This window comes from Lonchura striata, chromosome 8, assembly GCF_050655825.1.
Source record: "Lonchura striata isolate lonStrDom1 chromosome 8, ASM5065582v1, whole genome shotgun sequence".
In the NCBI taxonomy this organism is placed as follows: Eukaryota; Metazoa; Chordata; class Aves; order Passeriformes; family Estrildidae; genus Lonchura; species Lonchura striata.
The window spans coordinates 21,788,141-21,932,319 of record NC_140710.1 but is presented as its reverse complement, the minus strand read 5'-3'; the positions used below and the strand labels follow the sequence as shown (position 1 = coordinate 21,932,319).

Sequence of the window (144,179 nt, the reverse complement as noted above, 5' to 3'; positions counted from 1 at the left end):
TGTGAAAGTGCTGAGACCATTTGAAGGAGCTGCTCGAGAGCTGACTGCTGCAACAGCACAGCTCAGCCAAGTCAAGCCACCAGCTCGAACTCTGGGGCTGTTGATGCATGACTCCTCTCCTCCCCACCACCCATAAAGTCATCCAATGAGGAATGTTCTTTGTTGCCAAAACACTTAGGGAAGGAAAAAAAGATGATGCATAGTATTTAACCCCCCATTTTTTTCTGGTTTAGAGAAAAGTCTCTGTTTTTATGGAAGTTTGCTTTCAAATCCCTTTCTTTGAAAAACTGGTGGAAGTTTAATGTCAAGGGAGTAACAAGATTAAGTGACCACAGATATCTGAAAGGTTGGGGAGTACTCATATTCCTTTGGCTGCCACTTTTTCTATACATTCCCTTTGAAACATTGCTCAAGGGTGTAGGCAGACAAAATTTTAGTTGTTAAAACAAGCAAAAGAGAGTTGCATACTCTTGCTGTCCTTTGCCTCTGCTAACTCGTTGAGCCCAACTTAAAGTAAAATTCAGATACTTGTCTGCTGGGATTTCAAATAAACCATCTGGCTAAGTAATGTGATAATTAAGTGTCTTGAATTCCATCCCACTAAACTGTCGTTTAAAACAACAATGACAACACTTCAGTAGTTGAAGCTTTTTTAATTTTTTTTTTTTAAATTCAATGCAGGTCATATTTAATTCTCAAAGCCTGGGTAGCTGGATTGTCAGACAGACTCTTCATTTTGAACTGCCAACACACATTATTTAAAATCTCACAGATACTATAAAAGACTGGTTAATTACTCGTTAAACAAAACCAAAACAAAACAGAAAATCCCCCAATACTAAACATAAAAACTTCAACAGGCCTTCTTGAAAAAAACAAGTATTCTTGTTTTTGCATATGTATTTATTATTCCTTAATGTCACCAAATGGGTAGGATAAAGAGTTTTCTTGTATTGTTTGCAAACTGCTCATAAAGTCTGTGCAGTTAAATTTGTTTTGTTGTTGTTCTCTGTTGATACTTAGATCTATATGAAAATACAGAGCTAAAATTCTGAACTTTCCCAGTACAAATGGTGGCATTTGGAAGAATTTGATATATTTTAATGCTATATAAATACTGTGGAGTAATAAAGTTGTAGAGCACTGACCAAACATTGGGCCAGCTCTGAGCTAGAAGATAAGAACACAGGGCTGAAGTCAATTTCACCAATGTTTCCTCTTTACACAGACCCCTCTGAACACAGTACAAGCTGTTCCTCACAGTACCCCCAATGGAGCAGTTGGAGAGTTGTTGAGTGACTGAAAAATGCTGGCTTACACTAATAATTCTAATAAACCTGGTGACGGAAATGGTGATAAATTGTTACTGGAAAAATAATATCTTTATAGTTTCTATTGATTTTTGTGATTGCACAAAAAGTTTGATTTTTGTGGAAGTCACATGACCTAGATCTTAGTAAAGTGTTAGCTGATGGGTGTGCTTTCATATGTCTAGGACCTATGGACACTTCCCTTTTAGCTGACATGTTTTAGGAAATAAAGTGAATCCTGTACTTGTTATAAAAATTGGAATTACACAGGTGGTGGTTTGAAATTATTTACTGTTAGTCAGGAGAATATTCCTTCTTAAGCAGGGAGTTTGGACTAGAGGAGCCCCAGGAGTACCTTTCAACCTGCCCCGTTCTGTAACTGTGATTTTTAAATGGTAAGGAGGTGAACACAATTATCAAACACAGGATGGGAAAAGTCTGTAAAAATGTCATTAAGGTCTATATTTAAAGCCAGCATAGCAAAATGCAGTTTCAAGCAGGAAGTTGAACCAGATGATCTTCAGAACTACTTTCCAAATTAAACCATTATGTATGAGATGGTTTTTAACCAAACATTACCCTGACCACTTGTCTTAATTACTTCAACACTGAACTTCTTTGCCAAAGCTCTTTCCTTTGGTGAATTATGCTGGAATTAAGGAGAGGGGGAATAGAGGAGCCCAGAAGACCCAGGTAGTTGGGTTAATTACTTGACATGTGATAACACAAGTGAAGGTTTGAACTTCGATCCAGAAAATGAGTGACCTGTTTCTCTTAATCTTCCTTTTTTTTTTTTTTTTTTTTTTTGTTTTTTGATTGTGAAAGGTCCATTTGTTTTTGATGTTTGATAGCAACAAATAATTATGGAACATCAAAAAAATGCTGTAAACCTGGCAATTCCTGGTTTCTTGCTAGCCATACTCAACTGGACCTTAGACTTTGTGTAGTACTATTATTTCCTTTTCTCTCCCTAACTATACTAGAGAATTGTTTCATGATATTTCTTTGAAATTATGTCATTCTAATTAGGAATGTCTATTAATTACTTCAACATATGTTCTCAAGAGGTACGTACATAAGTATGTACAATTTCACAAATATTTAATGAAAATTATTACTTCTATTCCACTCAAAACTGGGCTGAGGAGGTGGTGTTACAAAGCATTTATAAAATATATATGGTGATCTAGCCAGTTTAAAGTCTGTACCAAAAATATAAAAAACTGTCATGAGAATTTCAATGAAAAGCATAAATATTGTTATATTCTGTGGGTAGATAGACATAGGATAAGAATAGGTATGAAAACCTCATATATTTCATTCTTCAGCTGTAGTAAAGTAGACAAGGAGCAGTTACTGCAAAGTAAATTTATAACAAACCTTTTTCTAGGGAAGAGTCAAATGTTTAAATCTTCCACATCATAATTGAATGCCCAAACCAAAGGTGTCTCCAGAAACAACTTCTTCTGTAGCCCAATAAATTTTTGAGGTCAAGAGACTAAGAAGCTCACTGCTTGGCTCTCAATAAATGGGAGCCATGATCTCACTTGGCATTGGATAAAATGAGGGCTGCCAGAAAAATAGCTGCAATTCTTACTGGTGCTGTGACTCTAGCTCTGAACAAACATTGGTGAGATGGTGTTTCAGGCGTGAGATACAATCAAATGAGGACACATTATTAGGAAAAACAAGTTACAATTTACAGCCTAGTGCTGAACTGGATAGTTATCATATGGTGCTAATACCCATTTCACTGTTCTGTGGAGCAGGTCTGGGATTTAACATCTTGAGATTGGCTTAATCTAAAACATATGTGTTTTCTTTTATTTCACATATGTGTTCTGCATTTCCCTTTTTCCAAGAGCTAGAATCAGCATGATAATATGCTGTGATGAGAGAAATACAGAGAGAATTGTTGTGATATAGCTACAGAAACAATATGGGACCTACAAGAAAATGCATATGTTCTCTTTTACAGGTTTATTTCACGGCATAGATTGTGTTTCCATTAAGATTAGAAAGAAAAGTTTCCCCTGTTGGTCATGCTAAGTGTGTCTATGTATGTCCCATTCCCCAAAAAAGCGTCAGTAACTTAACTGAATGTTTACTAAATTTTGCAGCAAAGTTTGAAGCATCCCGAAATGATAAACCCTAAACACGTGTCTGTCTTCTACCATGGGAATGCTGTAAAGGAGGATTCTGTCACAAAGCTTGGGATCACTTAGATTTTTTGTGGGTCTTTGTGTCTGGATCTATTTAAATCTAGCATTATAAGACAAAGGACTGAAAGATTTTTTTAAAAGAAAAGAATGATTTATACCATTAGTTTATCAAAGTGGAATAAAATAATATATATAACTTGAAAAGCATTTCATGTAAAGATGTAATCTCCTTTCAATACTAAAATATAAGTCTATTCCCTAATATATTCTTTTGTTATGTAGGGCTGCACTAGAGTATACTACAAAATAAATTAATTCCCTGTCAAAACAATGTGGTAGATGCAATTCTAGCAGAATTGTTTGTCCAACACAATTTTCCTTCTAGTCAGAAACCCCCTAACTGTCACGCTGAAACTGTCTTTTCTGGCAAAAGAAGCTCCCTTGATCAGTGCTACATACCCACAAGGGATTTTCTTTTGTCTTCTTTGGTCATAAGGTTGCCTTACTGTGTGAAACTAGTTCAGTATGGTAAATGAAGTCCCAGCTGAAAACTCATTATGTAGCACGGTGCCTCTCCCCAGTGTATTGTTTCCTTTTGCTAGAACCTCTGTTTTTAAATAACTGAATATGGAAAGTACATTTGTACTATAAATAGTCTGTAAAGGAAAATCCAGAAAAGAGAGTTGCTATCTTTTCTAAAAGGAATCAAACATCTTTCATGTGTTTAAACCACTGCATTTGCATGAAAACTCCTCTTTACCCTCATGAGAATTCTAGGGAAATTATTGGATGTATTTGAGCATGCTCACTGGTGTTAGGAAGTAATGACAGAGGTTGTCTAAATGAAACCTCGTATTTTATCTAACCTACAGCATTCCTTACCCTTCAAAAGACTGCAAGCATAAAATTCTCTTTTAGTATAACAAGCATGTAAGAAGTCTGGGAAGACCATTAAATTCTGCTGTATAATTAATATTGAACATGAAGTGCCTGTTCTGATACTCTAAATGGAAAGAGTTGGAAAAGAAAATGAATAATCCTGGTATCATTCTGCACAAATTAAGTGGAGGAAAAGTTTCAATACCTGGTTATAGGCAGACACTGGTGGTCACCTGCTGTGCTGCCTGAGGGGATGAGCCTTGTGGCTGAGCATTGACCAAACACATGGTGAGGCAGAGGGACCACAAAATAAACCATGCAGCCACACCTTCACCAGAACGTGACATGTATAATGGGAGAAATGTGCAGCAGTGCCAGCTCTTCTCTTTCCTTATTCTCTGGGTTTTACAGGGTGTCATTTCAGGGGGTTGAATCTTACTTGTGTAGATCAAGCTAGAAAATTCTAGCCTAGATTGGCTTCAAGAACATTTTTTTCTGAAGCTTTTCTGCATCCAAAATGGAAACCCTTATGCAGCCTGCACTGCAGTGCAGCGTAGCCTCTGCTGAAAGAGTAGTACGTAAGGTGTACATTGTTTACCAGTAGTATACAGTGATTAATTTGTTTGGTCTGAAATGATAATCCTAAGTGGTATTTGCCAAATAAAAGTGATTTGCATTTTGGTTGTAGACTGTTACTGCTTAACCAGAGGAATGGGTTCTTTGCACCATAGTTTCTAAATCTACATTCAGAGACCTTTTAGAAACATTCTTCAGATACAGAAATTCACAATTAATCTTTTGTAGTAGTGCTACCCAAATTGAATTTCTTTCTCCACTGTGTTGCATAAAGTATGAACATATAGTTTTATTATTCACTAGACAAATTTTGAATTTTATTTAGCAAGAAGGTTTTTCAGTGCAGAAATGCATGTTCTAAAGATGGACCAAAATTTATGGATTTATGTACAAAGGGAGTAAGTAGCAAGGAAAGATCAGTATAATGACTTCTGGCTGACTATTACAAGCTTATTTTTGCCATTGTATTGTCATGTGACTTGAAAACATTTTATCATGGATGGCTAAGCTTGTGTTATTACATATACAAATATTTCACTCTCTTTGTTCGCTGAAATGGAGCAAACAGGAAACTGCATGTCATGTCCTTTGATGATGTGTCTTCTTATCTAAAGTAGGAAAGTCTGCATTCAAGTCAGTATTTTTTCCATCACCTGTATTCAGGTTCTATGTCCAAACCACCTCTACATTTTAGAAGTCAGCATAAATCTATCCAATACAAATATTTCATTTATATTGTTATGAAAAAGCAACACAAGTTAGTCTTAGTTTTTCAGAGTTAAGACGGTATTTTAGCAAAAGAACACAGTTCCAGACAAAAATATAAACGTGTTTTAATATCCATATGGTTTATCTTGCTGAGAAGCTAGGGAAAGCTTGATTCCTTACATCCATTTACAAGTATTTAAAACCCTTCTGACTTCTAAACTTTTCAAACTTTAAAACCTTTTTAACTTTTCAACTATTCAAAACTTACATTGTAGGGAACTGCCTTGGCAACAAATGAATAATTTATGTGATGGGATTCCATGTTCAAATCCTGTGCTTCTGTGAATTATATGTGTGATGCTAGGAAATAAAGCTCTTCCTTTTAACAAGGTTGTTTCACATTGGATAGTAAGGCATTTTAACAAGGCATTATTAATAAGGCATTATTGGTTTTAAGGCATCTGTTTAAACAGAATGAGTTGTTTAAGGGTTGGGGTTTTAAGCCTGATTTTACTTCTACCTTATTTCTGAAGAGAGCAGCTGTGTAGGAGAAAAAACTGGATCTATAGAAGGTACTGCCAAGAGAAAACAAAAATCAAGAACAAGGAAGTAATCATAAAAACATTGAGAATGTATATTTATCTTGTAAGGAGGGTAGGTTCCCAATTTACAAGTTCAAAACTCGAGCAAGAGAAGGACCAACTGGGCTTGTCAGACTGACAATTGTGTAACAAGCAGTTAATCCAGGCTGGCCCGGGGGACATCATCTGCTCCTCCTCTCAGAGACTGCACAGCACTTGTAATACCCTGTAACAAGCTTAAACCCGTGATAAAAGATGTGTGGTCACAATTACAGTGTGCCACAGGAAGAAGGCAGGAGACTCAGCAGCTTTATTGCTGTCACAGGACATGGCAGTAGCAGGGACTCGCTGAGTGAAATTTCGGAGAGCCTCAGATGCAAGGCTGGGTCTGTGTGAGCAGGGGAGTCCCACAGACCCACTTCTGCCAGGCAGTGCTCCTGTGGGGAAATGCCTTCCTGGCTGCAATCTGCCAGTCTCTAAGTGCCTGAGCCAAGCATCACACAAACTTCAGGGATTTTTATATCAGCCAAAGGGTTCTGTTCCTATTTCTAGCTACGGCTACATTTCTTCAGAAAAATACCCCAGGAGTTAGCTAGTGTGTCACCTTGGGGAAAGTGCTGGGGGAGAATAGGTGACAAAGAAAAGCTGCTAGGTCCTGCAGCAATCAGTGAGAGTGCTGAAGCAAGGGGGAATACAAGCTTAATACAAAGGTCCTATTGAACCGTTTTGTCACCACCCTCACAGGATATACTAACAAACTGTGTGGTTTTAGAAAAATGCGTTCTGTCTGCAGAGAGGTGCCTCTTGCTCAGTACCCCTCCCCACCAAGCAGTTAGGTCAGACATATGAGGCTCTCTGGATTTTGGTTGCTGTGGCCATAAAGTATGGGACAAGAAAGAGAAGTGGGAAGGGGATTTTCTATGTTTTGCTGAACATCAAAGCCAATCCACATCTAACATCAGCAGCTGGCTTCTGTTATGGTTAAATGAAACAAAAAACAGAATTCAAGAACACTTGTACTATTAGGACAGGCTCCCCATTAAACACTTCCCAAAATACTCTTGTAATAAAAAAGCTAAAAATAAATGTTAACTGCAAATTTAAGATATATAAGTATTAAGTATTTTGCTTCATGAATATTTTTGAGAGTCCTGTTTTAGAATAAATAATGGCTGCTCTGAACTATAAGAAAACAGATGAGAAGGTCATATACTGAGCCTTTATGAACAACACTTTTGTAGCATTAACACTGAAGTTGAGTGCCTTTTTATACCTGACATTTTGCATTCCTATTTCTTAACATGTGGTAACAAGACTGTGATAGAGCAACACGGCCAGGCTCTCTGCACAGGCCTGAGAAGACAACATCCTACTAGGTTCTATGCCTTTCTCACCAAAACACTGGTAATTTGAATTTACCCTTAAAAAGTTTGATGCCTCTTTGATTGTTAAATTAAGACCTGTTTATTAAGCAGTGTGATTTTGATACGTGTCTGTCTCTAGATGCCTGGTTCTCATTACTTCAGATATTTAACTTGAATAATTGGTCAATTCCCATGAATTATTTAAAGAATTTGATATAAGGTGAAATAAGTTAAATGCTTAATTTTAAGCATAGATAATTGAGTGACCCACTTCCTTTCTGCTTAAGATGTTCAAAGAGGCTTAGTTTCAGTTTCTGATGGATGTGTTGCTGTTTTATCCAACTCTCTTAATCCCAACCTTATATAAACCCCACACTGGTGTATTTCTGAGCAGAAACAGAGATGGGAGTTTCTGTGTGTATGCTCAGAGCGTGAATGTCGTTTGGCAGCCTGAAAACTTTAAATCAGACTTAGTAGTATGGGCCTGATGGGTACAGCATCCTGCAGAGGGGTGCAGAGGAAATATTCCTGGTGCACTGTGTGCCAAAGGGTGATGGAGCTGCTGGATAAATCAACTGCTCTGTTACTCCAGTCCATTCAGGCCTGGCAGTTCCCAGGTCTTAATCCTCTCACTTCCCATATGAATTGCTGTAGAACTTAGTGGGTTTACATTCAGACAGGAATGTTTTTATCACTATGTTCAAGAATTACCCTTTCAGTGGTGCTGAAAAATAGTAGTACTGTGATCCTTGTCTTCAGTAATGTTATGTCCTCTCCACATTACCTCACAAATTACGTAAACCCCAGAAGGTCAGCTCTGAATCCAGACTTGTCCCAGTGTGAGAAGCTCTCTCCTTGGATTTCAGCTCTACCCACTCTAGAAATAAAGGCCAAATGCTAATGTTTGAGAGGGATTGGGCTTCTACAACTGGAGTTGGATGATGTATAATAGTCTGTGACTGCTTTCCACTTCTAAAGATAGTGATTCTTGAGCTTTGATGGAAATAACTCTGGAGCACAGCTATAACTAGCATCAATCCAGTGTGACTCAGTGCATTTTAAAGGATTGCCTTATTGGAAGCTGTGCCATCCAGTATGTGGCTTACCCAAACAAGCTTTCCTACAAACACCAGAGTGCAACTTTATGAACCCTGTTGGTCCAATGGATTTACATTCCACATCATTAAACTCCTTCTGCCCTTATCTTTTGTTTTCTTTCACTTTCCCTGCTTCTTTGCTATGGTCCCTGGTCCCTTTGCTATGCTGCCAGGTATCCCAAAATCTCTTCACCTTTCTGGGCTGAAAATAATTCTGTAGAATTATTGGTGTATTTGGTAACTGTGAGTGTAATGTAAATGACAGTATAGGTTTTCATCTCTAAAAATCTAATGCAAATACCAAAAAAACTGAAATATGCTACAGTTTTTGTCAGGTTTTAAATTGCCTTTTCCCCACAATCTTTGTGGTTGTTGCAGTGCATCCAGATCTTAAATTATAGCAGCTCTGAGCAAATGAATCAGAGTTGTGAAAGCTGAGAATACTGGAAAACTAAACAGCAAATAGTTTGCTGCAGCACCTAACAGCAATGGCTGATTTAGAGAAAATGTCTGCTGGGGGTGATATTAAAGCACCTAAGTTCTCCTCCTTTATTGGAAAGAATGAGGAAACTTTGATATAAAAGTCCTGGTACTTTTTCAGCCTCAGCAGAGCTTTACAAAGGCTCACTTTTGTGAGTTTTAATCTAGCCATAAAGCAATGGAAGTTTATACCATATCCTAAGTTTGTATACTGTATCTCAGGTTCAAGTGATATTCTGGAAGCCCTCAAGCTTTTTTAGAAAATTGACTTGGGTTTCTCATGCATGAGCACTTTTCCAATCTGCTTTACAGTAAACTTTTTGATTGCTGAGATTTTTTTGTCCACCATGACAAAAATAATGTGAGGTTTTTTTTTTTTTCTTTCTTGTCTAAGCCAATTCATTTTGTGTTTGAACCAAGATGCCATTTTTTTCCTAGGGCTGTAGATGCTCGCAATGTCAGATAGGGCTGTAGGAGCAGCAAAAATTAGATCAGTTAAATTATACCAGAAATAAATTTGGTCATAGACTTTTACAACAGCAACAACAAAAAGACATTATCTGTATATGGAAAGGTTCTTCACTCCCACTATATTAATAGATCACTTTATTCTTGCTAACACCTAAATTTAGTTCTGAATCAAGTACAGTAGCTCAATAGAACACCACACATTAAGATCCACATTGAATTTCACATGACAGGCTTTACATTTGCTGAAGACTTGGGGGCTGTGGTTTTAACAGTCAACTCACATTTTGTTTGAACACAGTTTGATGCACGTCTATGAAATTTGTGTTTTGCTCACACAGGGGATGATTCAAGTCTACAGCTGTCGCAAACAGTATGTAGGACCTAATTCATGAATAAGCTGTCAGTTACTATAACCCCAAAATAAAAACAAATTACAATCACAAGAGGAAATTGGTATGAAATGTAAGAGTGGAACAAACAAATTAATTCTACTACTATTAAATATGGACACAGATTCACCTTAAAAAATTAGTGTACCTACCTCTGCCTCAAGTTGTACTATTGCAATTGGATCTTTGTAAAGCACACCTCTCTTACGAATCTAGAATTCTGAACACTTGTATAGTATTATTTACCCTTAAAAATATATTAATTCATTTACAGCATTGTTAAAATAGCTATAATGGTAAAAGCAATGCAGTCACCTAATTGTGCTGTTGCCCTTGTATTTGTCAGCAATCTGCATGTAAGACAAATACTAAAAAATACCATGTGAAGAAGTTACCCTTTCATAGCTAAGATCAGGGTTCCTCAAGAACTTAAGAAACCCAGCAATCTTTTCTGGAAGTGTCTGACGTTATCTCCTAAGGCTGGGATAGAAACATCCAACACAGAATGTACTTAATAGCAGATTTAATTATGTCACTCTTCCGTGGGCAGGACTCTTCCTATTTGGCTATAATACAGAGTTATTCATTTATTTACAGAAGTTTACTGATGTAACATTTCAGAGAGTCGAGTGACATTTCTAGTCTTTTTCCAAGTGTGAAAATAAGTATGAAGTGCCAATTTTATGGAAATGCTAATGTATTTTGAAAACTAGTATTTGTTCCAATTGCATGTGTCAATACCCAAATAGTAGAAAGATATATATTTTACTCAGATAAATATGAACCAGAGTTAAATAGATATGTGTGATATATAATTAATTTAAGCTAGTACTTGGTGAAGAGTAAAAACTTATAATGATTTGACACTAAAAAAATGTTGTAAAGGAGTAGACAGCCATTATTTTTACTGAAGTAAGTAAACTTCAGAAAATATCACAAGAAGCCTATTAATTGAGTAGTAGTAGCTATTATTTTGGATTTTTTAAATCTCTCTTATTGCAAAACTTGTCCCCTAAAAGGCCATTTCCATTCATCTCAATGTTGTTCAATTATATATGTTCAATTTCACTTCAGCTTCCCTGGCATAGTACTTTGGCTGTGTGAATGTCATTATGCTTTATTTCTAGATCTTAATTTCTAATCTCGATTCAGAGCATCAGCATGGATGCAGTTCTTCTTTCAGTTTTTCTTTTTTCTGTGTCACCTGAATAACCATCTCCACCCTTAGCTCATTCTTTGAGAAGAAACTTTTCCTTAAAGCCTCTTTAGCCAGAGCTTCAGAGTTCCAAAGGTGGCTCCTCATCATATGAACTGACCTTCCCCTCATGCTCCGAGCTTGTTTGACAGCGCAGTGGGGCTGAGAGTGTGTTGGTGACACATGTGCCTAGGTTGCTGCAGGTTCAGATCTCAAGGGATGTGTGTGCCCCAGTTTATACCAACTGTTGGGTAAGAACAGTTAATTACTAATCTGATAATTATTAGTGCAATGTAAGACTTATAGTGCAAGATAGTCTGGCTGGTAGAAGCAGATGCAGTTCATAATCATCAATTTTTTGTATGGGAAAGCTCTATCTGTAGCCATTCCTGGATGTCACATGTTGTACAGGATTAATGTGTCACACAGTTATTTAAAATCATAAATTACTGCACTTAAAATGAAACTAAATCTGAACAAGCTTGGAAATTAATATTTCCATGTGAAGTACCTGTCACTACATGCCAGCAGTATAGTTTTTGTTGAAGACGAAAAGCACGCAACCTGTGTTCTTTGACACATACATGAAACAAGAACTTTGGAAAATGGAATATCATTGCTACAAACAAGATGAAGGAATTGTTTGAAGTAATTAAAGCTGCACCGCACAATAGTTAATTCGTGTATGTAACTTCACTTCCAGTTTAACTGTCTCTGTGTACAGATCCCTCAAGTGCTCGTCTAGTTTTCTCCAAGCTTGTTCTGACAAGTTTGAATAGTGGTGGTTTGTTCAGAAGCAGTCAGTCCTTCTAACAATGCAAAGAATTAATCTTTTGTCAGTGCATACCATGTGCAACAAAGGCGCCATTCTGTACAGCCTGATTCGGTGGCTGTTTTTCAGCAAAGCTGATGACTGCATTTCCAAATTGTGAAAATTTAACACTGATGGCATGGCTGGAGATTTATTTTTTTCTCATGTGCTCAGTGACAAATAAGTTCACAGTTTAAATTGTTGCTATTTTAGAGAAGCTCATTTTTTCACTATAGATGTTGGATTTTAAGACTATGGGCCTTACTTTATGGATATACATAGTCATACTTGGTTTTATTTGGCATTTAGGGGAAATGTCGTATGTACCATTTTCTGAAATGTCTTGAAATATTTAAAAAACACTTCTGGCCATGGTTTGTTCTTAATTCTCAAAACCTTTAATTTATATTTTTATATCCAAAGAGTGAATCTCAGGGAAGTCACAGCTGATTATAATAATAATTATCAAGATTTATTTTGGTTTGTTTTATTTTAATCAGCTTTAGCATAATACCTATTTACTTTTTTAAAGTTACACAGACTGGTATTTTATATCTAAATGGAAATTGTAGCTTTTGATTCTTTAGATTCCTATTTTCATAATGATAGATGTTCCTACATCAGAAATTGACCCTACCTTACTTTTATTATGAAGCCTTGGGTGATTTTACTTACAGATGTATGAAATATTCTCTGTCCCTGGAAGTCTCCAACCCTTGTGAAAGATCTTGCTGTAGCTCATAAAATACTATAACCTATAAAAAACGTATTATGGGCTGTAAAGAAGTATAACTTGAAGAGAGATATGAAATTGACTGTGGAACTTTAATTACATATAATCTGTCAGACAGGCTGATAAAGACCAAGGTTTATTAATAATTTGCAGTTGAAAACTGCCAAGGAACCTGAATAGAAAGATGGACGCCTAAACTTTTGACTGTAGGTATAGAAGGGATTCCAGGCAGAGAATGATAACCTTGTAATAAGGATAACACTTTTAGTTTAGTATATTTGGGGTTGTTTTTTGTTTTGGGGTTGTTTGTTTTAATGAAATTTGGTTTGGATTCTGAGGATCTGTGTTCATATTCCCTTGAATTATGTCTCTGGTGTCAGCGATTCAGCAGTGTCTGCAATGAGCTGATGTTGAAAGATGCACCAGGAGTGTTTGGTTTCCCTTCCCACTTAGTCCTAGAAGAGACCATTGTGGCTCTTAAAGCCTACACCCTGTGCATGTCTCTGAAGAGAGAATGTGCTGTAGTTACCTTTCCACCAGCAAACATTTAATCATCTCAGCCATCATCATCTTTGCTCTGTTACTGTAGATGTTGTCCCCAGAGTGATCTATTTGATATCAGTCCTCAAGTGCTGAGCATTGTATTTCTTCTATTTTATTCCAGAATTGGCTATAAAAATGAAAATTATGTTGAAATGTCTCCAAACATTTTCAGTGCATCAGAAAAGGATGACAATAAAAATCCATGCAGATCTTGTGAGCAGCATAATCTCCAAGTTTCTTTAATTTTAGTATCACTACTTCAGCTGATCAATTGGATTTGAAGCTAATTCTTCCCTCTGGTAAACAGACAAAGTTAATGACTCAGAGCTATCATTTTCTCAATCTGTCTCTTAAAACACTGTCTTTGAATTTTTGAATGTAACCTTCACAACTAAGGGAATTAGATGCTTCAGGTCTTTAGCTGAAGTTTCAGGTCTGGTTTATCAAAAGCTTTTCTATGAACTAGCTTAATTTAAACTTCTTCCTAAGAGAAATTTCTGCCAAAACTTTAATTTTTCTCTCCTATGGAGCTGCATGCAGATTCAAGAAGGTCCTTGTAAGACTAGTGACCTCTTGGTGAGTCCAGATACAGTACAAAGGTTATCAGTTGTCTTATCAAAGGTATCCATTTCACAGCTGCATTTCATTGCTGTCATGTAAAGACTCTGCCATAGCCCAGTGCTGAAGTGGCTGGGCAGATGCTTGGGGGCAAAACCCATGGAGATTGGTGTGAGGGCTTCTAGAGGCTTTGAACAGAGTTGAAAGAAGGGGAGCATGGCCAGCCTCTGAATTTTCTAGACCTTGATTTCTTATATGTACAAGTTTAATCTCAATGACAGGGGTTGAGGAGAATGTGTTAAAGCAGTGCTGTAGTACCTTTTTCCCAGGCATATGGTGAGTAACTTCCAAATGGATGTAAATGATCCATCTTTTCCTTTGATGTGACTTCACTGAACACAAAGCACAGATAAAAGGTTCTCTACAGTTTATTATAAAATTACTAGGCCAAATTGGAAACCCTCAGGACATACTCATATCCTTTAAAATTTGCCAAGTGCATTTAACTGTCCCTGATTCCTATTACAATAGTGGTTGTTACAACCAAATCTAGGGCCTCCCTTCTCTTACATGACACAAGTGGTGCTCTCCAAGCATCAGAAAACTGCAGGTCAACAGGATTTTATTCTCTGGTTTGTTGCTTTTAGGTAAACCCAAAGCACACTTCTTTCTGCTAATTCTGCTTTTCTTCTTTGTGTCCTCTCTCCAACTCTTACATCTTTACTGACCTATTTCAGGTCGATACAGGGTTTCCTGGCTTGTCAGGTACCAATGAAATGTAAAACTTTTTTTCAGAGATTATTTCTTGTGGGAATAGTTCATTCACAGTTACAGAAGCTGATATTTAGTGGAACTGGACAGTGAAATTCTTAGTATGTCTAGACAAACAAAAAAATTTCTAAAGAGAATAAGAAAATAGACCTCTGGGGTTTTTTTGTAGTAAATTTAGTAGCAAACACCAAATCTTTCCCTTGTCAAGTTAAAATGTGATCATTCCATTTATTGTATTTGCATTTTTTCAAAAGTGTCTTCACAGGGTGAATCTAATAGAGCTTTCTGAAAGATCCTTTGCATTAACCAACAGCATTTAATAAACAGGCTGTATTGTCTGGACTATCAAAGGTAGATAGACGTTGTCCCACTTGGAAGTGAATGCAGAGATCCCACCACTGTGAGAAGGAGTTACATGCCCAAGGTGTGTGAGGAGGAGTAGAGAAGATGCCTATTTAGTCCTTTTCCTGAGCATGCAGTTCAAGTCATACTTCTGCATCAACCTGCTGGAAATCAGCTCTGTGGAGAAGGATGTGGAGGTCCTGGTGTACAACAAGCTGTCCATGAGCCAGCTTTGTCTTTGGGCCAAAGAGAACAATGGGATCCTGGGGTGCATTGGGAAGAGCAGACATCACACGGGGGGGTGATCCTACCCCTCTACTCAGCCCTGGGGTGCTGTGCCCAGTTCTGGGCTCCTCAGCATGAGACACAGAGCTCTTGAAGGGAGTCCAGCAGAGTGGGACAAGGGGACTAGAGCATCTCTGTTAGGAGTAAAGGTTGAGGGAGCTGGGGCTGTTTACCTTGAGAAAAGTGAGAGGGGACCTGATCAGGGTCTGTCAGTGTCTGTAGGGAAGGCTCAGAGCACAAGCCAGGCTCTGCTGAGTGCTCAATGGTTCCAGGCAGTGGGACAGGAGGCAAAGGGCAGGAACTGATGCATGGGGAGTTCCAGCTAACACGAGAAGAACTCAATTACTGTGCAGGTGACCATGTAAAGGAACAGATTGCTCAGAGAGGATGTGGAGTATCCCTCACTGGAGAGATTCCAGAACCCTCTGGCTGCAATCCCGTGCTGTGTGCTCTGGGATGACCCTGCTTGAGCAGGTGGTGGGACTGGACAATCTGCTGTGCTCCCTTCCAGCCTGCCCCATTCTGTGATTTTGTGATACTGGATATGTGTTGGCAGAGTGTTTCTCTTGAGGTAGCTGTGTACCTAGAAAAGGGTCCATATTTATGATATATAAATTATGAAAACCTACTCTAATTAGTGGCAAGTGTTGTGAAATAAATAAAAAAAAAACCTTTTTTTTTTTTCTTCAGACACGATAATTACTAGAATTAATCCTGGGATTTAATTATATTTTCTAACTCTAATTAACACTCTATTTAGACTAAGCTGAACTGTCTTACCTACCTTGCCCCCCTAATTTATCAGGTTGCACAAGCACTAATGGGAAAGTTAAATTTGAGAGATTTGAGAGATGATGGAATTACTCAGCTACTTACAAGGTTGTTTGCAGTGGTTGCAAGGTTTTACATCTTTTAATTTGAATTACAGTTTATATGCAATCTGATAAAGCATAAAAAGTGAGAACATGGGCATTTATCTAAATATATTTAATAATACCCTTGTGCAATGTAAACACTTGATATGGCCATCCTTTTAGCTTAAGTGACCATTGCAAATTCCGCAATCCTATATTCTGTTCCTCACTTAAAAAGGCATCTGTCATTTTCATCTCACTACAAAATTCATCTTTCTCAATCTTTTTTCTATCCTGTAAGCATAGTTCCTATGTGTTGACTTGTTAAGGAATGACATGTGGCAGGATGCATGATGTTTCATTTAAATAATGTGACCATATTAATTATCTACAAGAACAGTCTAAACTTTAGAGTGTGTAGCTGCTAGCATTTCATCTTGGTTTCCTATTTGTTTCTTTTATTTTTTTTAGCATTTAATTGATTCTTTCATTTTCTTTTAGTAAGAAACTTAGTGAAATTTTTTTGCAGCAAGTCAATTGTTTCTAATATAGGAACTATTTTCTTAATGGAACAGAAATTTTACTATGAAAATGCAGACTCTTTCTTTGTGGTTGTAGGCTAAGACATTTAATATCAATAAGGCAAACTTCACAGTTATTTTTCTAATGCAGGGTTATTCCTGGTCATATTTTTAATTGCAGGGTTTCTAGAAGACAATTTATGTAGGCTGCTATGTTTTGTTCCTCCATTTAGAATGGTAAATGTAGGAACAGATACTTGAAGGAAGTCTCTAGCCAAGGACAGAATAAAGCTATTGTAATTTAGGTTTTTTATTCTGCAATAAAGTTTTAATCCGTTCCAGAAAGACTTAGTTGTCTCTTAAAGAAGCAGTTATTTATGTGAATGGGTCTGTTACTGATATCTGGGGCCTCTGTGAGATACAAGCAAATAGGAAAAATTTCTTGTCATGCCCATATGAAGACCAAGAGCTGTGGCAGAGGGCTGTCCTGTTCTTTGGCAATCTCAGTGGCCACTTCATAGACTCAGTCACCAAAGGAGGAAGGCAGGGAGCTGTCAGTTTGAGCAGGAGAACTGTTAGATGAGAATCAAGTTAATAACTTAAACTAGTTTTACTGGACCAAGAAAGTGAGGAAACATACTCTAAGAGACAGAGATAATGACTATGTGGATGCAGTGTTAGACAGCAAGACAGCCAAAACACTGATTCAAAAAGATAGGGTCTCCTTCTGAGGCTTTACCTGGCCATCTACTGAGAGATGCATCACCAGTACTGTCTGTGTTTGGATGTGCTGCAGTGCAGGGAGGAGCTCTCATGTGCAGCCAGGGCATATCTTGGTTCCTGTGCAATTGCACAGCAAACCCAACTGCTCACTGACCATAGATAACTCTGGAAAATGTTCAGTTTACACTGTATTTAGTATGGGAGTTGCCTGAGAAATAACACCAAAGAACCACTGTGTGTGTGCAGGCACAGGATTTAGCTTCAAGGTCTTAATAGGGCTCTACATCCAAAAATTCTCCTGAAAGCACACAGGAATTTTCCTTCCTCCAATGGCTGCAGAAATAACCTACTGTCACCAGCCCATCTACCAGCAGGGAAGCTTCTGTATGTTCACACTTCAGATCCTCCTCCAGCTCTGCCTAGTTTGATTTCTATAAGGCAGTGGTTTCAAGGTGATAACTGATGTTTCCAGTCAAGCAACCACCCTGAGGATATCAGCCCTCCCTAAAACACCCCCTCTGGCAGCTGTCCCCAGCCATTCTGGCACGGCAACAAGGGCTTGATCCAACCTGAGCCCACATGCCTTCTGTCTCCCTGCCCCTGGAGATAAACCCTCAGGAACCTCTCTGCACACCACCTCATATTTTGTCTGATTTCATTCCTACACTTGCTGATATTTTTATCAGATTAATGGAGTCTTTATATAAGCTTTGTGGCAGTTCCAGTGTGTATACAATATTGCAGTAGAAACCAGAGATAAAGGAGATATTGCTGTTGGGGCTACCTTTCTAATCTATTTGTGACTTTAAAATATTTGAAAAGGCTTTAGTTTTGACTTAAAGAGGGATCAAACTTACCTTCTCCTTCAAAATGAGCAGTGGGAAAGCCTTTTCATTGCTCTGTTTTTGGGGAGTCTTGGTACTTTATTTCAGTCCGCAACTGACTACACAAGGACACAGCACAGAAGGAGGGATGGCTTTCACCAATTAATCAGTTTGGGTGCACATTTGCTTATACTGTAATAAAACATATCTTGCTTTAAGACAGGTCATGTTAAAGGCTGGAAGCAATACAGATTTTTGACAGAAAATTCCATTTTTTTTAAGTTTTATACAGAAAACTGTATTGGAAACTTTACATGGGTGGATTCTCTGGCTATTATTTATCTGTGTTTGGTTCAAAGATTGTCATGGGTGAGAATGTTGGTGTTTAGCGAGATGATGTTGACAGTACCACAGGTGTTGTGGTATCTGGTGACTTTATTCTTGGGGAATGCAAATTCCATGGATAGATTTCTGCTCCGTTGTATCCATTTTTATTACATGCTCTCATCACAAAATACTGTGCTGCTTCATCTTGTTCAGACATCAGAGTCACAGGAACTTTGCAGCTTCACCTCTGGTTTCAGTGTGTTGTTCATCAAATTTGTAGCTTTGAGACCCTGTTATTAATATATCAGCCCAATTTTGCAAGAAGCTTTTAAATGCCTTTTATGTGATTTTGTTAACCCTTTAGTGAATATGACAAATTATATCCAAGGGGACCAACAATGAATACAACTATTTAAATGTAAAGGCCCTGAAGAGCTCCTAGCTAGTGCTGATGGTACAAAGCCCACACCACTGTACACATAAGAAGTGTCCTGGGGTCTAATAAGGAACTGCAGGCCATGTTTGGGGGTGGCAGATAGTCAATAATTTGAAATGAAAGGTGTTTACTTACAGAGAAGGAGAAAAAAAGTCAGACTTCTGCTACACTCCTAATTTATATGGATTTTATACATACTTATCTCTATAAGTATCAGCTAGGTTGGGAAAGACCTTTGAGATCATGGAGACCAGCCTGTGACCCCACACCACCTTGGCTACCAGACCATGGCACTGAGTGCCACATCCTAAGTCTTTCCTTAGACACCTCCAGGGACAAGTGACTCCACCAGCGCCCTGGTAGCTTTTTCCAATGCCCAATCACCCTTTCCATGGAAAAACTTCTTCCTAATGTCCAACCTAAATTCTATATTGGATCTATCAGGATGGTATCAAAGATGGCAGAAAATAAGGAGTAAAAGAAAAAAAAATAGTCTACTACTGCAGCATTTATAAAGAGCTTGAAATAATGTTAGTGCTGAAAAGGTGGCAATTCCAGAAGATGCAAAGATTTAGTGCTTTTCTTTATAAAGCCTCTTATTGAGTGTCAGCTGGAATCTGGTTTCTCAATGGAAATATTTTAGTATAAACCATAATTATTTTCTTTGTCAGACAAATTTATTTGTATTTTACTGAAATGCATTTGTTTGGAATGCCACTGTTCAGTTATATGTGGACAATAGGAAATATTTAGACAACACCTTAGAATGAAATACTTGTTAATTTGAATGTGGATATTAATTGATACCTCATGTGTTACATACTAAAATGGTAGAATTTATTTTTCAGACAAATAATACAAGACTGAAAAAAATAATTCCCTTTCATGCTAAATCTACTTAATGATAGTTTTTTTATTATTATTCCTACAGCCCCTCAAGCAAATCAGGCTTGGATTCTGTCTGATGTGCATTTGTTTGTATTTAAGACATTAACTTGTCTAAGAAGTGAATATGATAAAGGATCATATTTCAAAACTATGAATGTATTCCAGCTTTGTGAATCAAAGACCTTCTGACAGAGCTTTTACTTGTCAAAATAAAATATGTATTTTAACATTTCTATCTGCATACTCTGATGTATATCCTCTTCCAACCCATATTTAAAATGTCAATTGCCTAACCCAAATTGAGAACATCCATATATGAAAAGACTTTGTCTATATGTTTGGAATTTTGTCATTTTTACTTAAAAAATGCATAACTTAGAAAGAAGACTTTACAGTTTCACTTTAATGTTGATATTAAAAACCACAAGTATTTTTTAAATGCATCACTAATTGTTTTATTTTAATTGGAACAAACTTTATTGTTCTGTCACAAGTTCATGTGTTTTCTATCAGCATTGCACTCGCCTGTTTAGGGTTCTGTACGAGCACATTGCACATATAAATTTAACAGGGTGGTCACAGGGAGCTGCACATCTATGTCATGATGGTTTTCAAAGACTTTATGAAACACTATTATGACTGCAGATTTTCTCAGTTCCAGAAGATTGTTTTAACCAAAGGACTATTATTATCTTGAATTAGTGTATTTCAGGAGCCTCTTCAACTACAGACCTTGGAGGAGATTTATCCCTTCTATTCTGGTGTCTCTTTCTTCAGAAGCCACAGACACAAACACAGCAAACCAAGCAGGGAATCACAGGAGAAAACTCAGAGCATTTTCAGTTAAATACCAATGGCATGTTAGTATTCACTTCAGCCACCTTGCAAATCTCACTGATTTTCCAGAAAGAAGAGTATGAAGCAAAATTTGCAACAAAAGCACCATGCAGGACTCTTTTAGATAGAGAAAAAACCACTTGACTAGAGATCACAGCATTTCTTCTCTGCATAAAACTAATCTTTTCTTACCAACCTGAGAGTGTATTTCTTGTTTGTCAAAATGACAGCAGCTGGGTGAGCTCTGTGTAACATGACAAAGCACAAAGGGTGAGACAGGCTTCACTCAGAAGGCTGGCAGCAGCCAGCAGCTCGAGTCTTGCCCTGCACAGGGGCACTGGAGCTCAGAGATGCAGCTGGCGCAGAGCGCCTCGGAGGGCGGTGCTGGGGGAGGCACTGCCACTGCTCCCAAGAGTATTATTTGTCAGGATAACGTGTTTTGTTTGTTTGCCAAAGAATATATTTGATCAAAGATCTCAGGGCTTATCTGTCTCAATATTTTTGTCATTGATTATACAATGTCTGTATTTTCTAGGTCACTTACGTATTACGCTTATAGAGGAGCATGTCAAAGAAATGTATTCGCTAATGTATGTTTAATGTGAATGCATCTGAACTCTTATTCAAACAATGAATATTTCCTACTCTTTAATATTTTCCACTCAACTCCTTTTGGAAATTAACATTTGTTATATATATTATCCATAATCCCAAATATTAGCAGCAGATATAACAGGTTTAAAAAAACCGTAACATTTACAGTTGAGCCTTCTAGTCTGATGCATGTTTTTCACTAATTAACCCATTTTAGTTGTTTTGTATCCCAAGACGCTCTGTATTCATCATTTATATGCTCTATTTAACTCTTTTCAGGCAGAAGATAATATGAATATATACAAGCAAACTCCTGCATATGTTACCCTAGTGAATTGCTCATTCTTTGATGAATGTGCTAACTGTAAAGCGATTATTGTAGATGAATAGAAAATTCTTGTTCTCTTGTTTAAAAAAAAATGTGTTTTTTTCCAGGACATGGTGTTCCTAAAAGACAAAGACTGACTCTATATGAAATAAAAAATACTTACAGCAAAATTCCTATTTTTTTTTTATTAAAAGAGGTTTTCAAATTTTCCATAAGGCTAATATATAATAACACTGGAATACTGTAACTGTATTCTGTAGCATTCCTAAACAACAGACCCTGCACAAACACTAATGTTGCCTTGCTATTTTCTCCACAGAATCTCTGAATGTGTATTTACATATTTGGAAACCTGTTTTACCAAAAATATTTGAATCCTAAATGCGTGATTCCTATCCCAACAAACTGGTAAGTAGATGCTATTTCTTTTGCATAATTCTGTAACTTTAAACTGAATTTTTAAATTAGCATTATCTGGATGCTTTAAACAGAGTATTCCTATAGGATTTTTTCTTTTCACACCTGGAAAGCAAAATGCCACTGACCTTAAGAACTGTAATGCAGTGGTAACTATCTCTGGAAACCAATGTTTGTCCCAATTGTTCCTTGAGTGAATAATATTTCTAATGATCAAGAGCTTTGAATGCCTTCTTGTGGTGTACATGTCCTTAAAACAGATTAGGCAATCTCAGTTTGCCTATGTAATAACACAGTTTCACCTTGGATGAAGTACATTATCGAGTATAATGTAATGTCCAAAGCTTTAGCTTTTCTTTTTATTGAGATGGTTATCTGTGGTTGTTTCTTTGGACATGGGTCTCTTGTGACTAGAGAGACAAACTGAGATCTCTCAGTACTTAAAGTCAGGTAAGTCAGAAACAGGGTAAAGGAAGAATTCATGGTGTTTAGGAAACCACATATTATATGCTAAAAAAATCTGAAAAATATATTTTAAAAATCTAAAGTCATGCAAGAGTAAACTCCCTTCTGTAATGCATCACAAATATCTGTACCATCCCCTCAGAGTACAGAACACATGCTTGCTGAGTTTTGTTTTGTTCAGTAACATGAGATATTGCAGTTCCACAGTGGTTGTTAGCCTGATGGACGTTTCCTGAAGTCACTAGTATTAAATTTAGAGCAAATACATGTGCAGAATGATTGTTTTGAGTATTGAGAACTTTTAAATGGAGAGAATTAAATAAAATAAATATTCAAATTTGGTTTGTGATTTTCTTTCTTTTTTTTTAAATATAGACTGTTTTAGACCAAATAGGAAACTGTGCTCACTGTCACTCTTTTCTTAGGCTGTATGAGGTAAAAATATCATTGTTATATAGTTTATTGTATTGAAAATATGAGTTATAATTAGATTGTTTCCATCAAAACCTATCCTAAATCTCCTGTTAGAAACAACTAGACAGATTTACATCACTAAAAGGGAAGCACAAGAAATCAAGTAAAATATAATTTAGTGCCTATAAACAGGTGAGTAAAACCTCCTCACCAAACCACCCTCACTCAAAGAGCAGAAATTAAAATAATCCAAAATCAAGCACAGACAGGATACTTGAAAGGACAAATTTGAGACTACTTAGAAAAGGGTGTGAGAAAAATTTCTGTTTGAAGCAAGTGATTATCTTTTAGGATTTTACCCCACATTGTATGAATGCACTGGTACCCAATTTAGCTTGGAGTACAACTCTTTCATTCAGAAATAAACTCTTTCCATTTCTGTACATGAATTGCATATTCTGAGGTAGCATCATGCAGTTATAATCCTTTTAATATATTGTTTTACGATTTGGAATTAATTTTTGAAATTTAGTAATCATCAATATCTTAATACTTATGTCTGCTTATTTATAGGAAATTTTCCTCTCTAATATATACAGTAATATCAGAATAACCTGCAGTTTGAACTTTGATGTACAAAATCTGTAATGATGGGAGTTTTTTGGGAGAATTCAGCTTCAAATTAGAAATAGGTCATTTATTCAAGAAGTCATAGAAGTAAGAGTAATTCTTTCCTCCTTTGGCATTTCTCCTTTTTTCATAAGACCAAAGTCCATTTTTTTCCAGCACTCAGTTTTTGCCAGTATGTTAGAATGGTTTTGTCTTGCTGAGATTTGTTACATACTCACATTTTATTGCAATTGGCAGTTTGGGGTAGCACTGTCCCTTGAGTTTTGTATTTTATTTTCTATTGAAATGTTTGCTACTATGTTCTGATAATCTCTGCCAGTGAAAACAGGAAAATAAAAAAGGAGGGTTGATGTCCTCATGTTAGAAACACTGCAAGGGGACCAAAGATCAGAGAGACAGACACTGGAGGAAGAGTTATTCAGAAGTGATTTGTGAGCAAATATAAGAGCTGCCTTCCTTCCTGGTTAATATTAGCCCTTAAATGTATGAAAGCAAGTCTTCCATTTGCTTTTCCATTTGGGAGAGCTCAAAGGGATTCATGAAAGGGACCGTAATTCCTAAAGGAGATCCATCATACAGATCAATAGCTTGGGTGAATTTTGACTGTTTAAAGTTCAGCACAGCATTTCAGGCTGGATAATCCCAAATTGGGATTTACCAGTTTAGCATTTATCGGCATTCAAGTTTAAAACTTTGGGCTTTGTGCAAAGTTAATTATGAATTGCACTATGTTATACAATTTGAATATTTTTTGTTGCATTTTAACTGATCCAAAAGGGGAAATATATTGGACATGGACAGATCAAATTATTTTGCCTGGGGAAGCATCCTCACAGTTTGATTTTTGAGAGTTACAATTAGCTAGGTACAGTGAATACAACAGTGGTGGGAGACAGATGAAAAGGACTGGCTGTTCCCCAGTGTTCCATAAGATTTCCTTCCTTGGCCTCACTGTGTACAGGAGATTTGAGCCTTATGTAAAACTGGCTCTTATGCAAGGTCTTTGACACTCCTGTGTGCACTGAAAGTCACTGGAGAAGGCTGCAGGTATCTTTCTGCTTTTTAATTTTTTTAGTCAAAATATTTAGAGCTTTACAACTGAATTCCAAAGAGGCAGCACTGATGAGAGCATCTTTATTTCACACAGGGCATTCAGCATCTTTAAGAACTGATGCCTTCCTAGATGGATTTGGCATTGTCAGCTTGCTTTCACTGTTATTTTCTGAGTGTTTCATCTACATTTTTCCTCTAGTTGTCATTGGTGTCAAAAGAGAAATAAGACAACTGATTCAAAGGTCAGAGACATCATTTCAGATTTGATGAGTCAGTGACAATAGAGCTCAGAGAAGTAGCCCTTGGCAAGTTTAAAAGTAGTGACAGTTTTGACGGTGAAATGGTTCCGGGCAGCTGGGAAAGCGGCTTCTTTCCACCTAGGAAGATAAATAATAAACTAATACTTATATTGGTGAGATATGCAAAATATTTATTTAGGGACAGGTTTGGTCCTTAGCTTTCACAATCTGAAAAGTGATGAAGGTTTGAATATTCCAGCTGTTCCTGTGGTGATCACCAGCTGCTGGTAGGAAACTGATCTGCTGGGATGGAATCTCATCCTTTCCATGATACAAAAGGATAGAGCCTTGCCTAACCATATCCTTTCTTTTGCCCAAATATATTTTTAGTTCAAGAGGTCCTGTGCAATTGGGAGACAAGCTGCCTCTTACATGGCACCAAAAATGGAATATTTTCCCCCTGAAGTGAGGAAGAAACTAGGGTAATAGTGAAATGTAAACCTATGCTAATAAGTGCAGGACATTTATGCTGAGACCACTTTTATTTGCCCTTCTTCTCCAACTGAAGATACATTTTAAAATTAAAGTAATGAGCTGGGTTAAGTCACACAATTTTTCTTTTGTGGGTCCTCAGCTGGCCAAAGTATATGCACTGCTCCACATCCTGGAAAAAAACAGAGGAAGAATCAACATAAAAACACATTTCTTACAGGGGAAACCACTGACTCTGTAACCTCTGTGTTTTGGTGTGCAATAGACTTTCACCAAGAATGTCCACATCAAGTTTCCTTCCTGTTGACTCAAATGTAGAGTCTAAACTAGAGGGGGAATCTTTGATAATATTAATAAAACTTTCCTGCTTTACGCTTTGATTCTTGCCTAGAGTAGGAAGCTGGTCACAGAAAAAGTAGGTCACTGAAATAATTACTGTACTGAAAATAATATAGCCTGACAGTTCTGGGGTTGAGCTACTGTGTGTCCATCGGGCTGCAGCAGGTTTGGAGTATGTGTATTACCATGAAGATTTAAGTCTCTAGTATTTAACTTTAACGGGATACTTGTGTCTTATCTTCTATAAGAGGTGCTTTCTTGTCAGCTAGATGACATCTGTTTTCCTTTTCAAAGCTACCTGCCAACTATGTTAAAAAAAAAGTGAGATCATCTATAATTGATCTTGAAAGTACTGCATTTTTATTTTACCAGAGTGTGCAAATGCATTTCCTTTCTGGTATTTGCTGCTGTTGTCCAGCTTCGTCCAGTCATTTGGCACTTATGTCCTCTAATTTTTTGCACAAACTTTAAAACTGGATTATTTCTTGTAGTAACATTGCAATTCACTTATATACCAGATGTTTACATTGAATGGATAAAAAAGCAAAAGGTGATGGATGTCTGAAAATGTATCCAAAGTACATCTGAAGGTCAGGCTGGACACTCTTTATGTTGCATTCGTTTTCAACCATTGCCTTATCTTACATACAGGGTGCATCATAGAAATATTTGACTGTGGGGGATATGTTTTTCTGCTTTTGTGATCATTATGTGACACACATTTTGTGTGTCAAATATGTGCCATAATAAAAAAAAAAATGTAGCTCAAAGGAATTTTACTAGTAAACATACTCCTTTCAAAAGCCTTCCAGTAAAGATACATAAATCAACAGGAGAAAAAGGGTCTACAAAAGATAGGAATGAGCTCCAAACCATAGGGTTTACTGAGGAAAATATTAATAAAATAAAAGATTATTGTAGTTTTAGAGACAATAATACTGCTTTTTATGTTTCACAACTCTATTTTTAGACAGCCAAAAGCTCTGGTGTGTTAAAAAGCTATTCCTCATGAATTATACATTTGTTCTTTTTCATTTGGCTACAGTGACTTTGTCATATGAGTCCTGAAGATACTGAAGATGTATGTATGGTATGCTGAAATGTTCTGTTGGCAGTATGCACAGTTGTCTGTTCAAGCTTTTTTACTTGCTTTGTATATTTACATGTTAACTAGATTATACACGTCTTTGTGACAGTGTTTTGGTTTTTTTGAAATCTGTATTTTCAGATAGATTTAGTGCATTCCTTCTGCTTGGACTTTTTGGGTTTTTTTTAATTAAGGGTCCAGGAAGGTAGGAATCACATTTTTTAAATTTTCCCTTTAATTTTTAAGGACTGGTAGGACAAAAGTGTTCTTCACTTAGCTTCCTCGCTGCCCTTGAGCCTTACAGAGATATAAGAGAGATCATTCAGTTTGTTGTCAGCGTTGGGCTAAACCTGTTGATCAGATTGTGTTGTAAAGTATTTTAGGCAACTGTCTTAACTCCCAATTTCATGAAAAAGAATACAGCCTGCTTATGCTTGCTGGAAAGAATTCATTTCCCACTTGGTGTTTGATTCCTGAGATTGTGTTACCAAAGCTGTACATCCTTGTCCTGGTATGAAGATGTGCACTGTAACCTCAGCTGTTCACCAGAGTGAGTACCTTATCCTGCCAGTCACAACCTCCTCCCCAAACTGTCCTGCATGCTAAGGAGATGTTTAGTGTACTAACAAAACAAAGACAGAGGCAAGTAACGTCCAAAGCTGCTGATCTATTTCTCATTATGGTGTATTTAACTGGTGGCATAATTGACTTTGAAAGGATGGCTTTGCAGCAGTCAGTAACATAATCTAGGTTGTGGGCTTCAGTTTGTGTTTTACCAGGGATGATTGTGTTACATCTTGTCAGTAATTTCATTTCTCTGTCTTCTCTATCTGCCCTGTTTCACTAAAATATTCTGGAGTTAAATAGATCATCCTCTCGCATTCAGAGCCCTCCTCATGGAATTCAGATAAGGATCTATCAGAGACCAAGGAATTATATAAAATTATGTTTTCTGCCATTGAGAGGACAAAGGAACAGGTTTCTAATTTTCCAGAAGAATATTTACTTTAGTGTTGAAGGAAAGGCACTATCTCATTCAAAGTTCTTCCCAACCTCAGCTTCCTTTTTTCCTTAGCTATTTCCATCTTTTCAGATGCCAAAGATTCCTTTTCACAGCCATTTATCATCTGTAACTCTGAGTATTTTGCCTCTGCCTTTCTCAGCCCTGGCAAAGCTACAGATTAGAAATAAAGTCAATTCTCTTGCTTTCCAAGTTCAGTTCATTCTCACTATTTCTACTTAACTAGGTCAAAAAAGGTGAAGCTCCTCTCAGATGGGGATTGCCTAATTTGGTGGTTTGGGTTTTGGTTTTTGATTGTGGGTTTTGTTGGTTTGTTTTGTTGGTTTGTTTGGTGGTATGACATAAATTTAAATTGTGAGCTTGTGTAGAATGAGTAATATTCAACAAAATGAGTGAATACAAGTTAACAGTCTCATGGATGGGGAAATAACATGGGTAAAATTTCCCATGTTACAGTAGTTCTAGTTTCTTCTGTCAAAATATCTGTCTCTGATTTATTGCAATTTTAAACACACTGGAGCTGTAAATATTACTTTGACACAGTCTCTTTCGTCTTTAATTCAGAAGCCATTTTAAGTAACTAGTTGTTTTTTTTTTTCTGAGCCATACCTTTGTTTGGACTCATATTTGCCATATTCCTAAAATCTGGAGTAGAATTTCTTTGGGTCTTGCATGAGCTTTAGCAGGAGAAGGATCTGAAGTGGAGGGCAGCTGTTTCCCTGCTGCTGGGTGTGCACAGCAGGGCTGGCTGGGGGGCTGCAGGTTCCCCCACTCCAGGACAGAACTCGAGCGTGGGGCTCAGGAACAGGAGAGGTTCCATTCCTCCTCTTGGCCCCAGACACCAGGGGCTGAGCCTGAGGTGCAAAATCAAGTTAATATTGCCAATACAGCTTTCACCTGCATGTGAACCCCTACAGGGTGTACCCCAGAGTCTGTGGGAAGGGGAAAAGGACTCTACACCTTCCACTGCCCTCAGGGATCCCTAAGGACCACTAAAAGTACTGCTGCTCTTAGTAGAGAGAAACTTTATGCATTTTTTATACAGCAGGAGAAGAATGTAAAAGGACAAATTACTCAAGGAGATGGGTAGAAATTCTTGCAGATTCTTACTTTACTGAACAATTTAAAATAATATATATCATTAGGAAACCATGACCTTCATCTATCTTTATTTTCTTTGTAATAAACTGAGGACAATTTTAATATAGGAACTAACATGAGAGGTTTCCATGTTCTGTGTCAATGACATTATTGCACTGCCAATTTCATAAAATAAATCACAATTGTACCTTTTTCAAATCCTCAGCAGAAATGGCTTGTGTTTATACCACATAGTGCAGATTTTGACTTGTTGTTTTGTTTTTTAAAATACCGTTACCTTTTTTTTTCATTTTTTCAGACATGCTTACATAGTAGAATTTCTCCTAAAGTGAAATTTTGAGTGATGAGTGTTTTGAATATGTACCAGAACTTAATTTTTACCTGATACACTATGGAGATCTCCTATTTTTGTGTGGCCAAAAACAAAAGGAAAAGGGAAAAAATGTAGAAAAATAAGCTGAATGTGTCTTTATCTTGCATTTGGAATCTGACCTGCAAAGCCTTCTAACCTGTGATGGGGTTATGATGAGTATAACTAAGGTATTTTCTTTATGTACTTCATTTTGAAATACTTAAAAATACTCAAAAAGCTGACTGAAAAACATTCAGTCTCTGTATTGTATCTTATCAGTAATTTGATTGGGTAAGAAATGAAATCTAGGTGGTATGTGGACAGTGCTAAGATAATTAAATAAATTAACTAGAAAGTATTTCCATAAAGTGAGGAAAACACAATTTTGGAGACCAAAAACTTATGAATACTGCTACAAACTTCTGACTTTTTTTTTTATCTCAGTGTCTGTGATTTTGTTTTCTTCCAAGTCCTGACACAGGACACCATGAATAACTTTGTACATTTTTATAGGATATTTTTAGCCAAACCAGAAGATACTATATCTCTCTTCCACCACAGATTTGCATAAGTAGAGGGTCACATGGCTGTCACAGTACTGCTCGAGCAGCAGTACCAGAAAACTCTCACCAAAACCCAAAGTACACTCCAGGCCCATCCTTGAATTTGTCAAGTGCTGTTTGCACCATTAGGGCTGCAAACAGGGCTCAGCGGGACAGCAGGGAGGAACCTGTCCTGGGAAAGGACAGGGAGGGGAGGGCAGGTGGGCCGAGAGGAGGGAGGAACCTGTCCTGGGAAAGGACAGGGAGGGGAGGGCAGGTGGGCCGAGAGGAGGGAGGAACCTGTCCTGGGAAAGGACAGGGAGGGGAGGGCAGGTGGGCCGAGAGGAGGATGGGCAGAGGCACAGGCGGCTCCGAGATGCTGCAGTGCGGGGCGGTGACACTAATCTTTCCTGATGGGCTGGCCGGGCTGCCCTCCCCCTCCTCGGGTTATGTGTGAAGCTGTCTGAAAACAGCCCTGGAGAAGAAGGGAAGCCCTGAGGGTTCTGTTCCCCTCGCAGTCAGGTTCCAAGCGCCAATATCCCGGCAGTTCCATGAAGCGCTGTGAGGCCGGCCGTGCTGCTGCCGGGTTTCCTCCAGCGGTGTGAGCCCAGCCCGCGGGCAGGGGCAGCATTCTCCTGCGGCTCTGTACGGGTGCGGTGGGCAGGACGCAGTAGCGGGAGATCCGTACAGGAAGGCTGCAGGAGCCCCCGCTGGCCAGGCCAGGGCAGGGGAGAGGTGCCGTGGGGGGCTGCAGCAGCCGGAAGGAGCGAGGGGTCGGCGCGTTGCTGCGCTGAGCAATCCCGGTGCGGAGCGGCTGCCCAGGCCATCCCCAGCGGGTCGCCGTGCGCAGCGCGGGCTGTGGCACTCGGCAGCGGCGCAGCTGCGCGGGTTGGGTGCTGCTGCGGGCGCAGCGCCACGTTCATTAACTCTAGAAGGCCTTTCTTGTCCTCGACAAGAAAACAGAGCAATAAGAGAGCAAAATTCTCTCCCTCCCCCCCCCCCCCCTTTTTTTTTTTTTTAACTTGGGGAAAGATATCACAGAAATTTTCAGACCACTGGAGGCAGTTTTTGACTGTCAGCTTTACAATACCAGCAGATTGCATTGTATACTTCTTCTAAATAAAAATGAGGACAAAACGCTAGCTATGTACTAGGCACACGATTTTGAAATTAACTTCTAAAAAAAAAAACTAAGTTAGGCTGAACTTAGATCTTGTTTTCATTTACCTTTGCTATGGAGAGACCTGAAAATAGTTTTTTTTATTATTAATGTAAAGAATGCAGTAAATACTGTGAAAAAGCCAATGCTGTATAGATTCCCTAAGAATTTGAGAATGCAGGCTTGACCAAAGTGTTACTGTAGTTTTCTTGCACGTGCTGTACCAGTCTGTTTTGGCAAGTTTGTATTGCTCTTTCCATCAGGGTTTGGAAGGGCGTAAATCCACCTTACAGAGGTGAAGCTGAAGGAAATGCCATTCAAGCCTCCATGCAATCAACCCAGAGTTGTTTACATGGTGCAAATTCAATGGCTCTTAACCTTGCAATATGCGGGGACTGTGCAAAAAATGCCTGTTATGAAAATCAAAAATCCAAAACTTGAAACGCAGTTGGACTTTCAAAGTAACCCAGAAAGTTTCAGACACTACCTGGAAAACTCTTTGAGTGTGTTCCTAACTAAAGCTGGGTTGGGGTTTTTGGGAAGGGTATTTTTTTAGTGTTTTTTTTTTGTTGTTATTTTTGTTTTGCTGTCTTCTTTTAAAGAAAAAGAAAAAAAAGTTGATATCATTAAAAGCAATGCCATTAGGAAGTGGGTCAATTGTTTGGATAACATCACTTAAGTGATGTCCCAAGTGCTTTGAAGAGGTATTTTTTTCTCATACACTTTCTGGAAAATAAATGCAGAAGTCACTGGAGGAGATAAAGTTGGTTTTTGGTTTTTGTTTGTTTGTTTTGTTTTAAAAAGAAAATAAATTAGGAGGGTGATTCACAAAAGAGTCTGAATATAGATTTTTAAGACCATAATAAATATAAAACTGCAGGATTCATTGACCAAGATACAAGGACATGGTTCCCTCTCATTTTATAAACATGTTATCTGTAATGCCAGAATGATTATTAGCTGAAAGTCAATGTTCTTTCCTTGACCACAGATTGGATTAATGGTTGTTCTGGAATGATCAGTGCTTTGCATTCTGGCACATACTGAGAACAGCAGAATTTCCTAACATTTAAATAAAATTGAGGTGCAGAAATGCAATACTTGGAACAGACAGGTTAGATGGATGTTTGCTGGAGCATTTGTTGTTCTGTCCATCTGCTTGAAAATAATCAGCTATATTAAATTTACAGCAGACATCTCTTACTCTCATTCCATGCTGTCTTGCTAGCAATGTGGAAATAATTTATAGATGTATAGGTAACATCTTTTGTAATAAAATTATGGTTCATCTACTACTACCTTAGGGAAAAACATGAAAATGGCAGACTTAGAAATAAACTAAAGTAAATAAAAGACTAGAGTTGCATAAGATTCATACAAGTTTATTTATACTGCAGAAAAGACTCAGATTCTCAGTTCTCACTGTTTTAAGCAGTAAGTGAAAATACAACAACACTTGAAATAATGAATTCTCTGTACAGGACTATATTATTTTACCTCATTAACCAAAAAAACAAAACAAAACAAACAAAAAAAACCCCAAAAAAACACCCCAAACACAAACTCAAAAAAACCAAGCCACTATGACATAAGATTGTGGCATGCAAATGAAGAGAGACATGGGGACAGGAAATAGGAGATTATCTTTCTGAATGATTTTTAAATGTTTCTTAGTTAGTTTTTCCAAAAAAAAAAAAACCCAAATCCCTTACTTCTGAAACCCGTGAAGTGAGTGCAGATGCACTGTCTCTTAAACAGTTTTAAATAACTATATTAATAATATAAATGAGTGACTCTGAGACGAGACGAGGACAAAAAGCCAAACATTTATTTCCTCTTTCTTTCATCACCTTCCTGGAAGGCATTACATCAGCTTTTCTTCCTCACACTCTCACTTCAGTACCTCTGCTGGCAGAAGGCAGCCTGAACTTGCAGTGTCTGGGCAGCCACAGCAGTGGCACCGGGGCTCCGCGTGTGACACGTGGCAGGGGGTGTCCCTGTGCCCCGGTGCCAGGGAGCAGCACAGGCTGTGCCATGGGATCTGTGCCTCTGCCCGTGTGGGGCTGCTGCGCATCGGCGCTGGGCACGGCAGGAGTGGCAGCTTCTCTGGAGCGCCCAGTACAGCTCCTGGAGTCCATAGCCTTAGTTGTGTAAAGTCACTCAGGAGGAGTCAGGTGAGAACTGTTGAGAGAGAATGAGATTCTTCCTTTTTTGAGAGAAGGAAGAACCAAAGGAGAGTTAAAAGTGATTGTTAAGGCAAAGTAAAACAGGGGATTGTTTATTTTGCAACTTGCTAATTCAAGTTGATATTTAATTATCTCAGAATTGTTGAAGGGGTTAAAAAAATTGTAATAGAGCAGCCAAGCCTGTAGAACTGCATGAAAACCCAGTTACACCAACAAGAAGCTGCTCTCAAATGCCAAGCCTCCGAGTAGCCTAATTTGAAATGCTAGTTAGAAGCCATGGGGCTGCGGTTTGCATGCCGACTATCTGGGCGTCAGTGATTTTTTCTTGTTCTGTGCTGTGATAGCACCTAATAAATGGATTATTTTCTTAGCAATCTTTAAGTTCAGTTATTGGGATGCTGGAGGCAGACGGTTCATGGAGGAAATCTGTCAGCCCCAGAATTTGTTTCCCTGTTGGTTTGTCGGAGCTATTCTTTTGACCTTCAAGGTGCAGAATAGGGTTCATCTATTCACTGAAGCTTTTGCCTGAGGAGAGGAGACTGAGGGAAATCAAGCCTGTTCTTGGATCACAGTCTATTTGGCTTGACGTTGTCAGTAAGTGTTATATATCACTGTAAATGTTTACTTAGCCTGTTGGTGAAGCACACTTTATAAGATGAAGGATATATAAAAGCAGTGTGGCTATGTGTAAAGAGGGAGACAGTTAAATGGCACTAGGGCAGAACAAAGAAAGGAAAGAAATTAAATGCATTGGGGTGGATTACAGTGAAATGTATCTGCACTGAGGTGGACATTGGCAATTATTTTCTATGGTTTTTGGAGACTAAAATGTGTCTGCTAAAATGGAGGATTCTAGGTTTTCATTAAATTGTGTTCTGCATCTGGATGAAAATATGTATTTTGATTTAAAATAACACTGAAAGTTGCATGGTAGGAGTGATATTTACAAAAGATGGATCTGCTAACCCTTGACATGTAGACTGCCTAAAAGGAAAAGCTGAGCATGGAAATGAGGAAAGCCCAAGAGCCAGTGGGTCTCTTATTCCAGACTGTTCGTGGTATGTCCATGCTGCTCAATGGAGCTTCCGAAACCTTTGCATGGCAAGGCTGACTCCAGCTTCTCTGCACAAAGTGCTCTCTGTGCATTCCCTGTGGGATTACTGGGAGCCCGAGATTTCTTGTTTAAGAAGCTGTTGTCAACATTATGTCAGATAAAAAGAAGTCTGCCCCATGGGCATTTACTTGCATGGATGGATATTCACATTTTTAAAGTTTTAAATAAGTAACTTTTACAGATCTGGTAGGTGGTCATGTTTATAATTCTCAAATTATCTTCAAATTTCAAGCTGTCTGGAATGTCTTGCCTGAAAAATTGGTGCCAACAAAAGTTGGAGTCTAAATCAAAACCAGAAGTTTTTTCTGGTAAAAGTAGTAATTAATTTATTTTTTTTAGATGAGAATATTTTTTTTTTTTTTTTTTTGTTGTTGTGACTTCTGTTTCTGCTTGGAAATTAAATGTAAAAAGGCTATATCAAAATTAACCAAAAATTTCCTGAGAAAAAAAAATGTAAATGCTCCCATTTTTGGGCAGGAGAAGGAGTTGCATTTTCTGGCAAACTTTTCCTACAAATGTTTTATAAATCAAAAATTGCGTAACGTGGAATTAAAGAAGTAAAATAAGACTCCCTGCTTTTACAGAATACATTGGAAAAGTAACTTAATTGCATGGCCTTTTCCCTGATCCGTGTGCAGCAGGGGCAGGGCAGAGCCCGAGCTGTGCTGCAGCCCCAGCAGAGGCGCTCGGAGTGGCACAAAGCCGTGCCAGGGCCACCCGCTCAGCTGCCCGAGAGCTCCTGGGCTGAGCTGGAAGAGCCTTCCTCACCCCCTGGCACAGCAGGGACCTTGCTCTGGCCCCGTGCACGCCAAAGCAGCGGCAGCTGTGTGATACAGCCAGCACCGAGCCACGCAAACACTCCTGTCCATTTACATCCTCAGTGTGAAAATAGAGCACGGCTGATCAGCCTTCTTCCTACACCAGCTGAGTGTGCATGAGAGGGAATGAAAGAGACTTTGTGACTTTGGGTTTGCTTTTTTCATAATAATTACTAAAAACTCTAGAAATCAGCTTATGTATCAGATTTCTGAGAAATTATTTTTATTAATAAATCTGATCAATATAAACTTTGTACCCATCCCCCCATCTGACAAATTTGGTGCAAAACCTCATCTTCTGAACATGCCTTCAAGTGTTCTGAAAGTGCAGATCTGAGCATCCTGGTTATTGCTAACATATAATGTTGCTTAAGAAAAATAATTTGCCATGAAATTCTGTAGGCAATGTGTTAGGAAAGGAATTAGAAAATACAGTGAGTAAGAAACAGATTAGCTTGGGCCATTATAACCAACCTAAATTTTTTAAATGGCTGTCCAGTTTATCTCTCCTGCAGCTGCATCAGACCTTGTAATGGGATTAGGCTTTTCCTTAAAATCTTTTTTTTTTTCCAGAGCCATACATTTCTCTCAGGGAATAGTATTCCAGTTATCTCTCCCAAGGAGACGATGCTCTTTAATATAAAAGCAAAGAGGGGGCAGCTATAAAAACTGAGTCTGAGTGTGAACTCATTTCATCATGGTGGGAAATGGTGCACAGTGTCTGCCTTGGTCCTCTTTTTGTTTAGATACAAACACTGTTACTAGAATAACTTTGTGGCTTAGTATTGGCCTGGATGGATACTACAGAAATCCCATCTCCTCACTAAAACAGGAGAAAGTATTCACTGTCTGAAAAAAAAAAATCCTATCCTTTGTCAGCTGTGACCTGAATAAGGATATGAACTGACCACAAGTGCCCAGTAAACTGCAAGTGTTAAGATGTTCCCAGTAGGATGGAATTCCTGTAGTTCAGCTTTTTAGTGATCTCAGCTGTAAAATGACTGCCACACTCTATTTTAAAATTCTCCCAGTAAATGGAGCATCCTGACTGTAGAGCATCCTGACACAGCTGGCACCCAGAATCAGGGTTAATAAACTGCTAACACTGCTAATGAAAAAGCAGAAAGAGGGGTGGGCTCTGTAAGGAAGCTACAGTTACAGATGCTGTTGAGGGTATCTCCAAAGATACTTGCGCTATCAAGCATATGGAATATATCTGGAATACAGTCAACTTGGTGTAGTAAGTTATTTCTTCGAGAAAGTCAGCTCAGTGCATCTGTGATAGCTGTCCATACCATGGTTTGCATCCTGGATCCATGGAAAGCACACAGGACTCTGTGGGTACTCAGCATGCTCCTTTAGTGGATGCAGAGGCCTTTCCTGTACTTCCAAAGGGATCTGCCTGGGTCACATACAGAGCGCTGAGAGCAGTGCTGTCATTGCTCTTAGTGATTTATTTTGCTCCTGATTTAAGCAGGATTATGAATTGAGGTTAAATTGTACATCTCTTTAATCCCTATTGTGGGTAGTTTCAGGACAGATATGCATGTGTTAGGAATTCTTAGCAGAGTCTGTGTTTAACATGGATGAGAGCAGAGAGGGCTGCACTGCACAACCTGCTCCAAAGACAAATTGAGAAGTGTTGAGTGGGTTCGTACCCTGGTATGACCTGGGTAATCCTCTGTAGGTGTGGCACAGTTTGCTCTGCCAGCCCAGCATGACTGTGGGAGGCTGTCCTAAAGTATAATCAGCAAAATAATTTTGCTGTGTTGCGCCATTTCTCAGCATTTCTGCCCAAAATTTAAGCAGGATTTGAAAGAAATGCCTATTAATAAGAAAAAGGGGTTTAACCCATATCTTACAATGCTTTAAATACATGTTAATAAGTAATCTGTGGAATACATATGTGTATGCATCCACACACTGAAATGTGTGTTATGGCCGCTCCAGTTCCAGGTGTACCATCTGCCAAGGGTCAGTCTGGCTGTGGCAGCTGGGGTGACTCCAAGTGACTCTGACTGGCACAAAGCAGAGTGGGAGTAAGGCGGGTGTTTTTATGGGACAGGGTAGCACAAGATTGCAGTGGGCCACAACAGACAAGGCCACAATATAACTACCTATGACTCTAACTCTGTGTTATGTGTTGAAACCAGACATGGAATGCGCTTTGGAAGTTCTTTTGTGTTTGTTGAATACAGCAATATGCAGGGCCTTATGCATTAAGCATGAAAATCTGGTTTGTAAGTCCCAATCATCCTTCCTCCCCATGCATATATGTAGAAAACACTGCTGTGGAGTAAGGTAAGGCTCCTGATTTATGGCTTATCTTTTTTCTTTTTCGTGTTACTTGGCTGATTCCTGTGTAAAATAGTTGCATTGAGTAAACATGATGCTGAGTATGCCCCAGGTCACTTAGACTCTGCTAAGACTAAACTAAACTTCCATTAACAACGCTTCCATTGCGTTGGGTTGCTTCCAGTAGAAAAAGGAATGATAATGTAGGTTTCCAGTCTCCTGGGAGTTCATTTTATGACCTGTCTTTCTACAAGCTAAGAGGTGTTTGTCTTGTGTCCGTATGATTATAAATGAAAAAGCATACTCTGTGCTCTGCTCCAGCCATATAAACAGAAACACAGACACAAGTCTTTATTGAGCTACAGTGAGCTGTTCAGCACAAAACTGAACTCCAGCCAACTCCACCTCTCAACACTGTATTAAAAACAGCTCAGATCTGGTTTTACATTTCCCTATTAGACTTGTGTTGGGATTACACAGGCTAAAAGCAAATGGAAGGGAAAAAAACTCACCTTGAGGTTCAGACTTTGTTAACCAATAAAAAAGAAGGAGGCACCTAGGCAGGGAAAAGACATCCACAGGAGTCTCCTGCTGGAAAAGGGTTAAAAATTGAGAGTAAGAGAATTTGAGTGCTCAGTGTGAATAGGAGGCAAATAAAGTACTGTGGATTGCAGGACAGGGAAAATATGATAGTGAAAACTGAAATCCTTCAAGAGTCTCTAAAGAGCTGCTGCTGCTGCAGAAGAGCTACAGGGGCTGTGAAGAAAAATGGAATAAGTCACAATGCATTGCTTGAGCTGTGCCCATTTGCTGCCAAACCTGTCCATCCTCTTGTGTTCTCTGAACCAGGCAAGTGCTCCGGGAGGGGAGAGATTTTTGATATGACAACCTCAGTCAGTAAACTGCTCAGCAGACAGGACTCAGGGACGTGGTTGGCTCCCCCATCAGGCTCTCTCCATCTGTTTAATAAATTGCAATGTGTTCTGGGAAGTTCTGGTGGCCTGGACCAGAACTATGTCACCTTGTTGAGTTGGCTTGTAAAAATGGTAACCTGGCTTGGATGAAATAGGGCTCTTGACCCAAGCTTTGATTTAGAATGGTTTGCTCATAGGAGCAAGGCGAGAGGAAGGATGGAAACAACATTTTTAATACTTTTTCTTGTTTGGGTTTCTTTTTATTTTTCTATTTCCAATAAATAAGTAAAAGTACTAGCTACTAAGAGTAGTGACTGTTCTTGTATTTTAGGCCACAAGGAAAGAGAAGACATTAGTACAAATGCAAGAAAGCTCACTCCTGGGAGAGATGTGACAAAAATTTTAGGCTTAAGTGCATTATGTTAAAAAACAGACAGCTAAATTTTTGCATTCTAATTACTGCCCTTACTTTCAAAACAAGTAAGCACCAGGTACTCTCACAGTGATCCATAGTTTTTTAAAATTAAACTAGCTGAATAATCAAATTTGAGTCTAGCATTAGGTTGCTATATAAAATCAACAAAGAAAGGCTGTTCTGGAGACTCAGTTAAATGTCTGGCTTCTTGAGGGCAATTATCCTAAACAATTTTCCAAGTTATCTGAAACTACACTGCCATAATTTACAGGAATTCAAACATATTTCAGAAATTCTCAGGTATCATTTAAATGGAATTAATATCTTACTGGATGAGGGGCTCTGTAAACAAAGTTGGCAAAGCCAAGAACTTTCAAAGGATCTTTTAGGGAAGCAGGACATGCCAGAAGTTCAAAAACTACTCAGGTTAGAGACTGTATAAAAAAAAGAGTTATTTTCCTACACTCATTTCTCTATTTGTATTTAGAATATACTTGGTATCAATAATCAACAAAAGTTAGCACAGGATTAAAACAGGATTATTCCTCTTACTGATATTCCACATTGCATTTGAAAATTTGATTTGGTTTGAATATTGTCAGGGTTCTACACAGGGCTACAGCACAGCTTTGTTCCTTCAAATATCATTCAGGAGGACTTGTTGAGACTGTAATATTTATTAAACAGTTTTAATCCTCCAATTTCATAAACAAGTGTTCTGGTATCCTTTTTCATTTGGGTGTAGAAGCTGCTCATATGCAATTGTTAATTTAAATCACTTTGCTTAGTGACCCCCAGGCAGCTTTGATGCACTGCATCCCTGATTTCTGATTGTGAGACCAGAAGTCAAAAGCAACAAAAGATAATTATTTTATTTCTAGTCTTTGTTTTAATTCGCCATTTTGAACTTAAGTGCTTCCAAAGTTACCAGACAACAGTGCTATTTTCTTTTTAATTGCCTGATGTGAGAAATGTTAAACCAAATGCTGTGGTAACAAAAGAAATACTGCAATTTACTGATTATAAAAGCCTTCTGTGATTTAGTTTTATGTACCATGCTGACTTTCAGTCACCCAAGGAAAATGTCCTTTGACATGGCCTCCCTTGAAATCCTTGATCATTTCAACACAGCTATTTATCTGCATTTCAGATCTATTTATGAAATGCTTAACAACAACAAAAAACATAAAAAAACCTCGTATGAGCAATATGCACAAATTCCATGGATCTTCTGCGTGACTTGAACTGCCTAATTGTACAGTTAGTTCTAAAAATGGATGACTTACACAAGGGAGCACTAGCCTGCAGCCATGGTTGGAAGTGCATATTTCTGTGAAACATTCAAATGTGAACTTCAGTTCCCAGAGTTAAAATGAAGATTTACATATTTGATAAGATCTGGAATTACTGTATATCTTGCAGCAGACCTAGATGTCATATGGGTCACTGGAAAGTACATAGATTATAGCAATAAAATTAATATAATTCAGCAGCAAGAGTAACAAAACATAGACTGTCATTAGAAATCATCCCCCTTTATTCGGGTTTTAGTTACAAATGAGAAATGTTCAAAATGTTGAGATCTTTAATTTTGATAAGTCTTTGTAAAGGAGAGCCCTTATAAAAATTTCCTTTTTCTAAAATGAGTAGCAATTGATTAAAAAAAAAAATTCAGGTTGGGATGGAAAAGAATGATCCACTTAATCTGAAGTCTGAAACCAAGCTGAACAGGAAATTACTTTAATGGTCATTTATGCTTACCCATCACTTTGAATTCACAGAAAATAACAAATTTTACAAAGACAGGAAAAGGTTTTTACATGGATGGGTTAACCGAAATGCAACAAAGCTAATGACCAAATTTTTCAATGTTTTGGGCAGCTGTAACTGCTGATGAAATAATTTTAATTCTCATTCTAATAGCTTTTCTAACAAATTTTCAGTAATTTACCTGTTCAGTGCGATTGAGAAAAGGAGGTCAATTGTATACAACAGAAGAGATTTTGGAGGGAGTTTGCCTAGGGGGTGTGAGAGATTTTATTTTATATATTTATGTTCAAAGTATTAGGAGCAAAACTGTTTAAGGCATCGTGATGTGAGAAGCAATTCATTGTTATGGGTTTAAGTAATAACACAATTTGGAATCTGTCATTGGTGAGCATATGTTCAGATTTGTGTGCTAGTACTTAAATCTGTATGATCAGAACTTGCTACTTGGCAGAGGGGTCCAAATTCCTCCGTAGCTGGAAAATACATTCCTGAGGATAGATAAGTTATCCAAGTGCTCTTGCTGGCAGCATGCAGAAGCTTTGGGGACCTGTGGCAAACACCAACATAAACAAAGAGCATGCCTAGAAAAACCTGCCTGTGAGCATAGTGTAACATGTTTGACTGGATGATCGCAGACCTTCAGACACTAACCTCTGTGCCAGAGAATGTTGGAATCTCTTTCAAAATTGTAAGTTATAAATATCCATTTCCTGTCTTGATAAGCATTACATCTTCCATGGGAAATCCATAGTAATTCTCATCTTAATGCTTATGTAGGAACTAATTTTGGAACTAAATATTGGTGGTTGTCCTGATTATTAAATGATTAGTTGAGATGTATATGAGCATAATAAAATCTCACCTAATACTCATAAATCTGTAATTGATTATGAGTTCGGTCATAAGGGGAAAATACAAATATTGATTGTACTTGAGCAGTAGTTGACAAGATTTTACTTTTCTATCTCTAAACCCAAAACCTCAAATCTAGGAAAGAAAACCTTATACTGATTTAAAAAGAAATTTATAGGGTAGGAGGGAAGTATTTAAATCCAGAAGGATAATTCAGCAAATTAAACTGAAAAAAGTAGGACTAATAGAAGGTTTATAAGGGAGGAAAAAAGCTATAAAAAGTATATAGTCATTAGAGAATGGTAATATATTAAAATTGATATATCAAATCAATTATATACAATTACTAGATGAACAGGTAATGGGAGGAGTAGATGTTTTCAATAAGTATTTCAATTCTATAACTAGGAAAGCAGTAGATCATATATTAATGGGATGAAATATTTTCCATTTTTTAAGTTATTCAGAAGAATTTTTAAACATCCCCAAAGTCAACATTCAACAGAAATTTCACCCCAAGTATTTTAGGAGATATGTCTCATAGAGTAATTTTGACTAGTATTTATTTTTAACAAATCCAGGAAAACTGAGAAAGTTTCAGAAGCCTGGGGTGAAAAAAATCTCACGTCCTATTGTTTAAAATGTTAAAAGGGGTGAGTCAAGTAATTATTAGTGTTGTTCACCTGACTTCAGGCATGGGAAAAAAGAGGGAATGGCCTTTAAAACTCTAATACAGGTTGAAACCATGGTACTGTAAATAATATTGCTCAACAGAGGATGAGAGAAGTAAGTTTTTGTCAGATCAGTTTATTTACGAGGCTGTATTAAAAATAGTGCTAATAGTGCTTTATAAAGCTTTCAACTTAGAATGGTGCAAAAGTTTGAGAAATCAATTTGCCATGGCACATATATTGAATGAGTTAAAATAAGTGACAAAACAGAAGTCTGTCCAGGGTCTTGTCACAATGTTTTTCTCCAGCATGAGCCACTGAACATCTGAACTTACAGAGTCCCACTTCCTCTTTCATCCAAATCCAGGTTTCATGGTTAAAAATATATCAATACATTTTGAATCCAAAAGAAGATTTGGATGTTGCTAAAATTGAAAGGCTCAAAAGGACAAGTTATTCAGTATCAGATGGAAATTATTTAGGATTCTCATCAGTGATGAGTCTCTTTACTCATGCCTTCTGGAGGGAGGCTTCCATGAGCATTTAGAGGATTTTTCAAAGTACATCAGCCAATGCTGGTACGCTCACCAACTGGCCAGCACGTACCTTAGTCATCCCTCTTACATCTCACAGCCTTCACCTGTACAGAAGCTAATTCTGAACTCTGTAAAGGTCTTGCAAATATCACCACCATCAGGCAACTACTTCACTTTTACTTGGCAGTCCTTAGAACAACTTTACATGCCATGCTGCAGTAATTTAAAACAAAAGAAAAAGATGCTGGTCAGGAGCTGACACCTGATTTTTAATTTCAGTGATCAGACCTGGAATAGCTTTTAAATCCTACTTAAACTGGATAATTTCTAAGAGAGATTTTGTATAAAACAAATAAAACCCTAACTGTCCATAGCAAGCATGGTGAAGATGATCATGAACCCTGTGGAGGGTACTTCTTATATTTTCCTGGACTGCTTTATAAAAGATTGAAACACTTCACAGGGTGTTTAGATCACAGAGATAAAATTATGTAAGTATGAGTTGAACTACTTTCTTGCCTTCTTGCCCCTAAATGATGGAGTACAGTTTTGAAAACCACAGCTTCTACATCTTTCTGTATTAGCTATGACATCCAAAAGCTCTTTGAGAGAAAATTTGAACTTAAATACACTATGCTATAAAAAACCCACCACATAAAAATGGCTTCATGCATAGTAAGCCTTGGAAAGCTTCACAGATATTTTTATCCCTTCTGTTCCATCTGGGATGTGCTATTTTAGGTTGGGTTTAGTTTATAGTATTGTTAGTTTCCTTAGTTATGAAAACATAGATACAATAGTGTAGTTCTATGCTTCATATACTGCAGTTTTTGTTAGGAGTTTGTTTATTGGCTATGGGAAGTGTAGAAATTAATTCAAGATGGAGGAATGTACAGTAAAAGACATTGTAGTGTTCAGTCTTAAAAAAAAAAATGTATTCTGACTGAAGTAAGAGTTTTCCTCTTTGTATTTGAGGAGCCCAACACAACCAAACCAATCTTGAGGCATTGGATTTCATTTGGAGAAAGAATCAGGATTCTCTTACAGACAACTGACATAATTTTTTTCTCATCAAGATGAAGTTTTCGAATATAAAAAAAACTTTTTTCTTAGTAGCCTCTATTTGCCTCAAAATGCTTGTCTCACCTAATAGTTTTGAAATTCCAAGGACAGCAGGACTAATTTTCCAGCTGACTTCAGTTTCTGAACTGAACTCCCTGATCCTTTTTTGAAATATTTAATTTATACTTTCTGTCCATCCATGCATAATGATAGCATTTTGACACGTCTTATATAAAATGCACTTGTAACAAACCCTGCATTCACAGTAACGTTTACGAGCACCACAGATTCTCTGTGGAACAATTGCCAATGAAACCAATGTCTAGAGACCACCTAACTGTTCCTGTTCAGATTTCCTGGCCTCACTCTGCAGTTCAGCTTAAGAATTGTGCTTTGGTGTGAGGGGGTTTTTCAGCCTAGAGTGAGATCTACTTTTTTCTCTGGAGGAACAAATATGAAATTAGTGATTGGAGCTTGGTGTCTCTGGCTTAACAACCAGAATAGGTAAACACAGCTTGTACCGAACTCCAAGTGCCTCCTTTCTGACAGACTGGAAGTTGAACCTGTGTGGTTGAAGCCTTGATCTTGCAGTAACACTTGGGGTTATGGTGCTAGACTCTGCATGCAGCTCTGAGAGCATCACTGAGGCTGCACTACAGCTTGTGCTACACTTCTGTAGCTGCCAGCCATGTGCTTATGAGGGCACAGTGAGGAAGGCATTGCCTTCTAACATGTCCCAGCACTGCAGGGTACATGCAGGCTTAACCTACTGAAGGCAGCCAGAAAACGTCCCTTGCATTTAACTGGACCAGGGTTTTGTCTCTTGCATGCTTTTAATTTTTTGGATGCAAGTTGTATAAGTATTTATTAGCCATTTTATCTGGCCTGTAACACGTGCCACTAAAGCTGGAGACACATCAAGACTCGTTAATTATCCACTCTGGGTATGTCTGCAAGTTGTGTGCCTTTCTCAGGTAGTTGCAGGTAATGGTGTAGCCCACTTACATGTCCCCTTTTGAAATTATAAAATTATGTTGTTCTTTGCTCTGAATTTTTAAAATTTCTCAAGAAGGGTCTGGTGTAGAATAGAGGATTAGACAAAAATAATGTGCTTAGTCTCAAAGCAGAAAAATGCAATTTATGCCTCTGTACTAGTTAGCTTATCAAATTGAAGATGCTGAATATATGTGACATATGAGTTCTTTTTGCTGTAACACATTTAAAAGATTATGTTTAAATGGAACAAGATACTTTAAAAAATGAGGTTAAACAAGATTTTCAAATGTATGTACATTCAGGGCATATGAGTCTAGCTAACAAATAAACCCTATTTATCTAACTACATTTCATCCACAATTAAATTGTTTCTATAAAGTTTGAAACAGCTTCCATATTTGACTATATTCTTCTTAGTATTTATGTTCCTGGGCAAATTTTGTGCTGTCTAGTACTGCTCATAAAGCTATTACAGGCTGAAGTATTTTGTAGGATTGTGCAGTCCAAATTTGGCTTGCTATAAGCCAGATTCATCAGTTTAATACTGATGTACTACAAGTCATTTATGACTTGTGCTCATGTTGTTCTAAGTGTTTTTCTTTAAGGCAGCAAGTATGATTTTTCCTGCTGCTTTCTGTCTCTCAGAGGTCAGTTATGTACTACAGTGTGATGTGTAAAATAACCTCAAGCATTTGCACACAAATGCTAATGTCCAAAGTCATATTCTCTAAAACTGCTCTCACAAATAGCCGAGCTTAGGATATGATATGGATTTCCATTATAAAAACTTTAAAGCTGAAACTTTACTATACATTTTAGATTGCAGCCTGAACAGTTATTATACCTCAGGAAATTCAGAGTGTGAGTTATCTAAATTTTGTCCTTTTCTGTCAGGAACTTATCATTATGGTGTGAACTGACATGCTTGGTTATTCTGATGTCTGCTCTTGCAGTGCCCTGTAGTTAGAGCTGCTCTATTCAATGACAGGAATTAAGTACTTAAATACTGAGTGCTCAGTGCTGAATGTGTCTGCTTTTTGGCTAGCATGTGACAATTTTGCATGTGCAAGATAATTCTTACTCTATGAAGCTTTATAATTGTACAGTCAGGTTGACTGTACTATCTCATGCTGTATTTTACTGTCAGTGCAGTATCAGTATACAATACAGGTTTGTGTGCTTCACACACATATTCTGAAGAATATGCTAAGATGAAGCCCTCATTTCGAAAAAAAAAAAAAAGTGCAGGATGGATTTGCTGGTTATGTATCCAGTATTTTCCTGTAAATGGAAAATTTCATGTATAGGGGATGCTCTGTATATACCATCTGCTGGAGTTGTGTCCCCTACTTTATGGCAAATCTCACAGTAAGCTAAAAAGAAAGGAAGCATGCAATAGGAATTCAGATGGGAAAATGTATTTGGTCATGTTTGATTTCTGTAAAAAATCCAGTGTGTAAGTAACTTCTTTCAGTATTTTGCAGTGTTTGGGACTGTTTGGAAAAAAGATTAAATTTAGGCCAATGTCTGGTCAAAAATACATGTTTTAATGTGGAATGTTATCCAGCCAAGCTTTAACACCAAAAGTGTTCTACTGACATCACTGGAAAAATCTTGCTAATCTACATCTTTTATAATCTGAAGAACTGGCTCTGCCAGTGCAGCCACTTGTGCCAGAAGCCCCAGCTGGACTAATTGTGCAGATGCAGTAGAGCTCTGCACAGGTGTAAGGGGTCTGGAGCAAGGATTTCCTGGCTTCCAGCAGCCCAGACATAAGATTTCCAGAAATAAAATAGGCCCCAGATTAGGAGAACAGATTAGAACAGTGCAGTGATAACTATGATATAGGTGTGGACAAGGAAGTTTGTAACAGATGAATGGTGTTGATATAAATATAGGAAGAATTACATGTATTTGTGCTAATCCTTTAATAAAATGTACTTGGACCAAATTTAGATTAGGTGACTGAAGTTATTCTGAAATCAGCCTGCTAAGAAAAGCTAGAAAATGTAGAATTCAGATTGAAATAATCTATTAATTCTGTTAAGAAGCTGTTGCATCTCATAGCTAAAAATATTATTTTGGAAAAAAACCCACCTTAGACTGGCTTTCCAATAATGTGTTCATATTAGGCTTCAGTTCTACCTCACTGATACTCCAATGGGCAGTCACATAGACATTATTGGGAAAATTGTCAGAGTTCTAGTGAAAGTGTTGAGAGAGAATAAAAGCAACTCCCTCTCCCTCTTAAAGCTTTCCTCTGTAGTTTTTATATTACAGCACCACAGCATTAAACACCTCCCAGATGGAGAATGAGAGAACCAAACTGTCTTTCAGATGACCAAATCACTTAAAGTTTGGCCTATGGGATATGCATTAAGTAACTCCACAGGGAGGAAGTAATTAATTTCTGATTTTAACTTCTGCTACCATGTCTGTTCTGGGCATGGTCAAAATTCCAAGTAACAAAGATCAGAATATGATAATCACAAAACCAGACAAAATTAAAATGAAATTGTAAATGCTCTATGTGCCCACAATCTTCTCATATCCAGGCACTACTAGCCTCTTCTCAAGTAAAAGCTTACTTAGATTAAAAAATACTTGGAGTATCACTTGTAATACTTCATTGGAAGACAGTCTTGAGTATTCTTCTGAAACGCAGAGTGCTTAATAACCTCGACTGTGAATGCTGTCAAATATTTATGCTTCCTTCCTTCCAATGTTTATTCAGAATGCATTTTTGTACAGCTGGGAAGGTTGTTAGGAGCTGATGACTGGGACTGCAGAATGACAGATATTCTTAAAGGGAAAGAAATGAAAACTTTCCATCCAGAAGATGCAGATGTTGATGTAGTCTGTGATGTGTGGTGTGAATTAGTGATGAGTAAAGCAGCACCCATGCAAGATGAAAGACAAATCAGTGAAGAGGATTCCTCAGTAAATGAATCCCTTGAAAGGAAAGCACCACTTAGCAACCCAGATTTAACCAACTTGAAACACAGACACAGAAAGAATTAAATTATTAAGTAGCTTATGAAGATGTGGCGTGGAATAAGGGGAACTTTCGAAAGTACAGTGCTAACTTTTTAATGATTTTCTCAACGGATTGAGTACACTTCAGTGACAACTACAGTCAGGTGTCTTTTTTCATGTAAATTGTTCCAATCTGTTCTAACAGACTAAAATAATTTTAATTAGCAAATAGATAAATAGTGTAGATTAATGTAGTTAAAGATGCTCTCCAAAATAATTTTCTTTAGAATTTGTCATTCTCATTTTCTTTAGAGAGGATAAGTCTTTGCTCTCAGCAATTATACTGCCTAATTCACAGTACTTCTTATTTTTAAATAGCTGTGCAAACATTACGTAATCTCCCAGCATCCCTGTGAGCTGGATAATGGAGTCTTTCTCATTGATGGATGGTGTGATCAGGATTTCGGCAGTGAATGCTCTCTGTAAGCTAACCCAAAGGCACAGCACAGTAGTCACACACTGCTTTGCATGCCACCCCTTTATATACAAGTACAGAGGGAAGCCCATGATAGTATTTCTTCAAAGTGAGACCTTCTCTAATCTACCTCCTGCAAATACTGCACAGTAGTTTCAGACTGGCTCAATGAAAAGCAAAAATACTTCAGAGTCACACTGTAGATCTTGGCAAACATCTCTCCTAAAAATAAATTTTAAAAATTAGGCCGATCTTTAAGCACACCCATGGTTCAGGAAAATTGTCCTGCTTTGGGCTAGACCAAAACAAAACCAGATTCATCAGCCTATTGCCTTTCTCTTACCCTTCTTGCAGTTTTTTCCAGCAGGAAGAATGAGGGTATGAGCCTCCATTTTGCATTAGCAAGGGGCACTGAAAGCTGTGCTGCCACCTTCCTAAAGTGCCTCCCCACTCACGCCAACGAGGGTGTGTTTTGCAGAGGCCTTGCAAACTAGCAAAGGCCTGACAAAAACGAGAGATTTCATGCCAAAAGGTAAAGCTGAGCTTTTCAAACAGAAAAAAATTAGTAAAAATCGGGGGCCTGGAATTTGAGTACCTGTTAACTGGGAGGAAATTGTTTTGAGCAATTAAAGTCCAAGTGCAAACAGATAACACAATACAAAGAGATTAAAATATGAGGTACAGCTAGGAGCAATAATCTGGTTTGAACCGTTACTGTGGAGAGGTTTCTCTTTGTGTTTTCTGTGTGCAGCACAGCTCTGATTCTCCCTGCATTGAGTATCCCAAGTAATAAGTGAGTGATACAGTAGAGCATCTCATCCTTTTCCTTAAATGTAGTACTAAGTAACAACCCATTTGTTTTACATGTAAGGCCTTAGAATCTATATTTCATTTTTAGATATGTCAACATAAAGGCAATCAAGTGCCAATATTCTTGACCTAAATCGTGTCTGATTTTATTTTAGACCATTATGTCTTTTATATTCAAGAGTCTGAAAATATTAAATGTGTTCTTTCGGCTCCACTTATTTAAGTAACAATCATAAAATGAATTAAGAGATGGATTTTCAGGCTTGGCTGTATACCAGAACATATGTTGCATGCTTTGCTATATAGTTCCACCTTTGTGTACTTAAGGGGGAAGTCTTACCTCTGGTTTGCAGTGCAGAGGTGACGTAGAGCTCTTGATCCTGCCAGATGGCTTTACATGTAGGATGGGACTTAGGCAGGCTCCTGTGGCAGAAGTAATGCCATCCGCATAGAAGACCTGAAGTTTTGCATGTGTGAATCTGTATCTGAGTGTTCCCTTCCCCTTAATGAGTGCGAGGTGTACAATTCAGCATGCAGCTGGAAGTCTGCTGATCCAAAAATCATCACAACTGTTTGTGTCACCTTTTCTTTGATGTACTGATTTTGATATAATACTGATGCTTATGCTGATAAGTAGTGTTCAAAATGTCTGCTCATTTTCCTAGGAGGAAATAATTAAACAACTGTTTTAGGGTAGACTATTCTGCTAAATTAGATTTACAAGTTTTATTGTTAGTTTTAAATCCACTGGAAAGTGGCACTGAGCCTAGAAAGGGAAAATAATTCTAAAAACATATTTAAATGTTTTACAAGGTATTATAGAATTGCACAAGACTGGACTTCCAAAAGGGCCTCTGACCTCGATCACTGGGGATGAATAACCATAAAGTACAAACTGGGAAAAATTCTCTGTCATATAAAGGAAGTGAGTTGATGCCATTGTCATCTGGATTCTATGGATGTCAGGAGAAAACAACAAAAAAAAAAGGTCCCAAACAGATCAATCCTTAATGCAAAAGTGGCCCAGGAAAATGAATGATGAAAATTACTAAAAAACATTAACTTACATTATACCTTTTTGAAATCAGACAGACAATTATTCTTGCATAGCAGGAAAAAAAACAGAGTCTCATCTAACTGTGACTGATTTTTGGAAGAACAGCCTTTAAGTTAAAATAAAGTAAAATCCCTTCTTGACACTGGTAAAATTTCGTGTTATTTACTTTCGCCTGCAATGAAATTTAGTATAAATCATTTTATACAGATCATACAATCACTGAAAAATATGTGATTCAGATTATAACTTTTCCAGCAGTTGGATGTGCACATGAGGACTGCAACACTATTAATTCAGCTAGAATCCACACCACTGCAGGCATCTCAGGAGAAAATATGGATACTTAATGTGAACATCCTTACCTTCCAGTGAAGTTACAGCAACATTGGGGCTTTATCATCCAGTACAGCACTGGTGCCACTGTAGCTCCTGTGAGTGCACATGTAGTGCATCTCAAATGGAGTGTTGAGGTGGGGTATGAGCTAGTCTTAAAAATAGCATAGGCACAATAAATAGAAAGTCTCAGGGATTGTGCAATATGTAAAATCTAGGGACAATTTTATTTTTGGTTTGCAACTACAGAGAAAACAGCCACACTGAAAATCCTCACCAAAGCACTTGCCTTAATCTTTCTCATGCCCTTAGCTTCCCCTTCTTATTTCAGTGCACCCCTCCTCCCACAGCACATTAAACAGTCTTCATGGACCACGAGGTGAACAACAGTGGAAACAATAGCTCATGCTACAGTGGTCTGAATTCAAACCCCTCTGGACACTCTGAGGAGCACTGCTGGCACTGATGACCTCTTGCTCTGCAGTTTCCCACTCCTACTGCTTTGCACAGCTGCAAAGTATGACAGCAAATTTCAGAGGAGCATCGAGGCCCAGCTCTTGTTTTCAGTGACTTCGTTTTGCACCACTGTAGAAAAATAAACACTCCTTCACTATATAGCCCCCTGGAGAATTAGAGAGTGAAGTCTGTGGGAGTGGAGGGCTTAGTATCCAAGAATTTCTGAAACTCTATACCATGTTTTGTGTGTGTATATTAGTAGAAGCAGTGCTGATAAAGAAAAATTTTGATTAGTATTTCTGGTGAATTAGATAACTAAGAAGGGGTAGATCTTGCCATCTCAAAATGGACATACCATTGCAGTTTTGCTGCTGCTTATTTTCATAGAATCAAGTTGGGTTTTGGCTGTTGTTTTAGATTCATTTTCTGTCATTCTTTAAAGATGAGATGTTTGATCTGCTGCAGTAGAAAGAGCTGACTTTCTCAATGTCCAAAACAAAAGTTTTTTTCTTTTCTTCTGTCATATCACTAGAATGTGATCTTCTGATGCCAGACTCCTCCTTAATTAGCTGAGAACTCAGTCTTATAACTGGCTATCTTTTTTTACGTAGTTTGGTTTGGGATTTTATTTGATTCCTCATTCTAATATTCAGATTCCTTTCAAAAGTATTTCCAAATACTTTTGGAATGAGCAATAAAGGAATTTATTTTCACATTTGAATACAATATTTATTTCTATAGGAGGGACCCTTCTCGGTAAGAAATTGCTGCATTCATTCATTTCTAAATTTATTCATTTTATTACTAAAGTAATTAAACGATGGTTCAATCTTTTATGATAATCATCTCCTGTCTTTAGTGGATAGTTTTACTGCATCTTGTTCTGTTTCAGACTTTGCTGTTATTATTTCTTGGTCACAATGTCGATAAGAGAGCTTAATTTCTGTGCAGTCCACAGAAAGCAATTAATGCCAAATGTTAATGAAGCATGAGCTGTGAGATTTCACCATGTCTGACAACTGATTCACTGTTCACCACCGTGGAATTCCCTTTCAGCAAGGCTTGGCAGGAAACACCATCCATCTCTGGAGAAGGTTGCCTTCTGCAGCACCTCCAAAAGATGGTTGTATTTGGGAACTGGGATGAGCAGAATTTCTTCACTGTCCACTCCCCTCACGGGTGTCATGGGTCACCACCAACACATACAACTCCTTCTTTTCTGAGGAGGGAGTAGGCAGGGCAGCCTCAGGGCTCCTCCCCTCCCAGCTGCAGTATCAGAGAGGCAGCACTGCCCCAGCTGTGGCAAAGGCAAAGCCACATTCCTGCTTGCAGCTTACATTGCCCTTGAGACGTGGTAAATGCTCCCTGGCTGAAAAACCTCCTGCCAAAAGGAACCAGAATTAGCCAGGAACATTTCCTCCGACCCAAAGGAGAGAGGTCTAAAATGCTCCTGGCTGATTCTGTACCTCCCAAGAATGTTCATCTAAGAGAATTCCTCTAAAATTGAATTTTTTACTTTTAAAAAAGACCCAAACCTGCTGCATGTTTTCTGCCCCTATGGCTGTGCATGTTTGATAGTTTGGTTATTCTACCTGTCTGTTGTTTGAAGGTCTGGGCAGTGCTTCTGCATCATTGAAAGTGTGTGATGCTTACAATGCAAGCATCCTGAAAGGCCCATGAATACATTACAGCCTCTGTTATCACCCCCCATTTCTCCCAGAACTTCTCTGTGTGAGGCATACGCAGGGCCATGCCATATGAAACAGAAGTTCTAAAAAAATGTATGTGCTATACCATGATTACTGTGCAGGAAAAGTGGGGGGAGCCTAAACCAAAAATAATTTGAGTTCCCAGCAAAAGGTGATTGTTCTTTTCACCTTTGAAGAAAATCAGTGGAGGGAGAAAAGGAAAATATGCATTTCTTGCAAAGCTGTCTTTTGTCCAAAAAACAACAGGCACCTCTGCTCTGTGAACAGCAACATGAACCAGCAAATAAGACTAGGGATGGCAGGGATCACATCACTATGAATTTATGAAAGATAAACAGAGCAAAAGGAAGGGAGGAGAAGGAGGTGTACATCTTCATACAACTCCTCCCCCTCCCAGCCTACCCCAGTAAGCGCACTGCACGGAAAGCTCTTCAGCAGTCCACTGCCTTGGGTAGCCTGCCCTTGCATTTCCAGAGAAATAAGAGTGTACCAAGTGGGGTGAATTAAATTCACTGCATTCCCGCTCAGATTCGGTGCTTTATTTTTAAGTTATTTAGCTTAGCATACATTGGCTAATTTTGTCTGAGGTATGTTGATCTCATGCTTAAATAATTCAGCAAACTCTTTTTGTTGTTGTTGCAAATTGTACTGTTGCCAAAACCTTGTGGAACTCAGCTGTTAGTGCCCACGTGGGAAAGCTATAATGCTGCTCTGAATGGTCTGCAATTCATTCTGCTCCATTCATTGGGGTTTCACGTTTCTTTTAGCACAGACCCCAATTCTCTACGCTCTTTTACATTCTGTGTTTAGTCTAGTACTATTCCTTGCTCGCTAGCGGTTGTACTGGAAAAAGATTGTTGATATTATTCTGGCATATATAAGCAGTAAGGATTACACCATAGTCACTTTGTTGCTTTTAACTTACATTTGAGCTTCTTGATGGAATCTTCTACTTTTTTTTTTTTCAAAAGTGGATACAGTAAACTTGGCTGGCTCTCAGTACAAAAGCTGTAGCGGGCCCGGCAGAAGGTACAGTGTCCATTCAGTAGATGAGCTAGTGTTGACTGCACTGCAATGTGCAATCATCCCCCTTGAGCATTGCAGTAGTCCTCTAGGGGGAGGAACTAAAGTGGTTAAAAAAGTAATGCCTGTTTCTTTCAATTTGTAGATGTCTGGATTTTGAGAGTCCTGGTTTTTCCATTTGCAATACAGTTAAATGATAATTATTATCCTGACTAGAATATTATCTCTCTTGATTAATATTGCAGACATTTATAGTAATGAGCCATTCCTGTGGCTCCAAATGTTAAATTCTGCTCTTCACATGGGTCTGTCTCTGAAACACAGGGTCTAAATGTTCAAACGGATTTGGCTACCTATATCCATCAACGGAAATAACCATTTCAGTTACTGTTCTGCAAGAAGCTTGCTTGATGCAGGAGAAAACTGTTTTCCACTTTGGATTATATCAATAGACTTGTCATGCAAGTGAAATATAAAGTTTTCCCTCTCAAGCTTCACCTCAACATAGGACTCGAGCATATGTATAATCCAATTAGACCTATTTTCACGTACACTAAGATTCTTTTCTCCTGCACAAGAGTGTTATTAAAAAGTCTGTAAAGAAAATTAGAATATTTCACTTTAAAATGCCTTGCTAAATCAGAGTTATAGAGAAAAACCACATTATGGACCTTTAATCTTAAAGCATAAAACCAGAAATACAATTTATTATTAAACTTCATAAGTTTTTACACTGTTGTAACTGCTTTAGCTGACTCTTTGCCCTACTATGGTTTTATTTACATTTGAATTAAATCACTTTTGTTAAGGCACAGATTATTTCCTATCAGAAGATATACTATTACCTGAACTTTTATTAGCTTGGATAGCAGATATTGGACCTATTTATTGAAAAATAATTAAAAATACACTTATAATTTGAAACCAGGGGACTTCATTGAAGTTGCAGGAAAATGGGCTAAAATAATAACTAGAGATAATAATGAATTATCTGCATAAATAAAAGCAACACATAAAAGCAATAAAAAGGAATATTTGATTGAAAAGTAAAAAACACCTAAGTTTACTATTTATTGTCAACAAAGTGTTACTAAAGGGACTGTTTGGTTTAAGTAATTTTTACTCTCTTAGTTTGGTTTTTTTTTTTAAGTTTCTCAGAAGGGGTAGTAGAGTATCTATGTATTCAAGGTTTAGAGATAAATCATTGGCATAGATTAGGGATTGGTAAAGTAGTAGAAAATAAACCAGAAAAATTGGTAAAATTCCAAAATGGCAAAGAATTAACTGAGGAGTGCCCATAATAAGACCGGTTGTTTAATAGCGTCTGGAAGTGAGGGAGAACATTTGCAAATTAAAATTTGCATATGGCACAGAAATTGTTAGGTTAGCCAAGACTAGAGGACTCTTGAGGGACCAATACAATTTAGGCACTTGGGCAGCACAATGGCAGATGGGATTAAATGCTGACAAATACATATTGGAAAGGATAATTGGGTTAAAATATGATTACATCAGCTCCCTTAGCTGTTTAACAATCTCCTTTTTAAATGTTTCCTTTGAAGTAGTTGGCAAAACCCCATTTGTTTCAGCTAGAAAAGACCCAGATCTCAGGTCTGAAATCTGAGTGCAGCTCTATAGCTTGTTTGAAAAAATTATGCAGATAACAGACTCTGCTGCTGTATTTTCTTTCAACCAGATGCAGATATTTTGCATACTTTATTTGCTGTGTGCTACCACAATTCTCCTCTTCTCCGTTCCGTGCAATATTGTTATTGGGTTGCGTCGCAGAGGCCACCCAGCCTTTGCTCGTACAGCGGCCGCTGAATGCAGCGGAGTCCTGGCGAGCTGTGGGAAGCCTTGGCCGCTGCCACTCTGCCTGTGCCCGCTGCTGGAGCAGCCGTGCCCCGCTGCCCGCGGCGTGGCCTGAGCACGCCTTTGCAGCCTTTGGGCAGCGCCAGTCGGGCCAGCACACACCAGCTGATGCTCCAAAGGGCCAGGTCTGGGCAGCTCTGTGTGCCAGACACACCGCATGCTGGGTGTGGATTTAAGGTAACTTGTGAGCTCACCCTGCAGGAGGAGAAAGAAAGCTTATTTCAGTTCTTCCCTCGTTCAGGTGTTGGTGGTTTATTTGTCTTTTTGGGCTGTAGCAGTGACTCTGAATGCTGATGAAACCCAAACAGGCCTGGCTGTGGGCAAAATTTGTGTTAACGTTTTGGACGCTGTCCCTGGACCACAAGTTTTGTTGTTGTTGCCAGCTTAGACAAATCAACCCGTTATTAATTTTGATATACTCTGATCTTCAAGGGTGTCCAAATCAGCTAACTATTGCAATATTTGTGTCTCCAAAGCTGGGATTCTGAACCAAAAAAATATCTAGAAAACTTCTTCAAAATAGCTATTTCTATAAATGAAAGCAATTTCAGGTACACTGCCATGCCCCTGCAGTTCCACTGACTGTGTTCCCTAGCACTGTGCTTTGTCTGGGCATCTCTGAGATTGGGAACATCTGAAGAAATGGCTGTTCTAGAATCACTCTGCATGGGGACCCAGGGACCCTGGCTGGAGGTACAGACATTGGAGAGCAGCACTGTGGAAAGGGCCCTGGGGGTCCTGGTGAATGGCAAGCTGGAGACGAGTCAGCAGTGCCCTGGCAGCCAGGAGGGACATCCCTGTCCTGGGGACATCAGGGCCAGCAGAGCCAGCCAGGCAAGGGAGGGATTGTCCCACTCTGCACTGGGACAGCCTCACCTTAAGGTGGTCCTGTGAAGGGGCTGGAGTTAGACTTAGATGATCCTTGTGGGTCCTTTCTGACTCAGGATATTATATGAGCTTATGATATTGTCTTTTGGATCCTGAAATTATTTATTCACACTGTATAGCTCAGAAAGCATCCTCCTATTCATGGACAAAGTCACAATTTTTTTTAGTCCATTTCCTCATTCTATTCCAGGAATTTGTACAATCATTTTGATGCATTTTCTTCCTTAGTTGTCACAATTTCCTATAAGTTTTTTTTACTAGGATAATTTTCTTACTCAGGTTTCCTTCTGGCCCAGCACTGCAATTCCTCCAGTCCCCACCAGCTTTTAGACAGCCTCTGAAGGAGCCATATCTGCCCCCACCTCTGCAGCTGAGGCAATGAGCACTGGCCTCTTCACCCCAAGCAGTGTCCCCACCATCTCCCCCACAGGAAAAGGCTGGGGTTCCACCCTGGGGACTCCCATTCCCAGCACATGGCTGTAAAGCTGTTCCAACACCTGCCCTTGCCTCCTGAGCCCATCCGTATTCCTCCTCCCACTGCAGGCGCTGGGTCCAGACTGGCCCCCGCACAGGAGCTGGGGAAGGATTAGGAGTGAGCAGCAGGCACATGGGAGGGAGGAAGGGGCCGCTCCTGCTCACATATAAGTTGGAAGCAGAGACTGAGAAGTACAGGTAGTGAAGACAGAGAGAGGGAGCAGTGGCTGTATCTGCTATGCTCATGGCTCTCTTTTGGCCTATTTCCACCCAGACCAGCCTGATGTCTTCCTGCTTGCCTCTAGAGCTTCCTAAGACTTCACTCCCCTCTCTGCATCGTGCTGTTTGGCTAACCTTGGAGATCCCTCCTGCCCTAGAACCGCTTTGTTCCTCATTTCTGCTTGATGACCCCTCCAACTCCTCTTCCCCTCTGGCCCCCTAAACTTCTAAACTCCCTTTGCCAGAAAATTGGACTGAGCCTCCATGCCTGAGACATTCTGAGCCAGCTCTGCACTTCTTCAGTCCTTCCCCAGTGAGTCTGGTAATATCAAACAGATGTTTGAAGGAACTGGGAACTTTGCCCATTCCTGAGGGAAGCCAAGTCCAGGCTTTTAAATGAGTAATGTCCTTCGTGTCCAAAACTCAACTTGTCCCAGGCTCTGGCTATTCACCGGAGTCATCTTCCTTTTCTCTAATGACCGTTTCACATCTTGTGACTCACACACTTTTTTGTCAGGTGGAATTTGTGCCTGGCGTTTCCTTTGTGTGAAGAAGGCAGATAATGGCAGGCAGCAGGTAGCTTTGCAGTGCCTACAGGGCTCTTGCAAGTGCAGTATCAAGTCATACCCAGCCATGCAGATAATTCTGCATGTTTACTAGAACTCAATGGGACTTCTGAAAAGAATATATGAAGTCCCAAGATTATGATAGTGTCACTCTGATTTTGCTTCTATTCAAATTTCATTCTCCGTTGTTAACCAACTTCTGTTTTAAGGATTAAAACACTATTTACCGTATTTACGCATCCACTATGGCTGTGCTCATCACATTTATTCCTGATTTCTAACTCATTCCATGCAGATTTGCAGTAGGTTTGTCTCAATATGCATGAATAAGTTCAACTGAATTAACTGACTTGAAGCTTCACCCAGATATTTAGGAGGTTTAAGGGTGTCGAGAGAAGCATTTTCTCTCCAGTTTTCATGTTCACAGTGTTTCTTCTGATTCTTGCTCAAATTTGTGACAACATGCACAAGAAAATGTGCATATTTAGCCTACATTTTAAAACTGTTGTGCATATAGAAATATGCAAATTTAAACAAATAAAAATTTGGAGACTTCTCATTTCTGTAAGAAGTGAAAGTGGACCAAAGACCTGAGAGAAACAGTTATAAGTTTGGATAACTGAAATAAAGACCATAATGTCAAAAATGTAATCCATTTCTGGCCTTCAAAAATTTTGCTGAAAGGAAAAGCACATGCAACATGACTGCTGGTGGCGGGTACAAAATTTCTACACTTATTATTTTTCATTTTTGCATCTCATTGTTTTCTGGTTTGGTTGCCCTTGCTGCTGGGGTTCCTGGGGTTTCTGTATCTAAGCAGTTACTCATTCCTTTCCATTGACATTAAATGGAAGCAGTTGAGTTAATCAAGCTGATTTTTTATAAAAAATAGAAAATGCCGACCTGTGTATGAAGATTACCACAAAGAAAACAAATTTAACATACTTGCTTTTGGATCTACCCCTTTACTGTTTGTTTTCTGTATTTCACAAAACCCAGGCTGTGTGACACTGGAAAACACTGAGCATGATTTCTTCCCACTTCCACTTTTATTTTCTTTTATTTTATTTACCCCTGCATAACAGCACTGTTAGTCTTCTCAATACTTGAGATGGAAGTTTATATTAAAAGACATAAAATTACTGATTTGAGTTTTAATTTATATTTGGATTTCATCTTAAGTTTTCTAGAATTCCCTTGCAGTTTGGGGGCTCCAGTCCAAGGGACAGTGGCTCTTTAACAATGGTGGAAGTTGCACAGACTTCCAACTTGGCTGCCTTACAGTTTATTCTCAATATAAATATACCACCTGGGAATGCTTGATTCAATGTTTCCCACATAATTGCTTTCTCATGTCAATGCTCCATTCTTTTCCTGAGTGCAGTAGCCTTTTACTGCACTATTTTGGGGGACAACGATAGCAGCCACCAGTACCTCAGACACTGAATCAGATGAAAATAAGACACCAGCATGAAATGTTCATGGTTTGCAGCAGTTGTCAGTAAGATCAGTAGCCTTTGGAGAAAAAGGAACTCACTCTGTGCAGAAAAGGGAAACAAATATACTCCATCAGAAAGGGCATTGAGAGAATGCCCATTATTGTGGGTATATATAAATAGCTGGAACTTTATGGAATTTAAACTTATGTGTAAAGTGTGTGTTTACATGTATTCTTAAGCTGAAGTTTCTTGCAATTTATTTCAAACAGTCATTTCTTAAATTCACATAAAAAATATTGAAGCAAGTTACATAAAATTGGTAGAAATTGGTTTTACTCTACATTTGAGACTAATGCATTCAAAGACTAAATTTATTCCTTATTATTTCTATGACTTATTTTTCTCCCATGTGACTAAAAAGTAAATTTTGTCAATAAGGTGGTATTGCACAAGTGCAAGTTTCTGTTCTGTAATCAATCAACAGACTTTTGGCACAGCAAAAACAATAACATTTCAGTTGGTCATGCTGAGGTACATAACAAATGAAAAAGTAATATTTAACATTTTGTAAAAGGACAGATGCCATGCTTAACATTTGGGTTATTTATTTTTAATTGGTAGCTAAATTTGTTCACTTAAAAACAGCCTTCTCTGTCAAGGCCTCTGGTAGCTCGTGTCCATACTGAGAGCTCTGCTGCCTTTCACCAAACCTTCTCATAAATATCAGTGACATTTGGGTTGTCTTTTTTAAATTACCCATGAATAATGTAGACAGGTGAGTTTTATTATTCAGTTTGTATGTTAGTGCCATGTCCCTAGACCTGTAAACAGCTTGTGAGGTTAAATCAGTGGAGTGCTGGACTAGAACTTAAGACTTCAATTGAACTAGGAAGTTCATAATAAGTAACTGCACAATAGATCATAGACAAGGACTTATCTCAGAACTTATTTTTTGTAAGTACACAAATCCTGTAGGTCTTTCAGAACATTAAAAAAATTCTTGTACAAATCCATCTGTATCTTTAGGCACACAAGAATCTTTAAAAATCCCTCAAATGTACCATAAAGAAACTTTCCACTGACTTTCACATTGGGTAACTTGTTTTCATTAGACTATACACATATTTTGGTGCTTAGATTTTGCATATTTATCTTCTTTTTGATATGCACTATTTAAATAAATACAGATTTTACATCTAGAGTGACTATGACTTGTAAAAGGTTCTTAAGATATTGGGATTGCTGTCAAAAATTATGTTGACTTAATAACTAACACGTGGCTTAAGCATTTCTTTTTAGTCACATTCACATAATGCTTTCTACCTAATTGTTATTAATGTAAACATTATTCAACATAATAAAGCTTAATAAATTATATCTCATACCCTTTAGTTTTTCCATTTTAATACAACTGTTTGTCATAAAAGAGAAACTTCAAATACACTTTTATAGCTTTCTTTCATAAGAAAGCCCTCCAGCGCTTTTAAATACATTGCAAAATCTTTAATCCAGTAACAGAAATAATAAAATGTGCTATGCTGCTCCATGTCCACAGAAGCAACCTTTAACAATAAGACATTTCTTAATGCCAGTGAAGGGATTCAGCGCAGAACTGGGGCAGATTGCTAAACGCTGTAATATGGTGCTAATTCAAGTTTGCTTGTGTTCCATCCCTTTAGAAAACTGTAGATATACATTGTCCTTTTTTTGTGCAGTGTAGGAGTCAGCTTTGGCAAAGACCATCAGTGTGTTGTGTCTGGACAGCTGGCTTTAAGAACTGCTATGTTTGAGCATGGAGATGAAAGGAGTTAAATAAGGAAGGATTCATCAAACAATCTGAGAAATATCAACTGGTGGGGCCTCTGAATTTTTAGACAAACCATCTTTCCATTTTATTCTACTTGTATTCTACTTTGTATTAAGACTAATATTTATAATATTATAAATTCTAAGCCAACATTTTTTGCAGATGACATAGTGAAGTCTATCCTCTATTTGCATCTCTCTTTTCCCCCTTTCACTCCTCCCACAACCTATTTAAAATCAATGCTCTTTATTCTGTTATGCCAAAGAAACAGAATTGTAGTGACACATTATGGTCATAAGTAAGCACTGAGCTAGTGATAATCAATCCTTTTAAGATCTTAGAAATGTCTCTGTCTTGGATTTAAACAAAATATGATCCATAAAAGTTTGTTTGACTATTGAGTTGTCTGTTTGATGAGCTGAATGTTGCCCAGAACTCCAAGCATCTCCCATCCTCCTGTCTGCCTTGAGCAAGCCCATCAGGAACCATTCCACACGAGTTTTCACATGCTGTGAGCATTTAGGCTCGCTCCACACACACTGCTTCAGGAAGTCCTGTCACCTCTCTTGCAATAGACATTCCTCTCTGTCCTGTCCCAGTATGAAAGGCCCCTTCCTTCAAAGGTACCATCTTTGACTAAAGAGTCAGTTGTGATAAAAGTTCAAGTGGCCTGGGAGATTTAAGGCAGAAAGCACAGGAAATTGATATAAGAAATCTGCAGATGATGTGTTGTTTGCATTGCAGTGTTTAAATCTTCTGCATTTTACAATTAATAATTCATGTATCTAACAATTTTGTTCACGCCTGAATGAATTGTAAAAGATGAAATTGTTGTAAAGATAACTAAAAATGTCCTAAATAACCTGAGCAACAATTTTTCCTAAAAGGTTCTTGGTTAAAAATATTATGACATATTTTCAAGGCTTTGGTTAGAGACATTAATGCTTCTTGAATGTTTTCTTAAGGCTGCAGAAGTTATGGTGACAGAAAGGTATTCTTAGATGTTCCAGCTGGAGTAGCAGGAGCAGAAGTCTCTACAATATGATGCCCTTTTTAAATCTCTAGGCAGCCTTCTGACTGCTTCATGTGTGTGACAACAGAGTGGTAAAAGGCTTCCAGTATCTGTGGTTGTTATGATTTATTTTGATTTCTGTATTAGTGTTCATCAGCTGGTTTAAGAAGTTTCTGTTTATGACAAGGATCTGCCCTTCTTTCAGAGTCCTGCAGGAAGGCTCTGTGTTCTTGCAGGTTTCCTAGCCACAGGCAATAGAGTGAGGCAGTCAGCATTCCCTGGATGATGCCAACATGAGCTCCCTGATGCTTTACTGTGGCTTTCCACTCCCTATCCCATTCTCCAACTCAATGTGCCTGGCTTCAGAATTAGGGTGCCTCAATTCCTGCACTGATAGTGGGCAGTTGCTTTCCTAGTGAGAGCAAACACTAATGAAATAGGCACATATGGGAAGAACTGTGCCCACCCTGTCAGAGCCTCTCTTTGCTCTCATGCTTGATCATACTGGCTTGGCCAGAACATGCAGAAGGCAACAGCACTTCACCTGTGATCAATAAGCACTAGAGGCTATGGTGCTATCAGGGCATCCTTGTCTGGGTTTTCACGTAGGTCGCTCCATGGAAAGGCAGGTGCCCTGCCCCAAGCCAGCTGTCTCTATCCTATGGTCAGAAAACTGTGTGCCTGCCTGTCTCAAGAGAAAAGAGGGAGTAAAGCTCAAGTGGGAAAACAAAGGGTCTGCTCTTTAACTTCAGAACTCATTTTTTGTTGTCTTTTACCTGATCATGTAGAAAACTGGGAACAGAACTCATTTGCAAGCCAGATAATAAAGGATTTTATGTAAACTAACAAGGTTAATTTTCAGAGCACTAACTCTGAAGTATGGGGAATTCAGTCTCCCACAAGACCATGAAGGGAGTCTTATTTTTGTTATGTAGGCTTATAAATCAGTCCGACCATAAACAAAGAAATTAAATGTTAGGAATATCCCTGACCTAGAAACCTGATCTTTTACCTTAAATCCCTTGCTTACCCCACGGACCACACCTGTTTCTCTTTGCCTTCCAATAAACACAGGTATAACAAAATATTTACTACAGCTGTACAGCATTTAAAACTGCTGATGTTTCCATTACATGGGAGTACTTGACTTTTTACTTTACACTTAATTAAATGTTTTAATGGTTTTATTATGAGGTAATTAATCTGTCAGAAAACAACCTGAAATTGTATATGAAATCTTGGCCATATATTAGCTTTTTTCAAGGACAATTTACATTTTATTTATAGCCTTTAATTTTAAAGGTAGTATATCTTCTTTAACAGTGAATTAATTTGGGACAGAGTTGTGTTATCAGATACACTATTAACTTCTTTTCACCTACTGTTTACTGTCTTCATTTCTTTCTCACAATGACAATAAGCAGTTTGTCTGTTTAAGCAGCTAGACTAATTATTTTCAGCTGCACATGAGATTGGTTTAATTCTTCCCAAATGACCCAAAATTCACCAGAAATACGCTCTGTACTATCTCTCCAATTTGTTTCATTATACTTCACAAGCGCTGCTGTTAAATCTGGAGAGCAAATCCTTTTCTTCTCACCAAGTTGTGTGAAAGCACGTGCTACTTTTTGTTGTCTAGAACTTTAACTAGTGAGAGACTAAATGAGAAATTTAATCCCCTGGGTTGTTGATCCTTCATTTCTTTCAGACACAGAATTCACAACTATTCTGCTCTCAAATATTTAACCATATCAACAAGTAACAGGAAATTTTGTGTTAAGTTGGGCCAAATTTAGCTTTGAACTAACTAATCCAGGAGAAAAGGTTGTGTTATACCTGAGCTGACCTTATTACTGTGTCATTAATCTGCTTTATTATGCCTGAAGAATCATGGGGGTCTCAGAACTGCTGGTAATCTTCTCTGCCATATGTGTGGTAATATCTGAACACAGCATGATGAATTAAGACTAGTCCCATCTCTGCTTTATTTCTTATAAATCAGCCCATTAATATTATCTGAATGCAGTTTGTTAGGATTAACATAGATGATATTTGAATTGCCATAGTGATTACTTCTTAAAAACTCTACTAAAATGAATTTTGAAACTTAGAAATAAATTAGTACTGGAAGTCAAAAAAACCCTTCAAATTAACTAAAAGGAAGACTAAAGAGTTATATCAATAGGAAGAAACAACTTTAAGCCAAGAATATGGAAAATATATTTTGCTATAGTATATTTCAATCCCAAAAGACAAGCCCAAGTATTGGCTTGGGGGCTAAAGTACTTCTCAGTGAGGCAGCAGAGCAAATAAATCGCTGCTCAGTTTGAATTAGTATGCTAAATTAATATTATGTAGCCTTTCTCCTTTTTTCCTTTTTTTTTAAATAAACATATGTTTTGTCTGATTTACAAAGAAAACATTTTACAGTACTCACCACCATGCTCTGATCTGGTTTATCCTCTGCATCTGTTTTCTACTGTGGGATTTCAGTCAGCTGCTTTTGAATTTGAGAGATTATTACATTTTTCTGATTTTTACAGCTTCCTTTTTAGAAGAAATCTATGACTGTCATAAAGGATCATGAGCAGAAATGATCCAGGGTAAGCAGTGATTGCCCATGGGCACAGACAGTCATAAAAAAATGCCTCCTCTGTAAAGGCAGCAACTTCTTTCTCTTGGAAAGATATGCCAAAGAAGCTATATACAAACAATATGTCTGTAATGTGATGAAAACTAAACAGAAAAATCCATCTGTTACATCACTACAGTGACTGCATAGCATTAACATTTTTATTTGCCAAGGGCCTGCCAAAATTTTTGGGTTTATTGAGCATTGCATATGAAAGTTTCTCAAACTTTTTCCCTGTGATTGATTTTGTTACATTAATAAAAAGCAGCACTTTGGCACTGTGCAGGTTGATGGCTCTCTTTGCTTTTTGAATTGTGTCCTTGTTCACAGAAGCAGGGCAGAGCCTTTGTAGTGAGGAGTACATTGTGAGAGCCCAGTGCTGAGGAGGGGGAAGTGCAGGGGGGAGCACCCTGTGACAGCCCCCTGCCCTGCAGCAGCACCCTGTGACAGCCACCCTGCCCTGCAGCAGCACCCTGTGACAGCCCCCTGCCCTGTGACAGCCCCCTGCCCTGCAGCAGCACCCTGTGACAGCCCCCTGCCCTGTGACAGCCACCCTGCCCTGCAGCAGCACCCTGTGACAGCCCCCTGCCCTGTGACAGCCCCCTGCCCTGCAGCAGCACCCTGTGACAGCCACCCTGCCCTGCAGCAGCACCCTGTGACAGCCCCCTGCCCTGTGACAGCCACCCTGCCCTGCAGCAGCACCCTGTGACAGCCCCCTGCCCTGTGACAGCCACCCTGCCCTGTGACAGCCACCCTGCCCTGCAGCAGCACCCTGTGACAGCCACCCTGCCCTGTGACAGCCACCCTGCCCTGCAGCAGCACCCTGTGACAGCCACCCTGCCCTGTGACAGCCACCCTGTGCAGGGGGGGCAGCCACTCCTGCCCTGCCCAGCCTTGGCCAAGGGTTTCACCTCTCCTGCCTGCTTGGACCTGAAAGCCTCTCTATAGCCTTGGCCAAGCATGAGGGGAATCTTAAGGCAGCTGCTGTTACAGAGTACTCGTAATTCCCCACAGTTACTCAGGCCTGCCTCAAAGCTCTTATGGACATACATGCATAGTTTAGAAGGTCTCTCTATTAAAATAAAACATTAATTTAAATGAAGTTCTTTTAAAGCAGTTTGTAGCAATCGGGTAGTTTTAATATATATAACAGTGCCTCAGATTTTTTTTTTAGACCTGCAGAGATTTTCTTAGAATTCAGATAAAGTGTGAAAGCAAAAAGTGGCACAAAAATGGAGGATTCTTTTTGCAGAGGGTCTTGCCTTGCAGAAGAGGCCCTGCCCTTCCATAGTCAGTTCAGCAGGTATCAACAGACAGGAAAGCATCTTGTTATTAATTCCTGCAGTGCTGCACCCTGAGAACAAAAGCTGTGAGAAACTCCTCTTTAGAACAGAGCCATACTGTACCTTCACATTTTATTTTGTTTACTTTTTGTGTTAAAAATAGCAACCTCCCAGTTGGAAAGCTACCAATGTCATAGTACTTGCAATCAGATTTAGCTGGGCATTTGTTTTATGTTCTTCCTAAAGATGGCAGTTTGTTATAGCAGCATGTTATATCACACCCTTTCTTGGGGTGATTTAGGGATATTCATATAGGAATAAGTTCTCAGCTTGTTATCTTTTGCACCAGTACATGAAGAATGTAGCTGCTGGTAATCTCTGAAAGTCCTAATCCAGCATTATCCAGTTTAGTTTGTAATATCCAAAAGCAGCACAGAAAATATAGCAAGGTACACTAAAAGAGCTTTGTATTCACATTGATGTAAGGTAAGATTTATTTTAATGTACTCATGGATTCTTGGAACCATGCATTTGCTATCATGTCATTCTATAATATATCAGAGAAATAATGCTTCCAAGAGTAAGATGGCAGAATGTCAACTACTGATGATGGTATTTCAGAGATGTAGCATTTTTATGGATAGAATTACAAAAGAGCAGCATTTATTGCCCATGGCAAGGAGCTCCGTTAGGTATTGACAGCATAGTTAAGTTAAAATGAAATTCTTGTGCTCTTACTAGAAACAGGAACATTAAGTTTAAAATCACCCATTAGCAAGACTACTGTTACACGTATGCTCTGGGCAGAGGGTTACATTGATTGTTGTTCAGGACTATAAATGAAAAGAACAGCAAAAAGAATGATTCAGCTATTAAATGTTAAATAGAAGGTGTTACTATGTTTTACTTACCCTACAGTGGGGCCTGCAGTTGAGCCTGTGGTAGGACAGGCCAGCGTACTCAGCTGAAGGAGAGGCTCAGGCCAAGCTTAGAGCAGCCAAACTCTACTTGAAGAGGAGCAACAAAGACAACAGAGTCAGGCTGTTTGTTGTGGTGACAAGCGGTGTAACAAGGGGCTGCTTGGGAGGTTTTGGTTCTATTTTCTGCCTTTTACATAAGTCTTCACCAAAAAAACAAGAAATACCACTTAGACACAACCTCTTTATACCAAAAAACCAAGAGACAAATTCCTTCAACTGCTGTAAACCAGCACTTTTTAGTGGTGTTAAGAAAATATTACAGCCACACATGCTGGGTTTTCAAGTGGGACCAACATCGCTGTCAAGATATTGACAATCTGTTGTTTGAGGTGGACTGCCTCCTGACAGAGGTACAGGCATGGCAGCTTGGAGAAATGCAGAGATAATTTATTTTTTAAAAAAATCAGACAGGAGGTTGCATAAGAAAGTGTAATTTCTTGCATTGATGTCAGTCTTCTATAAACAGAAAAATAAGATTTTTATAGTACTTTCTATAGTAAGAGAGATTGAGAGTCTGTTCCTTTTATCATTTGGTTGATGACTACAAGAGCATCTTATCTGTCATAACAATTTTTTTAGTCACTTGGTGTGTTTTCCCCACTGCAAGTATCTACAAAACTTAAAATAGATATAGATATTAATCCTGAAGTGCAGGGTGCCTGCAGCTCTCAGAATTGTCACTCCCTACGACAGTTGCCAGACCTGTGTGTGCGATTAATTGCTTTTACATTGTTGGATGGATCCACAGAGCTTAGGCTTAAAACCAGAATTCAGAGGCCCACCATTTTATTCTTCATGTGCTCAATTCTGTGCTGTGGTGCACACATTTTATAAGAAGTCCTTTATATATATGGTACATTTTACTCTACATGCTGCTGTCATTTATGAGCACAAAATAATCTTAAATATTCTCAAGTGAACCAGTTGAAGTTAATAAAAGATAAAAGCCAACCACAAGAAAACATCTGAAAAATATGAATTTGAGGGATTCTTATTGATTTTTTTTTCCATCCAGCACCTTCTCCTCTGTTTTCACATGACTTTGCCTTATTGAGACTAATAAGCAGAACCTGTCTAACTGCCCCCTTCATAATATAATTACATATATTTTTCTGAGTATATGTGCCAGTCCCCCTAGCTCAGAGCAGACCCTTCCAGGCCAGGTTCTCAGTGCAACATGCCCACCAGTTCTGCCTGTCCCCAAGAATGGAGATTCTTCAGGCAGTCCCTTCCACCATTTCACATCTGTCATGGTAAAGATGTTCTTTTCCTAGTACCTGATGAGGATTCATCTGCTGTCAGTTGTGTCCATTGCTGGTTGTTCTATCATCCAGCACCTGTGAGGAGGGTCTGGTTCCATCTTTGCTGCACCCTCCGCTGGAGAGCTGCAGCTGATGGTAGGGTCCTCCCAGAGTCTTCTCTTCTTTGAGCTGAACAAACCAACTTTTCAGCCTCTCCTGCCTCCTCACATTTTCCAGCCGCTCACCAACTCTCCACCAAACTCTCACTGGCATGTGAATCTTTCCTTTACTGGGCAAACCAGCTCTGGATGCCATTCACCAGATATTGTTTCCCAAGTGCCAGACAGAGGGGGAATAATCTCTTTCCTTCCCCTTCTGACTTCACTCTTGTTAATACAGGTCCCATGTGGTTCCCTTCACTGGCAGGGTGTGCTGATGTGCCGCAATCAGCTCTAACTATTGAGTGTATAATCACGAGTGTGGATAACATAACATGGGTTCTTTCTGAGCTAAGCACATGCTGAACAAGGAGGCTTCCATGGAATTTAGAAGTAAATACATTTGGAATCCACATGGCAAAGTGCTTATTAATTTCCCAAGAAATTTAAATTGGCAAAGGTTTTATGGGCAGTGTTTTGGAGGGAAAGGACCCAAAGGTGGTTCAGGAAACAACCAAAACCTTGCTATAGGTTGAAGGCAAGATATTTTTTACCCAAATCCTCTGCACAGGAAAATGCAGAGCATCAGTGCCAATGTCATAACTGAAATCCTATCTGAAGCATGTTGTGTACTAAAATATTCATATTTGGTGAAAAAAAAGAAATAAAAATCCCAAAAGTTTTCCTCATAGTTTGGTTCCATGAAACAGGCTCATCACTTGCAAAATAAATTGTGTTGCATTCATTTCATGACCAAAGGACAAATATAAGGGCAAAGCACCATATCTTTTTTCATTCACTGCACTCTTATCCCAGCAGAATTCTGCACTTGGAACTTGGCAGACAAATGTCAATTATTCTGCTTGCCCTCTTATGCCACCATTTAAATCAGTGATGTATCTTGGTCCAGAAGCTTTTATGCAAGCTGTTCCTAAGAACACAAGAATGACAATTTAGGTAGCTGAGTGTGGGGTGCCCCAGGCTGACCCCAGCTGCCACTGCAGCTGAGCATGCCTCGGCTGGGAGTTCTGCTTGTATCTGCCAGTCCTGGCAGGGCCTTGGTGAGTAACAATCCCAGGCTGAGACTACATTTGTCTTCAGCTCTCAAAAGGTTAATTTAATGGAAGCTTGAACTGGAAGCATTTGCTAATGTGTAGCCATTAAAACACATCTATACCTGAACTACAAGGAAAAAAAAAAAATGAAAAGCCACAGTTGTGTTATTCACAGTGTGAAAATAAGGTCAGTAATTTGAGTTACTGAACTGCCTAAAACAAAGGACAGAAAAGAGGAAAGTAAGCCAATAAATCTTCTGCTATTTGGGTTATTCTGCAGAAAAATCCCAATGTGAAAAGGGAAGGGCATTATTCTTCTATAAATGGTATAACACTTCTATGATATGTATATATCAATTCATAAGATATTATGTATTTTATGCTTTCCCATTAGAAGAGACCCAAAGTCATTAAAAGAAATTTGCATCTCTGTCTCATGAGTTGACCTAATTCTAGGTGGAAGTTTTTTAGGGTTATGCACCAAAGTTTTGGTCTCAAGTCCCACCAACCTCCCACTGAAACAACTACTGAAAATGCCAAAAACAAACCAAACAAACAAGATAATTATGTGCTATTTTATATTTAGCTTGAATACCTCCTGATAAGGTGAATATAAAGATGTTCCTCCCAACTCTTCTTTTTGTCTGTACCCTGAGGTTCTTTTAAAAAGCAATTTTCTCTCCACAGTAAAATAGTGAGATTGAAGTTAATATTTGTGTTCAAGGGGTGTCTATAGCTCTCAAGTAGCAAGATTGAAGTATTGATGGTTCAAAAGCCTCTTCTCACTATATAATTTTCAAATGTAGATTTTTTAAAATTGAACATCTATTTTTTGTACTGGGTATTTTGATTGACTTTGTCGTTGGTTTCATTTAGACGAAAGAGGTTATACAATATTCCAGCATTTGTAAAAAGAAAAGAATCTGTATTCTCAGTTGCACACTCATTGTTTTTAAAAAGATAGTCTAATGGCTCTAAAAATGGATACCTCTCATATAAAGGCAAGTGATTTTCATTTCCAGAGTATGCAAATAAAAGGTTAAATGAAAGTGCTATTATTTGACACGCAGATACTGCAGTTTTGGAGTCTCTGACAAGGTTGGTAACATCATTTGCTCTGTGCTGCCATGTGCTTTCTAGTTCATTGGAACCATTTTAGCAATTACAGCACGATTTATTCTCTAACAAATGTCTGAAATCCATTGTTAATATCCCTTAGATAATTTATTTCTAAATTATCAAAACTGAAAAATTATTTTAGCTATTGGCCAATTTATTACATTGCAGATTTCTGCATTACTTCATCATGCCTTTATAAAGATTATTCTATCTATGTTTTTGGCTAAACTTGTTTATGCATATTATTGGATCACACCAAAACACTCATCTTTGTCAATATTCATTAGTGCTGTTCAGCTGAGAAGCCTACTGTTCTGGCATCTTCCTTCAGTGGAATTTCTTATTTTTTAAGGTATTATTAGGAATTCCATCAAGAAAAACCTTCCATACAGGAGACAGAACTCTTGAAAAGTTTGGAAATGCTTTAAGTGCCAATATATATATGTGTATATATATATGTATATATTTATATAAAGATTTTAATGATGGCAGTCCATCTGTGCAATGTGCTTTCACTGGGGATAATCAGAAGGGGAAAATTGATATTTCTCATCTGGTTTGTAAGACTTTTTATGTTATTCAGTGAAGTTGATATATGGCTTTTCTTTCATCTATAGACTTGTTGATAATTGGTTTATAAAAGTTGTATTAATCTCTTGTATATAAAAAACTGTTTGGGAGTTAAGTGCAAAGGAAGTAAAATTGGGCTCAGGTGATTTGGGCTGAGGAGAAGGGAGTCTTTCTTATTTTCACTTTCTATGAGAAGGCTTGGTGCTTTGTTAAATTAGGTGGCTAAAGGAGAACGAATGGAGCAATTTTGTATTGAGTTTTACAGTCAATAATCTTCAGAGTTAGAGAGAAGGTATTCAATTTAATATTTATTAAAATGCAGGAGTTGTATTTCACAGCATGAATCTAAAAATAACTGTAAGAACTTGAAGTGTGTGATAGTTTCTTTGTAAATTATAATTAATACATAATAGATTTCAATTAAAATATACATACAGTTCAGGCAAAGAATTTTAAATTGCTTTACATAGGCATGTAAATACTGCTACAGTGGAGAAATTCAACAAAAGGTGACTGAAGGATAGTTCTTAAGATACAGTTTGGTTCCTACTCTTTCAAATCTCTCAGTTCTTAAACTAGAATTTAAACACAGCTCTTGTATTCTACCATAAGAATATATTGTCTCCCTTGAGATATAATGCCACAGGGGACAGGAATTATTGTACTGAAGGGTTTGCAAGTTGATATTTATTAGTCTTTCAAAGAAGTCACATCATTATTCAGTAGAGGGATATATAAATAAATTCATTTCATGGCCACAGACCTGACCTCATTTTGAATATTTAAATTAGCCTAAAAAGAAGGCTTCCCATTTGTCCTAGGGTGACTTTATGATGCTTGTATCTCCAGTGGTCTGTTCTGTTGATGGTGGATATTAAGTTGTGCACTGGTTTAAGGCTGGTTCTGGGAGAGAAGGGCGCGGTTTGAGTCTGTGTGCACAAACTGTGCTCGCTCCCCTGCATTCTCCCTCCCGGCCTGTGCTGCCTGCAGCATGGACAGCAGCAGAGATCTCCTTTGCTTTCTGTTCGTTTTCTTTGCTAGCTGAGACAGAGAAGTTCCCTGAACTGTGGCTTCTCCTTTTCTTGGAACTGATCAGCCCTGCTCTGGACTGAAAACCCAGAAAACACTGGGAGCTCACGCCTGCAGCCCACCAGGGCCCAGGACGTGGCATTTTCCAGCACAGGCAGGACTGGGCAAGCCGAGCTACACCCCACAAAAAGAACTCTCTGAATTTGCCATCTCTTCAGAACAATGAGAGATTCCATTGTTTATTATTCATTTTTCCATGTTTGTGAGTACTCTGCTTGTTAAAGAAACAGTTTCTTCCACTTCTCTCAAAGTAGGTTTATGTCTCCTGAACTGGTGAGGGGAAGGGAAGCTTGAATTTGCTTTCTAGAGGGACCCCATTCAGAGGTTTCCTCCCAGATTTGCTCTAAACCAGGATACCACTACATAATGAGTTTATTAATTTTAGAAAGCAAATGTAATATATGTCCTAAACCATTAAGAACTTATGAGCTCTTTTCCTCCAAGACTCATCCCTCCTATAAAACAATGAACAAGTACTAGTTAGTTTTAACCTAGTCCTTATTCTTTGCAAAGTGAATAAAAACATTAGTTTGTAGTAGGTCTTAAAGGTATATAAATTGAATGGACTGTTTTTTCTATGTTTTGGATTCTTATTTGCAACATATAATGCTAATATAACATTCTTCTTTTTAGTGGATAGATTATCTATTTAAAAGAAAAATAAAACTCAGGCACACACAGCTAACAGTAAAATTTACCAAATTTGCTGAATGTGTGTGCATTTCAGAGCTCAAACCTTGAAAATTGTGAGTGCCCTGTATTCCTTTACCACAGTAGGAGGCTGGGGAGCCCATCATCTTGTGAGATGCAAGATTAGATACTGGAATAATCTCCCACCCCCCTCAATATGTACATCCCAATATTTCATCATCCTCCCAAGTCCATAGCCTTCTCCAGTATACATGGAGACAGATGGCTCATAAGATTACAAGCTATGGAGATTTGGTGCTACAGACAGGTCCCCTGGTATTCTAAGAAAATTAACAATTTATTTAAACAGCTCTGTCAGATGCAATCCTCTTTGCCTCATTTTGTCTCCTGCTGGCTCTGTCTCATGTAGGATTGCTGCTTGTAGATTCACTGGTTACAGACTCATCATGTAGGAGAGAAAAGGAACTTAGTCATGAGCTCTATGACCCGTGGGCACGCTGGACAAGCATATGAGCATAATCAGAACAGCAGTCAAAAAATATCACATTTCTTATTGTTGTACCATCTTTATGAAAGAACTCTCTCTTTCATGAAGCTGAAACAGCCTGTTGAGCAGCTCTAAATTAAGTAAAAGGATTATCTGTATCACAGTAGTCCCAAGCAACACGAGTTTTCAGATAAGGAAGTCACCAGCCTGACTCTGCACCTTGCCAAACCACTGCTGCTGCTGCCCGCAGCTCTGTCTGTGTGGCCAACAGAGCTGCTGGCTGACTGCTGGGCAGTGGCTTCCCAGGAGCAGGCACACGGGCAGCAGGTGATGGGTTTGCACAGCAGAGCTCACACTTCACTGACTATTGCTGCACTGAGCAGTTTGTTGAGCTGGCCAGTGGAAACACCTAGCCAAATTAAGGGTCTGGCTCTTGTGGGAACTGTAGCTCTGAACTGATGAGGGGCCACTTACAGGATGGAGTGATTAGCACGTCTTGGTGTCAGAGATGGGGAACAAGTTCTGCCTTTTCATTTCCTTGTCACAGTCAGGACGTGCAGGTCCATCCAGACAGAAGGCGTTCCCTGAACTGCCGAACCTGGTTCCCCATAGTTTCAGTAGTTCTCATCTGTCACAAATTTTAACAAAGCTTTTCTGAGTGAACTATCATTGTACATACTACACAATTTGGCAGCAGTGTATTTACTCATCTCTGCAAATACTGCACCTAGGACATTAGGACTGCATTTGCCTTTTTCACAAATTAATTACAAGGGATGTATAATGATCCTGTGATCCTCCCTGTCCTTTTCCACTCCAACACCCTTGGTTGAAATGTTCTTTGTTAAAATTATCATTCCCTTTGAAATTTCTATTATTGAGTTTCTCACTGTTCTGTTATTAGTTCTCTCAGTAACCGCTTTTCATCCAGGGAGGTCTGGAGCCTTTTCTTATCAGGTTCTTTTTTCTTCACTGGGGAAACAGGGTTCAAATCATTTTTTCAACATTGACAGGAATAAATTTAGATGTCTGCTCAGGGCAATCTACAGCATCCATCTTCTCTCCTACTCTGGCTATGAAGACACACACAGTCTTAGGAAAACAAGTAAGTCTTTGCTCTCTAATTGGCATTACAGAAAGAAAAAGTGGTTTTTCTGCAAGTGTATACTCATATATTTTCTCATGTGGTTTTCCACACGCAATTTGAAAAAACTCATTCAAAGGAAACTTAGCTTCCCTCAACTCTCCTTTATTTCAAACCATAATATACTGAGAGCTTTTATGGTTTTTTTCGCCTATAGCAGAAAACTGCCATAATAGGTTTTTTAGGATGAAGTTAAATTGTTAGCAATACTATTAATGTAAGATCCACAAGCAAAAACTGTTTTATATTATTGCTATTTCGGTAGTTGCCCCACAATATGGCTATAATAAGTATACATAATAAATAAGTAATAATAAGTATATGCTATAAATAAGTAATTTATCATGGTAAATATTTCAGTTCTTGGCCGCCTTACACCACATGCAGTCCTTTGTACTTTTACAAATGAACTTTAACTGTAGATGTCCACAAATTCACAGTGGCCCACCCATTTCTCTCTCAGTCTTTATGACATCAGCTCCAAGGCTACAGAGAGTCAGACCAGTCTCATTTTGGGCTCACAAAAAACAGAATCCAAACAGTATGAGGCATTATTTCAATAAAGTAAATAAAATAATATCTTAAAAAAAAAAAAAAAGAAAAAAGTAGATGTCAATCCAGTGCAGTAACATCCTAAACTGAACAGTATAAAAGCAAATGCAGCCCTGGAAAAGCAGGTGTAGAGGAGGAGAGACAGCATCAAGCCATTTCCTGAACCTTTTCTGACAAAGACAAGAGGTTGTGGGAAATCTTTGGCAACAGTACCAATAAATCTTGCATCAAACATAAGCTTTCTGGACTTAATTTTCACTTGACAGGGATGTCTTCTTTCCACAGGAGAGCACTAACATGTATAAGTCTTACATTCTCCTAAATAGCTCTTTGAAATAAGCAGCATAGAAAAGTCTTCATAAAATCAAGGAATTTTGCTTTTTTCATTTTTCTTCACTCCAAACCTAGAAAATTCAAGCTTTTCATGACTCTCTATTGACTCTCTATTGAGTGTATAAAGATATTCTCAGTCTGACATACAAGATGTCCTGATTTCCCTTAGTCTCTCAGTGAGCCCTGGCTGTAACTTGGCAGCTCTCAGTGGTCTCTGCTATGTAATTCAGCTGTTGACTGCAACAGCCACCTTCCCATGTGAAAACATTTCCAAACACAAAAAGATGTGGATATAATTGCTTAAAGAAAAACACTGAAAAATCCATAAACCAAGACCAAAAAAAGTGAAAATACAGTTACAATCACAGAATATGCCCCATTTCTCTCCTCCATTCATTCCTGAGGAGGAGAATACATGCTAACTAAGCACAACAGCTGACCTCCTTGGAGTAAAATCTGTTGAAATTACAAGTGATCATTTATCATTTTTCTAAAGGCCCATTGCATTGTAAGTGAGGAGAGTTCAACAACTATCAGTGTTCAGGTGAACATTTGTTTAGTGAAAGATCACTAGAATCACATCCAGAGATTATATGACATGAATAGATCTCACACATTTCCTGCAGAAGTATGTTCCAGTTTTAGGAAAATTTCCAGAATAAAACTGGTATTTTTTTTTTATATTATAATAAGAAAATGTCCCAAAGAAGAGAACAAAAGAATTCCCTTCCCCAAAAATACTTTTTGTTCTCCATACTATTCTTTTCTCAAAGGTATGGGGTGCTTTGGGGTCCAAAGCTTTAGGATAAGAATGACAGAGAGAAGAAGACTGAGTTATTCTTGCTCAGAAAAAGGCAAAAAGCATATGGGATAAATATGTCTGTTAATTCAAGCTTGTCTATCTCCTGCTTTGTTTTCCTTCTCATATTGATACTAGCAGATAAATGTGAGTGATTAGCATTATAATCTCTGAAACACCTGGATACAGCTAAAGATTTTCTAGCCTACCTACAGGATTAGCAGGCCTAGTGCTGAAGTTAATGGAATTGGGTATTAAAATCACAGAGGGAGTTTTGAAAATCACAAGAAGGGTGATCAACACTTACCCAAGACTGCTTTTACTTAGTCAAGAGTTTCTTAGAAGATAGTCAGCAAATTATTCTCCTTGAAATCCCGCAGACCACTCATATATTGGATTCCATTCAGTAGTAACCTGCTTGGGACAGTTTATTTTTAATTCTTAGTACAACTGCCACTAATAAACTTTTATTTCTAGTGCTTAGTACACCTTTCTGAGGGGAAGAATCAAAGCACATCTTGTTTTATACACAGCCAGGATGTACAGATTTGAACCGCTCAATTGCACTAGTGCTTTTTCATTAATGTATAACAAGTGGTTGGATAAGAATGAAATACAAGAAGTGTGGATATTTTGGTGCAAGCTTGTAGGTAGCGAAGAGAATAAGTAAAGTGGGAGGTGTAATTCTGACGTGGAAAAGTGCAATTCCACTGAGATTGTTAATGACTGCAAAGCTCAGAGAAATCTAATTAGTAGCCTAGAATAGAAGGTCAGATAAGGTCTAATATAATTAGTGTGTAAAAACATAAACTGTATCATACACACGTAGAACTCAGTGTGTCTGGGACCAATCAGTTGGGATTCTGAGTATCCCAGATCTGAGTATCCCAGTTCACAGATATTTTGACTTTTCTGAAGTCTAAAATTTGTGGACTTAAATTTAAAATTATTAGTGTCCCAGAAATGCAAATCTAAAGCAGGGCTGTGTCCAGCAAGTCCGGGCCCCTTACACTATTTCCTTAGATAGGTCTTCCACTTTAAAATGAATGCCAACTTCCCCACCAACTTTTGATCAAAGAATTTTGACATCCTCCCTGACTGATAAAAAAGGGAGGAAAATGTGTGTCAGTCAGGAATTTCGTTTTTCATGGGCAGAGGTTTCACATTAATACCTGTCATAAGCCAGTGGTAAGGTTAAAGAAAAGACATGTTCAGTTTCCCCCAAGGCACAGACTGTCACCAACATTGGCTGACCCACAACATGGCCAGCAGGATGAGCATTGGGAATTCCACACTTCAAACTCCTCCCGTAGGATTTTCAAACTGAGTCCCTGCTGTGGGAACACATTGGTGGCAGCAGTCTTTGTGTATGTGACCACACCTTATGTGAAATGATGGAATTCATGGCTGAAATCTTGCTGTGTAAGAACCTGTGGGCTGGCTGTCCTTCCCCTCTCCTGCCAATCTGGTCTCCATGTAAGAAGTGGATGAGGATCACTAAAGATTGCTTGGCACAGGAGGGCATAGGAGCTCACTGACTCAGTTACATGAACTTCATGGAAGCTGTTACATATATATGCATTGCTATGCTTTAGTTCTTCCACTTGTGCTTCTAAACACTAGTTTTAAAAATAAAAAGTGTATTATTGAGGACAAGATGCTGGAAATCGCAGTAGTTTACACCAGTATTAGTACACTATAAATGTTGTATTGCAGAAAGTGTATAAAAAAACATTTAAAGAGGTGACAGACTTTGATATTAAGTAATTCATCTTCTTCCCTTGGAGCCACAGAGAATTGACACATTCATTTCAGACATTTTAATAAGAGCATTAGTGAAACTGATTTCTCAGCAAACCAAGTTGCTGTAATCTCTACTTTTCCATTAAATATACTGTATTTCTTCACTTTACCATCTTTATACAGAGAAATGCATACAATAATTATGACAACAAATACCTTTGAACACTGTGGCCTTTAGGAGCTAGAACTAAACAAACCCCAAGAATTTAACTACCTATCTCTCAGTGTTACTTTGCACTGAGCAGTAAGGGAGCAGATCTGTGATGTGGTTTAATAATGCTGCCAGAATCTCCTGCAAGCTCCAGTTTTTCTTCTGGAGCCCCCAGCTCTGTGACAGCCCTCCCATCACATCCCACTGGACTTCGATATGTATTTGCATTTTATCCTCTATAAGGAGATAAACCTGGAGGAAGTAATTTTTCTACTAACAAAAATCTTGAGAAGTGTGGAGCGGGATTGTGAGTGCTGATAAATTCATGGTCCAAAGGGCACTGTCCCCAAACCCGGGGGGACCCATGACTGTGCTGCTGAAGAGATTGTTACCCATTTCAGCAAGAAGTATTATGGCTGAGCAAAAGAATAAGAGGATGGAGAACATATTCCAGTGTAATTGTAATAATTTATAAATCAGGGTTGTTCTCCTGTTAAAATCTCAAAAGCAGAATATTTTTACTTTCTTATAAATTATTCACAGTCATTTGCTTTGCTTCATGACAAGTAACTTCTTTTCTTCAGACAGGATTTTCAACCTGAAAGAATGAAAGTGTTGACCCAGTTATGCCTAACAAACAAAACGTGAAGAGAACTAAAATTAGAAATGGATAAAATAATCTTAGGAGGAGCAAGAAATAAAGCACTTTTCCCCTTCCTGTTCCATCTGAATTTAAAATTGGTAAAGTTATTTCATTTAAAAAAAAAAAAGAAAGAAAATAGACTTCATAATGAAACTGCTCAGAGAAGGATGAGGTAACATTTATGGAAATGCTGCACATTATTTAAAAAAAAATGTTTCAAAAATGGCCTAAACCAGAATTAAGTCCCTTTCCAGTTCTGTTATCGAGTTCCTGATACCTTGCCAGACTCCCATGCCCCATCTGCAGCCTCTCTCCTGCAGACTGAGACCCTTGTCATACACAGCATGAATTTCTGAGGTGGGATTGAGGGCAATGTACAGGAATTGAAAAAGTATATACCATGTTATATTTAAGGGGTTACAAATGCTTTTGTGGCATCATTCCCCAGACTGGTGTAGTAGATGTAGGACTGGATCTACCCACTCCCAGATTCAGGAAAATCCTGAAAAGGAAAAATTAAAAAGGCTTAATGGAAAACCTGTGCCCCTTTTAACCTTCTGCTATATTCAGTGCTAATGCATGGGATGTTATTAATGTATTGATTGCATATTCCATTAAAAGAGTCTGAAACAGTTAACATAGGTCAAAAAATTACTTCCCATTTAAGACCTAGAAATCAAGACATTAAAAATTATGAGACTTTCTTAAAAATCCTAAAGCCATAGTTAAAACATTTAATGGGTAACAGTATTTTTTAAAAAAAAAACACTTAAAATTCCCACTAGGATCAAGGATTTAGGCTTTATTATCTGAAGTGCTTCAGAAACTGGTAATAAAAAACACTTAATTAAACAGATTAAATAAGAAAATGTTTGTTTACATTATTCTATAAAGGGAAGAATCCCACAAGTTTTGCAATGTGAACTATGTTTGCTCTTCGAAGGAGTTAACAGAAACAGAGTGCCAAGAAGTTTCTTGTCTACTCACTGGCGACAGTTATGATCACATTCAAGATAAGAGAGGGTTTGTATATATTTAAATGACTCTAAGTTCTTGCTTGTACATTTTAAATTAGCCAAATGCATCTACGTTTCATTTTTCCTCAACCACTCTTCACAGTATTTGAAATCTGTATTAGTTCATAACTCAGCTCCCAAAATGTTTGGACTACTGTGGAAAGGCAACATAAGATGGGAGTTCAGTCTTCTTTCTGTGAGATATAAAAATGGAGCGTATCTCCTTGTGCATATACATTTCCTTCTTGGCTGAGCATTTTGCTGATTTTATCCTATTTATAGTAATTTTCAGGGTTCCAGTAATGTCCAGTTAAAATATCCAGGCAAATATTTTCTGAACTGGGAGCTGTGGACTATTAGAGGTCTTCCTGCTTGCACTTTAAAAGAATACACTGGAAAAACTATGAAGTTACGAATACTTTCTGTGTATCTTATTTACTTTGGATATCAGACCTAAACTTGGCTGTATTTATGAATACTTTCTTAGGTATTTAGAAAAGTAGTTGTTGGACAGCAGGGAACCATTTCACTTGCAGCTGTTTATTTAGTATTTATCATTTTAACAGTTCAGGAAAAAGAACATTTTCCAACCTCATTTTTAAAAGAATTTCCACTCACTACAAGCTATCAATACTTTCACCAAGTCAGGAATATAAAGCTGGCCTGATTTGCCTTACCTTATGTTTTGGTAGCTGGTAGTCTCGGCATGTTCAGTGGAGTCAGTGAAGGGACTCATGTACACAATTAGTAATGTACACAGTGGCTCTGAAAACTATTATAACATCAGGATTCTCAACTGTATTTTGAAAACATAATTTCTGTGTAAAGAACCTCAAACTTTCAAAGAAAGAAAGCAAGCCAGCTGCATGGCAGGCAGTGATAAGCACAACTGAAAATCAGGCTGTGCCAATATAGAATCGTAAGCCTTTTATCTGCATTTTAAACCTTAGGAAATTTCCTCCAAAAGAGGAAGGCATAAATATCTTCTTCATTTAAATGTCTGCTACTTGATATTCTGATGAAAAAGAAGGTTTTGGGTTGGACTTTTGTTTAGCTTGGGTTTTAATTTCTTTTATTTATTCCAGCCCTTGACTGCTGTGTTCACACTGGCTCAGATGTTGTGCTTTTCCTGTGAGAAACCTGCACAGGTTTCCTGAATGTAGGAGATTACTGCTTAGGGAACAACATCACAGATGCAGTGAAGATAAGTGAATTTGTGATTGAACGATCTCCTTTCTTCCACATTCTCCTTTCAGCAAATGAAAGAGAAGCTTTCTGGATAAAATTAAAGTGGAAGGAGGGAGAGATGAAATAATTTTCAAAAAACTGATCCAAGCTAGGGCAAAGTGTCCCATCGATGTCACCAAATAATATGTAAATTCCCAAATTATTACGTCCTTGCCAAATAATGTAATTTTTTCACCTTCTTCAGTTTTCTTATTTAGATTTAATGTGAATATTTGTATAATTCATGCCCTGTTGATGAGGGAAATGGTTGCCATTGATTGCAGTCATGGGAGATTGAAACTTTTGATCCCTTTGGAAGAAAAACTAATTACTGCTGTGCCATAATGCAGTATCTGAACAGATGAGATGGGTAAAAAAGGCCCTTGCCATGATACGCAGGACTCAATCAGAGGTGAATATCAGGGCGTCAGAATCTGATCAGTGGAGTAGCCACCAAAGCTTTGGAAAGTCAGCACTAGCTCATATTTGGGAGACTTCTGTATTTTCTCCGGCATTTTACTTGTTAGAGCCACAAGTGTCCTTTTTCAGGGGTCTGTGACTCCAGCATATCAAAGATTGTTCACAGACTTAACACTAGGCATGGACTTAAACAACTTGCTGATTCAAGGTTATGATCAAAGTTTTCTTCCTAAGGAAAAAAAAAAATTCCTTCTTCTGTAGCATAATCAGAGATGCATTTAATCTCACCTTGACTGATGTGTGCCATCCCTAGCACGTAAAGGAAATGCTTACATAGTCATAGCTACCTTTATTTTAGAGACATGAGTGTGTGGCACTTGCTGCACTAATTCCCCAGGATATTTATTTATAAAAAAATTATTTCCAGAGCCTTTTAGTGCATTGACCTTGTTTCAGGGTTTAGCTGGGAGGAGGGAGAGCTGAGTTTTTTTCTTAAGCACTGCAGGGGATTTCTGTCAGGTTGCTTTAACACTTCCCTTCAGATTCTTGCCAGGCTTTCAGACTAAAGAATTTTAAGATGTAACTAGCCATCATCACATAGGTTTTTGCATAGTCTCTGTTATTTTATGAATCTAAAATTCAATTGTTTTTCAAGCAAAGACAAAACAACAGCATGCAAATATAAAGCTATCAGATCAGAATCATAAATGCATGGAAAAAGATAACCTCTAATGTAGCAGATCTGTATGATACAGTGACCACTGCACGGACTGGCTTCATGCATTTTATCAATTGTCCGTCCAAAGATTTGGAAAATAATTGTGCCTCTATAGAATAGGAGAAGGAACAAAGTGAAATGTATTGAATACTGTTGTATTGTAAAATGTGTTGAATACTGTTGAATTTTCTTTGAAAAACTAGAGTGTTCTTAAGTAGTAAGACAGCAATTTTAGGAATCATGAAAATATTTTTATGCTCTACAGCTGTGATAGTCTTAGCCATCCTTACCCTACCCAACCATGACCCAAGTGAGTTAGCACTGCAGCTGCTATTAGCCACACCTTTTATTGTTTCTTCCTGACTGTTTCCGTGTACAAACTGACAGAGATATTATGGGAAATGCATACAGGTAATCCCTGAACCTCCTTCTCTGACTGTAGAGAATGCACCTACCATAGAGTAGCATAAGATGCATAGAGGGTTTTGTAGTGGGGAGTACCAAATGTGAACCTTTTATTCCCCTAAAATAACTGGTTACATCCAGGCCATGAGGAAGTCCCTCACATATTCCCAGATAACCATGCTACAGCAGTGATTCAGGATTAATGCTAAAGAAAGCCTACTGACATGGCAGCATCCTCCCTGGTCTGGCAGTGTCACAGGTAGGACTGCTCACCCCGTGTGGTTACTGCCTGGTCCTTGAACTCCATCCCGCACCTCCCTGTCACTGCTCCTCAGTTTCACACAGGGCTGCCACATCCGGACAGGGGATCTGCAGCCCTGCTACAGATGGGGCTTAGGCAAAGCGTTCAGCTTCATGGCATTTCTGTGCTAATCCCTGAAGGCCTTTGGATATATCCTTGCAGCAATGCCCTTAACACAGACTACTGCCACTGCTAACCCTGCTTGGCCAGACAGAAGCTTAGATATCCAGGGCTAAATACCAAGAAGATTTCAGTGGTAGCTAACTAGGTGTAGGCAGGTGAAAATGTACAGCACTGCAAAATCTAATTCCACTGCCTCTTGCTTTTATTAGTGCCTCAAAGAAGGGCTGGGTTATTCTAACTGCAGTGTTGATATATCAGTGTAAAGTCTAACTAAAAAACGAGGCATTTGGAGAAATCCTCCATTACTTCTCATACTTTTCAGGAAAAAAAATGCAATTGCATCATTCTTAGCAGAGAATGGAAAGAAAGCAATAAATAACACAGCTGCTCAGTAACTAGAAAAGAACAGTCAGACTCAAAGCTTGTTATGTCTATTCACAGTTGAGAACTTAGGAGAGAAAAGATTATCATGACCCTGCTATGTGCATATTCTGAGGACAATATTGCTGGTAAAGTTCTAGGTTGTCTCTTGAAATGGATGATTGCTAACCATGTTAAATAGACTCAATTTTATCATTCTATGTCTATATGCAGTGTGGTGCTATGTGCAATTTCAGGCACTCATTCATCTCAAAGTGGACGTTATCTGGATTGCTGTCATATCCCAAACTGTCTGCACTCTTGTTAAAAGAATTACTGTTCCTGTCATCAGCTTGGTAAGAACAGCACCAGGAAATAAGCTACCTCTAAATGAAGACATTAATTCTATTGTTCACAAAGCTGGTGAAATATTAGTGAAACATACAGCAGATCAGCTGTTTGGAAATAGGAGTTAGTGCCCTTGATGGAGTTCCAAAATGCTGCCTGGCATTGCTGATGGTGCACTGACATCCTGTTTGCTGTAAGATCTTATAAACATCATTCAACCTCTCTATACCTCAGTTTCTTCATCAGTAAAATTATGACAACTGTTTTCTACTGAAGTTTCCAAATGATAAACTTAATTGTCACACACTGCAAAACACTTAGAGATCGCAAATTGAAACATAATTCAGAAGTGTGAAATATTATTGCTGTTAGAAGCCCATTACAGCTCTGTTTTTTCGTCCAGACTGGTACTTTGGTACGTGCAGCTAGACAGCTTCTAATGTTATCTTGATTCACAAAGCACTTTTTGTGTGAGGTTTGACTCACAGTAAAATGCCAGTTAGAATTTTTTCCTCAGGAACTCACTGGAGCTTGGCTTACAAAATCTGAAAATTAAATCAACCAAAATAGGTCAAACACAAAACTATATGTCCTTATGTGTCCTCTTGTCCTCTTTTAGCAGTACAGAAGATAGTTGTTGTTTTCTTTTCTGTAAAATTTGGAATTGCGTTTCTTAGTTGGCTATGGTAACTGTATCACAGTTACATTTTGAATACCTGCTCATGCAAGTTTTCATTCCCTATTAAATATAGTTTAAAGTGATAGGCTTATCTGTTAGGCATCCAGAAATAACATGCTGGGTATACAAGCAGCTGATGCTACTGAGCACGACACAAGAGTGGATCGTAGTGTTGCAGCTTGTTGGTAGCCATCACTACAGAGGTAGTTTCAAACCTTAAAAAAGGAACAAAGCATCTGAAATACAATCAAATGCTAATATAAGCTGCAGTTTTGCATTTACTTTCCCCCTGTAGCTAATTCTTTAGGAATTCATTCCTATTCACATAATCCTTCAAGTTGATATGTTTATTCTGTACCTAGTTTAAAATTTCTATTCATTCCTATGCCAAGTATGTGAAGGTGCTGCTTAAATTAGTACTTTGGTATTATTCATATCTGAATTGGCTGTTCAGTGCAGTTAAAGTGCAGTGAATACATTTGTTAATATTTGAGGTGAGAAAGGAGGTAAACAGGGAAACCATCTATACCAGTCAGAGTCTAGCTCTTGTTATAACATATTATAATTTATTTAAACTCAATCAATACTTAATCTGGAGTTTAAATTCTGCTAAAGATCTGTGGCATGGCTAAAAGCAGCTGGTGCCAGGGAATAAAATTTTCTTCAGGCTGTGATTCTGATGAATTTATAATGCGCTCTAAGGGTGATGCATTGACCTAAATTCACAAAAGCATTGCTATTCCTATTTATTATTATGAAAGGTATCCTACCCACAGTTCTGTTCTTTCAAATGTTGTGTGGCTACATGGAAAAGATGACAGGTTGCAGTGAGGATGAGTGGAGAGGAAGGAGCTGCACGCACATCCCTGGCACGTCCTGGCTGCCTAGGCTAGCAGCCCTGGGGTTTGGAGGGCACTCCCAGGCAGGAGGGCAAATCCATGGAACGCGTGGGGGGCACAGGACAGCTGGAGCCCCCTTTCCCTTGCCTCACCAGAGGAAGCACCCAGCATTTTCTTCAAGGCTTTGTCTGTGCAGCCTGTAACCACAGACAGGGTGGTGCCTCACTGTAATTCCATGATTTGATGCAGGAATAATTTCAGCACTGTAAAAACCCAGCAAATGTTTGAAGCCAGCAGTGAGGGCAGACTTCCTGAGAGGTGTGTGCTTGTGGTGATCACTTGGATTTGTTTTGTTGGCAACAAGAATGATGTTAAGGCAGGAAGAGGACAGTTTTGTTGAAAATTACTTCTCCTATTTTGTTTTGTTTTTCTCCTGTAGCCTTACAAGGGATGTAGAGCTAGGTCTAGGGTTTGGTTTTCTGTTCATGGTTCTTTAGAATCCCTCAGGTCCAACCATCACAGGACATTACCTATGAGTGACTCACACTGAAGTGGCTGGGAATTGCACACACTGATCTCTTGTAATGATCAGGCCACTTAATTTTTTCAATTGCATTTGGTAATCTTTTCCTCTGCAACATTTTCATAGTAAGTGATGCCTTCCCAGTGACCAGCATCCTTATCCAAGCATTCTTTGTTACCTTTAGAGTTTGCAAACATATTTGTCTATTTTTGTGAAATGCCGTGTGTTTTAGCAGATTCATAAACGTGGGAAACTTGTGGGTTTTTTTAAAGTAGAGTGAATAAGGGAAATATAAATGAGGCTGGCAACCCTCCCCACTTCTTTCATGATCTGATATGGATGCGTCTTGTGTAAAAAACATGAGAGCACAATTATATTTCTTTATTGGTACTTGACCACTTCTTGCTGCTTTTCCAGGCAGAATGTCCAAAGGAGACACTCAGCTCTGAGTTGTTCATCTCCTGTGCTCTCCTGCCTCCCTTTGGGGCACAATATCACACACTGTCTTCAGCATGTCTGTCCTCATTGTATTTTGTGCCCACCTCTTCCCATATTGCTGCTGTAGTCAAAAGGCTGTTGTGATTTTTGCCAGAATAACTGTGGGATAGAAGAAATTCACAGATTTTAAAGGTATCAGCCTGCTTTAACTGCAGCACATCTGACAGCTGTACCTAGCACTGTGACCTTATCCCACCCCTGTGAGGCAGCATCCCAAGCCATGCTGCTTGGGAAGAGCAGTGCTGCGTGCTTGCTGAGCTCTGCTCCTTGGGGCCAGCCCAGAGGATGGGAACAGCATGCAAACACAGCCTCTCAGCTGGAGCAACTGTTTGTTTCTGCTCTAGCCTTTACTTAAAATGTGAAGCCATTAAACAGAAATACAAAGACTTGGAGCTCAAACTCCTACCTAACTAGCTTGGAGAGCTGGGTTTGTAGATCCAATTGTGTTTTGCAGTCTGGCACCAAGAGAGTCTGGATTTCCACTTCAGTTTGTTTTCTTCTAATGGTCAAAGAGAGTACTCCATGATCCAGATGCAAGGGTGCAGAAATACTTACCTGCTGTAAAGATTGTTTATAGAGGTCTCAGACCTCCCCTCTCCCCAATATAACAGTCTGATCCACATCACAGCTTTGTCAAGCACAACTCCAGATCACAGGGGATCACTGGCAAAGTAATATCCAAAAACTGTGTTCTGCCTGGCAGAATAATAGGTTGAAAATGTCTGCAATTAAATATCTGGAAGAAATAATTTAAATTGAGAAAGAAAACTGGAATTTTGAACAAAGGATCAAAGTTGCATCCTACTCCTTATCATGATGGTTTGAGCAACTGAATCTTCCTAATTTGTCATTAATGACTGCTTATGTAATTTTTTTCTATAATTTTATTACAATTTATGCTATATCTTGCTTTCTCACAGGATAAAAATTATAACCTTCACAGTTATGCTTTGGTTAGTGTCCTTGGCATTTCTATTGCAGCCAGGGGAAAAGTGGACTGAAGCTAGTTCTTGTACATGCCTAGAGAAAAGCATATTCCTTCCCCTACAGAATGCCAGCTGATGGTTTAACAGATGAATAAGATAAAAGTGGAATATAGGTTGGGAGAGACAAACTGCCAAAAAACAAGTGTGTTCATAGTTTTTAGCTAATCAAGAATAGCAGTAATACCTTGCTTACTTGCCTAATCATGAGTAGGTGCCAGTTTTCTGTTCTTGTAAGAGAAGAAGTACATTTCAAGCCTGTGATTTGAAGGAGGCTGAGAGGAATGACAGTGGCTTCATAAAGTTTTACCAGGCAGGCCTACAGACCAATTTCTGTCTGTAGTTCACCAAACTGTACAGTAATGTTTTTTTCTTCCCACAGTGCCATGAAAAAACTTCTGGCTTCAGTCCATGTGTGAAACCTTTTGCACAACAAAAGTGGTTTCTTGTGGCCAGTAAGACTAAATGTTCTCAGCATTCCAGGAAGTGTATAAATGGATTGGTACCCTTCCTAGGTTTATGGAGCCTTCTTTCTTTCTTTTTTCTCTCATTCTCTTTTTCTCATTTATGCTCTCTTCATCTATGCAAAGTCCAAGCAGAGTACAGTTTGAAAATCCTGACTATCATTTTCCCTTTACTTGGGTTTTCCTTAGTTATATTTTCTGAAAAGAAGTTGTTTCAGTAAATGCAACCTAGTAAATTATCTTAAATTACTTCTTACAGTCCAGGATAGTATTATAACATGAAAATTGTTACTTAGAGTCTCCCACACCCCCAGCTGCTGCAGACCTATGTCTCCAGGCTGGGGAGAAGCTGAGCACAGCTCTTCCCCAGCAGAGTCTGCAGGCCAATCCACAATGTGGAAAGCAGAGTTTACAAAAAGAAGATTTCTCATCCTTTGCAATCCTGCCAGATTCTGTTGTAGTGATGGTCAAAACCAACTAAAATGGTGATTTTATGTTCATGGGTAGGCATATGTCTATGTGGAAACCAGATGAGAAACTGCTCAGGCCAAACCCATTAAATCTCAGCTCATCTCCAGATACTAGAAAACAACCATCCCATTTATTTGATCTATGATATTTGACTCTCAACATGTGTTAATAAGACATATATGTTGGGCATTGGCATTTTCTCCTGTTGAACAAGGGTAAACATTGCATTTGTCTCTGTAAAAATATACTTCAATAGCTGGGAGAATAGTGGAGATTTGTTATTTTTGCAGTTGTAGAAGACATTTAGCAGCTGTGTTTATACTGGCAGACAATTTGGATATTAGGTGGCAGGACAGAGAACTGCAGATGTACAATATTGTGCAGACATTGTGCACTTACAGTCCATTTCCAGGGAAACATGTTATTTTATATTTCCCTTGGTTTCATTAATCACATTTCATGATGTATCTCACTATTTCAACCCATTCCCCAAGATTCATTCTTTTTTGGCCTGTTTGTGTAGTAGTTATTGATGTCTATTTCAAGAAATTCCACCTCAACTACAGATAATTAAGTTCTTTTTTGCTCCAAGAAAGAAAATTAAGATGGCCCTGTACTGATTACTGAGACTACCTCTACCAATATACCAATGTACCTTTGGTTTATTGGTACCAATATACCACATCAGAAAGATATTTAGCCTGCTTTTGGTCACAAAAGGATTCATACTCTTCCTTGGTATTTAGAAATTAATCTCATTTCCTGAAAGTAAAAATATGTTTCTCATCTTGACCTACAAAGGGAAACAGCTGCTCTTTTCTCTGTTCTTGAAGTTCTCTAATCCCTTAACAGGCTTTGTTTTGGTTTTACAGGTGAATCCCTTAAACTATAGCAGTGATGGCCCATCTGCTGGGAGAAATATGCTGATACAAACAGTGAGGAATCCCCTTTAGAGGATTGCGAGCCTGAGGAACCTCAGTGTATGGGATGTATCCCTAGGGCTTTTTTTTTTGTTTTTTCATTAGCTCTACATTTAAATAATGTTATTAAGGGTTCCTGAATAAATTTGGCTTGTAAGTGCTGCTGTGGGTGCCCTTGGAGCCACCTCACCCTGGAAGGGTCACCTGGTGTCATTGTGCTTCCCCTGTAGCTCCCTTGCCCATGGGCAACAGTCCTGCTGCACTGTCTGGGGACAGACCACGTATCTGCTTCCTATATAGTTGTCTGGGTGTGCTGGAGAGTAGCTAAAATGGGAAAGAACTTGTGCCAAACTTTTGATCTTCTTTGTCTGAAGAACTGGCTGTGCAGGAGCTCTGGCCTGGGAGGTGAGAACAAAAGACCTGCCAGGCACGCTTTGTCCTGGCTGAGTCTGGGTGTCATGCTAGGTAAGGTTTTCTGTCTTGGGGAACAGAGAAAAGGAGTTCTACTGACCTCTAAATAGAAGCAAACCCAGAGAATTCACTATACACAGAATAAATGAGTTGTCCAAGATGGTATGATCCGATGAGTGCTTGAAAAACCACGAGCCCCGCCCAGTGCTCTTCTCGTGACTGGTTTAGAATACTAAATATAACCTGGCAGTATTTTTCCTAGGGATAAAAGAAAAGCAGACAAAAATGAGGTCTGTTTATGTTATATGCCTTAGCCACACCTATGGAAATGCAACTTGTTTTCAACCTTTTTGTTTAGAGGGTATCTGTGAGGCTCTGTCCACCACAGTGAAAGTAGCAAACTAATGTACAAGCACTGTCCTCATGTTGCTGTGAGCTGGGTGGGAAGAGATGGCCCCAGGCACCAGAGGAGAAGATAGCGTGGATTTTAAGCAGTGCTCAGCAATTTTCAGAATACTGAAATCTCAAAAAGAGCTTTACTTCCAGGAGGGTCATGGAGTTTGGATTTGGGAGGAGAGGACTCTGATGATCTCATTTTTATTTCTAGAAACCAGTAACATATATTTTGTATATTCTTGAAGAGTAAGTGGTTTTCAAAGGTACCTTGGAAGCTGGTGACAGAACTGGAAAATTAATACAGCTCTGGGAAAACTGATACAAGTGCCTTAGTCTAAAAGTCGTTTATACAAACAAAATAAAATGTCATTATAATTCATGCTCTTGTGGACCCTGTGATTTTGTCTTCTCTAAAATGCTTGCTCTTTCCTGTGATCTTTTCCATGTCTCACTCTTTCTTTCTACAACATTCAGGTGCAGTTTTTCTTATGTGATGATGCTTATGCAACTGATGCTTTACACAACCAATTAGAAGCTGTCTCTGAGCCAACAACACAGGCAGAAGACTGGAACTATGACCATTTGCCAACCTCTCTCCACATATACAGTATGAGGTTAGTTGTATACCTTATCATTTACTGCTGTTAAATAACCTCTAAATGTCTAGTCCAAGCCTGCAAAAACAAATTAATGAAATATCAACTAAAATATTTATCAATATGTACTGCAATTCCCACTCCTTTCAGATACGTTCATTCCAATTCTTTCAGTTAATTCCTATGTTTTCTTTCTATGTGTTCATCTTGAAAACATCTACCTTTCTACTGCAAATAACTCAAGGATTCTCCCTAGTACAAACAGGCTCCTCTGGTTTCTTGCCCTACTTTTACACTGCAGCCCTCTACCAAGTGGTTGCTGTTGCTGAGCCATCATTGTCACACAGCTGAGCACTACCAAAGAGGCTCAGGGAAAGGAAAGAGGTGTGGCTTGCCCTGATTTCCTAAATGTTCCTTATAGCTCTTCTCTAACATAGCCTTTTTTGCTCTCTTCACGGCCCTGTCCTCCAAGGCTTTGCAGTACTCTCCTCTCAACATGACCTGGGCCTGTGTCCCTTGCTGGTGCCTTTGTTGACTCCCATCCCTGCTCCAGTCCCCTGGTTCGCCCTCCCTGGCAGAGCCAGAGCTGCTCCTATAACAGCCTGTGAACGTGTGTTGTACCAGTGCCATGTGAAGTCACTTTTTCAGCTGCCATTTGTGCAGGTCTCATCCGTTTCAGAGCTGCACCTCTGCAGATGGCTCAGCCACCAATGCCTCGCAGAAACAAAGTTAAATCTCTTACAAAAGATTTAACAAAGGCCTAACTGACTGATCACTGAACACCACACCTGGAATCATTTACATTTTAGCATTTCTAGGCGTGTGTTTTATTTTTCCTTTTAAAATAAACCTAGGAAGTGGTTAGGTTAATGCACACGACCTTAGCCTAAAGGATAAACAGCCAAGCCAATAAATATAATGTGCAGGCTCCTGCCTATTTCTGTCTATACAGGCAATCATCTATAGCACCTGTATCCTCTCTCTTGTAGAGGTTTTATGACCAACACATTTAAGTGCAGAGAAACAGAAATGCTGGTTGAGTACCATGTATTCAAGATTGTCTGTATATGACAATCGTGATTTTCTTTTTAAATGTGGAATTTAAATATTGTATTTGTCTAGCTGTTTTAATTATCATAAAACTTAGTCTGAATACAAGGGAGTTTCTGTGTTTCAAGTATTGAGGAGGAGGGAAGGTGCAAGGAAAGCTGTTTCAGCATCCCTGACCAGATCAACTACTCACATTATCTGGTTGCCAAAAGTCTCAAAGAGGATGCTGTAGTGGTGGTGCCAAGAGGAGTTAAGGCTCATGAAATAGGCTGGTACCCTTTACACTCCAGTGACTATGGACCTAGCCACCTACAGGGATCTTCTGAACAGAGCAAAGAGTCAGAGCAAGTGTCTAGTCTGGCTCTCTTTACTGTAATTTACTCAAATAAAAAAGAATCTCAGATTCCAGCTGTTAGCCACTTCAGGATCTATGTAAGCAGCAAAAAAAAAAAATGGTAACATTTGCATTTCCATCCCTGTTTCAACCCTATCAAGACAGGGCAAGGAAACACAAGGATATTGCTCTGGTTTATTTTACTTAAAGTGATCAGACCTGGAATGGTGAGAAGGAAATCCAAACCCCATTCCTACCCCCACACCCTCCAAGACACAAATATTTGCTTTTTGCATGATTCTCTTAGAACAACATAGCTCCCAGTGGACCCTGTGCTATGGCTTGGTATGCCTAAAAGGCATACAAGGAAAAATGTGGATTTTGCACTTAAAAATCAAAGTGCATCTTCTGACAGGCACTATTCTAGCTGTGAGATGTGAAATGAATTATATGTGTTCATTATTTCATAATAGAGTGCAAATATGCTCTTTGATATTTTTCATCCATAGTTCAAAAGATGACAGTGGTGCTATATTGTTGAATTGCAGTGCTTATCACTCAGATCTGTTATTGTTACAGCCATGAGTGTCTCCTGTATGTATATTGATGTATATTTAACCCCACTACAGCAAGATGGCAGAACCAATCTCTCTTTATATCCAAAAGAGATCGCCAAGTGTGGTATTTTCTCTAATTGGCTTCTGGGGATGTGCCTCAATAATCTCCAATTGCACGTTCCATACAGTAGCTATACTATTTTAGTGAAACATAAAGAAACTGATAGGAAATGTCATTCTGTAGTTTAGAGGAATTCTGCTGAGTTTAACAGAGGATGATTGAATCTGATAAAAGCAGAATTTTGAACACTCCAGTGATCCACAAGCAAGGAAAACAGAGCTGCACAGCATGGTCTTTTAACAAAGTACATTTTTACATCTCTTGTGTGAATCCCCTCTGACAGCATGGCCATGGAGGGAGAGGGGCAGCAGGAAACAGCAGATTTGGGCAATGGAAAGGGAGCTGTGGTTAAGGCAGTGGCTTTGGAGACCATCTGACTGGGTTTGTTTTCTGTCCCTGCCTAAGAAATTCATTTAGGAGATGTCTGTGGCACAGAGACAGACTGAATTTAGTTTGGCTACTAAAAGCAGCTCTTCTGCTGCACTCACTAGGAGCAGAAGTGGACAGTTTCTCCCACAGGCTCTGTGCTGTCTGTGAATGGGAGGAATAATGTTTCTTCCCCCTGACCCTGCTCAGTGCATGCCATCCCAGTGTTTGATATGAACAGGAGGCCAAACTTGCAGGTCCAGGTCTTCTTTTGCCCCTCTTGGCAGTAATTGCTTTTGTTCCAGAAACAACTGGTATTGAAATCACCAGGATTTAGTTCCCAGAGCTAGTTGATTTTTGTTTTGCTGCTAGAAGCTGACTTCTGCTCTCCTATGGAGTCAGTGTGTAGCTGATCTACCAATTAATTTCATGCCTGATTGCAAAGTTTCTTGTAACTTTCACAATCCCTTTAATCACTGTGACCGGATCCTTGTTTATGCTGTAACCCTCTAAGAGGAAACAGCATCCAGCCACAGCTTGCTTGCTATCTAGTCAAAAGGGCCAAAGACTTGTCTTGAATAATATATAAAATCCAATTTAATATTAATTCTGTTGTAATATTCAATTCCAGGAGCATATATGGAAGAAAATATTAATCCATTAGTTTTTTGTAATTATTTAAGCTACTTTTATTAAACATATTAGAACTATAAAGTATTTAGCTTTAAATTTAATACAGCTATTCTTAAAAATTAATGTTACTGTATTATTGAAGTTACACTCATGCATTCAGAACGAAATTATTCTCACCTACTACCACTACAAATTTCTTTAGCAGAATGTAGGAAACTAGGGGGAAAAGAGTTGAATACTTTTGTATCAATCAGATCAGCTAACTAGTTAATCTAATCAAGTGAGAAGAAATTTTTTTCAGATTTTAGTTATCTTTTTTACCTAGTCTTGAACTGATGCAACAGCTGAATGTGGTTGCTCTGAGAACTGGGAAACTAAAAAAAAGGAGATGTCTAAACATGCCCAATGCAAATATTGTCAATGGAATGCAAATGCTAGTAAAAAAAATAGTAGTTGGGCTTTTTTCCCTTGTCTTTCTACTTTTGAACATGTAGTGAAAGGAAAAAATGTCTTCAGATGTAGGAAAACCTATGCAAGAAAAAAAAAATAAAACACACCACATTTTCCCTTTAACATTTTGGAAGATAAATTTACAATTATGCTTTCAGTTAAAGATGTAAGAAGGGACTTTCCATCTTTTCAAGCTGTTAAGTTCTGTCCTCAGTCTTGGCACTTATGACTTTTTTATTTCTCCAAGTCCTGGATGGGGTTTGCAGAAAGGAAACTAAGACAGATAGGAGGAAGCAAGAAGGAACATGACTCTAAGGTTTACTGTTCAAAGCACTCGCCTACACAGAGGAAAGAAAGGAGAAAAATGTATACTGGTCTCTCTTTCAGAGAATACCTATGCTTTCTACCACAATTATCACTAGATTAAAACTAGGGGTTAACTACATAGTATGATTGTCTGGTTCTTATTTTGTTTTGATGCAGTGGGTTTATTTCATTGTTTGCTGCATCACAATGACATTCAGATGACAATATTCAGATTGCACACTGTTTACTTGTTTCACAGTGCCTTTATGAACTGCTTAGCACATGCTTCAGTCAGTGTTACCTTTCTTTCCTATTCTAGATATGTTTTGATCAGATGCTGCTTCTGTTCAATGTTAGTTTTAAGTCAGAGTCATTTGTCTTTGGGTTTTGGGGTTGGTGGGTTTTTGGGTGGTTATTTGAGTGGGTTTTGTTTTGTTTTGTTTTTGCTTCCTTTCATTGGTGTTTGTTTGAGAAACAAGAGCACTAGCATTTCACACTAGCCCTTTGGTAGGCCATCTGCTTCTGTGAGACCCATGCTGGAGTCCTGGATCTGCTCAGGATGAGGGATGTGTAGAGGAAGCATTAGCTACAGAATAGTGCCTGGTTGAGAGCCTGAAATGCTGTGCTCCAAGAGGCCAGAAAGGGCAGGGCTGTGTGAAGACATGCAGGGGGTACCGCCTCATTAAAACTAACAATGTGAAAATGGTTTACAGAACCCCTGAGCCACCCATCCACCGTCCAGAGTCTCCCCCTGGGGTGCAGCGCGCTCCCGCGGCCTCGCAGGTGCCGCCTTTGCACGGGCGGCGTGGCCGAGCCGCCGGGCCCCGCACGGCCTGGGAGCCAGAGCCGAGGTGCCAGGTCCCCTCCTGCCTCTCCTGCTATCCATTAGCCACGCACAGCCATTAACTGGTCAGGCAAGAGCCCAGGCAGGCTACGGACGATGAGAGCATTCATTGGTGAAGTCGCACTCCTTAGCATCTGACAATATTGATGTTGACCCTGTTTTCAGGTCTTCAGGCTTTTATGCCATTTATTATTTCTTCCATGTTGATGATACACAGGAATAAATAAGAATGACTCTACTTTCCAGTTTGAATTTTGGGCCATTCTTTTTATTTAGAAGCTTTCTTTCATTATATTAAAACCTTAAGTTTGGAAAACATTTAGTTCAGTTTTCCATTTTGTGGTATTTCCCCATTAAGATATTGCTCAGCTGAAATAACATGGTTTAATAACTTCTCTAGCAGGATCAAATAGGCAAGCCCCAGCTTTGCTGATGATGATTAAGGGTGGGAGTCATGCTGTGAAAGAGTGACTAAGTGCTGTTATTGAGACCTGACAATTTTCGTGGAAGATGGATTTGATAACTCTATAACAAGCATATTTCAGTGAAATGACCCAATTTTAGAAGATTAGTGTATTTTCCTAAATTCAGTAAGCCTTTATAAAAATCTCATATCTAGAAATCTGTAGGAGTTCTCTGAAAGGAATTCTAAAAAAGGGAAACTGTAATACCTACCTGGCAGTCTCAGGGAACTGTGGTACAGAGGGGCATCCTATAGGAGCACTGTCATTTTATGTTCTGGGTCTGTGAAGGCGTGTAAGATTAGTTGATGCTGAAAGCAGTAGGAAATCACAGTGAAAAAAAGGATCCTGAGAGTTCAGCACTTGACAACATTCTTCTTAGAAAAGTGAATGCCGAACAAAGCCTCAAGTTGGTCTTGCTCTTGTAGGTAATTAATATGGCCATTATAAGTAATGGTTTTTATGAGCTGGGAAAACTATCTCACTTGAACAAATTAATTACACGATAGTTTGCAATTCTTATGCTGATACAGATTAATAGTTAGGCATAACAAGGATTCAGATTATAACAAGAATACAAATGAGAGTTGCAATACAGCTGAACAGTGGATAGCCATAGGCCTTATGAATGTGGAAGAAAACAGAAGTCTTTTTAATAGCTGTGAGGTATCTTACATGGTTTAAAACATTTGTAGTTTCAGGCATAAAAATACTTTGCCTGAAACAAGTAGTTTGGAATTCCCTCTTTTGCAGCTAATCAAATGGAGGCTCAGTTTCAGTCAGTGTACCAAGAGGATTCGGCTCCTCCTTTATCCCTTCCCTCCCACTCTGGGATCCTTTCTGCATTTGTAATGGGACTTTTATCAATAGATCAGGTTTCTATTCAATGACAGACTTGGGCAGGGCTAGCTGGTGGCCCAAATCTTGAATCCAGTATGTAAGGTGCTTCCACTGACTCTGCATTTATTCCTGAAGGAAGGAGCAGTTGTTCAGGGAGTAAAAGATCCCAGACTATGTCTTAGGAAGGAAGAGGGAAGGCTTTATGCCCATCCATGGCCCTGCAGAACCCTGAGCTGCTGCTGATGTTGTGTCTGCATCAGTCGGGAGGGGAAGACATGAACAGTGACACAATTACACCAGGTCTGTGACTGTCACTCTCAGGAAGCAGTCAGGAAATTGCCCTCAGTCCCAACTGGCTCCTGAGCAGAGTTCTCTCTTGTGGCTGCTGAATGGAGACCACCCAAACACACTGTTAGTGAGTGTCTCAATCAAATCCCTCCTTTTTTATCTTTACCTCAAACAAACAAATAACAACAACAATAAAAACAAAAACAAACAAAAAAAAACCAAACAGAAACCCCCCCAGACAAAAACTCCCACCCCTAAGTAAATAAAAGATGCATCCTGAGGTTGTTTCAACACCATTTTCACCCTTTTTTCTGACTAATAAAGTCATCACGTAATTGATTATTCCAGCAGTGGGCCAAATTCTGTGCCAGTATAAATGGGTGCAGCCCTGTTAGGAGTAGTTCCTACTTAACTCAATCCTACTGGCCTTTAAAAATTGATTCAAAAGTAGAAAGTAAAAAAAAACTTGTTTACTGCCTTGGCCTCAGGTTAATAGAGCAACCGAAAATTCATAATGGAACCTAATAAACAAAGAACATCACGTTTGTCCTCCAAGATAACACAGGTGAATTAATGCTTTCCATCCTTTTCAATCCCCCCAATTTTTTCCAACCAATGTAACTTTTATTATATTTTTCATAATGTTTCATTTATCTGAGAATGTTCGTTCCAGTGGTATTTGTATTATTCTCACTCTAGACAGTCATGTATTTGAAGGTTCGTTCTGTAGCAGGACAGTTTTTTTTCAGTCTGACATTTGAAAATGTAGTGCTAGAAAGTTGTGAGTTTTGAACTTCTTCATGTTGCTGCTAAGAACTGCATACAATTCCAGAGATGTCTGTGGTTCTTAGGTACTGGAATTTCATCATTCTAGGTTCTGCCTGCTAGTCCACATTTTCAAGTGGCAAAATAACTCCCTGTATGAAACACAATACTCAGTGTAATCTGAGTTTCTCATAATCAGGCTTTAAGGCAATCCTTTTACAGCCATTTCAGTTTTTCCTGTCATTTGCTTCATTATGTTTCTGCATGCATGTTTGACTGATCAGTCCTTCTGAACTGAATCATGCTCTTTAATATGTGGTTTTGTATCTGTGTGCTGGGTTTGGCTGGGATAGAGTTAATTTTCCTCCTAGAGGATGAGCGGCTGGGATGAGAGGCTGTGTGGTACTTAGCTGCCTTCTGGGGTTAAACCACCACACAGAAATATTTTTACAACTCTAAATATGTCTGGAAAACACAGAAGACAGTCACTCTGGAAAAATAATTTTAGGAGATCCAAGAAAATTTTCAAAAACTTAGACAGCTGCCTTTGCATTTTATTTTTCTGAAATTCTTAGGTTTTGGATTGGGAATTTTATGCTGCTTTCAGAATATCTTTGGGTAAAACAGTGTGTGTAACAGTGACTGAATCATTGCCAGATTTAAAAATAACCTCAGCAGCAACAGCAAAATGCTGTCCCTTGCAATTTGTCTCCCTGCACCAACATTCCTTCTATATTTTCAGTTATCATCATTCACAATTAAATAGCTATAAACTGAATTTTATGAGAACTTAAAGTGCTTCTGAATGCACCAAAAACCATGTGTTGTATATCACATACACAGCTTGCTGAACTAAGAAGAGAAATTATCCAGAAGTTATGTGGAAGCTTTCCACAGTCTCCTTATGTGACCTTGTACAAGGCCACAAATGTTTGAGGTCAGAGGGAACATAAATAGTCATTCCTACATGACTCATTCTGAATACTCTGCTAGACAAATTTTAAAATAATTCTAGCTAACCAGCACTGAAAACATTTTGGACATTGATCATTAATGTTCTACATGTTGGTTTGGCAAAACAGCTTTTCCCAGCCTTTCCTAGGAGAAAACAAAAGCTTTGCTCAGACTGCCCCCTGCAGAACACACAGCAGTGGGGTTTGATGCCTCGGTTATTGTCAGCGATAGGAGAATCCAGAGGCAACATCACAGCAGTGAGCTTGTCCAGACCTGACAGAAATAAAGCAAAGATCAGCTAATAGTTATTTTTCCAAATATTTCAGGACCCTATTGATGGAGATGTGGATATTCATTTCAGGAAATGTCCCTAATATGCTGCTACTGAACTGCTTCTACAGTAAGAACAGTGTGTGGAAGCACAGGCCCTGCTAGATACACTGCAGTGATCCCATATGCTCCTTGTAATTCCCTTTTTCTTGGTCACAGTCAGTGCCCCAAACAAAGATTTACCAGCCCACCCATGGCTTTGTTCTCAGCTGCTAGCAAGGGTTTCAGTGAAACTTCACCAGGACTCTGGCCCTGACTGGACCTAAATATTCATTAAATGACAAATACTTTGAAAAACTAAAATGTAATGTCTTGTGACTCATGTCTTAGGTTTTCCTCTTATGAAAAGGTTAAAAACAGAAATGTGCTGTCAATGACTTACACATCATGAGCATTTGTTCAATTTTCACTTTCCCTAATAGGTCTGTGTACAGCAGCAGAAGGTTTCTCATGAAACTTCATGTAACTAAAAAGGAGGAGTTTAAATCACCTTTGAACAAATATGTTTTCAGGAACAAGAGACATGAGCATCCAGATACTTCCAGACACTGGTCAGATTCAGGGTAAAATTGCAAATCTGGGTTTGGGATGGAAAGAAAAAAACATACAACAAGCATTACAAGTTCTGATTCCTTATAAAGGAATCCCTTCTTCCAAGCAGGGATTTAGGTTTTATGTATTTATTCAAATATCAGTTCTGGTAGAGCCATTAAGACTTGGATGTTGCCTCCAAAATCTTTTTCTATCAGATACTCAGTCCTCAGACTGCACCAGGGCAGAAGTTTTCCATTTGACAGCGCCAGTCGAGTAAAACACACAAAGGCAGGACATTTTCCTGATGGATACACATCAGCTGGGAAACACTGTTGTCTAAAAAATTAATTATTTCAAATTTAATGGTCCCAAGTAATAATAAAAAATTGTGGGTGTTTTTTTCCTGACAAAAATGTCAAGAATATAAACCTGTTTTCTCCACCACGCAGTGCTTTCCTCAGAGACTACCTGATCCTGTGGGATTCTAAGTCCCACCACGTGAAAAGGAGTAGGAAGTTTCTCAGCTATTGCTGACTCCTGTTTTCTTTGGCTGTTGAGCTGTACAGGTTTTAAGGCGTGCCAGACATTGTCTTCAGAGGAGATACTTGCCCAAAAAGGATCAGAGAAAAGATTTAATATTTTAATTACAGATTTGACACCCTTGAATATTTCAGAGAACTGGATTTTTCAGCTAGGTTCTTATGTATTGGAGAAGTGGAGGGCTGTTTCTTTCCCACCAAAAATTAAATACTCCTTGATTCAATCTCAGATCCCACAGTAAGATGACCTTTTTCCAGAGAGACCATAAATCAAATACTGATTTGATCCCTTTCTCTTTGTGAGATTACTGTCCTCTGTTTGGATCAAGAAAGAAACACCATGGAAGTATAAGAGCTGCTCTTTCTTCGGGCTCGTGCTTAGCACCACTTAGCAAAGCAGCATCACAGCCTCTGCAACCAAGTAATGCAGTTATCCTATTGAGGAAAAACACTGCAATAAACATGCACTCATTTTAATCTTCCATTGGAAGATCCTGCAAGGCTCTTCACCCTGCAGAAACTCATACCAAGTAAAATCCCAGTGTCTTATTTGTTGATGATCGCAATCATTTCCAGAGGTTTAGAATAAAGCTGACTGTCATTAGGAAATTGGGTGAAACTACAGAAAAGCCTGTTGGATGTTTGCAGCACTGGTTTTTTTTTTAGTCCTGGGTAAGGACTAATTTCTGTGGAGGGCTCAATACCTTCAGTGCCCTTTCAAAGAAGTTGTAGCTGAGGGTATTTTGCAACTGAAATGAAGATTTCAGTGACTGACATGATTTCTTTCCTACTTGCACTTTGGTTATGAGAATGGGCCACCTTAATGTTTATGGTAATATGATTTCATGTGAGGTTTTGAACTACATTTATAGTCACATATATTTTTTAGCCTAAATATTAAAACTACAGCTTACTCCAAAATCTGGTTTATCATGTGATTTTATTGGGATATAATTTAACAAAACTCCAAAATTTTAAAGACAAGGTCCAGCTGCCTAATTTTTATTTTCTTTGAAATGTTACTTAATTTCCTAAGGTTCACTCTTTATTTTCACAGATTTTTCATAATATATTTCTAGGCATGGGCCCACTACTCCACCTGTGTTCCTTAGTGGCTGAGAAAAGATTTGTTTTAGAATCAGTACCATAATTATGTAATAAAAAGAAGGAAGGTTGAATTTTTATGTAATGAATAGAAGGGTTTATTCTTCCAATAAATGAAAGACATTACATCAGTGGAAATGGGGTCAAATGGAAACTTTATCTTCTACCTCTACCTAAATTTGCTACAGGTTTCTTAGCTGCGTTCCTGCACTGTGTCCCATTTGTAAATGTTTTATTTTGGCAATTTTACTGCAGGAAGGACAGATTTTGCAGAAGTGGATTCTTTCTATTTTCAGTTTAAAAGTGATTCTTGGAAATCTCAGAGGCCTCCATTGCTTTAGAGACTGTTTATACAAAAGTCTGAATTCTTACTTTTATTTGAGGTGAGAACTATAACTATAATGTGACAACTTTAAAGTAGTGCAATGTTTTTTATGCTTGCAAATATTTTTTCCCTTATTTCCTATGAGAAATTTGCCCAACTCATTTTTGAAACAAGTTATAATTTTTTGGTTACATTTTGTAACAGGGTATCCCTGTGTAATTTCTCTTTCATTATTAAAAAAATAAGCATATCTTTCAGCTGGACATTAGAAAATTATTTTGATATATTCAGAATTTGCTCATAGTTATTGGGATGGTAAGAGATGCTGCAGAAAAGATCCTAAACAACTCAGCTTTTAACATCAATCCTTTTAGTACCATGAAGAATCTTAAGAAATGTTATATGAAATAAATGGGGCAATTAACACATTTCTCTGGATAATACTTTTATTTCGATATCTTATGGTCCACGTTATAGCCAAAATCTACTGTTGAAGAAGGACTACAGGGAGGTTTCCTTCACTCTTCATTATCAAGGATATATTTTTTGGTGTATTTAATTATTTAGAGATTGAAACACCAAAGTTGTAGACCTAAGTATTTTACATTTATGCCTATATCTCTGTAATAAGAAATGACATTACAAAGGAATGAAATATGCACTGAGTTGAAAATATATTAAATGTGAATGGAATTTTTTTTCTTTCTGACTGGGGCTATTTTCTGTTGACAGCAAAATGACCTTTGCTTCATATGTTTATTTGCCTCATTTCCCCTCTCTCAATACTCAAAGATTTCAACACACAAGCAGTGTAATTTTCTGTAATTTAATTTGAAATAATATATAAATAGATTTATGTTTAACTTGTAAATTAGACTTATAATATTGGCAGCAAAAATTAAGGAACTGACTGGTGGAGAGAAAAAAACAACTTCTTCCCTTCCTTGTTTTGTTCTAGTTCCTTACTTCCTCTGCCAATAATCACAATTCTTTCTTCAAAGGGAGCACACAGTTAGCCAGAGTCTGACTTTTCAGTTTTACTTTTGCATTGAACATATTCAGCAGTGCAACTCCAGAGCCTTGTTTGCTAGACTGCAGTGACACATGCCGTTATGATTCCTTAAATTACACCTCCACTATTCTAAGTAAAAGAGAAAACATTAAACAACAAACTCTTTTTCCTGACCTTTTAAAACACAAATACCAAAATATTTACCTTCCCTTTTGGAAAGCCCAAGGGCAGCGTGGGCCAAATGTACAGGAACCATGGCACAGATGCAGGTGAACCTATTCATATATGCCTGGGGAGTGTCAGACTTCTGGCCCTGAGCTCTGCTTTGGAGCACAGAGAGGATCTACCTTTTGGTGAGCTGCCAAACAGCCAAATGACCAGAAATTCCCAGGTCATAGGGTGCTGTATTCCACTGAAATACAGCAGGACTGAGATGTTTAACCTGCAGTCAAAGATTGCATTTCGATTTTTCTTCTTCCCCTTAGAGATAGGTTTCCACAGACATGGGTTTGGTCCTCATGGACACCTCCCACAGGCACAAAGCACCAAAGGGTTTTTTGAATTGGGGCAGTGGAATGTTTTCTCTAGGGCAGTGTGCTACATCACAGCCCTTTGTATTGCATAACTTTTGCTGTTGATTAAAATCAGCTTTATTCCCTATTCCCAGAGCTGTTGGGCTATTAACTCCAGACATCACCTTTGACTCTATGTTGCCAACTAAATTAAGACAAAAAGAAAGGTGAGGAGTGCCTGTATTACTTGCAAATGTGAATAAGTTATTGTAATGATATTTTTCTCCCTGCATGTGGCTTTTATTTGATAAGTTTTATTAATTTCTGTTTTTTGAGCATCTGAATGCAGGCAATATTCAGCATTACTGATTCATAAGGCAGCCAAATAATCACTGGTTAAAATATGTGCACAAAATTCCTCCTCAGTCCAAATAATTTTTTCTCTCCAAACATTTTTCCCTTTCATAAATACAGTAAATAGAGTAATTTTATCCTGCTGCTTTTGGTCACAAGGAGTGTAAGAAGAAAACAATTAAATTGTGAGTTATGTTAGCTAAGAAATGTCTTCCCTTTCTGTTTTTCATGCCAACACAAACCTGTGACTGCCAATTTGGATCATAAGGAGAATGGAAGTTGGAACTCTGCTGGAAGTATGGAATGGCACATCCTAAAAATAGAAGTGCAACAGGTATGCCTGTCAGCTGGTCACAGTCTTACCCATTCCCTTACCTGAATGAAACAATCTGGAAATGTTACTTTTCAAAAGATATTTAGAGAAAGACTAAGCGGAGAAGTAGAAATGTATGGGATGAGCAGGAGGAAATAAATGAAAATGCTGATTTTTACATTTTCTATTTCTGACTCTGTTTGCACCCAAAAGTGGACAACTTGCCAGAAAAATATGATTTCTAGCTCTAATCATTCAAATATTTGTGAGGACTGTTGCTTATATAACAACCCTGAGTGTCTGAAAGAGCACATTTCTTTGAACTGTGCAGCTCAGATGGGCTGGTTAAACAATAATAGTAATTAATGCAATTTCCTAAAAGAAAGAACATTCATCCACCAGTGTATTTTACATTAGCAGATGAAAAATTGCAATATCTTACAAACACAGATCGCTAAATAAACAGTAAACAACTGTATTCCAGCTTTTACAAGCTGGAAAGTCAAAGCAGAAAAATGTGAATCTAGCCACACTTTGAATGCAGTTCCAGGAAAAAAAAAAAATCAGAATCACTGTGTTATTTTTGTCTTGTGGTAATGGTCAGAAGTTCTTTTTCTGAGGCAGAAGAGGACCCCCATCAAGAATACATTAGAAATATGCAAAACTTTATATGATGCACAGAGTAAGTAAATAGTTCTAAGCCCACTTAGATAAACATCTTCAAAAATTTCAGTCTGAGGTCAGCTAATGGTAGGAAGCTATTTTTCCTCTCACTCTCCCTTTATTTCATTCCAATCTAACAGGATGCTATAGCTTATGACATATGGTCCCTTAAATTAGGCACTCCAAACCTTGTTCGTTCATCTCAGTGTGTGGAGCCAAAATGTCTATTAATAGGAAAAGCCTTGCCCTGGAAAAATGTGTATGCACCAGTCTGCATTGGGGAAATGAAGGATACGCTACAACAGGGAATAAAATTAATTTAATATGTATTATGGAAAGAACCACTCCAGTGTAATACTGCCAGACAAAGTGGAGAAGTGCTGTTAAATCTTTATGTCTCAGAGGTGTGGTGCATTTAGCAACTTGATGTCTGTGTAATCCAGCATACTGAGTTTCCAGAGTCATCTCCAAGTAATGGACAAGCTCTCCTCTGCTAGCAAAGCCCAGAGAGGAATAAACCAAGACCACCAGCTAAGGCGTTATGTAATTGCCATGGATATGAGCATTCAATGACCTCAGGTGCTGTGTTTAAATGAAAAGATTTAGTCAAAACCAAAAAGACTTGCATGTAAAAAGGACTTGTTAGTAAGTAATTTTTTTTCCTCTTATAAAATAGAAATTCTAAAGCAATGCTATAATGAAAATGCTGACACAAAACAATGATATTAGAAATAACAATGTTATTTGAAATATCCAATAAAATTCCCACCTTCCCATGCAACATGTTTTGTTCAAGTTTAAAAAAAAATCAAAATAATTTAATATACTTTAAAATAATGTAATATATATAAAATGCATCATTTAACTCACTTATGGAAGTGAGTTATTGAACTTAGAGATTATTGCTATGTAAGAATAATATATATGTATGTAATTACCAAGCTCTCTTGATGATTTCAACAGCCATTCCTCTGCGTTTGAAAAATGTAATTTTGCAGCATGCTTCTATACATCATAGCACTGCAGAGATCATTTGCCTAGCCCATCACTTTGGCTGTCAAATGTAACACCCTTTTTCTATCAGATATAAGCAGATTGTTTTCACCTTCAAAGCCTGCACCTCATTATACCTATCATCTCTCATGCAGGATCAAGAAATCACTTCTTTCACTGATTAGCCCATGATGCCAGCCTCCTCCATTGACTTCTTAGATTTTCAGTCTCTCCGTCTGAAGCTTTATCTCATGCCATTCCTTACATTTGGAAAGTGCTCCTTCAGACATCTGTAAAGCTACCTCCTTATCTTCCTTCTAATCCTGTCTGTGAGGTTCCCCTGCCATTATGCCTTCAAAAGAAGTTTCAGAGTTTGGACTGAATTTGTCTAGTTATAATGAGCAGTTGCCAAAAAAAAGATTTCTGGATCAGCTTCAAATGGAGCACTCCCAAAGAGATGAAGATTGGTATTTCCTACTCAGATGCTACACTGTAAATTCTGCATGGTTACTGGTGCCTCATTTTTCAGAGGATGTTCCCTTGCTGTTGTTGGGCAGAAATATATTTCCATTTGAAAACACGGGATGAATATAAGGGTGATATGTCTGGATTTTAGGAGCAACACGTCTGAAATAAGGGAGGGTGCCTTTGCCTTTTCCTTCATATGGCAAGTGTAGCATAGGAAATTGTGCTGTACTTTTGTGGAAATATTGATGGGATAGTTTTAATTGTGGTGACAAGTTTGGGGGAAGTTGGGGGCAGAATATTGCCTCTGCCTTGTTCAAATTTCTGTTGTGGAAAGAATGAGTGGTCACAAGAAGCAGTATTTCACTGGGTCACCATCTCAGATGAGAAGATTTTGCTTTGAAGCAATTACATTTTCAGCTTTGACCTCGAACACATTGGCATGGTGTGTTGTGTCTGTATTCTCATCTCCAGCAGCACTAACTCAGGACCAAGTCATCCCTTTACAGGAATTACCTACAAAGGAAACTGGAAACTCCACAGCATCTCTCTGTCATCCTTCCCTCCAGATGGTGCCTCCAAATCCCTTCTGAAGGCAATTGTGCAAACCAGCATGTAAGTTAGTTCTGTTGGTTTCATCTCTAATTATGGTGAAGATTTTGTTTCAGGGTGCTGGAAAGGTGCCTGCCTCCTTCTCTCCCTCACCTGTGTCTCCTGGCACTCAGCCCCAGCCATCAGAGCACTCCCATGGCTCCTGAAAAAGCAGGAAGAACCAGTTTCCCCAAAGTTGCCAATTCAGATTTTCTTGAGCATCCTTTCTACAAGGTTTTCATCCCCCAATTCATCAGCATTTCCAACTGCTGCAGGACCAGCAGGCTCCTCCATTACTCTGCATGCAGGCACTCAGAGAAACCTTGAGAGCCCTCCATCACTGCGGAGCAGTTGGGCTCACATCTCAGTCTGGCTGAAATACTCTGAAAAATGCTGTGGTGTTCAAGTGATTAGACTGTCTTCCAGAGAAGCAGGGACTAGATCCAATTTGCAAATCTTTAACATATGGGATAACCATTTTTAAAACACCCTTTTAGCTTGCCTTTCCATAATTTTTCAGGAGTGGGTCTGCACTTTTAGAAAGTCAGGCACCAATGGGATGTAGATTGCAAGTCATAGTCTTGGTCAGAATTTCAGTCTGAAAACAACCACACTTGTGCAGATTTCTCAGAAACTGAAATAATTTCCAGACTGAACTTTTTAAACTAAGTTTCAGCATAAAACTGTATTTTTGTAGCCAAACTATAAACCTCCAAAAGAGTTTATGTGGAAAGGCTGAAGCTTTACTTATAGCACTGCAATGTCTATGGCACTCAATGACTTGATGCTGAAGGCTATTAATCCCAAAGAAAACTTTCTTGGAAGAAGTTGAACGTTAGAGGTCAATGAGATCTCAGAGGAAACTGGACTGAAAACAGAGAAAAGCTGATTTTGTCCATGTAAATCAATTGTTACTGTTTCCTGTCTGAGAGAAAATGTAATGCAAAGATTGAGGATTTATGAACAGGAAAAGGGAGAAACTCTAAAGGTCTTGTAAGAAGTGATTAATAACATTGAGGTTTTTTTAGCTAATGCTATTTAAAAACCATGTTCAAAAGCCACACTGATGGTTTAAGGAAAGGATAAACTATGTTCACTCACATGCCCTGGTTTAATACTTGTGGTTAATGTTAAGTAGTGATAGTGTAATTGCAAATACTGTTTTGTAAGAATTGACCTTCACCTTTCAGCAGAATTAAAACAATTAACAGACAATACGCAAAGACTTTTAAGAACATGGCCTAGAAGATTTGAAGAATTTTTTAAAATTGTATTTTGAAGCAAAAATATGTCTGACAGATCTGTTTTGAGGGGAGCAGCAAGAGCATGAGGCTGCAGTAGGCAGAAGTGTCCCAGTGTAGCATGAGAAGCTCAGTCCTGAGTTACTACCAGGGATAGCCACAAGCCCAAGTGCCATTAAGCTCATGTGGCTTAATTCCCTAGGAAGCCATCACATTAGAGTTCCCCAAGTGGTCAAGACTCTGACATAGGCCTTGAATGGCTTCCTGTCATTGGAACTGAAGAATGCTTGAAAACAAAGCAATAAATCCTCTCCTTTGCTACAGACAAGTAAATGAGAAACTCTTTTGGGAGGCTGAAAGCAAAACGTAGCAAGGAAAGCTATTTTGAGTGTTGACTAAACGTCTTTGGGTAGGCTTCAGGCCCCTTATCGGTCTAGGCAACAGGATCCTACTGTGTCTCCTACCAATTTAAGAAATGTTTTTTGCAGCAGTTACAACAGAGAAATTGTCAATTAAAATAATAGTGATTGAGGTATTTTGAAATTTGTCTGCTTCTATTGAATTTATGCAAGTAAATTACTAGCAATTGAAGCTATGTATGTGGGTGGGCTTACAATCATGAATTAATCACAGCTAGCAATTTGTATGTCTCATTTAATGCATTTTCTTAATCTTGTATTGTTGTTCAGATTGTTCCAGAAAAAACAGGAATTTAAAAAAAACCCAAAATGTTTCCATGTGGAAAAACCACAAATCCTACTGAAATGGAAGCATTAACAAACTAGTATTTATGCAAGGTTGTATAGGGGCACTATCCAGCCAGTCTCATGGAATGTTCTACAGCGTTCCCAAAGTCATATGTTCCAAAGCTTGTCCTACACAAAGTGGTGCACAGGGCAGAGGAAGCACAGTGGATCTGTTCCTTCCCTCCTTCATGAAATGTGATGGGACAATAGAGTAAAGTGACTATCGTGCACGAGGAGGAAGACTTTGTATCACCTCCAAGATATGAATTCTGAAAGTGATTGGTAAATATTTCGGAGATGTCTCAGTAACTCATGAAGTGAAGATAGGTGATTCTGCTCCTGTAGACATTTTCTTTGATTTGCTAAAATTGCCACTTGTTTAAAGTGGTTAATGGTACCACTTGTCTGAGTGCCACCAGTAAAAAGTCAAGCCTGACTTTCCCACATTACTGCTTTAAGTTAATTTTGTGAGACTATTACAGCTACAAATTGTATCAGGGCACCACAAATTCACTGTTTACAGCTTCACTGTTTACAGAAGTATTTTATCATTTGAACAATCAAATGACTCATTTTAGTTACTTGTACTCAAATGTTTAGGATAGTTTTGTTATTTTAAATTTTTAAGTTTCAGACTTTTTTCTTCAGTGAAAGAAAAGAGATTTCAATGTGTCAGCAGAACTCCCCTCTGAATGAAAACATAGTTTCCAAACCAGTTCCCCTCTTGGACAAAATTCTTCTTCTCCTAATCCTATGAATGGCACAGTGAAAGCAGAGTGAAATCTTGGCAAGTCAGTATTTCCCCAGAAGGAGTCTCAGCCATTATGGACAGATATATAATTTTTACATTCCATTAAAGCCAATAAACAAAACTGTCAGGATGGCTCATCTTCTAGCAGTCTTACAAGCAAAAAAAAAATTTTCAGTCATCAAAATCATTGGAGCAGTGCAGACTTTCCACATGGTGATACGGCAGCTATGGCACTGCAAAGATCTGCCTCACACCTTGAATTTCTTCAAGCATCTGTGACCAAATCTTCCCTTGGATAAAACAGGGATAATCTGTCTGACTCTTTTAAAAGGGCTATGGAATTTTGCCCCGGTGCTGAACAGTGTTCTGAGAATACAGGTCTGTATTGCTGATCTCCTTCTAGTTTCTGAAAGCTGGAAGCTCAGTCAATGAGCAGTGATGTAGAGAGCGTAAGTACCATGCCATTGATGACTGCAAAATGCACACGTCTATTCCTGATGTCTGTTTGACACATAAGTTTGGTACTGTATTTTTAGTAACCATTAGTAAAGAAAATAGAAGAGAGAATATCAAAATGTTTAATCATGTGTAGTAAATTTCAATAAATTGTTCTTTATACATAGATTAGGACTAAAATGGTGTGCAAATAACATCTATCTCAATGCTGATCCTGGACACATCTCAGTACACCATTTGGTGTTCATTTGGGATTAGATTTCTGTCACCACTACTTTTCCTAACATACCTGATACCTAAAAAGACAAAAAAAAAAAAAAAACAAAAAAAAAAAAAAAAAAAAAAAACAGTTATTTGTAAGTAAGTGAGATTGGGGCAGTATTTTGTGGCATCTTTTGTACTTTTGATTAATGAAAGGGAAAATAAGGTATGTTCAAATTGTAGATTGACTGCTACAGAGCTTTTCAAAGACATCTTCTGTTTTGCTAACTCTGTTGCACACCCAGGGCTAATATGAAGTTAGTGTTTGGATGCCATAGCATGCTCAGCATCTCAGACTGGCTTCTGTACTAATTCCTGCCAAGCAACAATTTTATACCTTCTTTTTTTTTTTTTTTTTTTTTTCCTATGCCACAGAATTGTGCCATTCCTTTGTATCTTAGTGCATATCATCACTGAGAGTACATATCTTTCAGTAGTCTATGATGACAAAGCTCAGGCAACTCAGGGAAACACAGAAAACAAAATTAGAAATAAGGACTTGAAAACACAGCTGGAGATACCCAGAGATGGATGCATCTAAGAGCCAGAGAAGAAATGTGACATATGCAAATGAAAAACAGTTTAAGCTGTTCTTCTGCAACTGTTTGACTTGGACTTTGTGACTTGCTATTATTTTCCTTTAGAAGAGTTTTAGGAAAAACTTTTGATGCTTAATAAGCCAGTTCACAATAATCATATGACTAAAGTTGCATATAGAAGGTGCAGGAAACACCCACCCATGTAAAGATAGATGTGATTTACTCATCTAAATTAGTGCTTGACTAATCATGTCATGAAGAAATTAAGATTTCTGATACTACACTTAATCTTTTATTCATCAGGAATGTTTTGAGTCAGCTGATTTGTTTTTACTTAAACAGAAGAGACTTTCTGGAAAGATAATAAATTAATTTGAATTAAAATTTTAAAAATAAACTCTTGTTTTGCAGAACAAATACAAGAGATTCTGTGAGCAGCCTTCTCTACAGAAAGATGGACTTCTATCTCAGAGCTGTTAAATAAGAGAAAAATTAGGATTAGTCCCATCAGTTCTCAACACTAAAATAATGCCTAATAATGCCTCATTTTCCAGTGATAATTTTTGTAAGTCAAAAGAAGCACCTTTTTGGCATTTTCTCTTTGCAATCAAATTCTCTATGGTAGTCTTTATTGTAACCTTTTCACTAGAGAAGAAACACTAAAAATCATTAAAACTGATATTGTCACATAAGAAAATACAAATGTTTAATAGGAGCCCATTTGAAAATGTTTATTGTGATTTTTTTCTCCCCTCAGAGTAAAGCAATAGCATAATACCCAGCTGCATGATAATATTGGCAAGCAAGGCCATGAATTTCAACTGCAAACCCTAAACACTGAATGTGCTGTGCTTTTTAAAGAAACCCCCTTTTGTATGAGATATGTAATACCCTTTTGTCCTGGAGCAGTTTGCATAATAATAGTTTTCTTTACTTATTTGTTGTCATGTGATGGAGCTGCAAAGTGAGCTACACAGCAACAGCATAAGAGACAATTTTCCATTTTTCTCTATTTTTTTCAGAGATTTTCTTGTTTTTTAAATGTAAATACTTCTATCTTCAGAAAAGAAGATTAGTTAGTTATAAATATTTCAGACCTAACTGTTACTTTTCTTAATATGTGCTGAACTATTTGTGCTTTTCTTTTTCATAAGAAGAAACAGGAACATTATTTCCTTTGCATTCACTCCTGAAGAGCCTGAAGCATATTCAAAAAATTGGGCATAAGATCAACTGGTATAAATCAGCATAACTCTATTCAGAAATACCTCACTCAAGAATTTTACAGTAGAACTACTTGAAGAGAGAAATCAAGAAAAAAATATGTTACTAACTGTATAATTTATGTACTAACTGTATAATTTCTATCAGAATTGTGCATGTGTTACACTGCACCACTGAGATGGAAGGTAATTCCTGAATGAAGAGCCATCTTTAAAACTAGCTATCTAGGATGCACCTGAGACGAAGCATAACACAAAACTGTAGGACTTTTCTGATGAGATTTCCTGTGCAAATTTTTGTAAAGATTCCTCTTGGGCTCTTCAGTGTGTTCTAGTCTGAGTAGTAAGCAAGGAATACAAAGGAGATACAATGACATTGAGGTGGAGCTCAATCTTAGTCACAGTGAAATCTAAGAGGAGGACTAAAGGCAAGGGAAGTTCCTCAGCTCATGTACAGTAAACTAGCCATTATTCTAACTGCTGCTATCAGAAGGTTTTTCCTTTGAAATCAGCAGAATTATGCCAAGTTATTGTAGTTGTGAATTTGGCCATGAGATTACACATAGTTTTGAACCTCTGGCCTGTAAGCACTGCAAAGGGACCATTTCCAAGTAATCCCTCCAAAGTAACAAAAGAAAGCAATGCTATTACCCATTACCTCAAATTCAGAATGCAGAGAGGGTTCATAATCTTACTTGGAATCATTTAGAGGTTTGCAAAGTGAAAAAGGCCAAAACCAACCAGGCTAATTATTTTGGAGAAGTTCACAAGGTGGATAAACATATAACAATACATGGTCAGATCTGAGCACTGCAAAGAATACCCAGGTAGAAAATAAAGCCTTCAGAGCCTGAGTAAATTATTTTATAGTTCCACATGTTAAAATAAGAGACTATTAGACATAGACATTCTTCAAAACTTAGATTAATAAATCAGCATATCCCTTATGAAGCAACCATATTTTACTGTTTTCTGAAATATCTAGGATCTGTATTTGCCAAACAGCTCAACAAGAAATGTTCCCCGCTCCAACCAGTAGAAATTAATACCAGAGACAGAAATCCTATCACTGAAGCCATGGAGGAAGACACACACTCCAGGTAAGACAGTATTATAATGATTTTATGTACTGTAAATCTTTTAATCTCGACTCTCACAATTGAGCCATGAGGTTCTGTCCTCTGAGAAATAAGAGTTGCTTTATATCAGTTGGATACAGGATCCTCTTAATGCACCGCTGGCTGAACACCATGTCTTACACCCTGTCTTAGTGGCAGAGAAATATATTAGATTATATCATTCCCTTTGCCTAGGGACCCTGAAAAAAGTATTTCAGGAGGAAAAAGTTCAGTGGAGCTTTCTGAAATACTTTATTAGAAAGGTACAGCCCATCCTTTACTTATCATGTCATTATAAGGCACTCTGAGGTTTTTTGGGAATAAGTTCTTGTGACTCATAGTCATCATCTACCTGTCCTTGGGATGCCACTCTTTTATCCACTTTTCTTGTTCCACTCCCCCCATTTCTGGGGTTCTGTGATTTTTTTCTGCTTCCTAACAGATGTAGCAAGAACCTTATGTGCTCACCACGTTCTTTTTAAATTTCTTAGAAGTGTTGAAGTTTTTGTTCACAGAACACTGAATAAGAATTAAATTCTTCTGTTAAAAAATACCACAACTTTTCAAATATGTCACTTTTATGTGACTATTTTAAAGTGATGCAGATGGAAAAAATGGAGGAATCAGCCATGGGGCTTATTTGATTTTCTGAAACAACTGTTGCTTAGTTTGTGAGGTAATGAAGTCTCTACTAAAAGCACTACATTCACCTTTTTCCTACTAATAATCCTTGTTCAGATGATTTGGCAAGTCTATCCAGGTATTGCATGGTGTGCAGCCTTTTTCTGATACTTTGAGACAAGTAATTTTTATTATGTGGGAAGTATAAGTCCATTCCTGGTAAGCATAATTCAGTTACATTCTGATACTGTGCATTCGGACTTGGAAAAGCAAATATTTCCTAGTGCTAGCTGCAGTGGGTAGTGTTGCAAGATAATGACAGACTAAGAGAAATTTACTCCTGTTCTTTTCCTGTGACAACTCAGTAAGAATGCACTTTCAAGGGAAACTAAGCATTTTAGTGTTTTGTGGCATCTGTGCATGAAAATTCACCACAAATAGTCTTCTGGTGATCCAGTCACTGAGAAACACTCCCAAACAGCCAAGACCTGAGTCTAATGAATTTAAAAGCTTATACTATGTTCTTTGGTTACATGTGCTTTAAAACAAAAGGTTTATTCCCACATGTTGGCATGTCTTTATTGGCATCATTTATTTACTTTTTATAGGAGTGAGAGCATAACTACTTTTATGTCAGCACATTTGATTGTGTATGACTGACTTTGACACTTACAGGGATCTATTGTTGGTTAGGAGGAAAAACAAAATTTCTGTAGAGTGTTTAGTTAACTCTCTGTTGAAGTTAAACAAGACATATCTTTGGAAATCTCTTAAAGAATTATTTCTAATGGCACCACTGGGACCCTTGCTTTGCTTATAAAAATATATGTGAATTTATAAAGGACAAAGATACAATTATCCCAGGATAGCTTCAGGAAAAAACATCATACCTCTTTCAGAGGAGGTACACAGATATGGAAAGCAGCATGGGCAGCTGGCTTTTATTTCCAATATGAGGCATATTCTTCTACCACTTCTTATGGTCAAAATTAATTCCCTTTAAATCAAGGTATTGTATTTCCTAAGTGGAATTAGTCCTTATTCATGTAAGTACAAGACAAGGAACATTCTTAGCCAGGATTTTAATATTGTCAGTGATGAAAATCTGAATGCTTGAAGTCTCTCAGAATTCTTAGCTCTTTGAGAGACAGACTCTCAAAGTCTGCCCGAGTTTAATCCAAGAAATTACAAACTCAGTCTCATTGTAACAAAAGAAATAATATTCATGGGCATTTTTTTATTTTCTAGATCAAGTGTTCTGTCCTCTACTTTCCCACTAAAGCTTTTCTGCAAAGTTCTTATAGAGCTGAATAAACCTTGTTAATGTTGTTAATTACATGTTGTATTAAAAACACATCTGGAAATTACATTTCTCACAAGTTGGTGTTTAATTATCAACAATTATTTCTCTTGACTCCCCAGTGAGCTGCTTATGAAGATGGAGGGACTCTCAGATGGGCAGAACTGAAGTCTGAGTTGGAAGAGGATCTTTAAAAGATCCTCAGTTCTCCCAGCATCTTTGTGTATATAAGCCTGGGGTGTGGTTGTCCTTCTTTACACCTGGTCTCAAGCATGAATTACTGTAACAGCACCTCCCCTGACAGTGAAGTGCTCCCTCAAGAGATGTGAGCTTATTGTCTGGGTACTGCTGCTAGGAAAAGCAGCTGATCAGGGGGCCAGGGTGGCAGCCAGTTGATGTAATACATGCTTGATAAAGCTCTTATCAGAGCCTTGCACACTTTCAGGAATGCTCACAATGCATCTGGATTTATCAATATGAAAAAAGCCCCATTCTTTCTTCATTTCACTCACCTGTTGGAAGCTGGCCCCACAGAGCTGGGTATTAGGAAATGCCGTGGCAGGAGTGTCTTCCCTCTGTAGCTGCTGTGGTGATGTGAGCAGGGCAGAGTGCTCTGAGCTGCTCTTCTCCAGCCCTGCAAATCCTTTGAAGGCTTCTCAGGTGCTCCCTGCAGAGAATCATCTCACTCTGGCAGAAACAGTAGAAAAAAGGCCATCAGGACTGAGCTGGGGACAAATCTCTGGCATGATGTTCAACTGCAATTTTCTCTTCCCAGGCTTTCAATAGGGAACCACATTCAGGGAGGAGAAGGATGATTTTATTTAGCCTCTAGATACTTTTGATTAATGCTATGTAAGAATATGAAATAAAATGCAATCCCTTATTTTTTATAAAACCTCCCATGTTAATTATTATTAAGCAAATCATGTCATTTCCTTCAAATCCTTATGCAGCAAACAGCTTCCATCAGTCAGAAGGGAGTAATTCTTAAACAAAAGACATTCTTTAAAATTACATTAATTTCTCTGTATTGCCAAGAAAGATGACCAAAGGAAAGCCTTTAATCTTGGAGAAAATTCTAAGAAAGGTGTTTGCTAGATACATAAGTGGCTTGCTGATCCTTGATTTAGCATCACTGCTCCTTTTTGCAGCTGCTGTGTAAAATGCAGATTAGCTCTCAGACACCTTTCAGGAAGGATTTGATGGATGGCCCTGGGTTGCCCTAGCAGCCCCTACACCCTTAAGCTGAGTGATTACTGAAGCAAAGGGGTGGCACCCCCCTTAGCCAACCTTGACAGTCTCTATATACCTTGGCACTTTCTGGCCTTTCAAATGATTTTTCAAAGCCTTGGCCACAGGGGTGCAACTCAAGACACCCTGTTACATGCACCTCTCTGAGATGGAGGGACCATTGCTGTACTGGAGATAGGAGCAATTACATGCTTTTAAAATTTAACTGGAATGATACTGGGATAAGTAATTTTGTAAGAATGTAAACAATGTGAAAAGGAGAAGGTGATGTGCTGATTACCCTCAAATAAGTGAAGCTTTCCCATATGTAAGAAGTTCTACAAAGGCATTCTGGTTAAATAAAAACTGTTAAATAGATTTTAACTGCTACTGCAAAGTTTATAACTTTAAAGACTCTGGGCATATTTGCCCACACAAAGTTTTGCATCCTCATGTCTTTGATCTACTGAATCACCAGTCTGATGCTTCACCAGTCTAATTATAGTAGAATAATTATAGGCCTGATTTTTTTTTTTTGGGGGGCGTGGGGGAAGTAGGGGGGCAGGGAAGGAGGAGATTGTTTGGTTTTTTTATTATATCAAATTCATCTGTCGCAGTCTTAGTCATGAAGAGTTGGCTGGAACACACAAGAACTGTGGAATATTTGGGTTTACTAATAGCTTCATCAAAATGTACCACTATGGTATCAATTTTGTCAGGGACAATTTTGTAACTTGGAAGATCCTTTGTAACCTTAAGAAAGTTCACAGAGTACAGCAGGGGACAGGGCAGAGGAAATCAAGCAGAAAATGCAGATGCACACATTACACTTGGGGAGGTTATAGCAGCTGGGTATTGTATTCTGCTGATTTGCAAAGGAACCAGTTTATGTATCAGCTTAAAGATAATTTGGTCATCTGTCACAGGACATCTGCTTCCTGCAAACTGACTCTATCCTTTCTTTTCACTTACAGTCCTGACCATTGAACCACTGTGGTTGAATTATGCAAAACTGGGGTTAAAGATTCAAGATATTGCTCAGATTGTTCTGCAATAAACTCTTCTGATTCAACAGTGTCAGCAGGAAGGAGCCCATGAGTGCCAAACTAACCCCATCTCTGCAGCCAGTTGGGCCATCACATGAAAGCAGGATTCTTGCTTCTCAATTACTCAGCTCTGTTGTCCAGGTGATTTTTTGGATGTGTGACTGTTCTACTGTCTTTGATTTCCCATTTATACTTCTTGCTAATTTCTTCATGGCTTGCAGAAGGCATTAATGTCTTCTCTGCTCCTGCAGTCCCCACTCACATAAAAGCTTCGCCACAGTATGCCCTTTTATACCTTAGTCATTCTTGCTTACTGCTCCACAAAGGACATAGCTGATCCTGGGAAATCTCTTTCTCTGGCATGCTGATGTATTGTGCTTAATGTATTATCAACAATGACAGAGCTGCCTCAGGCAACTCCAGCAACACAGAAAGCATAGGGAGTTTTATACAACGGTTCTTTTGGAAAAAAGTGTGTAACCCACACAGAAAACTTTCTCCCTTTGGTTTCCTGCAGGTCGAAGCAGCAGTTGGTGCTACACAGAAAGACAAGCCAAGGAGACCTTGCTCAGGTAAATCAAATCTGAAAATAGTGGTAACTATGCTGGAGTTTATTTGTGCTGTCTGTTCATGTAACACTGCAGGAGCTTTATGCAGCACACACAGACAGCAAGTTCTAGAAGGGACCCGAAAGGGCAGCCCTGCTCTCATTTCCAGGGCTGTGCTGTACATCACTGCTGCTACTGCATTTGCATGAGAAAGCAAGAAAGCCTTGTTGAAAGGTTGCACGTGCTAATTAGTGTGGGGAAATAGAAGGAGGCATTTCAGAAAAACTTCACATACCTTGCACACAGTGCAGGTCATCTCGCATTTATATTTGTGCTCCTACAGTTGCAAGATGTTTCAAGTCTGAGAGACAGGGATGCTGTCCCAAACAGATTTTTAAATTGTTTTTCTCTTTAAAAAGTCCAGAGTGAGTGAGAGTGAGTGTTTTTCTTGACAAACTGTTGACAGTTCTGTAATTCTGGGCATTATGAGTGCTAGCATAAATCCCATGCATGTGTTTCTAAACTGAGAGTCCAAATTAACCTTATTTCCTGATCACAATGTAAAGAATTATTCAATATTCAGAAGGAAACCCATCTTTCAGTGAGTTTTACTTAGTTTAGAAGCTTGTAATGAATAGGAATTTTTAATCTATTTGAAATGTCCTTTCAAACTGAGCTCTAGCTATAACCGGTCCTTCTGACTAGCTGGGTACAGTTGGAGTGCCAGCAGCTAGAAATACAAGTGCACAGTGCTCTTCTGTCCTGACAAGAAACTTGAAATCTCTCTATTCTGGAACTCAGCCAGAAATGTTCTTGTATGCCTTCTCTCCTGACCTCAGCTGTCGCAGTGGCTCCCAGCACCACGCAGGAAAGCATCCTGGTTTTCCATCAGACTCCATTTTGATATACCAGGGAGCTGAAGAACACAGGTTTTTGAAACACGTGCAGTGCTGCGTGTGTTTTGTCTCTATTTCTACTACACCATGTGTACACATCACTGTCTAGGAAACTGGTACAGATATTTTTTGGAGCTGAGGGAAAGGGGGGGTTTATGAACTACATCTTTTTCAAAAGCAGACCATGCAGAATGCTGCTCAAATTGCTCACAGGGCTGAGAGAGGTGTTTGGTAGGCCACTGTTGCATGGCAGAAGCATTCCTCCTCCATCCTGGACAAAGCTTATACTTAGAAAATTATACAGTGAAAATGAATCTGCAGCTGACCATTTAATCAAATTTAATTTTTTTTTTTTTTTACATGCCTGTCCCTCCTTTATCTACTACCATGGTGAACAGAGGCAAACTTGGGCACTGCAGTGGGACAGAGCAGTGTTTCATAGGACAAAAAGCATGACACCAGTCACGTATTTTCCCTCTACTTGTTTCATGGTGGGGGCCATCCCTCTTTTTGCTATTTCTTTTACCCTGGGCTCAGAAGTCAGTATGAGCAGCAACTGGCCTTCACAAATGTGCTAAGGAGGAGCCTCTTGGGATGGCTTCTCAACATGCTTTATCTTTTGCTGACAAATTGGTGTCAGGGCCAGAACTTAATGAAGTCTTCAGAGAAAATTTTTCAGCAAATCTGGGGATCTCAAGGGTGTGGACCTGCAGTGAAACCAGAGTAACACAATTTATCTACTTTTGCTCATCTTCTGAAAGGCTGAAAATTCAGCTTTGCGGCAAACTGTAAAATCACCTTTCTAGCTGCACCCACTTTGTTATTTTTCAGGTTTCCTTACATTCCAAAAAGAGAGCCCAAGTCACTAGCTTGGAGTAATCTGAAGTTAATCTCCCACTGATACCTTCATGAGCATCTCTGCTACACCCCTCAAGAAAATGACCCCAACAAAGCTGTACAAACATGGTGTGTCTGTGATTCCATTTCCCTCTGGACTGTGGAGCTGGATTCATGTCACCAGGTAGGTGCTACTCTTTTTCCAGCAGGACCATAACAAAGTTTGCTCCCCTGTCTGTTGAAGAAACTCAGGAGACAAGACGTCGTCCCAAAGCATTTCATTTCCAGTGCTGGACTGATGTTTCTGTCACAAAAGAGAGCTTCCAGTGCTTGGGTAGGACCTTTTATGGGATTGGCTCATGTACCACAGAACTGCTTTGCTTCCTCATTCAGATGTAGGCAGGACAAGCAAAAGGGCAGCACTGGGCTGTTGAAGACTGGGACAATAGCTGTAGAAATAGGGCTGTCTAAGGTAAGTTACTTTTCCTGAGCATTAGCAATTTGGAGGGAAAATATAAATAATGTCTTGAGTCTGGAAATATTAATGTAAACTTGCCAAATTTGGTTCTTTCTACTGAAAAATAAGTGAGCAGGAATATTTTCCTTACTTCTAGGAGTCAAGGAATTTTTCTCCATATGAAAACAGATAATTTGTCAAAGGAATTGGCCGCACTAATCTCCTGGTAGAAAAACACCCACTTACCAAAAACCAGAGGCCCATTGGCCATCTCAGTCCACAGACTAGAAACTGAATGCACAACTAAAATCAGTAATTGCTGTCTGATAGATTTATATATATCTATATATGGATACAGAAGTTCCATATGGTGTTGCTGCTGAGCCAGGAGCTGGGGAGCACTGCCCTTACAGCACCCCAGAAATGGGGCTGCTCGCTCTGGCTCTGAAGGACAGACCTCAGCTGGCCAGCATCAGCAGGAAGTGCAGATTCACTTGCATAAATACAGGTACTGATCTTTGAAAACTGCTGCTCTGAACTGCCTCCTTTGCACCAGCAGTAAAACAAGGCAGTAGAGTTAGTCCTGGCTGGTGAGGAGACACAAGTCCTACACATAAGTCCAGCTTTGTTACTGGAGAAGTGTTACTTGCTCAGATGTTGAGGGAGGAGGGCTTAATTCCTGTTCATACCTTTTGTTTAACTTGCATAAATGCACAGTAGGTCTTTGTAAATCACCTTCACAAGATGTATTTTCTGTCTTAAAATTTCATGTTGTAATGAACAGTCAAGAAATCCAGATGTGCTGTTACAATCAGAGCATTTTAAAGGGGCAGATGTTCTAGTACCCTCTCAGGACATTTCTGTCTCTTTGGTATTGTTTCATTGTTTAATGTCAAGGCACTTGATTTTCTCAACATCATCGGGTAATTTTTATGAAACAGGCAGCTAGATACAGTAAATGCTAATGTGCAGCACCAATCCTTTTCTTCTGATTCCTATTCTGGTTTTATACATAACCTGTGCAATTAAATGTTTACATTAAACAGATTCTTTCTTTGAAAGCTTACTTAGCTTTCAAATTTAGATTTGAAAAATACATGAAAGGAATTAAATTAAATGTTTACTTTGGATAGCACACCGACAAACAAAAGGAAATCCCTTGCTGCAGGATATTGCAGTCACAGGTCACGAATGTTTAAGCAGGAGTTACTGCCATCCAGAGGAGAAAAGCCATAAGCTGCCGTATTTCATTATTTTTTAAGCATGGAAAGGTAAGCCTAAATGGTTCATTCAGTTTCTTTCATATTAAGGAATCAAAGAATATAGAAATATTATAAATGTAATATTTTAAATGGATCTGCAACAGAAAGCACCCAGGACCCCCAGAGGTTGCTAAATCAGGGGACTGGGAGATGCTGTGGGTTGAAGGGATTATTTTCAACTCTTAATAACCAAACTAGGAAAAAAACCCTATGTGTCCAGCTCCGAAAAAAAGGGTCCCTCCCTTTTCAAACCCCCTTTCCCACAAAAGCACAGTAGGAAACAAAGAAATGAGTCATTTGGGGAGACAGAAAAGGGGAGAATGAGAAATTCAGCATGTCCCTGAAAGCAAACAAAAATAAAAGTTCTGAGCTGAAGGAGAAAAGAAAATCCGAGGGGGGAAAATATATTTGAATTTAGTGTCTATTTGGGCAAGCCATGGCCAATCGCAAACTGTAGAAAATCGAAGAATGGCAGTTCATTTTGTACAAAAAACAACTAAAATCTTTCCAGGACAGGTCTTTTTTAATATCTCAGAGAAATTGGAGGTCAGGATCCTTCTAAACTTTATTTCTTCGATACCTTTTTCTTCATCAGGAACTAAAGTCCAGGTGCTCGTGTCTCTCCTCAGGCCCATGCGGGATGGGAGGAGCGGATGCAGCCATTCCCCACTCCCCATTCCCCACTCCCCATTCCCCATTCCCCGTTCCCCATTCCCCATTCCCCATTCCCCACTCCCCATTCCCCACTCCCCATTCCCCATTCCCCATTCCCCACTCCCCATTCCCCGTTCCCCGTTCCCCATTCCCCACTCCCCGTTCCCCACTCCCCACTCCCCACTCCCCACTCCCCATTCCCCATTCCCCATTCCCCACTCCCCGTTCCCCATTCCCCACTCCCCACTCCCCACTCCCCACTCCCCGTTCCCCATTCCCCATTCCCCACTCCCCGTTCCCCATTCCCCACTCCCCACTCCCCACTCCCCACTCCCCACTCCCCATTCCCCATTCCCCACTCCCCATTCCCCATTCCCCACTCCCCATTCCCCATTCCCCATTCCCCATTCCCCATTCCCCATTCCCCATTCCCCATTCCCCGTTCCCCACTCCCCACTCCCCGTTCCCCGTTCCCCATTCCCCACTCCCCATTCCCCGTTCCCCATTCCCCATTCCCCATTCCCCATTCCCCGTTCCCCACTCCCCACTCCCCGTTCCCCGTTCCCCATTCCCCACTCCCCATTCCCCGTTCCCCATTCCCCGTTCCCCATTCCCCGTTCCCCATTCCCCATTCCCCATTCCCCGTTCCCCACTCCCCACTCCCCGTTCCCCGTTCCCCGTTCCCCATTCCCCATTCCCCGTTCCCCATTCCCCGTTCCCCATTCCCCATTCCCCATTCCCCGTTCCCCACTCCCCATTCCCGCCTGCTCCCGGCCGCTTCCCGAGGGGCCGAGCCGAGGCGCGCGGGCTGGCAGCGCCCCCTGCCGGCCGCGCCCGCCGCAGCGCTCCCATTCCCGACTGCGCTCCCGCGTCGGGGCGGGCGGGACGGGATGGACCCCACGGGACGGGATGGACCCCACGGGACGGGATGGAACCCACGGGACGGGATGGACCCCAGGGGACGGGATGGACCCCACGGGACGGGATGGACCCCACGGGACGGGATGGACCCCACGGCACGGGATGGACCCCACGGGACGGGATGGACCCCACGGGGCGGGATGGACCCCACGGGACGGGATGGACCCCACGAGGCGGAATGGACCCCACGGCACGGGATGGACCCCAGGGGACGGGATGGACCCCACGGGACGGGATGGAACCCACGGCCCGGGATGGACCCCAGGGGACGGGATGGGCCCCACGGGACGAGCCCGGCCCGGCAGCCGCGCTGCGCCGCAGGCAGCGGGCCAGCAGGAGCGGCGGGCTCGTGTCCGCATGAAGCAGAAGGAAGGAGCCGCCGGGCTGCCCCGTACCTGAGCGCCGCTTTGGCCGAAGCCCTGGCGGCACAGCGGAGGCGGGAGACGGCTGAATTCATAATGTAAAGCTGCAGCACCTATGGCTGCTTTGCCATCGTGCTGCTGAGCAACGGGCTCTGCTGGCCCTCCAAAGGCTCATCAGAAGGAAGGGGCGCTTTAGGAGGGAAAGTTTCCCCATCGGAGGCTGATTCTCTTGAATGTTAGACCATGTATTAAGACACCTTCTTAGATTTCCCAGTCTAATTTTGCCCCCAAGGGTAGCAGAGATCTACCTCAGGGAGCAGAGCAGAGTCCGGATCCTCTGTTGAATGCAACCATCTGTTACCAGAGGCCTCCTCGTGCTTCGTCTGCAGACGCAGTGCCCAACCCGGTTAAACGAATTAATTCTTTCCCCAAGGGGCTCTGCTTAATGCAGGGACTTCCAGAAGACCCCAAGCAATATGTTTGCCCTACCCCAGATTTATTTGTTGAGGTAGGAGGGAGGTCAAAAGCACTGAGCCTTCCATTTCAGTAAGTTATGTGCCCGATGACCTGCTGTAGGAAGAACTATTGATCTCTGCTTATAACTCCTGTTAAGAGTCCTGTGCATATCGACAGTCCTGGAACACCCCACATTTAAATACTAGGAGTACCAAAGACAACCAAGCAAATATTTTAGCTTGCTGTCTGCAAACGTTCCTTCTGACAAAATATTTCTGGTTTGATTGTTTCCAATGACATATAAGAAAGCTGAAGTTTTATTAGTTTACAGCCATTCAAAATAATAAAATATTCCAAGATATTCAGGGTTTTAAAACAGGCCATGTTACCTACTCCTTCTCTATAATGCTGAAACTTGAGGAGAAGGAGGAGCCTCTCTATTACTAGTTTGTTGTCAATAACATTCATAGTGCATTAAAAAGTCCATTGATTTCACTCAACTATCCATCCCACAGAAATTTAATGAAGTTGGTAGTGAGACAGGACAAGCCCCATGGTTTTTGCCACTGTACCAGTTACCTTCAGTATAGCATTGTACCATCTCCATCACAAGATGATTTATGTCAATAGCATGTGAGGAGCAATTGCCCTTAGAGGCAACAGATAACCATAGAACAGCAGCATCCAAAAAAAAAAAAAAAAAGCAGAGCACAAATCACTACTTATAGGTTCCAATTAGGAAATTATTTTCTATTTAATGTGGTCTATTTTTTAAACATTATAATCCAAATAAAAAGAAACTGAATTTAGAAATCTTTTTTAAAAGCTGAAAGAAGCACTGCTGAGATGTAAGGAGGTGCGTGGGCCAGTACTCAAAATATTTGATATAATTTTCCACCACATTCATCAAACCAAATCCATGTAAACTTTGAACAAGTTTGGCAAGAGCCATAGTGGTTTGGCTTTACTGCCATATAATGGAAGAAGTTCCTTGTGCATTGGCTATCCCTTTGTAATGGGCAATATCACTGTGGTAAAATGTGTTTATATGTCTTAAAGCAATCAGGAATCAAGGCAATTCTTTGAAGACAATTGATAGGAATTTCATGAGTGTTTCTTATGCTGCCTGGTCTGCATAGCTGCCTACATGGGGAGGTGCCAATGAAAGCAGGCAGTATTAGGTGCTGCCTAATGAAATCATCACCTGCCTTCGTGCCCCTTCCCAGAGCCTGCTCCTCACAGGCAGCCTTCAGCACATACACAAACGGATAAATCATCTTACCAGCTCAGAGGGCGACAGTGAAATTAGAGTCCTTCTCTGCTCAATGCAACAGTTTAGTCATTTGAGACAGGAAATCACTTTGTGTTGGGAAGCAGTACTGGGTAAATCTCAACCAGTTTTCAGAGCAGTCAAGGGCTCAGGTTGCAGAAGGAACAATGTGATTATGATGGGCATGAAGCAGAACAGGACAAGTTCCAGCAAAAACTCCACAGAATGTAATAGCAAATGTTGTGCTTGGTGTAGATCTCTAATAGGTCATTTAAAAAATATAACAAGATTCATTCTACAAATACAATAAACTCCTAGAGCTGTTTCTATAGAATTGTGGTAGGATTTTCCTATACAAATACTTGTCTGTGCCCTGCATCACCCCGAGCACAGTTCTACAAAAATACCTGCACAAATAATGATGTCAAGGAGGAGATACAGAGAAGTAGAACTTCTTTTTCTCTCCCACCTTCATCAGCTGCAGTATCTCACTATCAGTTAAAGCTGGCAGAGGGATCAGTGACAAGTGCCAAAAGATAAGGAAGACACAGACTGCTGAGGACAACTTTGAGAAGTATCTCCTGTGAAGGATCTGCTCCAGAGCTGACTTAGATTCTTCTTTGTCAAGGCAGAGGCTAAACTTCGGAGTCGTGTCAAGGCTATTTTTATGATACTAAGATCTCCCTGGGAATTTATGAGACTCTCTCTTTGGATTTAAATTATCTCTTCAGGAAATGTGGGTTATAGATCAGTCATTTGAAGCCAGCTGACCTCAGTCACCTTCAGTGACAGGTAAACTCAGCTTAAAGTGAAAAGATCCCTAGGGTCAGTGGTTTATGAAGGGGGTGTGGGTGTGTGTGCACTATCAGAATACTCAAAAAAGAGAAGCATGATGCAAAGTGAGGGCATTCCACTGCAGCAGTGCTGCAGACACAAAACACTAAACTAATGAAAGAACATTGACATTTCATTCCAGAACCATTAATGCTTCCCAAATGGTCCAGAATTAAGTGGAATTAAATTCAATAGTGAATCTCACTTTATATAATGATACAAGGCATTAATATAAATTACCTGTTGAGTGAAAAAGGAGCTAAACAGTATTTGTGGCATTTGGGTTACTCAAAGCAGATTTTTAACAATTGCCTGAAAAGGTGCTGCCTTTTTTATAGGTCATTATAATTTACCTGTAGAACTTCATAATTTTCCTATCTGTTTTACATGCAAGAACATCAATTTCAAGCTGAAATGCTTGCCTCTAACATTCAGGGTGGGTTCATTAAATTCAGAACAGCAGTCAAGGGTGAAAAAGTCACTTGTCAAGCTCATCAATCCACCTGCTGCTCTCCTGTGTTTCTGCTGGGCAAGGAAGTGTTCCAGGTTTCCAGTAGCTTTGAAGGCGATTGTGAGGCAGCAAATTGCCAGGAATGCTAGAGAGATTGTGGAAGGCAGTAAACCACACAGTGCATTTCTGGTAGTTTATGATTTCAAAACGTGAAGCTCTATCCACATTTCAATTTAAGCATTTGTAGCTATTCTGAACAAGGGAGAAATTAGGAGATGCTGGATTCTATTACAGGAGAGTTCTTTGAAGCCCTTTTGAAACACTATCCAGATACTCCATCTGAAGCTCTCATTTAGAGTAAGTACTACAAAGGATCAGCTATTTGAAAGAAATTAAAAGGATGGAACATTTTCTTGGCTGTTAGACATCTGAGAAATCCAGAAGTGGAAGATGCCAAACTATCTGTCATATGTGTACTTCCTGTAGTCTTACTCTCCTGAATGAAATGTGGTTACCACAAGGGATATTTGCAATTGAGAAGGAGAGATCAACTAGATTTGGCTTTCATAAAGATGGCCTGTCTCTTAGAAAGTGTTTTACAGTTTCTGTTACAAATTTGAAGGAAAGGTTTTCTCATTAACAATTGTCAGGTTACATTTTCAGCACAGAAGAATTAAGGATATTGGGGTAAGTTTCAAGCCCCCATTTTAGAGTTTTAGGCAAGCACTTTCATCAGCTGATTGGAATGACACCACAGGCACCCAATATACTTATGGGACAATTTATGAATGTGCTTCTATTTAATCAATCCCCAAAGTAAAAAAAAAAAAAAAAAAAAAAAAAAAAAAAAAAAAAAAAATCAAAGTACATTTTAGAAGCTATTATAAATAGTAATTACATTATTCCAATCTTTAAAATATAAGACAAAAATGTATTTCTTTAAAATTGAATAACATTAAGGGAAACCTTTCTGATTTCATTAGGTCAGTTTTCAAATCATAGATAAAATATGCTGAAAAAACTTCTGTAGGTGGTTCAATCCCCTTCTCAACACAGGTCTCATTATTTCAGGTCACTTGTGCTGTGTCCAGTCTAGTTGAACCCTTCAAAGATGGAGATTCTGCAAGTTCTGCTGAGTGCTGATTGCTGTAACGCATGGTAAGAAAGCAATCCACAGGCAAAACTTTCTCCACTTTTCTGAACACAATAGGAAATGTTCCACTTCCTATCAGAGGACGTTCTCACTTAGCCTTCTGGCTTGAATATAATACCTTTCAGGAATCAGGCAACAGAGCTTGTACCTGGGGGAATCTAACAGGTATCTAGAGGTGTCTCCTCCATTTAGGCTTACATGAGCCCACTGTGGAAGAGATTACTTAAGTCGCTCAGGATTCAAAAGTTAGCACAGTAAGTAAAATCTTTCCATTACTTTGTGATTTATGGCTGGTTTGTTCCCTTGTTTACAAAATTAGTTGGGTTTTTTACCAGTTAAATCTCTTGTAGACTTATTGGGGAGGTGACAAAAATCTGAGAATTGTCACTATCACCAGTATTTTAAAATGGTCCCTTAAAAAGTGTGCAGTGATTTGACTCATATCTTTTAACGAATTCTGGAAGCTGTAACATCACTGCTAGAACTACTGGTAGCCCTTCTGCTGCTTTCAGAAATATGCATCAAAGACACAGTTGATCCTTTCTATTTTGTTCCCAGTTACTTGCAGAAGAGAGGTCTGGATCCAGACAAGTGCTGGCAGCCTCTTCTTCCACCTTCCTGGGATACCAGGGCAGCACCAGGTCAGATCTCTTGCCAGATGTGAACATGGGCTGTTTTGTTTAAGCTGGGAAGCTGATAGTGTTGAACCCATCTATTTGAATAAACCAGCTGGCTGTCCTCTTGCCATCTCTGATATAAATCTATATGGCATTGTGAAACTTTATTTATTTTAAGCTTGCAATATTTAGCAAAGCAAACCAAAAGGGTTCTTTCTAACTTCCATAGCATTTTTTCTACTGAGCTATTTGTCGGAAAGATATGTTCATGTATAATTAAATGTGGCTTGCTTAAACCTTTGCAGTTGGTAGCTTAATATATATTTTGTTGTGCTTTGAGCACAAAGACTATATTATGCTTTTGTTGGCATCCTTGCTGGTTAGAATGCCAACTGCATAATTTTGTTCTCTGCTCTATGTCAGAATTCAAGTGCCGAGGGCTCAACAGGTGGTGCTGGGATAAAGTTCTGGCAAATCAAATAGGTAATGTGGTTATTTCTTTTGTCAAATTATAATTGGAAACAGAGACAAGTAAAATGAAACTCACATTTTCCTAGTGCAAAAGAGAGACTAGAATTAAACTCAAATCAGTTTCCATGACAAATAGACATTACTACTGGAGCTTGGTCTGTAAATAAACATGCAACACCTTAGTTTTGATGTAGAATTTTTTTTTCTCTGTAAATTTAAACCTTAAGCATCAGTGTTTAAACAATAACAGAAGAGCAGAGTCCTCCATTAATCTTGTCTTGCTTGTACATATTTAGGAGAAAATATGCTAAAAGCTTCAGAAAAAACTTTGAAAATATTTAAATCTGAAAAGTCAGAGAATTTGAGACAATCTGTGATACATAACCCAAATGTTTAACATAAGAGTTTCCTGCCATATTGTTTTCTAATAATTTCTAGATCCATGTTCCCAGAAGAAAATTATACATACGCTGGAAATTCCAGTGAATGTGCTGAATGAGGTGCTGCTCATTTTATGCTTGACTTGGATATTGTTTGTTAATCCTAAAATCATAAAAATGGGATAAAATTTTCTATAACAAAAAATGCAACAAATCATATATTCATAGTTTGGTTTTCCAAAATTGCACATAAAAAGGCCCTTGCACTTCCAGGACTATCCACTTTGCTATTGTGGCTGATCTTTTTTACACCAAGATGTTTTTATTTTCCTCTGAGGACCTATCCAAATCTAATATAAGTAAGCTTATTAACAGTTCCAATGATTATCATGGTTTTGTTTAGTTTTCCAATCCTCCTCATTTAAAGACATTTCTCCTAAACTACACATTCTCAACTCAAAGTTTTGTTTTGTCATCTCTGAACTCATCATTCTTCTTGCAGTGGCCTCCATCCCTTAGGCTGTCACAAACATCTTTATGTCCCTTTCAAGCTCTTATTTAACTGCTTTTGTCTGGGACCAGATGGTGCATCTTGTTCTTTCAGTAAGTCATTCCATCAGTGATCAGGAACTAAGCAGCATGGAAAAGGAGTATCACATCAACCCAGAACCATTTTGCATACCATGGTGACTCTGGTTTGGTTGAGCAGAATGCACACATTTCTCTCCCTGGCTGTGGGTGTGCCACTGAGTGCCAGGGCTGTGGTCAGGGGATGGGACACACCTCACAGAGCATGGCCTGAGAAACTCCTGAATATGGCATCAGAAATTGCTGGATGTGACAGATCACAGGGTAAGCACCACCTCACGTGGAGCTGTGAGGAATTCCCAGGTGGTTAAGGAGGAGTTTTATGAGAAACAGCTGAATTACAGAGAAAGGTAGGGCTCTGTGTTGGGGTTGTTTTGGGATTGGGATAGTACAAGGCCAACATGCTGGAAAACTGTATCAGCTTACCCATACACAGCTGAGATTGCCCTGTTTTGGTATCAACAGTACCAAAATTATAATTCAACACCTACAGAAGTTGGAAAAGAGAGTAACTGGATTCATAGAGAAATAATAAATCCATGACTCTTTTATCTGTTGCCTTTTGCTGGTCATCAGTTTAATTTCTTCACACTTTTCAGTATGAAGATACCTGGGAACAAGAAGATATTTACTGAGAATAAAGATCCCAGTTCAACATGACACTCTTCACAATCCCACACTTGGACTGACCCTGTTCTATCTTGGTTAACCCAGGAAAGCTGCACCCAGTTGTTTTAGGAGTTAATCTGTAGCTTCGCTGCAAGGGACTGGCTCAGAAGGTAAAAATTATATTCCAGCCAATGTATTATTAAGTTCTTTACCCCTTTAAAAATCCTTTTCCTGAATTACTGCATTTCTAGACTGACCTGAGACATGCCATGAGGACAGATGCCTAGTCTCTATGATTTTCATAAATGTTCAATACATAAGAAATAGTCTTCTGGCTTTACTTTTATTTTTTCTTTTAAATAACCTTCTTGAATATTTATCTTATTGATCAGATAGCTTTTTTGAAAAGAAACAGCTGAGATAATGTGGCCTTTTCATTGACAAAAGATTTATGTCTTGCTTGGAAGGACTTGATACTTCGAGGGCTCACAGCAGACATAGTCAAACACAAGTAGCACATAGTCCCGTTCTTATCCAGGGGAACCCAGACTGCTGCTCCCACACTTCTTTTCTGTGAAATTAAAGCAGCCACACTGAAATCGGCATAGATTTAAAAACATGATAAAAATTCAATCAAGAAGGAAGGAGATAGGCTCAGAAGCATTTTGAATAAATGAATACTGTGCAGAAATAAGTAGGGTGTGCATGAACACTTCTGGTGACCTTCTTTAGGAGCCACCTGTGTGCTTGCCAGGCACCCTCTCCCCACAGGAACGGGTGAGGAGTTCAGCCACAGGGCTGACCAGCCTTTCCCCACAGTTGTCACAACCATTGCAGTTGGGCTCTAGCATTTGTATCACTGAATTCTGTGCTGAGCCACAAAGAGAAGGGAAAGAGAACAAAACGTGTTCTTAGCTTTGCTATGGACTGCATGACAGACGGTGGCACTGACTTGGGGTCACTGACTGCTCAGAGAAAAGGCTTATCTGAATTTCAGCACAACTTTTTAACCAATGTCTTAAAAAACCCTAAAATAAACCACTATGAGTTTTTGTTTTCATTTAAGCAGGGGTTGAGAAAGGTAGACTAAAGTAGTAAAATTCTGCTTTTCCCAGGAGATCCTTAATTTTCTCCAAGGATAATATGACAGTTTCTACCAGCTTTGCCACAGCTCAAATGAAGCAGAAGGAATAAATGTCTTTTAGTGTGTGGTGCTTGTACTCAGATGAGCTTTCATGGGAGGCCAGAAGAAGGGCAAGGGATTGGGTGTAGCTTCATTTTCTGAAGTGAGCAGGTAAACCTATGGGTTTTCCTATTCCCTGCCCCTCATCCTCCTGCCAGTCCAGAGAGGTCAACCCATGGAAGTGCTACTGATGCCAGCATAAACTGAATATTGGAAAACACAGGCAGAATTTGCCCCAGAGGAAGTTAACCATGAATTGGCTTTAAAAACCATCTCCTATTTAATATAAATAATGCTAATATCTTCAGAAGTATTACTGTTATACTGACACTGAGAAAAGAAAAAAACTGAATAGCCAGAAAATTCATTTTATTACACATTGGAAAGCCTAGAGGTTAAAGCACACAACGAGATGGCCACAGACCTGCGGGCCATTTCTTCTTTAGACAATATTCTGCATTGCACCAGCAAGTCACCATGTTTCTTTTTCAATAATTTCATCCATAAAATGAGAATGAACCTACATGGCTCCCATTCCAGTGAGGATGGTAGAGCTCATCCGACTTGGTTATGAAATGAGACTGCTCAGATAGAAACAAGCTCCTGAAATTCAAATTATTCATATTACTCCATGCTGTTCTATTACAGAAGAATGGCAGATTCTTCTGTGCTATTTAAGAATAGAGAAACAGCATTTTTTTCCTGGGTTTTCTTTTACATTGTTACAAATTTGAATAGGATCTGCATTTTACCCTTTCACATACAGCATTTGATTGTCATGAAATATCTGTTTTATATTGATCTCTTAGAAAGAGTCTATATTATGTTTAATTTTTTTGAAAATAACAAGAAAGGTTTTTTTCTGTGTAGCTGTTTGCTGTTGTTTTCTGAGAGCACATAATGAAACAGATATTTGAAGAAATATGGGAGCAGGGGTTTAGTACATGTATGTGTGTGAAAAGTGTTTAAACCTGCAGCCAGATTTCAAATTTTTCTTGAGTTTGCATACAAAAAGTGTAAATATTTAGACTGAAAGTAACATCTGTATTATTAAAAAATAGGAGGATTAAAAAAATCCTCCAGAACAGGAGTATTGTAGGCATTGTTTCTCCTCTCTCCCAGCACTCTTTCAGCCCAGAAATAAATACTTGGAGTTATATTTTCATCTCAGTTCAATGTACCAGATTTTAGCGACTCAAATCCCTTTTTCCATTAGTGTGAGTTAAGCTGCTCAGGCTTTGTCCATGGATGTTGCCCTACTTTTGTCCCTGGCTCTTTGAGCCTTCAGCTCAGTTCCCCTGCTCTGGACTGCCAGGTAGGTGAACCTCACAGGGCTCTGGCTGGCTGGAGCATCACTCCCAGGCTAAAGCAACACCTGCTGTGCCTCCCCAAACTGTGGCACATTTAACACTTCCTTCTGCCCTCCAGGTCAGGACAACTTTTGGGATCACAGCCCTGGCAAGGGCTGCTGAGTGCAGCCAGCCCAGGCCAGCAGTGCCCCATTACTGGCACTGGGAGGGCTCCCAGCACATCTGTCCCTGTTACTCAGGTCCAGAGATTAGCAAGGGAAGAGGCTGGGAACCACTCTGGGTATAGACCTGTGTGCAATCTGCCAGCCCAGTCCTGCACAGAGCTTCCCCTTTTGTTCTTGTTCTTCTTGGGTATGTGCATGGGGCATGGTGCTTTTTGAATACCTCTTCACTTGTCCCTCTGAACCATCCTCTCTATTGTCCTTTCAATTATTTCATCTTATTTTCTTTTTACTACAAGTAGTCTAAAGACAGTGGACTTGATCCTTATCATTATGCAACATAAAATGGCAATGCTTATCCTGAAGTGTCTGGTTTCCAGTGACAGTCACAGTGACAGACATTGCCTTGTACCACATACCTAAATTTCAAAATGTTGTAAGAGAAGAGCTTGATACCTTACTGAAATCTATTTCAGCCTTTTTTATGCTTCTATTATGATTAATGGATGAAACACAACCATTTGTACTGCATTTATTATCACAAACAATATTGAAAGTAATTTGACCCCTACAGTACTTTCTTTTTTTAATAATACTATACAGTGGCAAAAAGGCTATGAAATGCTGTGCAAAGATCTTTATCTTAGTTGAACTGGTTGAAATACAGGCAATGGAAATTCTCTGGGTTGACACTGGTATAATAGGAAGCAGCATATGACCTACATTTCTGAGCAATGTGCTGTCATCACAAACTACATCCCCATGCATACCCAACATATAAAAAGTTTATTTGTCAGCCTGCTCCTGTGAGCTCTTTACTTATGGCTACTTTATCATGTGAAATAAGCCATGTTTTTCATTATTAGAAACATAACACTCTGGTAAAATCTGAAGTTGTATAGGAGAATGTGAATGCTTTTATTATGAAGTCATTTTGCTGTAAGCACTGGAGAAATCAGATAATGCCACACTGAGTTATTCAGCTAGCAGGTCAAGTGTGATAGAACAGCATGGAGTTCAGAAAACCTCTCCTGGAACAGTGTGGTTCAGCAAAGGACTAAATTCCATTTCTCCATGGACTTGAATAGTTTGGAACTCAAGGTAATATTTTTGTCTGCAGCTTCTTCAGCTGGAGACTGTGCACTTGTCCACAACCCTTCTCTGGCCATGGGCTGTCCCTTGGAGGGTTCTCTCACAGCTACCAGAGGAGAGGATAGCATTGTGTGCCATTTGCTATAGTGTGTACCAGCCATTTAGCTCTGCAGAGATCCTCTAAGAGCTCCCCTGAGGAGTCAGAGCTGAGGTAAGACACTGACTGACATACCTGAATGCCAGTACTTCTTACTGGTCACATACATTCAGCAGAGCTAAGCTGCCAACTTTCTAAATGTAAGGAAAAGAATTATATCCTGACATTGTCATTCTCAACTTCAAATCCTCACAGGTGGATAAAGTAAAAAAATATCAGGCTTGGAAGAAATTTACTTTAAAATGGCAAAGTTAATTAAAAAAAAAAAAAGCACAGCTAGCACAATCCATGTAGAGTCTGCTTAAAAGACATACTAAAGGTCCAGTTTAAATGTATACCATTAAATAGTCTCTTCAAATATCAAATATAGTTACCATGTATAAAGAGCAGAGACATGGTTATCAGGTTAAAAAAGGCCATCCTTCAAAAAGCAAGTCCTGTTCTATGGAGAAAAGTAGATAAGAGGCTTGACTTGGAGAAGTTAACTGAAACCACTGTAAATAGGCCCATAACACTTTGAAGAGTTACTTGTTAAACATACAAACCTAATAACTGCATTCACTTACCTCAGGCTAGAAGGTAATTGGTCAACTAATGGTGCCAACATATGACAGAGGTACAAAAGCAGCAGTTCTGGAAGAGAAAGCCATTGCAGGAAACCTGAACATGTTATTTGCATCAATAATCAGTAAGGGAGGACAGTGAGGTTCCTATATGAGACCAAAAGTATCTCCAGGACTGCATCAGATCAAAGTGTCAAAAAAATATTGCACTTGGAACAGAGGAGATTCCCTCAAATATGAAATACCCAGTACTTATCAGTATAATCAATTATTTGCACTGACCTCACTACCACAGGCAAGGAAAAAGAAGGGGAAAATATGTGAGAAAGGCTCAGAGGTGACCCTGCGACCTTAGGACCAGTAAACCTGAAGTGCTGCAGCAAACAAACTGGTAGAAGTTATAAAAAGAATCAAATCAATGTGGGGAAAAATATGTCACTCAAAGAGGGTTGACTGACTGTTGTAGAAGAAATCATGTCCCCAAACCTGCTAGAGTCCCATGAAGGGATCGGAACGTTCATTTTTATGAGGAAACCCCAGCAGCCCAGTTCAGTGTGCACCCTCCAAAGCACAACTGTGTCCTGCCTGCCTTATTGAATGACCCAGCTCTGTTAGAGCCATCAAAACCTACTGGATGGTACAGAATTCTCTGTATTTCTGATTCTTTTGAAAGCTGCTAGCCAAACCTCATATGTATCAATTAGACAGTGAAAATGTACTGCTGGAGTTGCCTATGGATTCTAACATAATGAAAAATTGCTTGCATGCTGTAGAGAGACATAACAGAATGTTATTGCCATTGTTCATCCTTTGGAATTTGGTCTGAGTCTGAGCTTGTTAATCAGCAGTTCGTCCTGCTTGTACTCAGCGCCAAGAGTGAATTTCCTCTCTGTGCTTTTGCACTGGAAGCTTTGCCAAAGGTCTTTTGTTCACGATGTCAGTCAGCTGTGCTCTTGCCTTAATTGTGCCAGTAACTCATGTCTGGAGATTATTCATTCTGCTCTGGTGCAACAAGCAGCATGTCAGCCTGGAGCTGGTGGATACACTGGGTCTTGTGTGCACCCAGTTCAGGTCTGGGGACACCAAATGTGATGCTGGACCTTTTTTCAAGTGCCCTGCAGCCCTGAACAAGGGGATTTTGAAGGTGTGCTAAGACTGTACAAAAGCTAATTTCTTGATACAAAATACCAAGTATACAACCACTCATGTTGTCTGAGTACTCCTGTTGTGCAAGATCATTATGAGATTTGTTCAAAGAGGTTTGTTTGAGATTATTACCAAGAAACTGTAAAATCACTGTCAGGGAAATTAGTTTAAATAATATCTACTACAAAACAGTAGTTATGGCAAAATTAATAGCAACTTCTAACACAAGTATTTTTTCTTGGTGTGTCTGTCTAGATTATAGTTGTACATAACTTTGCAAAACCAATTTCATATCATGGGCTAATTCTTTTAAAGAAAAGATCAGATATTCTTGGCCAGATTGACTATCTTGTTTTACTCCCTTTCTCAGAAAAAGTAATAGAAAAAGCATGAAAGAAAACTCAGTTGAGGCAAAATTAACAGAATTTAAGAGAAAAAAATTAAACCATAAAATCACAGAATGGTCTGGAGTTGGAAAGTACCCTAAAGGGACATCTTCAATTGTATCAGGCTGCTCTGAGTCCTGTGCATCCTGGCCTTGAATGGATCCAGATCTCCAAGTATGTGTTTGAAATACTTTTCCACCTTCCCATGTTCACCCAGCTCAGTGCAAAGTCCTGCAAATGAAAAAATTAAACAGAGATCCCCAAAAAAAAAACAGACACAGGCTGATGCCTTCATCTCCTAAAGGATTTTGATGTCCTGTCCCAATAAAGGTTTAAAGCAAATATAAAATTGTTTTCATTAGCTGTTTAAAGTTTGGATGAAAATATTGTGGTACTTCATTTTTCTTGAGACTTTTTTCCCTTCCTTTTTTTCTGTTTTTTTTTTTCCCCACAAAGCTACTTCTGAAATAGTCTTTTGTTGGCATAAATGCTGTTCCAACTTTTATCCTTGATAAAAACTACAATAACTAAGAAACAAACCTTACAAAGTAGCTCATGAGTAAATGGAATTTAATGGGGTCAATTATCCCCACATGCTTGTGCGCAGGTTTCATTAATATTAATAAGTCATAGACATGCTATTGAGCTGAAGAATAGGCTGTCACTGGCCTCTACATGCTGTTTTTTGTGTGATGATTTAGGATTATTCAAGAGAACACATTCATTTCCAAATGTCAGTGGCAGAAAAACCCACATTTGCCCATTATACCTGCAAGATACAGAAAGACTGAAAAAATAGGTTAAACGACTGAAACAGCGCAGATTCCGTTTGTGCTTTTTCCATAATGCAGAATCACTTTACATGCATGTCTCGCCATAAATATTTAATGAAGTGGAAATGAATATGTAGCAGGCTGGGTTCTTCCCTCTAAGGGTTAAATTCCATTTCTGCAAATTGGTTTGTGCCCTATTTCTGTTCCTGTGTCTCTGTGCATCTAGACATTTTCTTGGCATCTCTAACTCTTCTGAGGTTTCAGGAGATCTTTGGAGATTTGCTAGTAATTGACCTGTTTGGATTGCCCTGACTGGCATTTGCTAAAAGATAATACAGTCCTGCATTTTGTTGTTAAGTGCTGGTTGTGTTATTAACTTGTGGCCAAACCAGAAGAAAGGCTCAGGAGACATCATTTTCCCTCAGACAACTTCATTTGGTTCTTACGGTAATCTCCATTAAAATGAAGCACTTTGGTCTCAGCTGAGGGGCGTCACATATTCCTTAACTTGTCAGCTGTGTTTGGCCAGTAATGAATACACCCACTTTGCTTTGGTTTTTTTAATATATTTCTGTACACTAAGGGTAAACAATCAACATCACATCAAAGTCAGATGATTTAACCTTCTGCCACTTCTCTAACCACTGAAGAGTTCCTGCCAGGGCTAGCTGGGTATTGGAACATATGTAAATGTTTTCTGAGAAAACAGAATTACCAAGTGGAGGAAACCTGATGTTTTGTCCTTAGAAAACAGGAATAATTAATAATATTACATCTACCATATCCCAAAGGAGTCTGAATGAACTCTATTTGTTTTATTTTTATCATGTAACAGGAACAAGTCTTGCTCTCAGTTACAATAACATAGTTCTGGAAGAACCTCCTTCAAGTTAAGTTCTGCCATAATTTAAACTGGTACTGTCTCAGTGTAATACATCTGCTTCCAGCAAAGTTCCTCATCTCTAGCACCATCTTTAACAGCCAAGAAGAAAATGAAAAATAGAGTCTGGAAACAATGAATTAATACTAGCCAGATAAGCATAGGGAATCTACTTTGTGTAACACAAGAATTAAGTACTGCTGATCTTTGCAAGTAGCAATGACAACTCAAATACAATACCTTAGGGCCTGCAATAACCTGGAGGCTAATTAACTGCAGAAAAGGCTTTTTATATTACACTTTGTATTAAATAAATTCAGCACAAATCCGTAGAGACCAATAATCATTTTTAGGCAGTCTAGCTGAATTTTACCCCAAAAGTGATCAAGCTACATAGAATTCTGGCTTGTGAAGTGTCTGATTAATGTATTTTCCTCCAGTAATTCAGGTGCTTAAGATGAAAATAAGAGCAAATAAGAAAGCGATGGAGATAGAGGAAGTCTTCTGTCAGTATGATTTTCATGATTTTTTTATCTCTTTAAACATAGTACTAAATAGAAATATATAGAAAATTTACTTCAGGGATAAAATTATTCTGGTTTTAAAATGATGTGTCATCATTTTAAAACCAGAAGCTGATGTGATCAAGTGAGTAAAAAAGGAAGAGAGGAGGCACAGCTTAATTTCAAGGCTCATCCAAGTTCCCCACTCTCTCACTGTCATCTCCCAGTTACCCCCAGAGAAAGATTCCAGCAGGATACAAGCACAGTGCTGCAAGGCCAAGGGCTGGGCACAGCAGGGATATCAGCAGGGATCCTCTGGGGGAAAATAAAGTCCTGCTTTTTTTCATAAAACTTCTGATCACAAGTAACAAGTGGGGTGCCTCCAAATTTGTGTGCAGTAAATATGGCATCAACTAAGCCACCTAAAAATACACACTAGGAGTAAATTATTTCTGTTTAGGTCTCAAGGAAATATCCCTCTTCTCTTTGTAGATGTCTTTGTCTTGTTCTCATCCTCTCCACACACACTCAAGAAAACTAGAAGCAGAAACAAGGCAGAAACCACATCTAATTTCCATACTTGGCTTACAAATAAGACATTGCTCATTTTTTATTTCCAAGCCAGCAGGTATGTGAATCAGAACTGGTGAGCTAAGTTTTAAGTTATTGTAGAACTAGGCATTCTTTTTGAACATTTCTCATACAGTTATAATACACTGAACATAGCAAGAAGTGGAAGCAAGTATAATCTGGCTTGAATCTATTCAGAACCTTCAGGTTAAAGAACTTTTCCAGTACTTTTAATTCCTTAAAAGAAAATCTGTCTCCTTCCAGGTGTCAGAAGGAGGTGTCAGGTACGTTCACTAGTATCTGATGCTGTCTCTGTCTTGAGAGATCTGAAATATCAATAGGAGCACTCAAGAACACCAGTATAATCTTTGCAAGACAGCGCAGGATAAAGCAAAAAGAAAACCATATTATCTGATGTCCTTATCCCAAATTTGAAAGAAAAGGCGTAGACACTGGTGGAGTTCACAAAATTATAAAATTAAGTAAGCCTGTCCCTCACAGAGAGACTGGCACTCCCTTTTGGAAAAATGAAACTTAGCCACCAATACAAGTTTGCATTTAGGACCTTCATAGAATAACTGCAGAAATTTATGGTGGGAGTAGTTCAGAGAACCCTTATCTCTCCTCAAGTTACAACCCCACTAATAAACAACTTGTCAACCTGCATCAGGAGGGCTTTACCCACGAATTAACACATGAGCTGTTTACCATCAGCCAGCCCCAGCTGCTCGCAGATGGAGGCAAGCTGCTTTATCCCTTCATTCTCCTAGGATTTGAGATATTATGGCTGAGGCAAAGTTATCACATTTTAATTGCCATACAGTACCAGGTAAGTAACAAGGATTTATACCTAGCTCCCCTTTTTAACTATTGGTGCTTGGGTTTTGGTTTTTTTAACATTTGTAGAAGTTTCTCAGAGTCAGGGTTAAGATAAATGCACTGGTCTCTGGAATTCCTGTGTTATGCACTGTTTGCACTGTGGTTCTCTCTTGACAGAGAGGTCATCATGGCATCTCCCTGCTGACAGCATCCTGCATGTCACCTCTGGCAAGGTTTTGGCTGAGGCTGCTGGACAAAAACCAACACACAAAACCATTATTCCAAAGTTTGGTTGTTTTTTGGGTTTTTTGGTTTTTTTGGGGTTTTTTTCGGTTTTTTGGTTTGTTTTTTTTTTTTTAAAGAAGATCTGAATCCCATTAATAAAATTATGGCTTTCAAAAAAAATTAAAAAGGAGGAGAGTTTCTCCTATAGTCAAGAACCTTCCTTAATGAGATCCAGACAGATTTACATTTTCTAAAAGCACAAGACTTTGGGTTTTTTCCATTTAAATCATCAACTCCTGTATAAATTACATTTGTAAGACCCACTGGCTCCAATCAAAGGGTATTTAAGAGTCTGTCTGGCTGAGTTATGAAAGGACCAGGTAAGAGGAAGTGGAAAAAAAGGCAAGCTAGAGCATATACATTAGTAAAATGACTAATATTACTACAAATCTGATTTGCCATTTCTTTGGTTTCTTTCATGGAGATTTAAAGATAATTGTAGCAAACATTCAGGAAGAAAAACTAAAAGAGAGTCAAATCCTGCAAAGAGAAGTCATATTTACAAATGCTCAATATTTCTTCTGGCTTATTGTATATGATTTATGAGGTGCTTTTCAATATTAAAGTTCTTCATTAGTTCATTGGATACACAGTCAAGATTAGTAATGAACTAATTGTCATAGAAAAGAATTTATGGCTTACAGTCTCCAAAAAATCAGTAGTTTGGCTTCTGTGGGTAAAAATGAGGTAATGTAACAAAGTCCTGACTATGAGGAAATAGTTTTTAAAATCACAGACAAATAAGATTAATGCTACATCCCATGCTGTGCTGAAAGGGATATCTTGCATGGTTAAAAAATATATTTAAAACACATCTAATTTCCTTGGGTTTTCCTGGTTTACCTTTTTCTTTTTTTTACATAAATGTTTCCCATTCCAATAATATAACTTTTTCCTTGTCACATAGCTTGAATTTTCCTCAGCTTCCGTTATGAAAATAAATTAGTTGAATTATCTTTTCTAAAAGCCAACTTCTCATTGAGATTTCCACTCAGCTAGCAGTAACACTAAACTCAGGGCTGGAAATCAGGACATTGAAGACAATATTGTATAGTTTTCTTTCTTTTAATTGATGGAAATATTTCCAGTGCTTTTGTTTCTCAAAATCTTGGTAAATTTTGTCCTTGAATTGATCTGGAAAATTGTTTCAAAATGAACTTGTAAGAAAACAGGAGCTCTTTCAGTGCAATGTTTCATTTCAATACATGTTCACATAATTTTGCTCGTTTGGACAAATATGGTCATTTAAGGCAGTTAATAACAGATCTGTAGGCAAGGCAGATGGATCTGTGTAAAGCAAGAACTCCCCTCACTGGTAGCTGTACCTCTCCTTCAGCTTTTGAAAAACTTTTACAACAAGTTTCAGCTCAAAATCCAAATCCAAAGCAAATACCAAAAGGCTTAATTAATCTCTTTGGCTTGTTTTGCATGTGTGTTCTGTTTAAGCTGGTTGTTTTCCATCTGGTCACAAATACCAGGGCCTTTTTAAAGTTGTGAACATTGGGAAATCTGCAGAAATTAAAACTATATATCCAATTTTAATTTTTCATATTTTTTTATCTCTAATTCCAGGCCCAGAAGGTTTAAATAGCCTCATGAAAGCATGAGGGCTCCAGCTTTTCTCTGTGATTCACCCAGTTTGGACATCAGAGAGCACCGAAGTCAAGAGGTTCAGACAGAAAATACTAATGGATAAACTGTTATAAATAAGATTCACAGTGACATATTAGAGAATCATATGTTGTAAACTGAAAAGAGTAGGATTGGATTCAGCACATGGCAGAAAAATGCATGCTTATGTGAAGAGAAGCTCCAAAGCTCTTCAGGTTAGTTTTGCTTTATCTGTACATGCCAAGAAACACCAGGCCAGGCAATCTACACTTACTAATTTTCACCCTATTAAAGAAAAGAGAAGGAGAGGGAAAAGGGCAGTACAGTTTTCTCTGGCAGCCTATAGCACTGTAGGAAACATTTTTATACAGAAGTAAGCTGCTATTCATGAATAACGGTTTCAATTTGAACAGAAGGAGCTACTTGGGTAACTTCCTGCTAGAGCTTTCCTGTTCCATCTGGGACATGAAGCAGTTGTGCTGTGCCATAACCAGGCTGCAGCCAGGGTGACACTGGCTCTCAAACACACTCCTCTTCTGCTTGCTTCCAGAGCAGTTCTGCCTAATGTCACCAGCTTTTTGTAATCAGAGCCATCTTTTTGGGTTACCTAAAGGTGAATTTCATCCCCAAAGCCCCACACTGATGTCCTCTGTACCTCCACAGCTGTGATGCCACCAGCTCCACCTCAGGGCAGCGACTACCAATACAACGAGCAGGCAATTCCTACACCCCCACAAAGTGACCAGGTGAACCAAAAAGGCCTCTTGACTATTTTAACTTATGGCAAATTCAGAGACTCTGACCCTCTCTCATGTTTACAAGACCTACCTACTTCCCCATAATTGTCACAACCTCTTTAGCATTTGGAGAAAATGAAACTAAATTCAACATGCCAACATCAAATACTCAAAAGACAACTTTTAATTTAATTACTGTAGACATAGAAAAAGGAGTCCTTTAAGGAAGTCTGTCAACTAAGAGCTATATATAATTTTTAGGGAGTGAGTAATCCTTAGTGATTTTCCTAAACAGATTTCCTTCAAAATACACTTGTTTGCTGCACAGGGTAGAATTACTATAAAATCAATGAGTTATTTTTCAAAAGTGTGATTTGACATGTGATGATACCAGAGCAGATAGTAAATACACATCTCTTAGTTTGTCATATTGATCTGAGAAACATGACTGGGCATTGAGAGCCCATTTTTGTATCTACTGAGAAAAGGGCCAGGACGAAGTGTTAACTGCTGGAGTTAAAGCTCTTTCAATGATTTCAGTAAGCATTTTTCCAGATCCAAAGCCTTTCTATTAAGTTCAGTGCTCTTTCAGTCAGGGCTGTGATATTCATTGAAGCCAAAGAACAGCAAAGCTTGTCTGATCTTTTTGAGACTCTGGTTTCAGTTAAATAACCCAGTGGGCCCTTCTCTGAATTAGTATTGCAGAATATGTGCCAGCAGAGAGGGGACTGCTTAGCTGAGAGTTATCTGAGAGTGCTCCAGAGCAAGGAACCCAGCAGACCATGCAAGCTGCTACTTTTGAGCCCCTACTTTTGAGCTATTACAAAGTAAAGCAACTTTCCAATCTTTCATTTCTTTCCAGACTTGGATCAATTTATTTCTTCCTAGATTTAAATTCCCATTATTTATTTCTGAGTTTCTATATTAAAATGAACAAAACCTTACCTGATTTAATGCTTAATTTTTTAAAGACAGGCATTACTTTTGTTGAATAACAACTACAATCTGCACTTTTGTGAGCATTAGCAGAGGACCTGGAAAGAGACATTCAGAAGCATGAATTCAGAGGTGATAATGTAACATAAACTGAGGAAAAGGACCCACATAGACTCTGTGTTAAGGTAAACCATAAAAAGAAGGAGCAGAAGAGGAAAAGTAGTTAAGTGAATGGTATGTAACACATAATCTAAAGCACATTTATCTTTCCTTCAGCACACACAAAACTTTTGCTAGTTTCTTTTTACAGTTACTGAATACTCACATTATCTGAAGTTAAAATTTCCTGTACAGGGCTTTAAAACCTTACTAAGGTCTTAAAAATAGGCTTAATAATAAAAATATTTAATAATTTGCAACCTACACCAACTCTTACACTCCTACTACATTCATCACATTTTCTGCCACAAACAATATCATGAATGTATGTCATCCACAGAAATACATTTGATGTACTTATACCAGAATAATAGTGCTTAATTACCTTCTTACTACTTCAGCTCTATTTCCCATACCTGGGTATGTTTGCTCAGCAAGTCAGCCTCTGAAACACGAGTAAATGTACTCATTTCTACAGCTGTGAGATTTCTGAAATACAGAAAATTTCAATAGCTCCTTCATTCAATCACGTACTTAAAAAAAAAAAAAATCTCAGGATTAAAGAAATCCAGGGAAAGAGAAAAGATTAACCTAGAAAAGGCAGACCAGCAAGTAAATAAATCTGAGCTTCATTGTCACTTCTCACTTCAAAAGAGGATTCCTACAAGGGCCTGGCCACGGTGCTTGAGCTGTCACAGGTGGGACAGGGGTCAGCAAGGGTCTCCAGTGTGCACAGCAGCCGCTGTGACATTAGTCAGGGCCACGGTGCAGTGGTTCCAAGGAGGAGGAATGGGCAGTCTGGCCCAGAACCGCATTTTTCTCTCCGCTTTCTTGCAGTTACCACACGGAGCGCAGGAGTCAGAGCTGCCATGGCACCGTAATGGAAATAAACGAGCCCGCAGAGCCGGCAGCGGGAGGTGGGAGCGGGAAGCATCCTCATCCCGGCCCCAGCGGCCGCGTAAATCTGTCCCTGTCAGGAGAGCTCCGGGCGGCGCTCGGCACCCGCCGCTCCCCGGGAGTCAGGGAGAGTTCAGGTGCTTACTGTGTCATCGGGCCTGACCTTCAGAGGCGACATGGCCAGCACGTTTGTTTTCCCACAGCAGTGATTGCTTCAGTCAATTATTATTGCCCATCCTGCAGTGCAAACACATAAGGACTTGATTTACAGTGCAAAATATACATCCTGAATTTACTTCCTCTTTTATTTTTGGTCTGCCATAGCATCTCCAGCTTAAAGGGATGACAGCAAATTACTTCATAGGTAAATATATCTACATATGAGGAAGGATAAATATCAGTCATTCAGGGCATCCTGAGATGAACGCTCCATTATAGCGCTGGATGTGTTGCATCACATGTGATAATATATTTAAAGGGTTTTGCATTTTGTTTTAAAAGTGCTCTTTTTTTTCTGCTCCTACCTGAAAAAAATCATTAGCAAATTTGTTGATTTGGCAATCTAACCATTAAATCCAGTTTAGCTCAGATTTAAGATTGTACATTCAGTTCTTTAAGCAATGTTTAGGTATTACCAATATACTGAAAGATAGATGAGACAGCCTCATGGTAATACAGCTTTTAACCTTTCCTCTCCTCTACCATGACGGGGGAGAATTACAGTAAATGATGGTTACCTTGTCTGCAGTATGGACAATTGATTTGACCTCACTGCATCTGATGCTCTAATGGACTTCGTGGCTGAATCCCTGGAGATATAAAATATGTCCAAGTGAATTGGGGCAGGTTAAAGAACGGACCTGCTTTTCATGGCTGGCTCAAGCTGTAATAGATCTCTGGTTGTTCTGAGAAGAAGATTAAAAATGATCAATATCCAAATCATTAAAAGAAAAGTGGTGGCTTCTGTAAATCTACCTT

At 38.9% G+C, this 144,179-nt stretch overlaps 1 protein-coding gene and 1 long non-coding RNA gene across 13 annotated transcripts; one reads left to right on the top strand and one right to left on the bottom strand.

The window, feature by feature from the left end:
- Positions 1-30,514: 30,514 nt before the first annotated feature.
- On the top strand, positions 30,515-143,414 carry LOC110479824 (uncharacterized). 12 transcript variants are annotated; one of them, XR_014956931.1, is made up of 10 exons: positions 30,515-33,678; positions 89,910-90,049; positions 102,979-103,044; positions 105,654-105,759; positions 111,938-112,052; positions 116,196-116,408; positions 116,785-116,839; positions 118,543-118,732; positions 120,139-120,276; positions 120,863-121,069. XR_014956931.1 is itself a non-coding variant. In XM_085586021.1 (6 exons), exon 1 carries the CDS (start codon positions 121,812-121,814, stop codon positions 122,304-122,306), a length of 495 nt encoding a protein of 164 aa, XP_085442147.1. In that variant the 5' UTR covers positions 121,269-121,811; the 3' UTR covers positions 122,307-124,722; positions 126,287-126,373; positions 126,494-126,622; positions 126,927-127,009; positions 127,409-129,203; positions 132,808-137,947. The 12 variants fall into 12 exon arrangements, 9 of the variants coding, with proteins under 9 accessions (XP_085442147.1, XP_085442145.1, XP_085442148.1 ...); XR_014956930.1 differs by having other exon boundaries at positions 30,517-33,678; positions 120,139-121,069; XR_014956932.1 differs by lacking the exons at positions 30,515-33,678; positions 89,910-90,049; positions 102,979-103,044; positions 120,139-120,276; positions 120,863-121,069 and adding exons at positions 126,287-126,373; positions 140,434-140,687; positions 143,142-143,414 and having other exon boundaries at positions 103,055-105,759.
- On the bottom strand, positions 142,772-143,966 carry LOC110479839 (uncharacterized). Its single transcript, XR_002467005.1, has 3 exons — positions 143,939-143,966; positions 143,365-143,438; positions 142,772-142,793 (listed from the first exon to the last, which is right to left on the bottom strand). It is a non-coding gene; the product is annotated as an uncharacterized LOC110479839 (long non-coding RNA).
- Between the last annotated feature and the right edge of the window lie 213 nt (positions 143,967-144,179).

Excerpts from the sequence above, each read along its gene's own strand:
- LOC110479824 (XM_085586018.1), top strand. The coding sequence starts at position 121,812 with ATGGACCCCACGGGACGGGATGGACCCCACGGGACGGGATGGAACCCA.